The following is a 115,217-nucleotide window of genomic DNA, read 5'->3' as shown; positions in this document are numbered from 1 at the left end:
GGCAAGATCCATTGTTGTCAGCATTTGCCAAGGTGGGATTGGTCAGAAAAGTTTTATGAGGCGGGGTTTAGCAATGGGTCGTTTCAGAGGTGATTCAGTTACATGTGTTTTCCACATACAGGTGTTACATCAAATAGAGGTAGTGTTTGCAGATTCCTCCTCTTCTGGCTTCAGTGTGTAAGAAAACACTGGATTTCAGAGGAATAAATAGACTCTCTCACAGAAGGTCAAAGGTCAGTTCCTCAAGGCAGAGAACTTTCACACGTATTCAAAACATAATATATTCATAATATCACCAAATACACAGTTTTCTGCATTTCTCCTTTTCTCTAGCTTGCTTCCTAATCTGATTGTCTAATAAACTTGTCATTTCTATATTATGAATATTGTCGGCTCTTTGATGAATTGCCTTTGTTCCTCTTTTGTAAGTTGCTTTGGATAAAGGTGTCTGCTAAATGCATAAAATGTGAATATAAATGGTTATGGATGATTTTATTTTATTTTTATTTTTTTTGTGAATTCCAAAAAATAAATAAATAAATAAATAAATAAATCATATCTGGTCAGTGATAAAGTTTTTATTTTTCTTCTCCATGTCAGGTCAGAGTAGGTTGTCATATTAATACTGTTTTAAAGAAAATTGAATTATTTTAATTAAATTTTTTTTTTAAATAGTTTAAATTAGCAAAAGTGGGAATGGTTTGATATTTTTGTGTTTATTTCTTCAGTTTTTACTGCTTCATGAACTGGTTTGTAGTTCACACATATTTCAATATATGTCAATGTCAATTTCCATTATAATAACTTATATACGTTGCAAGTTATCATAATGGAAACTATTGTGAAACCAACATTCCCACTAATGCAAAATGTGTCTGCAAAATTGAGGAAAATTTAAACTTATTTAGGCTTCACCCTTGTGCGTCAATTTAAAAAAAGTTACTTTGAGGTCTTTAGAGGAAAAACATGTCCATGTCAAAAAAAAAAAAAAAAAAAAAAAAAAAAAATTTGACTAATATTAAATTTAAAAAAAAAAAAGTAAAAAAAAAAAAAGGTTTTAGTTTATGAAAATGATTTCTGAACCAATTTTTATATAAAATGTATATTTTATAAAACGTTGAACTCAAAGACTGCTAGAAAATCAAACCCATACATTTTGTTCCAAATTTGAGTTTAATATCTCAAAAAATTAGCTTTCTATAAGATCTTGTTTGGGCGCAGTATCAATTTTTTCCCAGTAGATGCCAGCAAAGCTTTTCCGGTGTACACAGCGCTGGGATTTGTGTGCAGTACAGTCATTTCTCTCTCTCAAAAGTTAACCCTCTGGAGTCTGAGGCTGATTTGGGGCCTGGAGAAGTTTTGACATGCCCTGACATTTGTGCTTTTTTCAGTTGTTCATAAACAAATTAATGGAAAAAGTGTCATTACACTGTATTCAGCACAAACTAGGCTACAATAATATGTGAGAAACATGTATGTACATGTTTGTATTTTTGAAGGAATAACGTTTATGCGTGGTTATTGAAAAAAAAAAAACTTAAGTCATTGAAATAAGGCCAAAAAAATAATATTATATATGTGTTCACAAGACTTCTGGGTATTGGAGGTTGTAGACTAGAGTTTTTGCTTCAAAATTATGTAAAAATTATCCTTCCTACTCCTTCATATAAAACAATAGAGAGATTTAAATTTTCTAAAACATCTTTGGTCAAGAAACACAATATGCATGGAGGCGTGAATCATCATGAATAATGGGCCATTTACACCTGAGAAGACAAAAGAATCGCATAAAAGAGCTCTAATGACCTGCATAAATAATGAGCTCTTTCAGACAGGTAGGCTGTAAAAAAAAAAAAACCTCTGTTGATCATGTCTCAAATCTCATCATGGTGTAAATCAAATATACAGAAAAAAACAGCAATACTGTGAAATATTATTACAATTTAAAATAATGGTATTCTGTTATATACTTTAAAATATAATGTATTTCTGTGATGCAAAGTGTCTGAACAATTATGTTACCTCTGTGGCATTTCATATAGGCTTTTAGCTTAAAAGCATGCACATTTGAAGAAATATTGATGGATTCTCATATGTTTGTCAATTTTCTATACAGAGGAGTAATATTTTTTCAGGATTTATTGTCATTACTATGAGCGTTGGATACTGTGTTTTCAATTCATATTTGCAGCCAGAGGGCGCTCTGTGCACCTTTAGTCCACAAATTAATCTAAAGAAGAACAGGTCATGTGACTCTCCAGGAACTGAACTAACAGGCCAGAGATCGTTAACTATGGCTATTCAAAACACTTTTGAAGACAATAAATACACGATTGAGACGATGTATGAATGTATTGACTGAATTTGCGTCTGAATAGCGCTGGCTCCGTGGGCGTGGCCACATTAGCGGGTAATGACTTCTGACATGACTCTCTTTTCATACAGATTACATAAACAGAGAATATTTGTTTTCGATTTGACTTACATGATTTAAAACCTGACATTTCAAAGTTTCTTTAGTCTAATTTTTGTGTGATTAGTATTCACTAAGTTACAGTTCATTTTCTGAGAACTATCAGATTGGACTTCGTTCAGAGGGAGACGAGAGATCACGCATCATGTTAGTTTTCTTTATTTTGCAAAAAGCACGACATGAATGAGGGTGAGATTAAAATTCCAATAAAAAAAAACTACACACTCAGAGTGTTAAACACACACACACACACACAATGCCAAATTTTATGCTCTATATTACGCAGAAGAATAAAACAGGATAAAACAAGTATTTGCTTTATAGGCCAAACTTGAGAAAATGGCGGCACTTTAAAGCCTTGCCAACAGAATGAAAGCCTATTAACAAAGACTACGACATGGGATTAAAAATTGCAGTTTTAATGGGTTTCAATAGGGACATTTGTGTCCTTCAGGCCCTGATTGAAACTATTTTCTGTTTCTAGTGAATGAGGGTGAGATTAAAATTCCAATAAAAATACACACTTCTGCCAAATTTTATGCACCTGATTGAAAAATGATTTAAAAAAGACAAAAATGTTCAAGGATGCACAAGGGTTAAAACATCATGCTCATAATATTCACTGCAGAAAAAGAGTGATAACTGCACTAAATATGTAGTCTATTTACATAAAAACATTGCGAATAGCATAGTGTCTAAACATCGGCTGTGTATAGGCCCTGTGCTATGTAATATATTGAATATTTGTCAAACAGTGGCCTCTTCTGGGTGTAGGCAGCATTACAAGTCTTAGGTGAGATTAATTTCGTTCTTTTTTAATCTTTAGACAGTTGTACAGTGTGTTTCTAACTCTAATTCAGCTCAGTCAGGTTATGCACAGTCAGTAAATGCTATTATAAGGAGGTTTGTGATATGCTAATACATAAATCAATCTTGGCTTTAGGTCTCTTTGTCACCTCTGATGATGTATTAGAAAGTGTCCATAACCGCAGCACATGCACTCAAAACATACTCCGTTACACAGTTAAATTCTCAGAGCAATCAAATCGGTCTGATATGGTCAAATAAACACGATGTGTTTGTGGAAAAGAGTAAGGCCTTGATGTCGGTTTACTTTGAAGGTGTGGGGGAGACTGCCCATGAGGCATACACAGAGGTGACAAGAGATTGGTTGTATTTTTATGATGCCCACTGTGAGGTGAAAAGGGATTGGCCGCTTGACTGTGATGCTGGGCGTGAGGTGTGGCGCGATTGGGTGTGTTTTCATGAATGTGTTTGTGTGTTCTTTCTTTGGCACACTGTGAACTCCCACCGCACAGACACACCCACTCAAACAAACACCTACTCAACACACCCACCATCTGTGTGACCATGAGCATATACACTCAACATGGCTCTCCTCTGCTCTCTCACATACAAACACAGCCAAAGGTATTACATTTAAAATGGTGGATAATTAAATCAGAGGTGGAATTACAAAATTTCCCAGATAAATCAACTTATTTAAAATATCCTGCAGTTTTGTTTCCTACACCATTTGTTTAGCATTTCCTTTCAGTTTCACACATTGTTTGGATTGATAGTTAGGCCAAACATGACCTTTGCCCCTGTCACCCCCTCTATAAAGCTGAACGAGGCTTCCATTTTACATTGTATGGGTTAAGACCTGAATTAGCAGTGCTTTATCTATACTCAGGCTGGTATAAGTGAAAGTGAAATAAACAAGGATGGATGGATGGATGGATGGATGGATGGATAGATAGATAGATAGATAGATAGATAGATAGATAGATAGATAGATAGATAGATAGATAGATAGATAGATTTAGTTTGACTGATAGATAGATAGATAGATAGATAGATAGATAGATAGATAGATAGATAGATAGATAGATAGATAGATAGATAGATAGATAGATAGATAGATAGTGTATTTATTTATCCCTACTATAATTTATTAGGCCTATATTTCTTTTTATTTGTTTTTTAAACTCTATCCACAGATCCATGATTCACTGAATGAACAACAAACAAACAAATGCTGCTTACATTATTTTAACAAACAATATAATGCTTTATTTTAACATCGAAATAAATACGGTATATTTTAATAAACAATCAAACATGTTTTTTTTAAATGTTATATTAACAAAAAGACAAAAACATTTTTTTATTTAAGTGTTATATTAACAAAGAGACAAACATGGAGATACATGTTTTTGTTAAAATGTTATATTAACAAACATGTTTTTGTTTAAGTGTTATATTAACAAACAAACAAACACACACACACACACACACACACACACACACGTTTTTGTTTAAGTGTTATATTAACAAAGAATCAAACAGGCCTACATGTTTGTTTAAATGTTATATTAACAAACAAACAAATAAACATGTTTTGTTTAAATTTTATATTAACAAACATGTTTTTGTTTAAGTGTTATATTAACAAAGAATCAAACAGGCCTATGTGTTTGTTTAAATTTTATATTAACAAACAAACATGCTTTGTCTAGATGTTATATTAACAAACAAACAAACAAACAAACAAACAAACAAACAAACAAACAAACATGTTTTTGTTTAAGTGTTGTATTAACAAAGAAACAAACAGGCCTACATGTTTTTGTTTACATTTTATATTAACAAACAAACATGCTTTGTCTAGATGTTATATTAACAAACAAACAAACAAACAAACAAACAAACAAACATGTTTTTGTTTAAGTGTTGTATTAACAAAGAAACAAACAGGCCTACATGTTTTTGTTTAAATGTTATATTAACAAACAAACATGTTTTTATTTAAAGGTTATATTAACAAACAAACGTGTTTTTGTTTAAATGTTATATTAACAAAGAGACAAACAAACATGTTTTTGTTTAAATGTTATATTAACAAACAAACAAATAAACATGTTTTGTTTAAATTTTATATTAACAAACATGTTTTTGTTTAAGTGTTATATTAACAAAGAATCAAACAGGCCTATGTGTTTGTTTAAATTTTATATTAACAAACAAACAAACAAATAAACATGTTTTTGTTTAAATTTTATATTAACAAACAAACATGCTTTGTCTAGATGTTATATTAACAAACAAACAAACAAACAAACAAACAAACAAACATGTTTTTGTTTAAGTGTTGTATTAACAAAGAAACAAACAGGCCTACATGTTTTTGTTTAAATGTTATATTAACAAACAAACATGTTTTTATTTAAAGGTTATATTAACAAACAAACGTGTTTTTGTTTAAATGTTATATTAACAAAGAGACAAACAAACATGTTTTTGTTTAAATGTTATATTAACAAACAAACAAATAAACATGTTTTGTTTAAATTTTATATTAACAAACATGTTTTTGTTTAAGTGTTATATTAACAAAGAATCAAACAGGCCTATGTGTTTGTTTAAATTTTATATTAACAAACAAACAAACAAATAAACATGTTTTTGTTTAAATTTTATATTAACAAACAAACATGCTTTGTCTAGATGTTATATTAACAAACAAACAAACAAACAAACAAACAAACAAACATGTTTTTGTTTAAGTGTTGTATTAACAAAGAAACAAACAGGCCTACATGTTTTTGTTTAAATTTTATATTAACAAACAAACATGCTTTGTCTAGATGTTATATTAACAAACAAACAAACAAACAAACATGTTTTTGTTTAAGTGTTGTATTAACAAAGAAACAAACAGGCCTACATGTTTTTGTTTAAATGTTATATTAACAAACAAACATGCTTTGTCTAAATGTTATATTAACAAACATGTTTTTATTTAAAGGTTATATTAACAAACAAATATGTTTTGTCTAAATGTTATATTAACAAACAAACAAACAAACAAACAAACGTGTTTTTGTTTAAATGTTATATTAACAAAGAGACAAACAGGCCTACATGTTTTTGTTTAAATGTTATATTAACAAACAAACAAACATGTTTTTGTTTAAATGTTATATTAACAATGAGACAAACAAATGTTTTTGTTTAAATATTATATTAACAAACAAACATGCTTTGTCTAAATGTTATATTAACAAACAAACAAACAAACAAACAAACGTGTTTTTGTTTAAATTTTATATTAACAAACATGTTTTGTATAAATGTTATTTTACAAACAAACAAACAAACAAACAAACAAACAAACAAACAAACATGTTTTTATTTAAATTTTATATTAACAAACATGTTTTGTATAAATGTAATTTTATAAACAACAAACAAACAAACAAACAAACAAACATGTTTTTGTTTAAGTGTTGTATTAACAAAGAAACAAACAGGCCTACATTTTTTTGTTTATATGTTATATAATAACATATAATATTATATAACAAATCTTTGTCTGATGATTACTGTAACAAACAAACCGCATTTCTAAAAGTGTAGACTCTAAGCAGAATAAGCAGGGCTGTTTTTGTGCTCGGGTCTCTTGTGTATGTCTGAAGCCCAGCCCTTTTCCATCAGCGGCCGCCGGGTCGCACTCGCGGACAATAACTCCACTGTGAACTGACGCTCACCTCCCGTTATTCCTCACCAAATACACACACAGAGCCGCGAATGATAGACAAGAGACGGGCTTCCCGGAGTTTGCGCCTCTAAAAATACCCAGGGACTCATTCGTTTTTAGGAAATCATTCTTTGCGTGGAGACAGACAGCGAGGGACAAACACACGTGTGTGCACGGTCGGGCACAAGCGCTCCCGGTGAAGTTTACAGACTGAAAGTCTCCTCGCTCGTGCGGATTAATCGGGATTCAAATCACTGCGAGTCTGTGGGAGGCGAAGCGTCGCGTTTTTTTGTTCCAAAGAAGATTTCATCGCTTTAATTGCAGGTAAGAAGATGACAACACTGTTGATTTCAAACCTGCTGTGCATTTTAGACTGTGTTAGATTTAACCTGTTATTTATGTGAACTCCAGAGTTGAGCAGTCGTGCACTTTAACTTCTGTGGTTAGTCCTGATGAAATGCACCCAATAGACGCACAAAAGTTGCCAACACCTTTTTTTATACCCGAATATGTCTATGTCTCTTAGGAAATAGGAAAAAATGTCATGAGGAAGTTCAAACACTCCCATAATCACTTATATTAATTGCACTCAATATATATTATGAGAATGTATTTGAAAACAGCGCTTAAATGGCAATATATATATAGGTTAACTATCAAAATGAACATGAATTAGCAATTGTCAGTAGTCTGTATTGTCAAGTTGATTTGTAGTTAGATGGAGGAGCTCATTCAGTCTCTGAGGTTGCAGTTGGATAGAGGTTGTTTGTTTTGTTTCATAATTGTTGTTTTAATGTTAATGTTTATGATGGTATGTGTCGGATTACAGTATATTTATGATAAAGCTGGTCAGGTTTTATGAAAACCTGTAGATCATCATCCCAGTGAACTTGCTGTCATGAGCAGCTGCACTTAAATGTGCTTTTTTCTGAATTAAAATGTTAAAGTAATGAATGGCGGACATGAGAAATATCATTAAAAGGTTGTAAACTCACATAATGTGAATAGTCTAGACGTCGGCCTTCTAGATAGAGATGTTTGATTCAACATCCCTTCTTACCTTGTTGACTGTATCTGACCAGCCATGCATTTGACTAAATTGCAAATACTACTATTAATACTATCACTAATAATATGTTTATTTTATACAGAGCTTTCAAAAGTAAGTAAGAAACAAGAAAAATGGTTTCAATGGATTGTAGCAACAGTTTGTAAAACTTCATACACCCAGGCCAGTAGGTGTCAGTACAGAAAAAGTTACAGAGTGCACTTTCAACAGTAATTCTCTAAACTAAAAATCACATTTGAAAATATATCCTTTGGATCCCAGTGCTCAGCTGGACTAGTTGTCAAAAAGTGGGTTTGCATGCACTTTCAAAGTTCGATTTCATTTATTCTGACTGAAATCGTACCAGTGTTGGCCGCCTTTCCCAAAAGCATCGTAAGCCTGAGTAGATCATTGCCACCAATGGTCTCTACAATAAACTTAAAGCTCACATGGCCCTGGATTTTGTGAAGACCGAGATTATGTGATTCAAGCTGGGCTTCATCCAGCAACGTGGAAACTGTTAAAGCTTAACTACATGAAACCCCTCTGTAGGAAGGTGTGAGGTACAAGAGTTTATAATGAGCATGTATTTTATAGGTCATCAATCTGCCTCGCAGCATCTGTTGCCTTGTGGAGCATTCTTCATCAGTGAGTGTTTCCTTGTGGCCGGAGGGCTTTAGATGGCTTTTAACCATAAGGCACTGAACTTGACATTTTAGTGATCTGGTACATCTGCACCAAACGGCTTCAGCCTAGAAACACAAAGCAGCCTCATATTATTGTACAGTGTTGTGAATATTTTTGTACTGGAATGAGTTTAGATCATGCAGGGGAATTTTAAATAACAGTCAGCAGAGATCCAGACGTTAATTGTTGCATCAATTTGATAACAACAGTTGGAACTAGATGATGTTAGGCCTGTTAAGGTAGTCATTACGTTTTTTTTCTTTAAGATCGGTCCTAACTTTTTAAATTAAGTTACATAAAAAGATAGATTGGTCTAATTTGAATTGGAAAAGTAGGACTGATTACTTAACTAGTTAATGGATTAGTTCACTTCTGAATGAAAATTTCTGGATAATTTCCATGTCATCAAAGATGTTAATGTCTTTCTTTTTTTCAGTCAAAAAGAAAAAAAATAAGGTTTTTGAGGAAAACATTCCAGGATTTTTCTCCATATAGTGGACTTCACTGGGGTTCAACGGGTTGAAGGTCCAAATGTTAGTTTCTGTGCAGCTTCAAAGAGCTCTACATGATCCCAGATGAGGAATAAGAGTCTTATCTAGAGAAACCATCGCTCATTTTCTAAAAAAAATAAAAATGTATATACTTTTTAACCACAAATGCTCGTCTTGCATTGCTCTGCGATCCGCATGCATGACGTAATCACGTCAAGCCAAACGTCCTTTACCAAAAAATGTAAAGCAATGATGTCGGGCGATTTTGTTGGGCGAGTTTTTTGCCCTACCGCGGTACTTCCGCCTACAACACGTGTGACCTTTCCAACGTAATGCGCGCCGCATTGCTCTTTTCGACTGAAGAGAGAAAGACATGAACATCTTGGATGACAGGGGGGTGAGTAAATTATCAGGAAATTTTAATTTGAAAGTGAACTAATCCTTTAAGTCACAGTCTTAACATAGTGGCTAAGTTTATGCAACAAATCTGGTTATATGTGAAGTCAGACTAACAGATCTTCTCTGAAAAAAATATATAAAATATAAAATCTTAAATTGATGGTAAAAAAAAACAAAACAACGCTACCTGTGGTTACTAGAAATTCACAATTAAAAATATGGTATAATATGGACACAGTGTTTCAGATATTATGGGACGGCATATTGGTGCCTTTATATATATACTTATATATATATATGTTATGTGAATTCACTATATGTGAATGTTAATTTACCAACCTGCTTTTAGGTACCAAAATCTGCTTTTTACCTTAAAATGTAGTGATAGCCACCATAACTATACAAATGGTACAGTAGAAAACCTCATGATGAAACAGAGTTCGTTGTAAGCAGCAGTCTGTCCATAAAACATGACCAATATATAGACGGTGCACAGGGTCATTCAAAGACAACACTAAAATAATGCAATAAATGTAATGCAAAACACCCTAATTTCCTTTACTGATAACAATAAAATATATAAAATATAATAATCCTTTTACTGTTTTTTCTACTGTAAATTATATGGCAGTTCAAAGCTGTTGCATAGAAAAACCATCAATTTGACAGTATTTTAAGGTAAAATTAAGTATAATACGATGTTTAACTGTTTACACTTTTACATATGGTAAGGTAACACAACTGACAAAGGCTTTTTGATGAAATGTTGGTGAGTGTGCGGTTGCAAAAGGGTGGAAAGTTTCCAGTAAATTTCCAGAAACGTTCCACAGGAACTTAATATTCCAATTTGGAATCTTAACAGGAATTTATGGGAATTTAATGGAATTTATGAGAATTAATTGGAAATTGTATATAAATGTATAATATTTATTTAAAATGTATGTTATGACCAAACATTTTCTTTGGTCATAACATAAAAATAACAGTTATTTATTTTTTGCATTCAATTAATTCTAATTTGGTAAATATGTAAAATATTTTTTTATTGCCGCAGTTGTTATGTGTTATTTCAGTGTCGCATGATCCTTCAGAAATCATTCTAATTTGCTGATTTGATACTCAGTTATTGCGGTCATATCACACAATTAACATTTTTTACTGTAGCATTTTTACACTTTTTTTCTGTAAAAAAAAAAAAAACTTTTTTTATGTGATTTATGTGGTTGTAATCAACAGCTTGACTACACAAAAACCTGCTGTAGCACGATTATAACTGTCCATGTACATATTTAATGTGTGACCCCCCCCCAGCTCCCTCACTCTTAGGAAAAAAATGTCATGAGGAAGTTCAAATACTCCCACAATCTCTCATCCAGCAAATGTTATTGTGCTGCCGGATCTCACAGAGGGATATGTGGTGGGAAAGACTGTGATGGACTTTCGTCTAACTGTTCATTGCACTTTTCATACTCCGTAAAGGCTTCCTATCTTCATCTGTATTTGGCCAATAAAGTAATCTTAAGTGCTGATGTTTTTTTCAGGTCAATATTCAGCATATTATTCAATAATATCTTATAAATTTGACCCTTATCTTATTGGTTTTTCCATATCCACCCACTTAAAGGTTCGGTTTACCTCACATGTGCATTTGCGCTGTTTTATCTCTTCATTATCTGCATAAAGACATGAACGCCAAGCCAAAAATGTTGCGGTTTAAGTCAAAAATGCTTCTCTCGTTTCCGTCTCTGGCTTTCGTGTTTTAGCAGAAACCTTGCTCAAAGATGGCCATCTGCTCGCTGCTTTGTAGTTTCCTTCAGCACAATATCAGATTAACCCCTCACCTCATGTTCTATGGGAGTGTGGTGTGGAGCAGAACGGGATGGTTGTAGCGTGAAACCACGGGTCTGGAGGGTGTTGGCCAGGGTTAACAGGTGGTAGCAGACATAGATCCTGAAGGGTTGGCCCTCTCATTCAAACGCCTAGCCACTGGTCTCGGTGTATGGAAATTAAACTTGTTTTGTGATATTGATTCTGTCAGTCGGTGTCACTGAGTGAAAACTGAAAGATTATATAGTGCATTGACTGCATTCTAGTTTTTAGTTTGTTGCTTTTTTTAACACTTGCTCAAATGTTGCTCAAAGAGGAAGGTGTGAGGTACAAGAGTTTTTAATGAGCATGTATTTTAGGAGGTCATGAATCTGCCGCTGTGGCAGGAGGGCTTCAGATGACTTTTAACCATAAGGTGCTGAACTTGACATTTTAGTGATCTGGTACATCTGCACCGTTTCATGCTTCTGCCAAGTAACACAAAGCAACCTTATATTCATCATACAGTGTCGTGATATCATAATATTTCCAACTAGAATGAGTGCAAGGGAATTTTAAATGAGTCACAAGACATCTAGATTTATTCTAATTCAGTTTGTACATGTTAATGGTTGCGTCAGTTTGTTTGCGAAAGTCGATCCGTTAGAACTAGATGATGATAGGCCTTTCTTTACACGCACAGGCTTGCGTTTCCATGCAAATAACAGGGATCATAAAACATTGACATATTAGGGAATTTAAAATTGTGGTTTCCAGGCAAGGAAAAGTCATAGAAATTAAAGGAATAGTTCACTTTAAACTGAAAATTACCCCAACTTTACTCACCCTCAAGCCATGTATATGACTTTCTTCTTTCTGATGAACACAATCTGAGATATATTAATAAATATCCTGACGCATCTGAGCTTTATAATGGATATGAACGGGACCAACGAGTATGAGCTGAAGAAAGTGCATCTATCCATCATGAAAATACTCCACATGGCTCTGCGGGGGTTAATAAAGGCCTTCTGAAGCGAAGCGTTGCATTTGTGTAAAAAAAAAATCCATATTTAACAAGTTATAAAGTAAAATATCTAGCTTCCTCCAGATGCCTTCCATTTTTAACTTAAGGAAAAAGAAAGTGTAAAACTCTTGCAGTTCAAAACACTTACGCTACATCCTACGCCTTCCCTATTCAAATTACGGAAAAAGCGTAACTAGTGCAACATCAATTTGCAGTAATTTACTTGTTAAACTATCATTTTAAAATTTTTCATTTAAAAGTGAACTAATCCTTTAATAATCTTGTCAGTGAATATGAATTTTACTAGTTCAACATTTGTTAACATTAGTTAACCACATTAGTTAACATAAACTAACAATTAAGCTTTTGTTAATCTTAAAGTTAATCTCAACATTTACTAACAGTGTGTTACGCAATCGGATTACTTTTTTCAAGTAACAAGTAAAGTGTCTCATTACTTTTAAAGTTACTTTTTCAAAAAAGTAATGCAAGTTACTTTGTTTTCCCATTTATTGACTGACAGCTTGTCCATATGTTGAGAGAAATGGGGAATGAGTGCAGTGACGTGTAAACATGATGGTTATTGTAGTTCTACACTAAAATCTCACTTGCACAAAAACAGATTCAGTATTCCTCAAAATTGAAATGCACACACAGAATATTATGCAAACCTGCAATAATGAAATGTTAAATTACACATATATACTTTATGTATTTAATCTCACTTTATTAACCAATGTCTTTGCTGCTGACCTTCGATGATCCAATTCAACTATACGAATAAGCAAAGATAAACATGACATTTGTTTTATTTTTTGTTTTTATTGCTGAAGTAAGAGTGTTGAACCTTCATCTCCTGTGTCTTATTCTTCTGTAATCCAGAATGGCAGCACAGCTGAAAGGTTTGTTCGAGCTGCGCTCTTTACTGTACAATGATGAATTTGCATTTTCTTCAGCCTGAGCTTATTCATTTCACTTTTGCTGTGAAAGGGCCTTTACATTTGCCAGAAAAATATCTTCTGTTTTTTTTTTTCTTCTTGTTGTTATTAAAAAAACAAAAAAAGCAAGCCCAGCCCAGTTGAGAAACAGTAATATAATGCATTACTTTCCATGAAGTAACTAAGTATCGCTATTAGTTCCATTTTTAGGGCGTAACGCAACATTGTAGCGCATTACATTTAAAAATAACTTTCCCCAACTCTGCTTATTAATACATTATTAAGATCAAAAGTTGTATTTGTTTACATTAATGTCACATTTTTAACATTTTTGGACACTTTCTGTCGTTGTTTTTCTTAACCTGAGTAAAGATTTCCAAGCCCACACACAGAATGTTATGCAGAACTGGAAAATGGGAAGTAGCAAAATCATATTTAGTGTTTGTTTACAAAGGATCTGTGGAAAAAGCCTTGAGGTAAAAAAAAAAAAAAAAATGAAAGAACAAGATAAATCTTTCTTGCTTCTGATATTATGCCAGTGCTGCCATGGCAAGGTCAGTTTCCTCGAAGCTGTTGGACATACAGCGAATAATCTGAGGATTGGTTAGAAGATCAGATGCTCACTAATAATAAGTCTGGCAAACAGATGAAAGCTTGCAAAGAGTTTTGAAATCGGCCCGCTCTTTTGATTGTTGTCGCAGTTCAGGTCAGTTCGACCCACTGTACACCAGGACAGAGCACCTCACAAACCCTTTAACCATGTTGAATGTTATTGAAATGAATTTTAAAATTAATAACTTTTGTGTTACTATTGCTGACACGTTAGATATGGTTAGATCAGAATTAGAGACCAGAAAATCTTGCAAGTGATCATATTGAACACCCCAATAACCAATCAGAACCCCTTAGAAACTCGCTAAAAATACCCAAAACCTTTTAGCAAACTCACGTCCGGGCAATCAAGCAGAATACCATAGTATGACTCCAGGATGAATTGACATAAAATTAATCGAAATATGGATTAGCATGATTATCAGATCGCAAAAGCTGTGATTTATATAAATAAATAATAGTGAAGTGAAGCACTGCTGTTAACAAGAGAGAAATGTTAAGGGCTCCTTGTGTTTTTGTTTTTTTTAACCAAAATAAATGCTTGAAATATTTGAAAATGAAGAAATTACAACATAAATATTAGTTTAATTGTTATTATGAAATATTACAATAGTAATTTTTGTATTACAATGTAATATTTTATTTACTATTATTATTAAGTATAAAAATAATTATGATAGTAGTAGTATTTTTTTTATCATTATTATTATTAGTAGTAGTAGAAGTAATATTTTATAGTCATATTGTTATATAATCACAAATTGTGCATCACTGCAAACAAGCACAGCATTTTTAATTGCATTTTTTAAAAAAAATTCTCAGAAAAATCATAATTAGATTATTTCCCAAAAATTGTACAACCCTACCCTAGCAACCACATAGCAACTCGTTAAAAATCACACAAAATACCCTAGCGTTTTGCACAGGAAAATGTATTTTCCTTTGTATTTCCCACAGTAGATTTGTATATTAAAATAATGTTGTTTTCTTTGTGAAACCATGACAGAGTTGTCTTTGTGTGTGTGTGTGAGAGAGTGTGTGTATTAAAAGAAAGCCCACCCGGGACTTCTCATTAGTTCTGGTCTCATGTGTAAAGGCCTTGCATACCTCTCCTTTCTTCCTGTTGGGTACACTTTTACACTAACGACCCTCAGATTAGCTATTATACACCAGCTTTCTCACGTTTTCTCTACTTTACAGCTTATAAAATCAAACTAGTTGTAATGTTTACTATAACTTTAATTCTTTCTTTAAGAGAGATGATCTTCTGAATATATATATGTATATTCTATGACTTTGTACACCTCTGTTCTCAATGCCCTGCTGAGAAACTAAACCTCAAATGCTAGGCTAGTGTGCCAACATCCATCCTAGCTGTGCCCTGTCCATAAATAACCCTTTTTATTAGCGCACGGTTGAAGTGTTTACTTTGCCAGAGTGAGCTTTTCCTGTATTTTTAATCTAGGCTGTGGTTTGACAGAGGCCCTTACAGGCCCGGACATTAAGAAGCGTGTGGAGGTGTTGCCTGTGTCGAGAGGCGAGGACAGTTGTGGCTAGCATGATCACTTCAGAGTGGGTGATTGCTTATTCTCGGTTTATTTGAGTGAGTGTCGAATGTGTCAAAACACTTTCACTGTTTCACATGCTGGTCAGTTTCTCTCCCACTGACCCACACACACACTGGGGTTCATGATATATAATGCAAGTGTGGCAAGTTGTTGAGCTAAAAATATTCAGCGTTGCATTTGTGCTGTGACATAAGTGTGCTTTCCTGTGGAGGCCATGTATGGAGTTTTTACGTTAGGCTCATAAAATATGAAATGTTTTCTCTGATCTGACACCAGACTAAACTAAAATTTTGTTTATACTCTTTTTCTTGTGTCCACACTGTGTTTTCCAGTTTCTTCGCCTGTAATATCAGCTACATTTCATCTCTTGTTTTATTTATTTTTTCCTGTGACATTTGACTCTGTCAAAGAATAGTTCATCCAGCAGTCATTATTTGCTCACCCTCATGATTTTCCAAACCCCCTTTTTTTTCTTCATGTAATAATAATTTGACATGTTTTGAAGAATCTTTTAAATCCTTTGAGTTGGTGAGTTGAGCTATGTGAACAAATCGGACTGATTAATTAATCAAAAAGTAATAGTTCACTGGAGGGGAAGATTATCACTGAATAATAACTTACATTTTGTAGTCTTGGAACATGGTGCATACATTTTTTAGATCAGTTTTATGTTAAAGGGTTAGTTCACCCAAAAATGAAAATTCTGTCATTAATTACTCGCCCTCATGTCGTTTCACACCCGTAAGACCTTCGTTAATCTTCGGAATACAAATTAAGATATTTTTGATGAAATCTGATGGCTCAGTGAGGCCTGCATTGACAGCAAGATCATTAACACTTTCAATGCACAGAAAGCTACTAAAGACATATTTAAAACAGATCATGTGACTACAGTGGTTCATGTTATGACATATTATGTGCGCCAAAAAAACAAATATCTATATTTTCAATAATATCTAGTGATGGGCGATTTCAAAACACTGCTTTGAATCTTGTTTCGAATCAGCGGTTCGGAGCGCCAGTGTCACGTGATTTCAGCAGTTTGACACTCGATCCGAATCACTGAGATTCGTAAAGCTTCATGAATCAGTGTTTTGAAATCGCCCATCACTAGATATTGTTGAAAGGTCGTTATTTTGTTTTTTGGTACACAAAAAGTTAGGGCTGGGCGATATTGCAAAAATGTAATCTCGATAATTTTTTCCCATATTGATCGATATAACGATATATATTTCGATATATAAACTGTTAATGCTGCCAGCTTTGAAAGAGTATACTAACTATGACTGAAGCCACAAAAATTTGAGGGTTCATTAATTACATTTTAATATATTAACAAAAACAGATTATATATTTGGCCTTAAATTAAGACAACTAATCATTTACACTCAGAAAGGCAATAAAAAACATATTTAAAACAGATCATGTGACTACAGTGGTTCAACCTTAATGTTATGAAGTGACGAGAATAATTTTTGTGCGCCAAAAAAACAAAATAATGACTTTATTCAACAATATCTAGTGATGGGCGATTTCAAAACACTGCTTCATGAAGCTTTGAAGCTTTTGTTTCGAATCAGTGATTCGGATCGCGTGTCTAACTGCTGAAATCACGTGATATTGGCGCTTCAAATCGCTGATTCGAAACAAAAGATTGTCAATTGTTGTCAATTGTTGAATAAAGTCGTTATTTTGTTTTTTTGGCGCACAAAAAGTATTCTCGTCACTTTATAACAGTAAGGTTGAACCACTGTAGTCACATGATCTGTTTTAAATATGTCTTTAGTAGCTTTCTGGGCATTGAAAGTGTTAATGATCTTGCTGTCAATGCAGGCGTCACTGAGCCATCAGATTTCGTCAAAAATATCTTAATTTGTGTTCTGAAGATTAATGAAGGTCTTACGGGTGAACGACATGAGGGTGAGTAATTAATGACAGAATTTTCATTTTTGGATGAACTTTAAAAGAGGCGATTTGACATACTCCACTTGCCTTTGTCACCCGCAGAGCTGTGCCAGCCATACGAAACATGGCTCCATGTAAGTACAGTAAGCCGGGTCTGTGTCACAGACAGGCAGCCTGACATGACAGCTGCATCTGCTCTCATTTTGCCTAATCCATTAGCTGAAATGTTACAAGCCACTGGAGGGGGTTTGACCTGGGGTCCTTTTGACAATATATTGGCTTTATCTGTGGACATCCGCACAGTGACTCACATATTTGTTTGGGTGAGAGGATATTAGCTGCGACTACTGAAGCAAAGCAATTGTACCAGAGTTAGCCAATGACCTTTTGGTGGGCAGCAGATTAAAGGGGGAGAAAAGGCAGTTATTTGAGACAGGATCAGTAGCATTAATTTTTTTCTTTTTTATATTATTTTATGCACATTTTTATATACATCTCTTGTTGAAATATAATGTAATGGGTTGTTAGAGTATAATTTTAAACATTTGACTACCATAGTAGGGGGAAAAAAAAAAGGTTGTCAATGTGGGGCGAGATCTGATCGGTTACAAACATTCTTCCAAATATCTTCCTTTGTGTTCAGCGGAACACATAAATTTATACAGGTTTGGAACTACTTGAGGGTGAGTAAATGATGACAAAATTGTAATTTTTGGGTGAACTATCCCTTTAAGTGCCTACGGAAAGTTGTTGTTATGACTAAGATTTCACTGGATGTCATGGATCAGTGGTATAGTTCATTATCTGTTTACCTCAGCTAGTTAGTTAATTGCTCACAGACCACAGTGCAGATGGTAACAGCCAGTCCATCTGTGCATCTAGCTTCACCCCATTATTGTAATTGCCTTGTCTTGCTGAAAGTAAAGCATCTAAGTTGTGTGACATGAATAAACCAAGAAAAATGACAATACTATAGTATAAAGTATATCATCAAATTTGAGTTTTCAAATATGTGGATATATATTTTTGTGGCTAATCTCAAAATAGGCCTCCTACTGTTTTGAAAATAGAAACATTATCACATATTATCATTGCTTTGTGTTGGTTTCCCAAATGCTTACTTCTCTGCCATTGTTCAACCAAACACATGCATTAGTTGAGTTAGAAGTTGACATGTCAGACTGCTCAAATATACAACAATGTTGAAACAGTGTTATGAATGATTGAATTATAGTTTTCATAGAGTCGCACCACATGACATTCTACAACATAAACTAGCCTTACCTTGTCATAAAATGTCAAATTATCTCATTCTTGTAATGAGGCTAACATTTAAATTGCACATAAGGCAGTTTTTATATAAACTTTTTAATGATGTAATTTTCTACTCCAAGTTGTTGTTGAAATATAAATATTTAAATGGTGGCTGTAATAACTTGTTTTCATTGCAGTTTTATTCAAACATACATTAAATAATGAAGACAACAAGTTAAGAAAAAAATATAATATATAATATAGTGCATACATTTTAAAGGGGTCCTTGATCATGATTTCACTTTTTAAACTTTATTTAGTGTGTAATGTTGATCATAAACAACATCTGCAAAGTTACGATGCTGAAATTTCAATGCAAAGGGAGATATTTTCTTTTACAGAAATCACTTTTTAAGGACTACAACTAACGGCTGGTAGGGACTACAACGAGCTTTTTCCCGGGTTAGTGACAACACTAACCCTAAAATTTACATAAACCCCGCCCCGAAGAACACACAACAAAGGGGGCGGGGCCATGTTGGGCAGCTTTAGAGAAGAGGAAGAGTTGTTGTAGTAGAGTGTTGCTGTCATGCCGTCATTTTACATGGGACTGCTTCACAAACGAGGGTCAATTCAACACAAAAGATGAACATGACGGCACATGCTAGTGGATCAGTTGAATCAACTCCACAGCAACTACATAAATTTATCCACTAACCATTCAGAAACGTCTAAAAGTTGTAACTTCTTCCTGAGTCTCTCCATCAGTGTCGACTCCGGTTTGAACAATGTAAGGCTGAACACCGTTACTGACAATCCTCATTTTGGCTGCGTGAGATTCTCCAGCTTTGTTGTTGTTGAGCTGTTAAAGCTCCACCCTCTTCTGGAAAGGGGGCGGGAGCAGCAGCTCATTTGCATTTAAAGGGACACACACAAAAACGGTGTGTTTTTGCTCACACCCAAATAGAGGCAAATTTGACAAGCTATAATAAATGATCTGTGGGGGATTTTGAACTGAAACACATTCTGGAGACACCAGAGATTTATATTACATCTTGAAAAAGGGGCATAATAGGTCCCCTTTAACAAAATGCTCCTCTCTAGAGTTATTTTTACTAGTTTAATAATGAGTTTATGGACACTGAATGGCTTTCCTGAGGTAAATGTATAATGTTACATGACATTGTTTACAAGCTGTATTACTTGAAACACTGATTGAATATTAAATGAGACATTTCTTTCGACATACCTTCTGATGTTCATTTATGTTTATTTCGTGCTATAGCTAGTAGTAAAGAGGAAGAGATGTTCGGTTTGTGTACACTTGATCCGTGCTGCTGCTTAAATAGATGCAACTACACTGGCATGGTCACGCCACATTAAAGAGCATCAAAACCACATTTACTGTTTGTATTGTATGTGTTCACTATAAAATTGACAGAATTTGAAAGCTGAGACTTTGTTTCATATCAAAAGTAATAAAGAACAAAATGTATTGCGATTTTTGCTGCAGATAATGTTTAGTGAACTGGTTACTGTTTAGTGAACTCGGTCCATCAAAATGAAGATCCATTAAAAACAAGAAATCGATGTTTTCGCATATTTACCTGTTGTAGCTTATCCATGTTATGTGCACGAAATAGACGCTGACACAGTCAATATGTGCCATCAGAGATGTCACAGTTTTCAGCCCAATATTTTTTGGTTGATCACTTGTGTAATGTCATTACATGTATGAATAGCACTTTAATTGTATTTTTGAATAAATTAATAGACCTGAACCATTTAATTGATCCTTAAACACTTTCAAAATTGGTGTGTGCTCTGACTCAACCAATGCAGTTCAGGGTTGGATGATCCGTTTGCCCATCCAATCGGGTTTGGGAAGCCTAATGGCACACACTTGATCTTGCCATGCGTAAACCCAAGCCCTGAAAATGCATGCAAAAGTGCAAATTGTCATTATTTCACATTCATGAGTGAATTACTCGTAAGGCAATAGTGGTGCTATTTAACACAGTCTTTCACGCTTATAATGGCTTTAAATGTGGTTAGTTTGCACTCAGTTCCACTTGCAGGCACCGCTGTACAGTAATACAAGCTGGCTGAGTTAACCTTATTTGGCAGGAAGCTGTAAAAGATCTATGCCATGGCTAAAATCAATGAGGCCAAACCATTGCACGGGTAACAAGCCCCTTTCAAGTGTCGATCCCAAGCATCTGCCTCTCACTTCAATCACACCCTCAGAGAGAAAGGAGGATTACACCTCTCAATGCAGAATCTCCCCCTTCTTTCCCCAAATCTCAAATGATCGGGATAATGAAGAGAGTGGGGGGAAGAGAGAGAGAGAGATGGTGGGATGGTGGACTGACTCAACACACCCCTCCCCTCCAGTTTTGCCTGCTCCATAATCCCTTAATCCCATTGGCTTTGAGAATAATTCTGCTTGATCAACTGATCAATTTATAACTACCACTACATCTGTGCTTCAAATAGCTGAGGACAGAGCATTTAAGGCATGCGAAGACTGCTGTAGCTCACAGATAGTGACAGGCACAGTTGAATAGGGGTAAGCAAAATAATCTTAGTCCAAACTGAAAACAAGATTATATATCTTATTTTTGGTTTGAAATAAGATTATTTTGCTTACCCCATTGGCAGATTATTTTGCTTGTTTTAAGGAAAAACTTACTTAATTTTGACTTATTTTTCCTGAAAACAACAAAATAATTTGTACTTGTCAAGAAAATGCTTCTTGATTTAAGAACGTTAAGATATTTTGACTAGAAACAAGACAAAAAATCTAAGAACAGCATTTTTTTGCAGTGTATTTCTTAAAAGCAAAGTGTGTATTTTTCACATCACCTTAAGACTATTATTCAAGTTTAATGTACAGAGACAACTTGATATTTACGAATAGATAATTTAAAAAAAAAAAAGTTTTCCATTTAAAAAATATATTTTAAAACTTCTATTCAAAATAATGCGTAAGATTTGTACACTCACGTGTGTTATGGTAACTTTACATGTCATTTTAGAGTCATTAAAATGAAACTTTTAAAACACAAGTGCTTTTCAAAACCATATGAAACAAAATTAAATACAAAGATTATGTTATCTTCTCTTTTCTTTATCATGGATGCTCTTTATTTGTCATCGACCCTTGCACTTTTTGGAATTGAATTGATAAACGATCATATTTTAATATTCTAACATATTACAAAAATATTTAAAGGGGACCTATAATGCCCCTTTTACAAGATGTAATATAAGTCTCTGATGTCTATGAAGTTTCAGCTCAAAATCCCCCACAGATAATTTATTATAGCTTGTCAAACATGCCGTTTTTGTGTGTGTCCCTTTAAATGCAAATGAGCTGCTGCTCCGCCCCTTTCCAGAAGAGGGTGGAGCTTTAACAGCTCAACAACAACAAAGCTGGAGAATCTCACGCAGCCAAAATGATCATGTTCAGCCTTACATTGTTCAAACCGGAGTCGACACTGATGGAGAGACTCAGGAAGAAGTTACAACTTTTAGAATGAAACTGGATGTTTCTGAATGGTTAGTGGATAAATTTATGAAGATTATAGCACTTAAACACGGAAAAAGCCAGATTTTCATGAGATATCCCCATTAACATAAAATTACCCGCTTCACCTATACAAATAAATGCACACTGGACTTGTTCATGGCAGAGGTTTGCATTTATGTAACAACTTTCATTAAGTATACAGCTGAATTTACTGCTGAATGAAGGGAATGTTTTCTTGGATTTGGAGTTGGTTCAAAGACATTCTTGCTGAAGGGATGTTCCAGCACTTGTCTTATCTCTAATGCTGTGTTCAAAGTCAAATCAGGGCTAAAACACTTTTTAAAAAGCTCATAGCATATATCTGATTTGATTCTGTTGTCATTAAATAATTCTTAAGCTAATCTCTGCCTTCTGAGTCTCAGCCAAAGGAACAATGCGGCTGCTTGTAAAACAAATAATTTGTTTCATTTGTATGTTCGCGACACTCAAATATTCGTAAAAGTAAGATAAAAGAAGATAGAAATGAGGAAGAATGAATTTCTTGCTATCGTGTTGGCTTGTGTCAGCCTTGGCTGAAGATTCACTCCCTGTCTTGAGGGTGTTACAGTTTCTATTTTGTGGCAGAATTAGCTGTATTCCAAACAGACGGGTGAAAAAGTTAATTGGTTTCCTGTCAAGAAATTAAACTAAACATACTCCAAAAATGAAGAAAAGATGCATTCCTATGCCAGGCCTGTGCCTTTAGGGCAAGAGGCATAAAGGGTTTTTGTAACCATTTCCCATGGTCTCCGTGAATCTGCTGCGTGTCCTTATTATGGGATAGTGACAGCAGTGTTCTGCTGATGGAATTAGAGTGAATTTCTGCGGTCTGTCATCACGGCTATATACGCTTTCATTTGATTTTGACGCGGTCACATTTTTTTTTAGAATGTCTGCTCATGAAAATGTTTGTGTGATTATCTCTTTAAAAAAAATAAACCTCATAAAATATTCTAATCTAATATAACTTCTATGTTCAGTGTCCTACTAACCATAACAGTAGTGCAAGGCCATGTACACACTGCTGGTTGCTTATCTTCTCGGTGCCTAATCCTTTTTATACAAAGTTTGTTTTTAGGGGACTTTTACTACTTAAATAATGATAAACATGATCAAATTAATGAAAAAAGTTTGAATAATTATCGAGCACATCCTGCAATTGGTCATTTTTGGCAATACGTTTGGGCTTTTAGGGAGGAACAAAAGTGCAGGAAAGAAATTCACTAAAATCACAGACGCCTGGTAGAACTGCCAGGGCAGTGAATGTAGTGAAGCAATTTTAGCTGCGCATAGAAAAATTATCTTGCGAGTTTTGCGTCATCTGATTGATTTCTTCTGAACGGCTTTGTAGAGGCCACCGAACTGCCCGAATTGATTGGAGCACCCTTTGTTTTTATTGCCAGATTAATCGATTATCAAAATAATAGTTGCAGCCAGTGTTGGGGTAACGCAAGTTATCAGAGTAACGTAATCAGGTTACTTTTTTCAAGTAACTAGTAAAGTATTACATTACTTGTAAATTTACAATAAAATATCAAAATTAGTTTTTTAGACAAGTAATGCAAGATACTTTGTTTTCCCATTTATTGACTGATGCCTCTCCTGTCCCCATGTTGAGAGAAATCAGGGGCCCGTTTCAGAAAGGAGGTTAAGTGAAAACTCTGAGTAAGTTAACCCTGAAATGAGGGAAACTCTGGGTTTTCCGTTTCAGAATGGGAGGTATGTCAATCCCGAGAAAGCAGGGTAAGTCAAGCCTGTTTCTGAAAGAGAGGTAACTTATACTCAGAGTCAGTTACCATGGTGAACCTAACCTGGTCGGGAGCAGGTTTTCTTCAGTTAACCCAGAGTTTCCTTCGGGCTCCTCCCCTTTTTTAAAGTGCAAGTGATGTTTAAATAGTTCATTCATTCATTCACGCTGCAAAAATGCTATTCGTACTGAGTATGTTTTGTACTATTTCAAGTACAAATATCTAAAAATTCTTAAATCAAGATGGATTTTGCATATAGGAAAATGTTTGTTTTCTGGGGGGATCTAAATTAAGTGCATTTTACTTAAGTAAAATTATCAATATCTGCCAGTGTGGAAATAAAAATGATCTTAATGCAAAACGGAAAATAAGATTATTCGGAGTGTCTATTACTAAGTGCAAATTTACAGTAGCTCCGCCTCCCAATGTCAGACCAGGTTAAAAGTGATGTATGTTCTTGTGACTGCAGTGGTATAGGTAGTAGTGTGATGGGTTCGGAAAACTAACTTGTGATGCGATTGACTGGGTTTGAATCCGCCTTCTGCCGAACTCGCTATTCTTCCTTTTCCCATCACATAAGAAAGGCATTTATTTTCAATAAAAATGAAAATGTTCTAAAAGTGGAAGTGAAATTGCCTATCGAGTGTTTAATAATGATCAAATCATTTACACTCTTTTTATTGCATCCTGTTAAATTATTATTTTTTTCTTCTTCATTTTTTTGCATGTTTGATACCATGAAAATGAATATTAGTTCAATAACTTACCATTCTACCAGTTTTCACCTTTGATATTATAACAGTGATAAGAATTAAACTTGCATTGACTCAGAAGTATGCGGACAGGAGTAAGGTGTAAGAGTAACATACAAGTAACCTAATACATTACTTTGCATAAAAAGTAACTTTTTTCAGGGAGTACTGCAATAATGTAATGCATTACTTTTAAAAGTAACTTTCCCCAAACTGTTTACAGTCCCAGATTTGAGTTTTTATTTTATAGACCTATTTTGTGTTTGCAAACAGCAATGATGTTTTTGTGGGCGGAGCCTGCGTGGTGGCAGAAAACTACTGTTCTGCAGTAGCAGTCTATGGAAGCCACGGTACAAAAGAGTAGTTTATATCTCACAATTCTGACTTTTTCCCCGGCAAATCTGAGTTTATATCTCACATTTCTTAGAAGGAAAAACAGAATTGTGAGATGTACTCGTTATTCTGTCTTTTTTTCCATCAGAATTGCAAGTTTTAGGGCTGTCAAACGATTAATCGCGATTAATCGCATACAAAATAAAAGTTTGAGTTTGCCTAATATATGTGTGAGTACTGTGTGTAATTATTATGTATATATAAATACAAACACATTCATGTATATATTTGAGAAATATTTACAAGTATATGTATTTATTTATGTTTTTATATAATTTATATTATATATAAATAAAAATATTTTGTTCATAAATAATTTATTTCTCTTAACTATATACATTAATTTGTGTGTATATATATATATACAGTACAGTCCAAAAGTTTGGAACCACTAAGATTTTTAATGTTTTTAAAAGAAGTTTCGTCTGCTCACCAAGGCTACATTTATTTAATTAAAAATACAGTAAAAAACAGTAACATTGTGAAATATTATTACAATTTAAAATAACTGTTTTCTATTTGAATATATTTCACAAAGTAATTTATTCCTGTGATGCAAAGCTGAATTTTCAGCATCATTACTCCAGTCTTCAGTGTCACATGATCCTTCAGAAATCATTCTAATATGCTGATCTGCTGCTCAAGAAACATTTAATGTGTACAATTGTACAAAATATTTGTGTACAATATTTTTTTTCAGGATTATTTGATGAATAGAAAGTTCAAAAGAACAGTGTTTATCTGAAATCTAATCTTTTGTAACATTATAAATGTCTTTACTGCCACTTTTGATTGATTTAATGCATCCTTGCTGAATAAAAGTATTCATTTCTTTCATTTCTTTTCAAAAAAATAAAAATAAAAATTCTTACTGACCCCAAACCTTTGAACGGTAGTGTATAATGCTACAGAAGCTTTGTATTTCAGATAAATGCTGTTCTTTTGAACTTTCTATTCATCAAGGAATCCTGAAAAAAAAAGTACACAACTGTTTTCAACATTGAAAATAATCATAAATGTTTATTGAGCAGCAAATCAGCATATTAGAATGATTTCTGAAGGATCATGTGACACTGAAGACTGGAGTAACGATGCTGAAAATTCAGCTTTGCCAACACGAGAATAAATTACTTTGTCAAATATATTTAAATAGTACACAGTTATTTTAAATTGTAATAATATTTCACAATATTACTGTTTTTTACTGTATTTTTAATTAAATAAATGTAGCCTTGGTGAGCAGACGAAACTTCTTTTAAAAACATGAAAAATCTTAGTGGTTCCAAACTTTTGGACTGTACTGTACATAATAATTACACACAGTACTCACACATATATTGGGCAAACTCAAACTTTTATTTTAATCGCGATTAATTGTTTGACAGCCCTAGCAAGTTTATATCCCGCAATTCTGACATTTTTCCCCATCTGAATTGTGATATAAACTCACAATTTGCAAGTTATAAAGTCCGAACTGGGAGATTGCATTTAAACATGCAAATGCAAAAAAAACAATTTGTAAAATAAAAATGTTATAGACTATGTTTAAAAGTTATCTATGTAAAATGTTATAGGTTTAAATATTATTTCATGCCATAACTGCTATATGTCTCCTATGTACTGCATATGTGAATATTATGTAGTTTACATCAAATTCCTGCTTTAATAGGAGACCAATCATTGCAGGTTTCATCCGTCCAGTCTGTGACTTGCAACATAAACGGCTCCGTTTAGCTTCAAAGCGTCTTCAGCTATTCTATAAAAATGAAGACTAAATTTTTTGCATTCCAATTCTGACAACAAAACATTTTTCTCTTATTCTGTGGATTTTGCCCATTTTTCTGCCATCACTATGTGCGCGCAGCCGCAAGTGACGTAACTGTGACGTCTGCTCCAAATTGGTCTATTTGTTTAGACAGAATAGAGAGAGATGTCATTAATCCATAATCAACCCAGTGTGTTGCTACCAGAACTTCATGTAGGCTTGCTGAACGTTATTATGTGGATGCAAAGAGTTGTTGTCGTCCTCCTACACAGATTTGGAGTTATCCAGGCTGAGGCCTCCTCTGCAATACTGATGATTACTCTGAACCAGGAGAGTGGCTTTAAATTACTGTGTTTACTGGCTGGGTTTTGCTCCATGGACCATGAGATGTGAACCCTGCTATGAAAGATCCACTCACTGAGTTTAGTGTTATGGTGGAAGAGGGAAAAATAAAGATGGTGGAAGGGGGGAAAAAAAGAGGAGGGAGAGAGATTTTCATGGCCTAACTGCTGAGCCTTGTAATTAAGTGGAGAAGTTGGCTGAGGATTCGGGATGTTGTTTGTTCCAGCTTTGGTCAGTAAAGAGGAAATCGCTGCAAGCCATGTTATGACCACTGAGGAGCATGTTATCTTCAGACACTTCTTGGCCAGCACTGTTGCATGCAGGGATATCTCTACACTGTTTATATGGTACTACTACGTTTCAGTAAAACTGTCTTCTCCTTGTTGATTTTCTTTTAATATGTTTAAAAAGTATGTCAGCCTAATCGGAGACTTATAGCATCGCTAGACTTTGAAACCATACAGAGACAGATTCTTGATGATCGCTGACATCTGTTTAGCTTCATCTTTCAGGATATTCACGTTCTCATGTCTTGTTGCATAGACAAATCAGTATATTTTTTAAAGAATGCACACATTAAATATATGCAGTCATGACCTACATGCTTGCATGGCCGAGGAAGTGTAGCGTTATGATTGGACGACCTCTTTCTTCTGGAATTTAATGATATTTAAGTACTTCTGTTTATACATTACTGTTCAAAATTTTCGTTGTTTTCCGTGCCAGTTTGATACGATTGGAAAAAGTCAAAAGGGAACAGTCACAAACTCCTTATCCATGTGGGCGTGTGGCTGATATTAGCTAATAAAATCCCTCCACAAAAGCAGAGTTTAAAAATCCCCTGGGAATAGTGTGTGACACTGACAACCTTTGACTTACTATTTTCAACATACAATCAACTGGGACAGAGAAATACATCATTTAGAATGAAGGCACTAGTTGGTGTATTACTGAAGCAATACTGACCATATTTTTCCACATATACTTCATAGAGTGACAGCCACAGGAAGTCTTAATGGACTTCATTGTAAGTCCATATGTCATAAACTGAAGCACGTACACAGCATTTTTCACTGTCAGGTGTTCAAGCACAAAAAACGCTGTTTAAAGGCATGCATAATTGCCTGTGTTAAGTGCATAAGCTAATGGCAGAGTGCTTGGCTAAGGTGCTAGTACAGCCGTTTGTCGCTGCATTAGTGATGGGTGGACCCCCTCCTCAGAAGGACCATTCACGTCAGCCCAAGGTAAACTCTCGAACATCACAAATCTCTCTTTATTTCACTGTAGTGAGACCCAATGATGGAAAAAGACCACAGTGTCCCAGCCAGAGCTTGTTAAACATTACACACCGAGGCTCTGAAGGAACAAACAGGCCTTCGGGAGGGTTGTTGGAAAACTGCTATGAATCTTATCCATTTATTTTTAGCTCTGTTTCCAGTATGCTTGAATGCGGTCATTACAGCATCAGGGTCCTCATGTGGTGAAAATGTAAAAACAACCATGCAGCTCATTTATTTTATCTTCTGTGTTAATGGGATAGTTCATTACCAACTTGTACTGTATGTAGGGTTGTACCAATACCAGTAAAATTTTGTGGTTCTCGTTACCAGTTTTCAGCCCAGAGCATAACTGTTGAATTAAAGAATTAGTTCACTTTGAAATGAAAATTAGCTCAAGCTTTACTCACCCTCAAGCCATCCTACAGTAGGTGTATATGACTTTCTTCTTTCTGATGAACACAATTGGAGAAATATTAATAAATATCCTGACGCATCCGAGCTTTATAATGGCAGTAATGCGCTACCAAACGAGTATGAGCTGAAGAAAGTGTCTCTATCCACATCCATCCATCATAAACGTACTCCACACGGCCCCGGAGGGTTAATAAAGGTTGTACTAAACTTGTATTCAGATTGTGAATGGTTAATAAACAGAAAGCAAGAGTGATTTTATAGTCACTAAGGCTGTCAGTCTTTAAAGCGCAAGCTCAGTGAATTCTGCACTGTCGTGAAAACTCTCGTTATAAAAAAGCTGCCTTAATTGTACAATGAATCTCTTATTTACATTGTGTTTGTACTTTAAGGATTCGCAATCATGAACAAAACAAAACCTTGTGAGTGTTCAGCGGTGTTAAAGGGTTAGTTCACCCAAAAATGAAAATAATGTCATTAATTACTCACCCTCATGTCGTTCCACACCCGTAAGACCTTCGTTAATCTTCAGAACACAAATTAAGATATTTTAGTTGAAATCCGATGGATCAGTGAGACCTGCATAGCCAGCAATGACATTTCCTCTCTCAAGATCCATTAATGTACTAAAAACATATTTAAATCAGTTCATGTGAGTTCAGTGGTTCAATATTAATATTATAAAGACACGAGAATATTTTTGGTGCGCCAAAAAAACAAAATAACGTCTTATATAGTGATGGCCGATTTCAAAACACTGCTTCGGAGCATAATGAATCAGCGTGTTGAATCAGCGGTTCGGAGCGCCAAAGTCACGTGATTTCAGCAGTTTGGCGGTTTGACACACGATCCGAATCATGATTCGACACAAAAGATTCATAACGCTCTGAAGCTTCATGAAGCAGTGTTTTGAAATCGGTCATCACTAGATAAGTCGTTATTTTGTTTTTTAAATATTCTCGTCACTTTATAATATTAATATTGAACCACTGTACTCACATGAACTGATTTAAATATGTTTTTAGTACATTAATGAATCTTGAGAGCGGAAGTGTCATTGCTGGCTATGCAGGCCTCGCTGAACCATCGGATTTCAACAAAAATATCTTAATTTGTGTTCTGAAGATTAATGAAGGTCTTACGGGTGTGGAACAACATGAGGGTGAGTAATAAATTACATTATTTTCATTTTTGGGTGAACTAACCCTTTAAGTGGATTCTGACTAACTTACTGACTAGCACCTCTGATAGGCCATTGCAGTTCACATGCTCAACAGATATGATTGTGATTGGCTACAACGCTCGACGCTAGTTAAAATATGCTGTAAATAGAAACCTTTGACGCTCAGAAAGTGCTCAAACAAACACGAACAAGAGCATTTGGAAGCAGCATTAAAGAGACCAATTTTTTACTTTTTGTGCCCCACTTAAGAAAGAAAATCATACATTTTCATTTTTATGTGAACTATCCTTTCAAAGTTTTGGCATGTTACATCGTATATAAGGTCATCTCTCTCATGGTGAAATTCTTTAATTGGCCGTCGCCCAGTTTATTGCTTGACAAAAGTCTGTGGTGTTGAAAAATGTTGATATCCCCACATCACTTCATCATTTTTCTCTTCATGCTTTCATACTTGTCAGCTGGATTTATAGTCTAGCGTTCTCTCTTAAACCACAATACTTCTGTAAGAGCTAAAGCAGCACTTACACTGTTCAACTATCCCTCCAGGGACATACAGTGAGCTAGATGAGAGTAGGCACAGGTAGGTTTATTTGTAGCATAGTTTTATTTAAAACGGCAAGCTGCAATGTGATTTTCACTGGCTTTATGCATTTTTCAAAAGTCAGGGTGGACACGAGTTTTAGTCTGTGAGGGAACAAAGATGTGTTTAGGAGATAATGGGCTGCTCTGTTTAGTGCATGATATTTATACACTACCATCCAAACGTTTGGGGTCAGTAAGATTGTTTTTGAAAGAAATTAATACTTTTACTCAGCAAGAATGAATTAAATTGATTAAAAAAGACATTTATAATGTTACAAAAGATTTCCATTTCAAATAAATGCTGCTCTTCAAACTTTCTATTGATCAAAGAATCCTGAAAAAAAAAACACAAAAATATTAAGCAGCACAATTGTTTTCAACAATGTTTCTTGAACATCAAATCAAAACTAAATTTTAACATATATTGTAATAGAATTTTCTTTAAACTGTAATAATATTTCCCAATATTACTCTTTTTACTCTATTTTGATCAAATAAACGCAGCCTTGATGAAAAGACTTCTTTCGCAAACATTGAAAAAAAATCGTACTGATTCCATAATTTTGAACGGCATGTTTTCATCAATCTGATCACAACAAGGTGTGTGATCAAGGTCTAAAACGTTCTGAGATTGTCCATGTTCGACCACTTCCAGAGGTAGTTAGACTGGATTGCTTTCGTAGTGTAAAAGCTCATGTGGTCAGATGCATTGAAACAGCCACAAAAGACAGCCTACTCTCAGTTTACTGACGTAACGTGTAAACATTATGTGAAGTGCGCTAGCCAGACAGGATTTAAACTTTGTCGGCTTTGGTTTGAAGATGAAAAATGTACCAAGCACAATGTTCTCCACCATTCCTGATTTCTAACACACACTCACAGCGTTCAGCTGGTCTCGCGGCTGTCAGAGCAGAAACAAAAGCTGATGCTCTCTGTGTGTTTTTCCGTCGTCTTCGGTGCATACATATGTAAATTGTATAAGCTTATTTCATCCATTACATCGAAAGATCTGAAAAGGCCCATACATTTACCCACACATAGACATTCCCCTCAAAGCCATCAGGACTGAAATGGTTAAAAGTGGACAAAAGAGACGGATTAAAACACCAGGTGTAAACAGGATTGTGTCTCCCTGGTCTACTTGTGATTTGATCGACTACAGGACCTGACTGATACAAGCACTTTTGAAAATGAAATAATCATTGAATTTTCCAAAGTTTGCAGGGTTAGTGGCTTTTAACACATTCAAAGTGTGGTTTGAGGAACAATTTAACTAGATATCCACAAGCAGAACTATATTTTGTGCTTAATATTACAAGTTATAGTGTAGCACAGCTGTTACACCATTTTTTTCTTATATATTTTTCCCACACCAGTCTATTATTCTAATAAAATCCTAGAGAAATTTCAGATAAACCAACACTTAAATTGAAGATTAAAACAAAACAGACTGTGGATGATCACTTTACATGTTGGTCATGTGGTCTTTTCCTTTCCAAGTAAGCATTTCTTGGCAAGTACAAGCTGCAATGTGGACCAGACTGTATGCCATTTTAATTAAAGCTCTTGCTAGCTAAACAAGAGTACTAGATATGTGACTTGTCACCACTCATATTCAGCACTATTCATATTTCTCTTGTGAACATTAGCAGCCGTTCTTCTCTAAACCTCTCTGAAATCCATTTAAAGCAGGGATCTTCTCCATTTGCTCTGCTCTGCAGGAGTCTGCTACTAGATTGGGCCGTTGTTGATCTTGCTGTTGCTTTTGGCTCCCGGTGCAGTTACACTGTTTTGCCAGCTGTGCGCCGTCTTTTGTTTTTGCTCCCAGCATCACGTGCTGGATATTCAAGGAGGTGTTTTCTCAACGTGCCAACAGTTGCAATCTGGCTCGCATCGAGGAAATGAGCCGTATTTCAGAAGAAAGACGTTTGATTAGCATCCATTTGCTGCATGTGAAATTGAGTCTTAATGCGTGAAACTGTAAAATGATATGCTTGTTTTACAGTTACTGTTGCAATCTAAACCAGCTCTGACTCAGAAACTGGCTTAATGTGTGAGGAAAATCTTGAGCTGAAGCATCATAAGAAGCATATAGACATCAAGAGTCGGGGGTTGTTTGAAATTGCATGGCAAATGTTTGAGTAGTAAGCAGTTTTTGGACTTTGAACATCACTGTGATTTGTGTATTGTGGTAGTCTTCATAGGGAGCAGTGAGCACATACATTAGCAAACACCACACTGCCTTTGTAGCCTCAGCTGTTTACACAGTTGAGTCACTGTGTGTACATTAAAAGGAACCGCAGCATCAGACTGTAACGCACTCTCCCGCTTGTCCTGCTCATGTTATAGCTGCATACGAGCACATGGGAACTGAGGAAGAAAGAGTTCACTCTGAAATAATTTGAAGAATTTCTTCCCTCTTTCTTTAATTTTTGTCTTTCCTTCTTAACTTCCTCTTCCTTTTCCATTTTTCCTTCCTGCCTTCCTCTAATCTTTTCCTTTCTTCCTCTCAATGCTTCCTTTTTCTTTCTTCAGTTAATTATTTTTCTTCCTTACATCCTGTTTCCTTTCCTTTCTCACTTCCTTTCCTCCTTTTCCATTTTTGTGTCCATTATTTTCATTTCCTTTCTACTTTCTATGTATTTCCTTCCTTCCTTCCTTCCTTCCTTCCTTCCTTCCTTCCTTCCTTCCTTCCTTCCTTCCTTCCTTCCTTCCTTCCTTCCTCTAATCTTTTCCTTTCTTCCTGTTTCCTTTTCCTTACTTAATTTAATTATTTTTTTCCCTTGCATCCTGTTTCTCACTTCCTTTCCTCCTTTTCCATTTTTGTGTCCATTATTTTTATTTCCTTCCTTCTTTCCTTCCTTCCTTCCTTCCTTCCTTCCTTCCTTCCTTCCTTCCTTCCTTCCTTCCTTCCTTCCTTCCTTCCTTCCTTCCTTCCTTCCTTCTAATGCTTAATTTTCCTTATTTCAGTTAATTATTTTTCTTCCTTACATCCTGTTTCCTTTCCTTTCTCACTTAATTTCCTCCTCTTCCATTTTTGTGTTCATTATTTTTATTTCCTTCCTACTTTCTATGTATTTCCTTCCTTCCTTCTTCCTTCCTTCTTTCCTTCCTTCCTCTAATCTTTTCCTTTCTTCCTCTGTTTCCTTTTCCTTACTTAATTAATTTTTTTCCTTACATCCTGTTTCCTTTCCTTTCTCACTTCCTTTCCTCATTTTCCATTTTTGTGTCCATTATTTTCATTTCCTTCCTTCTTTCCATGTTTTGTTCTCCTTCCTTCCTTCCTGCCTTCCTGCCTTCCTTCCTTCCTTTTCCTTATTTCAGTTAATTTTTTTTTTCCTTACATCCTGTTTCCTTTTCTTTCTCACTTGATTTCCTCCTTTTCATTTTGGTGTCCATTATTTTCTTTTCCTTCTTTCCATGTTTTTTCTATCCTTCCTTCCTTCCTTCCTTCCTTTTCCTTATTTCAGTTAATTATTTTTTTCCTTACATCCTGTTTCCTTTCCTTTCTCACTTCATTTCCTCCTTTTCATTTTGGTGTCCATTATTTTATTTTCCTTCTTTCCATGTTTTTTCTATCCTTCCTTCCTTCCTTCCTTCCTTCCTTCCTTCCTTCCTTCCTTCCTTCCTTCCTTCCTTCCTTCCTTCCTCTAATCTTTTCCTTTCTTCCTCTCAGTTTCCTTTTCCTTACTTAATTTAATTATTTTTTTCCCTTGCATCCTGTTTCTCACTTCCTTTCCTCCTTTTCCATTTTTGTGTCCATTATTTTTATTTCCTTCCTTCCTTCCTTCCTTCCTTCCTTCCTTCCTTCTTCCTTCCTTCCTCTAATCTTTTCCTTTCTTCCTCTGTTTCATTATTTTTATTTCTTTTCCTTACTTTTCCTTTCTTCCTCTGTTTCCTTTTCCTTACTTAATTAATTTTTTTCCTTACATCCTGTTTCCTTTCCTTTCTCACTTCCTTTCCTCATTTTCCATTTTTGTGTCCATTATTTTCATTTCCTTCCTTCTTTCCATGTTTTGTTCTCCTTCCTTCCTTCCTGCCTTCCTGCCTTCCTTCCTTCCTTTTCCTTATTTCAGTTAATTTTTTTTTCCTTACATCCTGTTTCCTTTTCTTTCTCACTTGATTTCCTCCTTTTCATTTTGGTGTCCATTATTTTCTTTTCCTTCTTTCCATGTTTTTTCTATCCTTCCTTCCTTCCTTCCTTCCTTCCTTCCTTCCTTCCTTCCTTCCTTCCTTTTCCTTATTTCAGTTAATTATTTTTTTCCTTACATCCTGTTTCCTTTCCTTTCTCACTTCATTTCCTCCTTTTCATTTTGGTGTCCATTATTTTATTTTCCTTCTTTCCATGTTTTTTCTATCCTTCCTTCCTTCCTTCCTTCCTTCCTTCCTTCCTTCCTTCCTTCCTTCCTTCCTTCCTTCCTTCCTTCCTTCCTTCCTTCCTTCCTTCCTTCCTTCCTTCCTCTAATCTTTTCCTTTCTTCCTCTCAGTTTCCTTTTCCTTACTTAATTTAATTATTTTTTTCCCTTGCATCCTGTTTCTCACTTCCTTTCCTCCTTTTCCATTTTTGTGTCCATTATTTTTCCTTCCTTCCTTCCTTCCTTCCTTCCTTCCTTCCTTCCTTCCTCTTAATGCTTCCTTTTCCTTTCTTCAGTTATTTTTCTTCTGTACATCCTGTTTCCTTTCCTTTCTCACTTCACTTCCTCCTTTTCCATTTGTGTTCCATTATTTTATTTTCCTTCTTTCCATGTTTTTTCCATCCTTCCTTCCTTCCTTCATACATAAAATGTACTTGCCCCCAGTACTCTGTTTGCAGAACTGCTTTGGAGGCCGTCATTCAGGTTAATGTTCCTTGGAGCGTTCAACTTAAAGGCTAAACCAAATGGCTCACGTCCGTTCGACTGAGGAGGAGTGAGGAATTAGAAACCTGACAGGCCGCCTCCCTCGTTAAGGCATCCGGTCGTTTCCATGCAGAGCACATCCAAGAATCCACTTCCTCTCTGTCTTTCACTGCGGTCTCGGTCGGGGACGGGAGGAGAGGAGGGGGATCGTGGGATGACCGGCGGCTGAAGCGAGTGTGGGAGCGTCCGCTCTCTGTCTCCGACCTCACAGAGAGCTGTGCACTGAATATTAAACTTCTCCCTCCAATGAACCGTTGGCTGTTTAGACTACTGTCAGAGAAATGCCCATTTCAGTTCTTTTTATTTGTGTTATACATTTCATTTTAGTCATTTTTTCCCCATATTGACAGTGTTAATTGTCAGATTTTTTTTTTTTATGCCCTTGGCTAGAAGACATTGTTCAAGGTCAATGCCAAGGAAGTCTTTTAACGGAGTAGAGCCCTGAATAATGGTCTGTTAATTCAGTGTCAGCCCTAATCAAAGCTCCGATAGATAAGCGGAGAATCTGCACTGCGATGGCGTTCTTTATCAGGCTGTCTGGATCGGGCTCTCGCGATTGATTCCGGGGAGAACAGAGCATCTCTGTGTCTGTTGCCCAGCGGAGCTTGTCCTGCGAGTGACTCTGCTCATATTAATCATTTATGTGGTTCCCAGGTGTCTGGCCTGTTAACTGACTTGCAGTGACCACAGGGGAGATTCCCACTGCTTCTCTCCTCTGCACACTTCCCATCCTTCCAAACCTCTCTGCTTCTCTTCTCACCTAATCTCAAGAGGCCACTCATGCCAGCTGAGGGTTTACAGCCTCATCCTCCCACCCTCTGTCACGCTCTATCTCTTTCCATCCCTGATTTTGGAAAGATTGCTTCAATTAAGCTAACGGCGGGGTTCCTTAAGCCATTAGCCATGTTGCTGGAAGCCGTGTGCTGTCTAGCTCCGCTTTGCTCCCTGTAGATTGAGGAAGCCACATGCTGCTGTCTGGTTATTCATGTCACAAGCTCTCTTAGAAAATCACATGAAAACGCCAATGTTGTTTTTTCAAATTAGGCTGGATCTGTTCAGGATTTTAGTTTGCTTCAGTTTGACCATCTTTGCATAGTTCTTTCTTCGTAAAACAATAATGTGGTAGAGAGATGTATCAGATGCTAATTCCACGCAAGTTTCACAAATACTGTCATACACTCTCAGAAAAATAAGGTTCAAAAGGTACACCTTTGTACCTTATTTACCCCTAAAGGTTGCATATTAGTTCCTTAGAGGTGCATTTTAGTAGCAAAATTGTAAATATTAGTGCCTTTTTAAAGGTGCCAGTGCCAGCTTTTGTACCCTTTTTTTGTTTGTTTTGTATGTTTACATGACAACGATGTACTAAAAACAGCAACGTTTTTTCTTTGTACAACTATCCCTGTTCAAATGGATCCGCGCAAATGACTAAAAACGCTGAATACGCATGCCAGACAAGTAGTTGGCGATGTCACTGTGTAATAAAGACTATGCACCTGTGCACATATGCATTATTTTACAGAGCACTCGGCTCACGCATGCCTATCCACATTATTTTTATAGTTTACTGCACTTTGATATTCTTGTTATTTCCCTTATAGCAGCAAATAAATCTGAAGTCTTGCACATTCACAGAAAACACCTTATTTCCGCATTGAAAAATAAGGTGGATAGACTAAACGCGTAATACGCATGTGCATCACGTCACCGTTTTCACAGATTCACTTTTTGCAGTTTACACAGAGATGATAAAGGTATCGTTTTCAAAAACGTGCACTTCGAAACCCATTTTCAAAAATGTGCATTTTCAGGCCACCAAAACGACATTGTCATGTAAACGAATGGCCAAAATGCATAAAAAGTTTTCCATTTTAGTTTAAATGGTTTATTGGGTACCATGCAGAGAACGCTTTGGAATATGTGCATATCATATTAATCTCATTACTATTATTGATCACACTTGGAGTTATAGTTTTGAACTGACACATTGAGGTGTGTTATTCAAAGCAATCATATTTTTATCTAGTGGACAATAAAACAGACAAAATTCTGCAGGCTCCAAAAATGGGTTCTTTTGACAAAGGCTGGAATACACTGCATGACTTTTAAAGGTGCCCTAGATTAAAAAATTGAATTTACTTCGGCATAGTTAAATAACAAGAGTTCAGTACATGGAAATGACAGTGAGTCTCAAACACCGTTGTTTCCTCCTTCTTATATAAATCTAATTTGTTTAAAAGACCTCTGAAGAACAGGCGAATCTCAACATAACACCAACTGTTACGTAACAGTCGGGATCATTAATATGTACGCCCCCAATATTTGCATATGCCAGCCCATGTTCCCAACATTATGAAAGGCATTAGACAAGGGCAGCCAGTATTAACGTCTGGATCTGTGCACAGCTGAATCATCAGACTAGGTAAGCAAGCAAGGACAATAGCAAAAAATGGCAGATGGAGCAATAATAACTGACATGATCCATGATATCATGATATTTTTAGTGATATCTGTAAATTGTCTTTCTAAATGTTTCGTTAGCATGTTGCTAATGTACTGTTAAATGTGGTTAAAGTTACCATCGTTTCTTACTGTATTCACGGAGACAAGAGAGCCGTCGCTATTTTCATTTTTAAAGACTTTCAGTCTGTATAATTCATAAACACAACTTCATTCTTTATAAATCTCTCCAACAGTGTGTAATGTTAGCTTTAGCCACGGAGCATAGCCTCAAACTCATTCAAAATCAAATGTAAACATCAAAATAAACACTGTACTTACGCGATTAGACATGCTGCATGACGAACACTTTGTAAAGATCCATTTTGAGGGTTATATTAGCTGTTTGAACTTTTTTTTTTTATGTTGTTTAAGGCAAGCACGAGCTCTTGGGGCGTGGAGCACCAGATTTAAAGGGCCACACACCCTGAATCGTCTTATTTCTAATTATGCCCCAAATTAGGCAGTTAAAAAAATGAATTAAAAAAATCTATGGGGTATTTTGAGCTGAAACTTCACAGACACATTCAGGGGACACCTTAGACTTATATTACATCTTTTAAAAAAAGGTTCTAGGGCACCTTTAATTAGAGCCCGACCGATATATCGGCCGGCCGATATTATCGGCCGATATGAGCTAATTGCATTTAAATCGGCATCGGCATTTATAACGGCCGATGAAACATGAGAAACAGAGTCTCATGCTTCACTCATGTTATGAGTGTTGCATAGTTTGCCCACCAGAGGGAGCTCTGCAACTCCCCAGTTGACAACAGCGCCAGAAATCCACTACAGAAGAAAACTATCAGCCGAGCCACGGAGACTTGGGTAAAGTTGGTTTTATATTCGCACATTCGGACATCAGTATTCAATAGCCTTGTTAATCACACTACATTGGACATTCAGTGGACATTCACAAGTAAATATGCCATTAAAACAACACTTGCCTATTTTGATCGACTGTGAAAAATGTTGTAAGTTGACAATCGTTGGTTGTCAATATCATGTCGCTGCTTAAAATTCGCAAACATTAATTTATTGCACATTTATTGGAAAGTCTGAATTTATCAGAAGTCCAAATGTGTGAATATAAAACCAACTTTACCCAAGTGCCACGGAGATGTACTCTTTTGACGGTGAGTCTGTCGTTCGTCATGTGAAATGATTGTAGATTTAGTTCATACACTGTATATAAAAACGGTGTGGTAGTTCTAGCTAACGGTCCTATCATTATCACTTCTAAATATTCTGTAACATCACTTACAGCCGCTAATGCATTGCTATATTAGATTACCCACAAAGCTAATACCATGTTTATCAGTGGAAGAGCGCGAACGTTAATAAGAGGTCAAACTATAACGTTAGGGTTTAACTTATTCTAAATATATCTGCAGTGTTTCCCATTTAACTTATTTTAATTTTATTTTCAATTCATTGACATGGTTTTGTGGAATATTGAATTTGTTTGGTATAGCTCTTTTACTTTAACTTTAGTATTATAATTTATTTACAGTACACACACAGACTGTTAAAACCAGCTTCAACTGGAAGTAAGTAAAACTGTTAAATGTTTAAAACCAGACTGTTTTTTGATCATTAAAAAATATATACTTTTGATGTGCAATTGTTTAGTCATTGAGACTGTAATCTAAGGCTTTTTTTAACATAATCCCTTCTGGAAAATGGTTTATACAGCCCACATACATAGAACAGACAGATATTTTGTTATTGAATGTTGTGTAAGTGTAGTTTATAGGAAATGGGTCTAATATCCAGTTTATTTTCAAAATCAAAATATCGGCTTATAAATCGGCTCTTTTCGAGTTAATATCGGCATCGGCATCGGCCCCCAAAAATCCATATCGGTCGGGCTCTACCTTTAATATATGAACAGTTATTCCTTGTAAATGTAGTCAATATAGTCAATAGTCAATAATTTTATCCTTTAAAACTCATCTTTGATCTTTGACTAAAATTACATATTTACTTTTTTTTTTTTTGCTGTGAAAATTTTTCTTCATGCCTTAAAATAGCTTGAATGTAACTCTACACCCTTGCTTCATTCAGTATACGCAGATCTATGAATATGCTAATTAGCCCCGCCTTCACTCACTCGCACAAGCTCAGAGATCCACTCGGTCAACTTACTGAGGTTAACGCTGCACAGTGCTGGTATCGCTTTTTACAACATCAGACACATAACAGTAATTGATATGATAGCCTTCTGCTTGACTACGTTATCAAACAGCTAATAATGGCTGTTTCTCAATTCCAAGAACACAGAGAACGGAATTGAGATGTGCTGCGATCTTGTTGCTCAACTGACCATCCCAACATATTAGAAGTAGCGGCTAATGCACAATAAATACAATATAACATCACAAACAAATGTAATAACCTATTAAAAGACTTCTATCAAAATATTATAGACATTGTTTTCATATAATTTTATATCTGTTTATTTTACCGCATGTATTTATGAAAATGAGTAGCCTTTGTGTTACATGCTTTGTCAATGTTAAGATTCTTTTTTATATGCCAATAAAAATATTACAGGCTTTCTTCAGGTTATCACTTTATTAAAAGTAAGCAAAACTAATGGACAAATGTTTACTCTCACAAGCCGTCACGTATTTGCGAGCTTGTAGCGGGAATCTCATAAGTGAGAACGAGAACGATTCTCTCAAGTCTGCATTCGATGCATCCTCGATATCAAGAACACATCCGGGTACTTTCATGCGTCCTCTGTTCTAGCGTTCTCGAGTATTGGAATTGAACTTCGGTTGATGATGACGTAGAGCAAGAACACAAGGACGCAAGATCGCTTAAGAATGCATATTGAGAAACAGTCAGTGTGTTGCTAATGTTACACAAACCATGTTCCCGTTCGCCATCTCAGAGTCAGCTGCATTCTGAAAATCAGCTTCCTTACAAACGCTTTGAACAACTCAGAACTTCAGTGGAGAACGGCACATAGTTCATCATAACATCGTAATATACATCATACACCCGCTATATTGCTAAATCTACATGATTTTTCATATCAGCAGAAAAATAACCCAATCTTCTCTTGAGACTCCCCTGCTTCAAAGCAGTCATAGTTAATGATATGCTAAAGCCCGCCAGCATGTTGACGTGATTGGTTACAAGGTAGTTTGTGACGTAAGAGAAACACCAGCGATTTCAAACCGATTTCTTTTTTTCACTGCAGTTTTAAAGAGAAATTACTCAGCAATGGTTTTGACATGTGCATTTGCACATGGTTTGTCTCGAACCACATAGACATGTGAACAACATAAAAAAAAAACTTGATTTTCACCACAGAGGGACTATAAGTCATTCCAAACACAAAAGTCTCAGGCAGAAACTTGCACCTCATTGCAAGGAGATGCATGACCAATGAAAACATACACCTAGCAACAATCTAGAACCTACTCAAAACCATAGCAAAGGCATCGCAAATCCCTAAGATCAAATCGCACACAAAAAGTACTTTCTATTCAGTGAATCTGACTCATTCTAGACAGTTGAAGCTGAAGTTATGATCTGGGTAGATTAATGACCTTTGGATATAAAATGATGTTCAGTTTTGTAATGATTATCAATTGGCCCACTCTTTATTTTTATCATTTGTATTAAAAGAAATACTCAATGTAGTAACCCAGAAATCAGAGCAGCTGATACACCGTCGTCCTCTTTCGTTCTGCTTATGTGTGTGATGTGAAACGGGTCTAAGAGTGAGGTTAAAGGGTAACTAGCGCGCGTGGGCTGATAAATTTTCGATTTTCTTGAATGACAGCCAGATGCAGATGCCCAAACGTGTGTCCTTTGTCCTGGATTTGAGGGCAGATGCGAGCGTCCTGGTGGACAGTGCTGTGGAGAGCTCTCGCTGAGAGAGGAGGCATCTGCTGTGCTTTTCAGAGACCACCTCTTGTTCTTCAGCTCCAGTCTCCATCTCTTTTCAGCCCAGGCGGAACTCGTCACCTCTTCACATCCTCGCTTTCTGCCCCTTTCTCGCTGTGCCATCCCTCACACTGAGGAAACAAACAGACAGATGTCTTATTTTCTACCACCTGCAGAGCTCCACCCACCCACAGGGGTCGATCTTCTCGCCGACCCACGTTCATGCCCAAAGTCTGTGACACTGGGGCTTTTCAACTTGGCAAGTGAACATCGATCGGCAACGATTTCCTGTCTACGATGACTGAGAGGGCTGGAGATTGATCACTGGCAATTGTCTAATTGTGTGGCGTGGGATTGTGCGCATGCTTATTTGTGCGTTTCCATCCAAGTGAGTGAATGAAACCAAAGAGAAGGGATTTTATAAAGTGCTTGACAACTGTAGACCTCCCACTCCAAACGCTATGGCTTAGATTCTTCTCATTTGCAATCTGCCAGCAAGGACAATGTGTGTGTCCGGGGGTAGTCCATTGTCTTTCAAATGAAGCTGTCCCCCTTCCAAAACTGGAACAGAAGGTCATGAAAGCTCCCTCCGTCCTACGCTTGAAAAGCTCATTTGTGGGTGGACCTCTTTGTTGACGCAGATTCTGCTGATTGTGATGCTGGTCCAAAATTCGCAGTCCCTCTACACTGACCTTGTCCTAGACCGCCGGTCATCCTGTATTTAGAGCAATTCATCAACGACGCCTGCCCGCTCGCTCTCCGCGCTCATTAATATTAAAAATGATGAACTCATGCAGGAGTCTTATCTGAACCAATAACCAGTATTGATTGTGATTCATGTCGTCACCTCTCAGTAATTCCCTTGTTTAAAATGATCTGTACGCGATAACAGCTGCATGGCTGTGTTGGCAGTGTACGCTCATTTTCCCCCAGGTTTTGCCCACTCAAAAATCAATCAGGAAAAAATAGATTGTTATTTTCACAGTGAGTGGCGGTGTCTGGATGTTTGTTTGGCTTCTTGCTTAACAACTGACTTCAAATTGACTTCCTAGCCATTACTCTGGAGTCGATTTGAGTTGATTTGATCTTAATTCATTTGGGATGTATGCTGGTGCAGCCCCTAGGCTGTTTTGGGGGTTAGTATTGATTTGTATTTCTAAAACTTTTTAGTTGTTTTATTATTGCAGTGTTTGGTGTAAATTTATAACCAGATTGGATTGGGTATTAAAACAAAAGGCTGGTTGTGGTGAGCTGCATGGAAGACTGAAGCCCCTTTATGATTACTTCAGCATGGGCTCTCTGGCACTGGATCAAACAACACTGGACAAATGAGTGAGAAACTATTGTCCACACTGGTGAGAACAGGGCAGTCACACCAGACCTGCTGCTGTAATTCAGCCAATAAGATCTTTATGCTGCTGACGAATAAAGATGGAGTGGATAAAAATATAGGTTTAAAGGTGCAATATGTAAGAATTTTGCAGTAAAATATCCAAAAACCACTAGGCCAGTGTTATATATTTTGTTCACTTGAGTACTTACAATATCCCAAATGTTTGCAACTATTTGTAAATCGTGAGAAAATTGCAATTTTACCCAAGGCTCCGGGACGTGTGAGGAGTCGCCTGTCAATGGCGTCATACCCGCGTTACCCTCGGTTTCCGGTTTTATTTTGTAGAAACCATGGAAACACCAAAGACGCTTTAATATTTACATGTTTTAATAGACAAGGGAACAACTGTTTTGATATATTTATAGACAGAAAACTAATTATTGTTATATAGCTCAACACGTTTAGTCTTATTGTTTAAATCTAATTTTCTTGATTTTTTTGCGAGTACCATGCTTTACCATGCCTCAGAGAAAAACACTATTTTGTGAAGTAGCTAACATAGCATAATCAGATGCTGCTTTATTTTTAGTAACAGTAATACAGCATTTTCTCCATCATACAATACGTTTTAAAATTAATTGCATGTCATTTATCAACACAAGCCATCCAGCATTTAATATGATATTGTAAAATCTGCAGTGTGTAACAGTGTCTCACAGCAGCCGCCGAGCGAACGCACAGAGTAACGTTATAACATCATTTTCAACACTCTCAAATGTATCTAATATGATAAACAGAGCTGCGTTACCTCATACTCATGACCGGAAAAGCGGCGCCGGCGACTGTGTCATAATAAAAGTCCCGCTGCTCGTGAGGCGTGTGTTGATCAATCGCTCCAGCTCCTCGTTCAGCTCCACAACACTCGCTCCTGCTCTGCTTCATACTACAGTAACGTTAATAATCACATCCATGAACATGATTTCTTCCCGAGTCCTATCCTGATTATTTTCCACCGCCGTTGAGGTGAAGACCACGTCCCAAGATTCTGCGCTCAAACTCGCCGCCATCAAGCTGCGCCTTTGTTTTGAATAGGCCTCTAGCGACCTCTAGTGGACAGAAAATATTACATATTGCAGCTTTAAGGTTCACTAATGATGTCTATTAAATAATATTATTACACAGCTCTGTTGAATACTCGATTCTGATTGCTCAATCACAATCCGGGTTACTGAAGTCAGCAGCACTGTACGCATGCTAGGACCGTTTTTTTTTCTTCCTCAAAATTTTGCGTTTGGCGAGCTAATAAACAACAGGTATGATTTTAAAACAGTTTCATCCCAGATCAATATCTGTTATCCCCGTAATTATTTATGTGGTATAATAAGTGGTGTGACTGTACCGTATCCCTTAAATGTCTGTCTAGTTTGAACTTGCCGCGCTTGTAGCTGCTCTCTCCGTGGAAGCTTCTTGTTTAAAGAGCTAATAAAATATTTTGACTCGGATCAATATTTCGTGTTTAATTATTTACTTGTGGCAAGTTCCTTGTAATAAGTGGGATAATGTACATCCAGCTGGTTGTTATCTCAGAATAAACCCCTTCAGGCTGATGCAAGATTTATTCTGAGATTACAACTGGCTGGATGTACATTATCCCTTACTTAAGTTTTTTTATTGTCAGTTCATGTTAATTAATAATATAGTTAACTAATGTTAAGAGATGGAACCCTATTGCAAAGTTTAACCATTTATATTTTGTTTCCCAGTTTTGAATGTATTATCAAAATAAGCCAGTCAAACAGAATGTAAAAAAAGGCTGAATGTGAACAAAATTGTATGTTTGGTTTTATGGTCAGGGTTGTTTTTTGCATTGACCTATTGACCCGCCGTTGTGCATTGACCTATAATAACCAAAAGGGACATTGCAACCGGATCTATGGTGGTGGACTGGAGTGTGTATTGCAATTTTTTGGTCTATAAAATCTCGATAGTAAAATTTGCTTGAATACACAGTATGTTGGGGAAGTTTGTTTAATGGTGTGGAAAGTATTCTGACTTCAGTCATTTTGAAAGAATGACTTCAGAATGAAAACAGAGAGTCATACAGTTTGGTGCGACATGAGGGAACACATAATGACACAATTTTCATTTTTTTGGTGAACTACTCCTTTAAAATAAAAACCTTTTCCAAATACACCACAGTGTGAAAAGAAAAATGATATGTTATTGACATTTCATTATTGGCAGTTCACAATCTGTAAATCAAAATTTCTTATTTCCAAATGCTGAAAAATGAGGTTTGCGCATTTGTCCCACAGGGTCCATATAGTTAAAAAGTTGAGTTCTCCATTGCTGTCGCAGTTGAGGTTCGAGACTCTTGGGTATTTCATAAGTCAGTGTTATCAGCAATCCTCTCTGAAAATAACAGCCTCAGGCACCTGTGAATGAATTAACATCCATTACATCAGCTCCTCACAGTGCCTGTTGACTCTACTGCCATCTCAAACACACAGCAGTCGAAGTCATGCTCACTTATCACTGTGTTCAGTGTGGCCGTACTTGACATCACTTATCTTCTGCCTGGCATATTAAAGGGCACCTATTATGCCCCTTTTTACAAGATGTAATATTGGTCTTGGGTGTCCCCAGAATGTATTTGTGAAGTTTCAGCACAAAATACCCCACAGTTAATTTACTATAACCATTTGAAAATGTCATTTTTGGGGCCTGTTTTAAAAAGAGCTGTTTTGGTGTGTACCACCTTAAATATAAATGAGCTGCATATCCCCGCCCTGCCTTTGGATGAGGGCGTAACTTGCATACCTATGGCAATAAACAGTCGGTAGAAGCAGAATGGCTGAGAGTGAGAGACCCGCTGTTTTGTATGGCATTCAGCCGTACATGTTTGAACCGGAATCAGACCCAGATGATGAAGAGACTCCGGCAGAAGAAACACAATTGAGAATGGAGCAGGACGTCTCTGAATGGTTATTTGATACATTTATGTACTTATAGAGTTTTAATCGCGTCCCCTTTGCAATTATGGATGTGCAACACACACACTGTGATAACGTTCGCGCAATTTTTTGAAACTACAAACACAAATACTGTGATAACGTTTGCTAAGTACAAACGAAATTATATTTATGCGAGGGAACGGTTGCGTCATGTTGACATTACTTGTCGTACAGGTGCTTATGTGGCAAATGTGAGAAGATGGCTACAGAACCAGAAAATATATGCTGCAGGGAGATAGAACAGGTATTAATTTATTTACATTTGTAATTGTTGTAAAAAATAATACGTGACATAAAACTGTCTGACGCTATTTGTTGTATCAAAGGTTACAAGACGGATGAAACAACTTCAAGTCACTCCATCATGTATGGTAGACCATCCCGGAATGGATCCAGTTTGTTTAAATGTGTTTTCGTTACAAAACGCTGTAATGATGTCTTGTCTTTACAGAAAACATACACAGTTTTTAATACAATATCTTTAAAAATATATATATATATATACGTGTGGATACACACTATACAAACAAGGTTTAAATTATATACACAGACATTCTACGACGACAACAACAACTTTAGACGCATTTGTTATTGAATTGGCTGACATCGACTGAAATGACTATTTGCTCAAAAAACATTAAATACACTTACTTCTTCTGGAGGTGACATTGGATCGCGAACAGTAGGCAACGATCCACACTTGAGGATTAACTTTGAAGCAAGACCTGCTTTGAATTGACCCTCGTTCTCAAAACAGTCAGTCAACAAATGATTCGCGCAAACATAAACGTATTTTGGAATTTTGAGTGGCGCCTTTCCTTCGTAAATAAAATCCATCCACTGCGATTTCAGTGGCTCTGATGTCGGAAGTAAGTGAAAACTACTATGTTCATTATTACATCCCACAACAGAACACTTATGTTTCTTAGGAGACATTACCGGCTGTCGTTGAAACAATGGAGGATGGTTGACAGATCACCGAGGTCGGGGTCTATGCCAAAACCAGATTGTCAATCAAACCACGTGGGTGGGGCTTAGCGCAATTCTACGTCACAGTGAGAGCAATCTTAGAACAGGGCGTTCTGAGACAGTGCTTATGAATTATTGAGATTGTAAAAAAAACACTGGGTGGATTTTTCTCATTCTAGGGTGGTTTTGCTCACACACTGCCAACCCACATTTATGGTCAAACACCATGTAAAAGTGAATTTTGCATAATAGGTGCCCTTTAAAGGGATATTTCCAAAAATGAAAATTATCCTATGATTTACTCACCCTCAAACCATCCTAGATGTATATGACTTTCTGCTTTCAGACGAACACAATCAAAGCTATATTAAAAATAACCTGGCTCTTTCTAGCTTTATAATGGGTAGTGAATGGGGGTGTGATTTTTGAAGCCAAAAAAAAGCATTCATCCATCATAAAAGTAATCCATACGGCTCCAGAGGGTAAATAAAGGCCTTCTGAAGTGAAGTGATGGGATTTTGTAAGAACAATATTAGGGCAGGGACGATACGGCGAATCTTGATTCACAATACAAAGAATCTGGAGCGATTGTGATATTTTCCGATGTATCGCGATTCTCTCTTGAAGCGATTCTGAGCTTAGTTTTTAAACTGCTGTTGATTGATCCAGATTCATTGTATGGATCGAGAATCAATGTATCATCCCAGCCCTAAAAAATATCCATATTTAAAACTTTATATACTATAATAACTGGCTTCCGACAAAGGGCTGTACGCAAGTTGAGGAGCGGCGAAAGAGTGACCTCTGACCTGACGTAGGATGTAGGAGTAACGTAAGCTTAGATTGAGAGTAGACGCTTCTCAATGTTTAAACAAATAGGGCAGAGAAATAAACTCAAGCTCCTCTTCTTCTCTGATATTGAAATCCTCTGACATTTATCTTTAAAAATTCTCGTTTTAGACTTCAAATTTATGACTTGAATTGTTTTGCTCTATCCTCTGGTCAGCTCCTCCATCAGGTCAGAGGTCAATGTTCTTCCGGAACTAGACTTGCATACGGCCGTTACTGGAAGCCAGTTACTATAGTTTAGAAAGTTTTAAAGGAATACTCTAGCCTGGGTGCCAGCCCGGACCCCGCCCACAACATTTTTTGGACGGGAAGTTCGGTCTGGACTCGATCCATTGTGGAGTAATTATGCTCGGCTCCCAGAAGGCCGAGCCAATCAAATTGCCAGGGCGGGCTTTAATCGATGATGGACAGGCTATCTGCGGTTACGTAACCACCCACGTCATCAAAGAGCGCTTGGGTTGAATTGGTTTTCACCAATGATGAGTGCAGCTGGAGAAGTAAGATGTTTAGATTCCGCTATCACGTCTGCAATAAAAGAAATCGACGTTAATTTTAAAAGACGAACAAAGAACCGCAGTCAAGGCATTTGTCGATGGGAAAGATGTGTTTGCCGTCCTTCCAACGGGATTTGGCAAAAGTTTAAGTACAAGTTCAACATACGTCACTTACTGCGTTGCTCTGATTGGTTGTAGGTCTATCCAATTGAGTGCAGAGTTTTTTTTTTTTTTACTGGTTCGGTTAAGACACGCCCCATAATTCAAGTGCAATGGAGCAGTATCAGACTCACATTCTGCCTAGAATATGAGTATGACGAAGTCAGGCTAGGAATACTCCACTTTTTTTGAAAATATGCTCATTTTCCAACTCCCCTAGAGTTAAACAGTTGAGTTTTACCATTTTCGATTCGATTCAGCCGATCTCCGGGTCTGGCGGTACCACTTTTTAGCATAGCTTAGCATAGTCCATTGAATCTGATTAGACCGTTAGCATCTTGCTCAAAAATGACCAAAGAGTTTCGATATTTTTCCTAGTTTTTATGGGTGCATGAAAATGCCTCCATGGTTGCAAGGCATGCTCTCGCAACCATGGAGACATTTGTGAGGGGCGGTTCGTAATATCATTGCGCCCGCTGCAGTCATGGTACGGCAGCAAAGTTCCTTGATTGTTATGCCGGAATGAGAGTATAGTTCCTAGCCATATCGGCCTAGAAAATCACAACTTTTCATTTTCCGTCAGTCTTAGTACACGATGTAACTACAGAAGAGTCGAGTTTGAAATAGGAAAAATATCACATTTTTTAATGAGATGCTAACAGTCTAATCAGATTCAATGAACTATGCTAAGCTATGCTAAAAGTGTTACCGCCAGACCCGGAGATCAGCTGAATGGATTCGAAAATGGTAAATCTCAACTGTTTAACTCTAGGGGAGTTGGAAAATGAGCCTATTTTCAAAAAAAAGTGGAGTGTTCCTTTAAATATGGATATTTTTCTTCCAAAAAGCCATCACCTTGCTTCAGAAGGCCTTTATTAACCCCTTGGAGCCGTGTGGATTACTTTTATGATGGATGGATGCACTTTTTTATTACAGGTCCATGCTCTCAACTGCAGAAATGATTAAAAAAGCACCACAACAACTCAACTTTAAAGATATTATTTTGTTTGGAACAACATAAGGGTAAAGTATTTTCATTTTTTGGAGGGTGAATTATTATTTTCTTTAAATCAGCAGTACATTGTCAGTTTGTTTTAATATTCTTGGCATTTGTTTTTAAACCTTAGCAGTTGCATTCAAATTCAAATTTTTTATTTTAATTCGTATGTAATCTAAAGATATTCAAGATTTGGTTACATTGTAAATTACAACTACACATTTAGTTAAGTTGTCATAGAAGTTGTCATTCATCCTCAGTTGGGTGTAAACTTTAGCTAATACTATTTGGTCTTTTTGGGGCCCTGTTTTGGTGTGAGCTAATGGACTCCCCGACTGGAGCATGTATCCATGTTGACTCCTCTCATCACTGGACCATGGGGTGTCGTCAAGACAACCTCAAGCTACAAAGAGCCTTCTCAGGCCCATTCAGAGGCACGAGAGAGAGGGGCTTTTGTGCTGGAGTTGTGGGTGGGAAGTAATATATTCATTTAGTGTGCAAACAGATGAATAAGCATGCTTAACTCTGCTCTGTTCACTAGAACATTTCATATCTGAGCCACAAACAGAGGCTTCACATTGAACGTGCTTTCCATTTGTCAGCAAGATGAATTAGCATTGGAGATGGTCATACAGATTACATATGGACACACACCCGGGCTGTACATGAACTCATGTCACAGTGAAAACTGACAGCTGAGAGATTAATGACTCTATCACAGAAACTATTTGCAGAGAGACTGTAAGCTATAAAATAAATGTTGCCTGACCAGCAACTCTGGCTCAACCAATGGTGTGAGTTTGCAGCGGTAGTTTAGTAGTAGTTTCAGTAGTTTCTCTGAACACTTGCTGACTGGGAAGTTTTCTGGAAACATATTTGAAAACTACAGTTATGTTTACAGAATTGTACATAATCGTACAGGTTTGGAACGACTTGATGGAGAGTAATTAGGGGCCAAGCACCGAAGGAGAGTAGGAACCTATTGTATTCGTTGGCGTTCTTATTATTCTTCCGTTTCCACTCTGGATGTCTATGGCAGCCCACAGAACCGTATGCGGGAAAGTTGTGAAATTTGGCACACTGATAGAGGACAGTCTGAAATGTGTCCATAGCCAATTTGGAGTCTCTAACTCAATCCCTCTAGCGCCACCACCTGTCCACAGTTTCACTCATGTTTATGCTAATAACTTTTGAACCGTAAGGGTTAGAAACAAAATTCAATTTTTTTTCCTCTGATTCCTTGGCTCAAGATGATTAGATTGCACCCTATGACGTCATTTTCCGTCAGGAAAATTTTCCCGGCATTTTGAATTTTGCAAAAAACCTACTTTTTCGAACTCCTCCTAGGCCGTTACTTCGATTTTCACGAAAATTGAACCAGATCATCTTCAGACCATGCCGAGTTATGGAATTCAAGTTGATTTCTCAAACTGTTTTCAAATAATGCGCGAATGAATTTTACCTAGCACTTGCAAAAATAGACATAAGGCTGTATCTCCGCAACACTTTATCGTATTCAGACCAAACTTGGTACATGTCATCACAAGCATGACCTGAGGCTACATGCATCGTTTCGGTGCAGCGCCACCTACTGGTCCGGAGATACGTAAAATTACTATTTTTGCTTATAACTTCAGATAGGTTTGTCCAAAATTCATAAATTTGATCTTGTTAGAATGATATCCAGTTTTCTCATATCGGCCATTTTGGCCATCAGCCATTTTGAATTTTGTGATAAAATGCTGTATTTTATGAATGCATTAGCATATCGTTACAAAACTCGGTTTGAGTCATCAGTACGATACCCTGAAGGAGCCTGAGAAGTTTAGAAGTTAAATTATATGCTTATAACTTTAGATGTGGTTGACTTATTTTCATGGGAGTCATCTCATCAGACTCCTGAATCCTTGCCGAGTCCAACGCTACCAAAGTTGCTGGGTTTTGCCTGCAATGTGGTGATTTAGTGCTTAAAAAACTTTTGTGAATATTTTCAAAACCGATCGAGATGAAACTAGCGTAGGAAACATGGAACCTTAGCCGGTTAACAATACACTAATGCCCTAATGTCAAAATTTTGATAGGAAGTGGCAAAAAAATCAGAACAAAGTCATCCATGGGTCGTTTTTTATGTTCTCATACATATAAATGTCTATAACTCTAAAACAAAATGAGATATTTTCACTAAATTTGACACACACATGTATGGGCTCACTCTGAGGACACATAAACAAAGCGGTGGGATTGTGCCTCTTGGTGGCGCTATAATTGAACAAAACATGAAATTGTCATTAACTACAATACAGTATTATGATATAAAATGCTATATTTTATGAATGCATTGATGTACCATTACGAAACTCAGTATGTGCCATCGGCACCATGCTCTGAAGGTACTCAAAGGGTTTGTGATCAAATGTTATAATGAAATTTAAAATGTATAAATGTGTCCTATTGTACTGAGACTGGTCTCAATAGATTCCGTGGGTCATACTGAGAACATTAATGCCAATTTTCCCATAGTCAGTCAAACTTCCTGTCCACCATTTTGATTTTCTTTAAAATCATACATTTTCGAACTACTCCTAGACCGTTGGTCCAATTTTCACGAAAATCGAATTATATCATCTTCAGACCGTGCCAGTAAAAAGTTATGGATTTCGTGTTGATAGACGAAACCGTATTCATATACCACAACAACCAAACAGAGGCTTGATGCCAAAACGACTCTTGAGGCTGTATCTCTGCAATGCTTTCACATATTGACACCAAACTTTGCAAGTGTCATTGTCACCTCACTCTGACCATACCACATGATTTGGTCACAGCGCCACCTATTGGTGGAAAGTGATAAACCAGTAAATCTTTATTATTGACTGTATTTGTTGTTTTTCAGCTCTTTTGCCTAAAATGATCTTAAAGGATTAGTCCACTTTTAAATAAAATTTTCCTGATAATTTACTCACCCCCATGTTATCCAAGATGTTCATGTCTTTCTTTCTTCAGTCGAAAAGAAATTAAGGTTTTTGACATGAACATCTTGGATGACATGGGGGTGAGTAAATTATCAGGAATTTTTTATTTGAAAGTGAACTAATCCTTTAATAGGTCTTTAATTGCTCACTGTTGCAGTTGGTCTGATGCTCAGCCATGTTGGCTGGCTTGTTGTGCCTTCTCTGTGCTTGGCCCCATAATTGCTGCTTGCAGCTATATTTTTTTTTACTTGGTTCCCTTTTGGGTGGACTATGGCTTTAAGTATATATTTCTGTTTGGGGTCTCAGAAACACCAGGAATAAATCATGAAGAATTGTAATAAATAACGATGCACAAACAATGTATTGTTACCATATGAATTATAGGGTGATTTTAGAGATTTTTAATTTATGTGGCAATATTGAATATTTAATTGAGCTAATTTCCCTAAATTTACAATAGATTACCTTTGCCATCATCTAATACTCAAAGATCATCTTTAAAAATGTTAATAATTTAATAACACTGTTAAATGTAATCTTTAACAAATCTCAAAAATTAATATCCCTTTTTCATACATTATAATGTTGTGATGCCTAAATGTACTTGTAGCATTTAAAATGATTGATTGTAGTGCTTAGGATTTTATTTTTAATTTATTTAGACAGAAAAGCCTAAATAACAAATGAACCAATATCCAATAATCATTTGTTGGTTATCAGCCTTTGTTTGAAATTTTCACTCAGAAATTGCTAGTAAATTTCACAAATAATTACAAATAAATGTTAGGAAACACACAAAATTAAACATGAAATGTTGAAGAAGAAAGACTAAAATAGTATTTTCTTGTAAAATGTACATAATCTGTTTTATTTTATTTATTTTTTGATATAGCAGAACATGGTGTATTTTTATTTGTTTTATTGTAGTTTTGTGTTTCTGCTCCAGTCGTACAGAAATGACAAACTTTAGTTATATCTGTCTGGATAAACTGGAATTTAATTAGGTCAGATGAACATATAAAAATGACTTGAAAGGAAATAATTGGTAATTTTCTAAATATTATTAATAGTACTACTAGTATTGTTGCTGTTGTTGTTACAGGCTGTACAAAAACAAAGAACCAAATCAGTTGAGGGTAAAACACGAGGCTAAAAGGTTTTACAGTGATTAGTGGTTGCCTATGAAGTGTTTATCCATGTTGATTTGAATGGCTTTAACTATATATGGATGGCCGATATTATGCCGCGGCCTTTGGCTCCTGTTCAGCTGCCATAATCAGTGAGCCATTTATGAAGCTGTCCTGCAGGAATGTGATTTCGTATGACCAGCCGACATAATTCAGGGAAGTGTGAATGTGAGGGCAGGCTGATATCAGCTGGCTCTTTCATTGGCCAGTGTTTCATCATACTGCTGTAAATCAGTTACTCCAGCCTGACGCGTACAGTCACTGCCTCTGTCTGACACAGCACATGTCCCCTGACTCACAGAAGGCAGCGTTGTCTCGTCTAGACACAGGACACGAGTCAAAATGAAACCAAACTGAATGTTTAAAGGCATAGTCATGTTCAGTGCAAACCCATTATGCTATTGTTTTCTGTGGGAATTCTTTGCATAAAAAGACTGTTCATAATAACCATTGCCATAATAAACAAAAAAAGATTATCAGCGAGTAGTTATTAATAATTATAGTGATTGTGAAGTATTACAATAGTAATATTTCTTATTTTGTTTAATATTTCATTTAGTAACAATATGATATTAATCATTAATCATTATTGTACAGCCTTATTGCCATAATAAACAGAATAATAGATATATTTAATTTACAAATAGATATTTTTGAGATTAGCAGCGAGTAGTTATTAATAGTGTTTTCTTACAGTGAAATATTACAATAGTAATATTTCTTATTGTTTAATATTTCATTTAGTAACAATAAAATAGTAATCATTAATAATAATAATAATAATAATAATAATATTATTATTATTATTATTATTATTATTATTATTATTATTATTATTATTATTATTATTATTTTATCGTCATATTGCCATAATAAACAGATTATTAGGAAATATTTCCTATACAAATATTTATTTAACAAATAGATATATTTGATATTATCAGCGAGTAGTTATTAATAATTATAGTGATATTTTTTTACAGTGAAATATTACAATAGTAATATTTATTGTTTAATATTTCATTTAGTAACAATAAAATAGTAATCATTACTAATAATAATAATAATAATAATAATATTATTATTATTATTATTATTATTAATAATAATTATTATAATTATAATTATATTATTATTATTATTATTATTATTATTATTATTATTATTATTTATAGTCATATTGCCATAATAAACAGAATATTAGGAAATATTTCCTATACAAATATTTATTTAACAAATAAATATATTTGGTATTATCAGCGAGTAGTTATTAATAATTATAGTGATATTTTTTTACAGTGAAATATTACAATAGTAATATTTCTTATTTTGTTTAATATTTCATTTAGTAACAATATTATATTAATCATTAATAATAACAATTACTCTATATAAATAATTAGTCATATTGCAATAATAAATATATAGAATAATAAATATTTATTATACAGATATTTTTTATTATTCTGTGTATTATGACAATATGACTATAAACTAAGTAATTATTATTATTTTATAGTCATATTGCCGTAATAAACAGAATAATATGAAATATATATTATACAAATTTATTTTACAAATAGATATTTTTGAGATTATCAGCGAGTAATTATTAATAATTAGTGTTTTTTTACAGTGAAATATTACAATAGTATTATTTCTTATTTTGTTTTATGTTTCATTTAATAAAAATAGTAGTAAATATTATTGTTATTGCTATTATTATTTTGTTGTCATATTGCCATAATAATACACAAAAATATTTATTATGAAAAATGTATTATACAAGTGGTTATTTGTAAGATTATCAGTGAGTGCAATTATTGCATAAAATATTATTTAATTATGCAAAATAGTATTTAATTATTATAAAATTAATTATTAAATTAGTACTAATTCATTATTAAATTATTGGTTTTAATAATAAAATTTATTGTTTGTGTGAATTATTGAATAATCACAATAATATGTTCTTAATCTAAAGCTATTGGCTATTATGGTAAGCTATTGGAAAATATCATGAAGATACTTAAAAAATTTAAAACAAATTAAGTTGATATGACATAACGTCTAAAAAGTAAATGATGTGTAAATGTTGTTTTTGGATCTGGAACTGTCACTTTAATATTCAAAGGCATGTTAGGAAATGGCGACTTGATTCTCATGACCCTTCACTGACCTCAGCTTGGCACCAGCCTAAGACGCCTAATGAAGTCCCTGTCACATCTGGGCTCACTCAGACACTCTTCCCTTGTCCCATTACTGTACGATTCATCAAAGCAGCACACAGCAAGCATCTGGAGATCACTATAAAGGCTAAAAGTGTGTTGAATAATTGAAAACGCCCCAAACCTCATGCCAGTCCCAGGGCTTCCCCTGATAAACGTGGCCACATGAACCCTCTTTTCATCTGAATGTGTGATAGGGCTCCAAAAGTGTCTGTTCACCTCACCTTCAGGTGTGCTGGTCGTCCCCCACCCCGCAGTTTGAAACCGGTTTTGTTTTTCACCGCTCATCTGAAGCCGTGGGATTTCTTTTCTGGTCAGTCAGGCAGGACAAAGGCTAGTTTCTCAGAGGGGGACGGACATCACCCTTCAAAAAAAGGTTATGATGGGAAAACCCATGAAAAATTCATGACACACAGCCATATTAAGAAGCTGCTGGGGGCCTTTAAATGCTCTTCAAACAAAGTGACTTGCATTGTGTTAGAGTGATGTTTAACATGTTCCTCATTAAATTTGATTTATCAGTTTTGAACTCTGACTGACATCTGATGCACAAGTCCGTAATGTCTTGCCAAATCCTGAAATGCAGTCGGTTTAATTATGATTACATATAATTTCAGTAATTAATCTTGGCAGATGTCCTCTTTTCCTCACTCTCAATCGCTGATTCCACTTCCTTCCTTTCTTGATCAGCATCTAGTTGTTTTTTGGTGCTCTGTTTGGCAGCTGCTGTCAGTTTCTATTGTAGTGCTGCCCAGCATTCAGTACTTCACCGCATAAAGATTCAGATCTGCAGTTGTGCTTCTGCATTATTGATCACTTGGGAAGGACCTGTTCAAAAAGACTGAATCCCAATTTGCATACACTGAAAAAAAAATAATGTAGGATTTACTGCAACACTTTACAGTAAGGTCTCATTTGTTAACATTAGTTAAAGGGATAGTTCACTCAAAAAGGCACAACAGATTTTTGAGTAATCCGTAGTTCCAAGCAAATAAATATAAATTATAAATAATATATTCTTTACAAAAACACATATAAAAAAAAAAAAAACTATGCCAAGTCAAAATTCCATAGGGAATGAATACGGGTCATTTTTTCTTGAGGTAGTGATACAGAAATGTATTTTTTGTTCCCCCCACATTATGACCTAGAAATATGAAAAAGACATTGATGGAGTCAGAAAGTAACATTTTAATAAAATGTTAATAATAATAAAAAACAACAACAACATGACATCCAAAGTATGTAAAGTAGTACAACTAGATCTCTTTTATCGAATTCAAAAGGTTTTAATTATATTTTGTACATATAAAGGTATTTTAAAGATTTTGAAGTGTCAAAAGGTCATTCGGTTTAACCATCCAAAGGCCAATACAGCCATTTCATTTGTGATTAAAATATCTTAAAATGTAATAAATGTATATATTTTTTTTATTCTAGCATGATTTTATAACATCATATATCAACATAGCGCAAAATGGTATTAAAATTATGTGTAGAAGTCGTTGCTTTGTTATGAGAGAGAATGTCCGGAAAAATGAATTTCATTGATGTCATTCGGAGTAACCAATATAAAGGGACCATTTTGGATCAAGTCATGTGGTCAGTATCATGTGACAGGATGTGACATCATTCAGACACCTGCAAAGGACCACATGGTCATGAAGCAAAGTAACTAACTCTCTCTTAACTATTTGAAAAATTCATGAAAAATTCATTTGAAAAATTCACGTTCATACGCATACGCCCGAAACATCAGGTCATGCGGTGCAACCGCTATAAAACATGGAAAATGTTGTAATATTTTAAAAACTTGTACTAAATATAAAATGTTTGATTGTCCTTTTGTTAGCTAGCTAGATATCAGCCTGTTAGCATTGTTTGAAAATATCGTCATTTGGTATAACCAAAAGTGTCATTCGGTAAAACCGAATGTCGACTATGTCCAACCGCGTTCAGCACTCGCTTAGTGAGGTCTGATCGCGCTCTGACAGCGGCAGTGATGTCTCGCTCTCATTGAAGTATATGCGCGAGACATCACTGCCGCTGTCAGAGCGCGATCAGACCTCACTAAGCGAGTGCTGAACGCGGTTGGACATAGTGGTGTATTAGAGTTAAAAAATGATATAAATACTGTTTGGTTTATCGCACAAACCTATCGTTTCGTGTCTTAGGACATCAATGTGTCATCATGAGCCGCAGGGTTTAATTTGGATTTGTCTATGCAAGTTTTATTTACTCTTATAGTAGAAGTTCCCATCCACTAGCATTATTTGACTGACGGACGGCAACGGTTGGAGTTAAAAATCATCATTTGTGTTCTACTGAAGAAACAAAGTCACCTACATCTTGGATGCGCTGGGGGTAAGCAGATAAACATCAAATTTTCATTTTTGGGTGAACTATCCCTTTAACGCTTAATAAAACTTCAAAATTAATTGTATCTCCATTATATTTTTTGACAATTTTAAAAACCTTATTCGTCAATGACCCTTTTATTGATAAAACATTTAAAAAATTACACCCTGCCAGAGGAATTTGACCCCCTTTATACATTCTAGAGTTCATTCAGTGTTCATTCAAATGTTGCCTTGGTTACTAACTGAGATAAAATAATAAAAAAAATAAAAGTTCTAAAACTGAAATAAAACATTAAATCTAAATAGAAATATTAAAAAACAAAAACTAATCAAAATGACAAAAGCACAGCAAAATGACTAAAACTTGGCTTTTAAAAATAAAAGCTAATTCAAAATGTTAATAAATAATATAATAGTATATGAATAATACTAAAATAAAACTGGGTTGGAGAGCTGTCAGTTGAACTCTATCGCCCCCTTTAGTACAGTACCACACACACACTTGCAATGTGTTGACTAAGCATTTGTCTTCATTTGCATATTCAGGCCAGAAGTATTCTCTACAGAAGCTAGCACTGAATCATAAATTGCATCTTGAGCAAGGGGTTGTGGGTAACATTAGCCCAAAATGGCATGCATGAGTGCATACTCTGAAAATCCACTCTACAATTTGGGGCACAGCTTCTAATTTTGCGTACCTCACATTTAGCATGCTATACAACTCATGATGATATGAATTATATGTTAATATTTTTCTCACATGTGGTTCTGTTCTCATGCTGTAGTTGCTTTCTGTGATGTGATGTGGCATTTGTAGGGTCTCATGGCGTTTCTGTCAGTACACTGGCACATTGAGCCACAAATAAAGTTGCTCACATTGGTTTCTGTGCCAAGGGTAATTGTGGGCACAGGCGAGCTTGTGAAAGAGACTTAGAGAGACCACAGCATGACAGCGACGGCACGGGCAGATACAGTGAGACTGATGAGAAACAGTAGACTTGGCTGTGTGAGTTTGGTCGTGTCTCCACCCGATCTGCAACTGTGACATCAGTGGTTTAGGATGGGGATATTTATAGTGATGAGGGTCCAGCTGTCATGGGAAGTTCATCTGCTTGAAGGAAGTGGGACACTCTGTCAGAAGTCTGGGATTGAGTGTAACGCTGCTATGGATAATTTATTTGTTTTTATGGCTGATCTTTGCAGACAGGTTGCTGGGAAGTCCTGGTCCCTGTTGCATGAAAACTAAGTTAAAGGGTTAGTTCACCCAAAAATGAAAATTCTGTCATTATTTACTCACCCTTGTGTCGTTCCATACTCATTCATAAGACTTTCATTCATCTTCAGAACACAATTGAAGATATTCCAAATGAGGTTCATTCTCGTGTTACGCAGCATGTTTGAGCTTCAGCGAGAACCAATGAGGTTCATTCTCGTGTTATACAGCACGTTTGAGCTTCAGCGAGAACCAGTGAGGTTCATTCTCGTGTTACGCAGCACGTTTGAGCTTCCGCAAGTACCAATGAGGTTCATTCTCGTGTTACGCAGCACGTTTGAGCTTCTGCAAGAACCAATGAGGTTCATTCTCGTGTTATGCAGCATGTTTGAGCTTCAGCGAGAACCAGTGAGGTTCATTCTCGTGTTACGCAGCACGTTTGAGCTTCCGCAAGTACCAATGAGGTTCATTCTCGTGTTACGCAGCACGTTTGAGCTTCTGCAAGAACCAATGAGGTTCATTCTCATGTTATGCAGCATGTTTGAGCTTCAGTGAGAACCAATGAGGTTCATTCTTCTGTTACGCAGCACGTTTGAGCTTCAGTGAGAACCAGTGAGGTTCATTCTTGTGTTACGCATCAGGTTTGAGTTTCCGCAAGAACCAATGAGGTTCATTCTAGTGTTACGCATCAGATTTGAGTTTCCGCAAGAACCAATGAGGTTCATTCTTGTGTTATGCAGCATGTTTGAGCTTCAGTGAGAACCAATGAGGTTCATTCTCGTGTTACGCAGCACGTTTGAGCTTCAGTGAGAACCAATGAGGTTCATTCTCGTGTTACGCAGCACGTTTGAGCTTCAGCAAGAACCAATGAGGTTCATTCTCGTGTTACGCAGCACGTTTGAGCTTCTGCAAGAACCAGTGAGGTTCATTCTTGTTACACATCAGGTTTGAGTTTCCGCAAGAACCAATGAGGTTCATTCTTGTGTTACGCATCAGATTTGAGTTTCCGCAAGAACCAATGAGGTTTATTCTCGTGTTACGCAGCACGTTTGAGCTTCAGCGAGAACCAGTGAGGTTCATTCTCGTGTTATGCAGCACGTTTGAGCTTCTGCAAGAACCAATGAGGTTCATTCTCGTGTTACGCAGCATGTTTGAGCTTCAGCGAGAACCAATGAGGTTCATTCTCGTGTTACGCAGCACGTTTGAGCTTCTGCAAGAACCAGTGAGGTTCATTCTTGTGTTACGCATCAGGTTTGAGTTTCCGCAAGAACCAATGAGGTTCATTCTTGTGTTACGCATCAGATTTGAGTTTCCGCAAGAACCAATGAGGTTCATTCTCGTGTTACGCAGCATGTTTGAGCTTCAGCGAGAACCAATGAGGTTCATTCTCGTGTTACGCAGCACATTTGAGCTTCAGCGAGAGCAAATGAGGTTCATTCTCATGTTACGCAGCACGTTTGAGCTTCAGCAAGAACCAATGAGGTTCATTCTTGTGTTACCCAGCATGTTTGAGCTTCAGCAAGAACCAATGAGGTTCATTCTCGTGTTACGCAGCATGTTTGAGCTTCAGCGAGAACAAATGAGGTTCATTCTCGTGTCACGCAGCACGTTTAAGCTTCTGCAAGAACCAACGATTTACTGCTTGTTAGTCAGTAGTGATGGGCACTTTCGAAACATGCTTTGAAGCTTTGAAACCTTTGCGAATCATTAGTTTCGAACCAGTGATCCGGAGTCCGTATCAAACTGCCAAAGTCACGTGATTTCAGTAAACGAGGTTTTGTGACATCATAACGAAATTTCATTCGAAATTTCAGTGGTTTGCCACTAGGGGGGCGATGATCTCTGTGAACTCATGAACGAGGTCTTGGATCAATTTTGTAAACAATGACACATTTCCCAAATCGCACAGCCCTAGTAGTAGCTTGAAGCTTGTTTGGAAACTATCATTATCATTAACTATCACTATCACATAATGTTCTGTACAGCCATCCATGGATGGACACTGCTGTGCACTTAATTGAATGACTTTTTCCCACGCTGAACTGTCAATCAATTCAAATTACTCCGTGTTCTAAACGCCACTTAAATCAAAACACATGGTTGGTCATTGTAGATCTGATGCATTTTCCATGTCTAGGTGGGCAGTTCTTGGCTACTAAACTGCAAAGTTGGACACCCATTATCCCGATAGTGAAAAGTCCGGCTACGCAAGAAGGACCATGGAAAGGTCAACAATAGTGTCTGGAATGCAGGGTATGCTGCGATGCCCCTCTGTTGAAGAGCTCTATTAATAACACTCTCTCTCTCATGAGCATGCTACTGTTTCACTCTCTTACTCTCCCTCATTTCTCTTTCAATTCTCACGCCTTCTTGGAAAAATCCGAAATACAGCCGAGGATTGTTCGCAACACCCATTCACCATATTTTACAGACAAATCTCCTTTAGCGGAGAGGCTAACGACATCGGTTTGATATTTGAAAAGACGTCTCATACGCTGTGAATTATGTTTCAGTCCTCTTTCTACGTGCTGAAAGGCCGCATTGTCCCACGAAATGGATAAATAGCTTTCTTAATCATCCAGAGTGGCAACTTTTCATGTTCATTGTCATGCCCAATGAGGCGTGACAGCGTAACATTCTGTTAGGGGCCATAAAAATGTGGGGTCACTGCCAACCCCTCCCAGAGGGACAGAGGGGTCAGTCTCCTCTTGGCGCTGCTGTGTGAGGCATGCCTCACGGGCCTGACGTTGCCCTGCCGGTCCCGGCAGCAATCTATGCCCCTGGGAACGCTTCCAAACAATACACTCCCTTCAGCCCAGGGACGATTCGGAGGGGCCGGCTCAGAGTTTTATCCTTTAATACAGGGTGAAGTGCTTGTCATTCTTGTGTGGAATCCTTGCTCTCTCTCTCTTTCGCTTCCTCCTTCCCCCTCTTTTTCTATGACTGGTCTGTGAAGAGGAGATTCTGCATTGTGTTGGCCTTAACTGTCATTGGTGTTAAATCAACACCACCTGCATGTCTATTCTAGTGAAGATTTAAAAGCAGTCGGCCTAACGAGCCTCTATTATTCGGTTTTCTGTTCGCTAACTGTGGAGGTTGAGCTCTTTTTGAGACCTTTTGTCTGTGCTGCTTTTCAGGGTACAACCTAATGTTGAGGGGGGTTTCTAAATGCTCAACAGGACCTCTTGGAAGAACACACCTCCAAAATCTGGTAATAGGTCAGCTTGGGGCACTTTTATTTGTTTGGTTTGGTTAATAGTAACTATGTTGGGGTCAAGTCGTTCTCTGTTAACTTGAAATACAGTGCATTAATTGGACGTTTGTCTATACGGCTTGGCAGAGGCACTCACTCTGTTAGCTTTAGCATGCTGTTGCTAACAAGTCTGTCATTAGTTAGTACCAATTTACCATACAAACGTTTGGTTGTAGCACGTCATCTTCAAACTGTTGTGGTACTTGTTTTAGTGGTGCATCATACAAAACATTTTCTTACAAGGTTTACACAAAGAAATAAACAGTACTTTTTGTTTTAAATTATATACTATGTGTCTAAAATTATGTACTTTAATATGAAATGACTAGCCTAGAAAACAGTGTTTTGTTCTACATAATGGTGGTCTCCTCTCTTGGTGGCTGCCATGTTGAAATCATATGACCAGCTGAATACTTATACTCATTTCTTATTCTTTTATAAGCCCTTACTTTTTAATGAACCTAAAACGTACAGCGTGACTAGTGAAGTCTGATTCTTCAGCTAATGACTTTTATGTGCTGGTTCTTTTGAGTGAATCAAAAAAATACAGCGCAATTAATAAAAATAACTTTCTTGTAAGAGTCTTTTGCTCAGGAATCAAACTTACCAAGCAAATGACTCTTATGAGCCGGTACTTTTTTAGTGAATCACCTTTATGAATCTGTTGGAGCAAAATCATTTACCTGAACCACAAGTCCTTAATTTAGTCATTTGCCAACTCCATTAGTGACTGTTTTATATTGTACTTATGACCTATGATGAGATTTAAATTAATGTAGTTCCTGACTTGTTCATATGACAAAGTGTGGATAAAGATATGCATTATGATTTTTGTCAGTTGTATTTTATAAAAACAATTAATGTGACCACGTTTTGTTCTGTTGGTTTACATTAATTATTGAAATGATCCAAGCATTTCTGCTTTCTAAATACTACTTACGCAAATGCAGAAGAATTGTTAATGGAACCATTAAGGAACGAGAATCAGGATTGTTTAATTCTTTGTGATTCCCATTCCCTCTTTTATCTTTTAGTCTTTTAATAGAGAAAATACACTTTTGAAGTTGGTAACCTATATTCCAAAGTGGCTGCATAGTTATTACCAGGTTAATAATCTATCACACACATTATTTGTGTGAAATAGCCAAACCAGAGACATTTAACTGGCTAACATGTAATCATCTTATTCATTGACCTACAGTCAGTTTTGTAAGTGTCTCTCTACTGTGCCTTTAAACTGTGCCCATTTATTCCATGCTGACTTGGGGAACAAGATCAGTATCGGACAAGTGAATGTGGGTAATGAAAGAAAGGTGCTCCACTTAGGGAAATGGTGATTCAGGGGTGAAGCTGAGCTATAACACAAGTCATCAAATCACATTATTTCACTTTTTATCTTATTGATTGTTTAGGTCAGCTTGAATAGCCTCAAGAAAGCGGAGACTACTACCCTATAATGGCCTCTTATTAATCACATCTAATTCATATAAAACATCATCGACAGTTTGCCTCCTCAGAGTACAGGATCTCTGCCAATCTGCTACTGCAGAGCAATGCATTAGGGCCTCGATGGTGACTTAGGGCCCATATCATCCAATTTCCTGTCAGGGAAGCATTGCTCAGCTCAACAGCTGTGTCTCCCATGAGCCACAATGGCATTAAGCCTCCTCTCTTCAGATTGCTCAATGCCGCTCTGTGTAAGAGCTAATCGGCATGTTTTTCTACCCTCACAGACTGTCTCCTCAGGCATGTGCTATGCCACTGGATAACCAAGAGGACAGCAGCCTCCCGAACATTATATGTCTGACAAATGGTATGTGTGTTACTTTCCCATCATATTTCTTAAATATAGCTGTTTTTACAGGCCTTGTCTGAAAATTGTTGTCTTGTGTCAAAATCATAATTCATTTATGTAGAAGTAATTATATAGTATGTATGTAGGCCTACACACTTACAAATACCTGGTTATAATGTTTTTTGTACCTATAGCATGGTAATACTGTGGTATTCTTTTGAGTACCTTTATAACACACTTATAAAAACATGACATGTTGTTTTGTTTGTTTGTTTGTTTGTTTTTGGGGGGGGGGTATTATACCATGTTGATACCTCGTTTTTGATTTATTTATTTTTATTATATATTTTTTATTATATATTTACCACATCAATGCCTTGTTTTTGGTTTATTTGGGTTTGTACCATAATAATACCATGTTTAAACATGGTATAAATTTTGTACACTTAAAAACATGTGTATAAACATGGTTATAGTACCATGATAACCATGTCCAAAAAAAAACATAAAGCAATAATAATATTATACTGTTTTTGTTTTTGTTGGTTTTGTTGCCACACTTTCAGTTTTTTGGAAGTTTCTCACAAAACAAAATGCTATATTTACCAAATTACCACGGTAATACCATGCTCATGGGCCATTGTAATTATTCTATGAAATATCTATATACAATTTCTATACTATAGTATATTATTGCGGTATAATATGAAATATTATTCTGTGGTACATATCTATTTGATATCATCAAACACGATTGGACAGTCCCAATGAAACTTAAATCTATAAAAAAAATCTGATAATCATTAATCTGCATAAAGTTATCCTTAACATGTCTTTGACTAACTGTACTATGTTTGGCACTGTGCTGTCAGCTAATACTGCTGTAATACTGACTCTTGTCTTATGCGATCAGTGTTTTTGCAGTGCAGTGTGGGATGGCCCTCATCTTGACCCTGCTTCAGTCCCTCATCCTGGGTGTTCTGGGGGTCCACAGCAGTTACTCTCGCTTCTCTTCCAACAACACGGTCTTCCAGCACCTGGCATTGCACCCTGACCCCAGCGTAGGAACGGTCTACGTGGGGGCTCGGGACCATCTGTTCCAGCTGGCTGGCCTTGATGGCCTCCGTCTTGAAGTGGATGAAAGAACCGGCCCAGTGAGAGACAGCAAGGACTGTCTGCCTCCGGTAACCCTGGAGAACTGCCCTCAGGCTGGGCTCGTTAGCAACCACAACAAGCTCCTGTTGGTGGATCCATACTCCCTCCAGCTCATCACCTGTGGCAGCGTACACCAGGGCACCTGCCAGAAACGCAGCCTAGCCAATGTGAAGGAAGTCCTCTTCTCTGCCGAGAGACCTGTAGATACGCAGTATGTGGCGGCTAACGACCCTACGGCATCAACAGTTGGGCTTGTGGTGCGACCGCAAGACAAGGATCCAGTCCTGTATGTGGGCCGAGGCTACACCAGCAGTCACCCGCCGGTCTCCACTCGCCAACTTTTGACAGAGCCAGTGTTTTCCTACGAGGAAACTGCCAAACTTGCCGTTGCCGGACGCCTCTCGGAGTACGATCACAATTTTGTCGCAACCTTTGCGCGACGCAACCACGTCTACTTTTTATTCTATAGGCGCGACCTGAAAGCCTCACGGGAATATCGTACGTATGTGGCACGGGTTTGTCTGGACGATCAGGCGTATTACTCTTACGTTGAGGTACCGCTAATGTGTCACTCAAACGGAAGGAACTACAATTTCCTCCAGGGGGCGCAGGTGGGTGGTGAGGAATCTGGAAACTCGCAAGTTTTGATGGGAGTTTTTTCGACGGCGGTTAGTGCTGCTAATGGACCCAGTGAGGAATCGACGTTGTGCGTGTACCTTCTGGATGAAGTGGACCATGCTATTGATGCTACACGAGACCTGTGCTACACGCAGAATGGGGAGAAGAACGGCAGCGCGGTGGCATACATTGAGTACGACGTTAAATCCAACTGTGCCAACCTGCCCACAGTAAGTAAATTGATAGAGAGTTTCAAGTATAGAGGCATGACACAATATTATTGAAACAAAGTAAAAATCACCTTTTCCTAATTTTAAAGTTGGCTTGAAATTAAAATTTTACTCTATTTATTTTCAAAATGAATGTTATAGATCTTATCGTGAATGGTTTATCTGTGCGTATGTTTCATTTTATATTTATATTCACTACCGTTCAATGTTTTTAAAAGGAATTTTCGTCTGCACACCAAGGCTGTATTTATTTAATTAAAAATACAGTAAAAACAGTAATATTGTGAAATATTATTACTATTTAATTTACTTTGTAAATATATTTGACAAAGTAATTTATTCCTGTGATGGAAAAGCTGAATTTTCAGCATCATTACTCCAGTCTTCAGTGTCACATGATCCTTCAGAAATCATTCTAATATGATGATTTGATGCTCCGGAAACATTTCTGATTATTATCAATGTTGAAAACAGTTGTGCTGCTTTTTTTTTTTTTTTTTTTCAGGATTCCTTGATGAATAGAAAGTTCACAAGAACAGCATTTATCTGAAATACAAAGCTTTTGTAACATTACTACCCTTCAAAAGTCTGGGGTCAGTAAGAATTTTTATTTATTTATTTAAAAAAAAAAAAAAGAAATTAAAGAAATGAATGAAGAAATTAAGGATGCATTAAATCTATCAAAAGTGACAGTAAAGACATTTATAATTTTATAAAATATTATATTTCAAATAAACGCTGTTCTTTTGAACTTCTTTTCTTTTGAATCCTGAAAAAAAATATTGTACACAAATATTTTATACAATTCTACACAATAAAAGTTTCTTGAGCATCAAATCATAATATCAGAATAATTTCTGAAGGATCATGTGACACTGAAGACTGGAGTAATGATGCTGAAAATTCAGCTTTGATCACAGGAATAAATTACATTTAAAAATATTTTCAAATAGAAAACAGTTATTTTAAATAGTAATAATATTTCGCAATATTACTGTCGGTGAGCAGACAAAACGTCTTTTAAAAACATCAAATATCTTACCGATGCCAAACTTTATTCAAACTTATTCAAAAGTGTCATTTGTGCCACAGAATGTTATTAAATGCAAGAATGAAATGATGGTTGAAATGACGTACACAATTTTCATAATTTTCTCAAGAATTCTTCTGTAAAATGATGCTTTTGGATTTTGTTAGTAGACTAATTAAACTGGCGAGAGTGTGAAAAGTGTATTTTAGTTTTTTCACACTGTATGCCTGTGGTTCTGCAATTTGTTGATAGCACCCTAAACGCTTCATGACCCAGGCTTAAATAAGAGGGTTAGAAAAGCCTTGAAGAAGCCAAAAATTGAATTGATGCTAAAAATGTATTTGGTTCATCGCACTTGATTCTGACACGGTCTTACAGTGTTTGTTTTTCAGCAACATTTGACAGATGCGGTTCACTGTCTTCACATTGAAACATCATACATATAAATTATCCATATAAATAGGTTTTGAGGTCAACCTTTCCCACATAATCATCATAGTAGTTTAACTTTGATTGAAAAGCAAGGGAAAATGGGAAAAGGATGCCCACAATGTAACTCTAGGGAACTGGGCCGCGTCATTTTCCTCTAACGGTGTGTTCAAACTAACATTTATCCTAATCTAGATGCATTGCTCCTCATTAATTCTCAGGCAAATTGCTTTAGCTCATACTATTCTGCCTGCCATGATCTGAGTGAATTATGATTTACTCTTTGATGAGCATAAGACAGGCCTACCTAGCATTAGTCCTAACAAGATCTTTTAGACAAATCAAAGACCTCAAGGATGTGGCCTCACAGGCAAACAACCTCTTCATGACCTCCATGTATTTGCCTATTCAGCATCCAGAACCCGGCCTGCTCTCTCCTAAACAGAGTTATTCGGATCAATAAACCCCACAAGCTTAAACTACTAATGATGTCTGCTAGAAGAGGGGGTAGGAAGGAGAAAGACATGTTCGAGGAGGGTTAGATATCTAGAAGACGTCTAGAAAGAATAGATTGCTTGAAAAAAGGATAGTTTACATAAAACTATAAATTCTGTCATCATTTACTCAGCCTCACGTTGTTATAAACGCCTCTGATTGGCCATTGTGTTCACGCGCTCAACAGATATGTCTGTGACTGACTACAATGATCGACGCTTCAGAAACATGTTGCAAATGGACATCTTCAGCGAGCGCTTACACAGATACACACGGGAGCGTTTGAAAGCAGGCGTCTATCAGCGGATCCATCTATTAGCGGATATATTAACGCTTTCAAATGCTCCCGTGTGTATGGCAAATCAGACGTGTTTAAGCAGCACTCAGAATGCTAAGGGGGAAATGCACGTTTTTAAAATTTCAGTACCATCTCGGTACTGAAGTCAGTACTTTTGTCAACCCTAACTGGTCTCCGTCATTGACTGGAAAAAAGCGGCTTGAACATTCTTCAAAATCTCTCACTTTTTGTTCCACAGAAGAAAATCATAGGGTTTTTAAGGACATAAGGGTGAAAAATATGATGACTCATGTTTAATTTTTGGGTGAATTATCGCTTTAAGAAGGATGTTACTGATCCAGAGACAAAAACCACCACCCAAATACATGATTCTTTGTGATTCTTGCAAATCCTCAAACTTTGAAACACATTTTCCTGATCCCCATATGTTCTGGTACACAAACAGAATCACAGTTCACTTCTAATAATGAGGGAACATGGCATGACATTCAAGCTAGATTTTATCAAAGACCGCTGGAGCAGATTTGATAGCGTTAGTCTCAAAGAAAGGAGCAGCCTTGCCATCCTAGTGTGAGACCAAGATAATCTTCATCTAATCTGGCTTTCTGAACTAAGAGGATTTGACAGCCTTGAGGCAATAGTCTGAGAACTAAACCCTTATGGTACAAAAAAAAGGGAGATTTGCAGAGTTTATTATTACACAACATGAAACTGGATTATGCTACAACGGTTTTGCCAAAACCAAAGTCACGAAATCTTGTTTTTGTGTCCTGCAGAACACCCTGAACGCTTATCCCTGTGGCTCGGACCACACCCCGAGCCCAATGGCGAGCCGGGATCCAGTTAAAGCCAAAGCCGTATGGGACAACCCATCCGCCCGTCTAACTGCTGTCGCTGTTAGTGTAAAGGAGGGGCATACTATTGTTTTCTTGGGTGACTCCAAAGGCAATTTGCATAAGGTATGTGACATGAAAATGAGCTCTTTCACTGGTTATTTCTAAAACAAAATATTTATGATTTATAGTATGCCTTTTAAACCGCTAGGGAAATATTAGTCCACTTAATATGGTAATATTATCTGTCTACTTAAGCAGGAAAGAGATTTTGCCTTCTGGGCGAATGTGTCATAGCCAGGATAGTGCTGAAACAGCATACCTAAAGCTTTTTTGTGTTTCCTAAGTCGGACTGCTGAGCAGCCTTTACCGCAAACCACATTATATAAATCAGTGTATTTGCAGGGACTGCGATTGCTCAGAGACCACTGATCATTTTGTCTCATTTTGACAATGCTTGTATACTCAAAGGGCTCATGAGCTGAAATTTAAACACAGACCAAGTTACGTCTAGGCCTTGCACTGACTGTATTTGCATCCCACAATGGTCAAAGGTTAAACCGTAGTGTTTGGTTAATTCTAGACAACATTACATGACCCAAACCTCCCTCTGACAGTCAAACACTGTTTTCTGCTACTTTGACACATTTTGGCAAGTCAGTGTCATTGTTCACAAGCATGTGTGACATTTTTGCAGTGAAAGGCAAGTGATTCATTTAGACACATTTTTTGAATAGCCATCATCACTATATGCATATGATGGCTATGGTTATGAAAGTGCTTCTACAACCCAAATTCCGGAAATGTTGCAACGTTTTTTTAAATTTGTATAAAATGAAAACTAAAAGACTTTCAAAATCACATGAGCCAATATTTTATTCACAATAGAACATAGATAACATAACAAATGTTTAAACTGAGAAATTTTACAATTTTATCCTCTAAATGAGCTCATTTCAAATTTGATGCCTGCTACAGGTCTCAAAAAAGTTGGGACGGGGGCAACAAATTGCCTGAAAAAGCAAGAAATGTTGAAAAGATTCAGCTGGGAGAACATCTAGCATCTAATTAAGTAATTGATATCAGGTCTGTAACATGATTAGCTATAAAAGGGATGTCTTAGAGAGGCAGAGACTCTCAGAAGTAAAGATGGGCAGAGCTGTGAAAGAGTGAGTAAAAAGATGTTCCTCAACGTCAAATTGCAAAGGCTTTACAAATCTCATCATCTACAGTGCATACCATCATCAAAAGATTCAGAGAAACTGGAGAAATCTCTGTGCATAAGGGACAAGGTTGAAGACCTTTATTGGATGCCCGTGGTCTTCGGGCCTCAGATGACACTGCATCACTCATCGGCATGATTGTGTCAATGACATCACTAAATGGGCCCAGGAATACTTCCAGAAACCACAATCCGCCGTGCCATCTGCAGATGCCAACTAAAGCTCTATCATGCAAAAAGGAAGCCATATGTGAACATGGTCCAGAAGCGCCGTCGTGTCCTGTGGGCCAAGCCTCATTTAAAATGGACTGTTTCAAAGTGAGTGTTCTATGGTCAGACAAGCCCAAATTTGACTTTCTTGTTGGAAATCATGGACGCTGTGTCCTCTGGGCTAAAGAGGAGGGAGACCTTCCAGCGTATTATCAGCGTTCAGTTCAAAAGCCAGCATCTCTGATGGTATGGGGGTGCATAAGTGCATACGGTATGGGCAGCTTGCATGTTTTGGAAGGCACTATGAATGCTGAAAGGTATATAAAGGTTTTAGAGCAACATGCTCCCCTCCAGATGACGTCTGTTTCAGGGAAGGCCTTGTGTATTTCAGCTGGACAATGCTAAACCACACACTGCAGCTATTACAGCAGCATGGCTTCGTCGTAGAAGAGTACGGGTGCTGAATTGGCCTGTCTGCAGTCCAGATCTTTCACCTATAGAGAAAAATACGTCAAAGACGACCACAAACTCTTCAGCAGCTGGAAACCTATATCAGGCAAGAATGGGACCAAATTCCAACACCAATACTCCAGAAACTCATAACCTCAATGCCCAGACGTCTTCACACTGTTTTGAAAAGAAGAGGAGATGCTACACCATGGTAAACATGCCCCCGTCCCAACTATTTTGAGACCTGTAGCAGGCATCTCATTTGAAATGAGCTCATTTTGTGCGTAAAATCGTAAAATTTCAGTTTAAACATTTATGTTATCTATGTTCTATTGTAAATAAAATATTGGCTCATGTGATTTGAAAGTCTTTTAGATTTCATTTTATTCAAATTTAAAAAAACATCCCAACATTTTCGGAATTAGTGTAGTAATGTGCTTTTCATGCAGTGTGTAATAAAGCTGTTTGTGAATGTAAAAGGTCTGCAAAGTGTAAAAATAATACTAATTTGTTACATTTTATATAGCGCTTTTCTGGGTACTCAAAGCACTTTTACATATGGAAGGGGGAATATTCTCAACCACCACCAATGTGCAGCATCCACATGGATGATGCGACGGCAGCCATATTGCACCAGAACGCGCACCACAAACCAGCTTATTGGTGGAGAGGAGACAGAGTGATGAAGCCAATCAGTAAATGGGGATGATTAGGAGGCTGTGGTGGACAGAGGCCAATGGGCAAATTTGGCCAGGATGTTAGGGTTACACCCCCTATTCTTGAATCCAAAGTTGAATTGTTTGGGCCCAGTAGCAGAAGACGTGTGACTCAAACCAAAGACAGCATTTGTGCACAAGAACCTCATACCAACTGTGAAGCATGGGGGTGGAAATGTCATGGTTTGGGGCTGCTTGGCTGCAGCTGGGCTGGCCAACTCACTCATAGACTTGTAGACAGTTATTGGAAACGTCTTATTGAGGTTATTTCAGCCAAAGGGGGCAATACCAGCTATTAGGGCATAGGGTGTTCTAACTTTTTCCTCAGTAGGAAATTCCTCAGTATTTTTTGGTAAATAAATGATATCATGGTTAAAGTTCCATTGTTTTTGGTTCAATTACATTACCCCTTTCTCTATAGAAATAGTTTGAAAGAAGATCAGATATTGATATATCCATATTTCTTACAAAAGAACTAAATATTTAATGGGATCTTTTTCACATGACTGTATATGAAACATTGTTTCAGTTGAAGAGCCCCTAACTGAAGAATTGCATATACATTTAGTATTTTCTCTCACAAACACACATCTCCTCCAAGCCTACACACACTCGCATGTACAACTATTCAGTCTTGCATAATACAATAATGTTGCAATGCATGATTCCTCCTGCTGTAGACCGTGGACGACAGTTTGTCAATGCTAATCCAGTTAAAACGCAAACCTGAATGGGCGGAGTGCGTGAGCAGCTCTTGGTATAAGGTGTCTGAGACTCTTAAGCAGGATACCTGCTCTTCTGATGGGATTCTCACTGTTCTAATCTGGTTTGCTGAAATCGACCCCAGTTGTGATAGAATTCAAGAGGCATTAGGCACCTCGCTCAGATCCTTGTACGTCCTTTTCCTTTAATGAGACTTAGAAGTGCTCTAGCGCTAAACCTTTTCAGCAGACACTTTCAGCACTTTTAGTTAGACCTGTCCGCATCCAGCTCTCCTCGTGTCTCTAAGGTGTCCTGTTGCAATTGATGTACTTTCATAAGCCTAAATATGCAATTAAACCTTGAGGAAGTTCTGAGGAGCCATTGTCAGGTTACTTATTGAAAATCTCTTTTTTCGTGGTGTGTTCAATGTGCTTTTTATCTTATGATAGGTGTTCCTGAGTAACTCAGGGGAGGCGGAGAATTACTCCACCCTTCTCATCCAACCTGGTTTGGCCATCAACAGTGACTTACTACTGGATTCCACTCATAAACACATTTACATCATGACCAGCCATTCTGTGAGTTCAAAAAACACGCCGTTAGTACACTACCGCTCAAAAGTTTGGAATAATTGCGATTTTAAGGATCTTGAAAGTCTCTTATCCTCACCAAGGCTGCATTCTGTTGATCAAAAATACAGTAAAAACAGTAATATTGTGAAATATTATTACGGTTTAAAATAACTATTTTCTATTTGAGTATATTTTAAAATGTAATTTAAAAAAATATTTATATTCCAAATAAATACTGTTCTTTTAAACTTCCTATTCATCAAAGAATCCTGAAAAAAATTACCACACTTTCCTTAAAAATTTCAATCAGCAAAAACTGTTTTTAATATTGATAATAATAAGAACCATTATTAATAATGGTGCACCCATAATAATTTAATCATAACTGAACATTAAATCAGCTTATTAGAATGATTTCTGAAGGATCATGTGACACTGAAGACTGGAGTAATGATGCTGAAAATTCAGCTTTGATCACAGGAATAAATTACATTTTAAAATATATTAAAATAGAAAACAGTTCTTTTTAAATTGTAATAATATTTCACAATATTACTGTTTTTACTTAAATTTTGATCATAAGAAATGCCTTAAAAAAAATGTAATTGTTCTAAAATGTTAATGTAATGTAATCTTCATTAAACCTGTGCGATAAGAATTTTTTAGTTTTGTTTACTGATCCCAGACTTTTGTTTGGCAGTGTAGTTGGCAAATAACATGGAAATATATTTTAGTTGCTGTTTTTTTATCATTTTCACATTAACTTTTAGTATGTTTGCAATTCATTTAAATTGTTGTGCAGTGTGACATATTACAAGTATTAAGTGTTCATAAAAACTGAAACTATATAATAATTATAGGCAAATTAAGTATGTTGAAAATAATTATATCGTCAATGACGTGCGGAAACCTTATATCTCCAAAAACTCTACTTTTCGGGCAAATAGATTTTTTTTTTTAAATAATTAAACAACGTTGTCAAAGTTGATTTTGTGGCTTTATGTATGGTCAAACATTTGCATGTCATTATTATTAATATTTTACCAAAATCAAGCTCAAATGTGTGTTTTGTCTGTCATTAGACCGGCCACATCTGAGGCAGTGCATTGCATTATGTTTTCACCAACTTCCAGGATATAAAGTTTGCTGTAGCTATGTGGGCGCTCATTTTTTTTCTGTAATTTGGCCAAAACCTCATGTTATTAATGTCGAAGCTGCTATGCACAGGCTATTTAAGACAGTATTGGCTATGACTGGACAAGAAATGCTAGACTAAGGCACTCTTCTCCGCTCCTCAAATACATAAAACATTAGCATTATATATATATATATATATAGTGTTTTTTGAATAAAGAAAACACTGTATTTATTCAAAGAACCAGTTCTTTATTCACCAACAAGCAGAAACGAGCAGAGATGGTCCAAAATGTGTGTGACACTTCATTCACAATAGAGGAGGGTGGAGATATGACAGTTTGAGGATCCAATGGCGTTACGAAGTTCAATCACAAGCTCTTTTTAATACTTTTCATTGGTTAAATATTCGCAAAACCCAGAGACAGATGTAAATGATGACCAATAGTAATGGTTTATGAAATAAAATAAAAATGACACAATATGGAGATACAAGGTTTCTGGCTGACAGTGACAATATACAGATTTTTTATATATATATTATTAAAATCACCACAAAAAGATAAAAAAAGTAAAAGTGCATATTTAATGTGGGTCATGAGCAGACTCACTAACCCATATGCCTGGAGTGAAAGCGGTGGGTCATCACTGTGTGGTGTGTGAATCAGTGATTTCTCCTGCTGTGCCGTGTGGTCAGGTGGAGAAGAGGCCTGTGGCAGAGTGTGACAAGCACACTGATTGCACTTCCTGTCTGGCGGCGAAAGACCCTTACTGTGGTTGGTGTGTTCTTGACGGCCGGTGAGTTTCATCTTGTAGTTTCGACTTTGAAGTCTGCAGTTTTCAGTTTATTTCTCTCTATCTGTCGGTATCTTACCGTCTCTCTTTTATCTGCTCGCTCCTCCAGGTGTGGGATGCGTTCAGACTGTAGGCTGGGCTCAGTTGAAGGTCATTGGCTGTGGAGTTTTGATGAGCAGCAGCAGTGCTTGAGAGTGGAGTCACTGAGCCAATATAACGCCAGCCTTGGAGAACAGAGACTGGTAGAAAATCATTCAATCATAAATTATGATGTTGTGAGAAATGCAAAAATTCCAAGATTAGTCCACTTTCAACTAAAATTTCCTGATAATTTCCTCACCCCCATGTCATCCAAGATGTTCATGTCTTTCTTTCTTCAGTTGAAAAGAAATGAAGGTTTTTGATTAAAAAATTCCAGGATTATTCTCCTTATAGTGGACTTCAATGGGCACCAAACGGTTGAAGGTCAAAATGACAGTTTCAGTGCAGCTTCAAAGAGCTTTAAACGATACCAGACGAGGAATAAGGGTCTTATCTAGAGAAACCATCGGCCATTTTCTGAAAAAAATACAATTTAAAAATACGATTTGAGATCAAAATGAATGCATACTATTGGTTGTGGGCACATAGTGCAACCTGGAAGAAACAAGGAAGCTGATTGGCCATTGGAACTCCACATGTCACATAGGACCAGGTGTGCTTGTTTGATTATCAGTGTGCAGAGGATCTCTGCTGGCAGTGAATGTGCTTCTTCTACCCAAGTTGGTGCTAATACTGGTTATAAAACCAAAGGAGAAGGGTTGCTAAAGCATGCACGGATATAGCCACTGAGTTTGGAAGAAACCACATGCTGAGGTTGTTCAAAGACAGCTGGGAAAAGCCACAATGTGTTCATCAACTTTGAGACGCTACTGGTAGGAAAGAGTAATTTTTTAAGACTACAGACTGTTTAAAAGAACAATTGTGAATGTCTTGCAAGTTGTTTGTTAATGCGAACAGTTTTAGCATTTAATATGCTAATTGACCATGTGCAGTGAACACATTTGAATAGGGCTGTCAAACGATTAATCACGATTAATCGCATACAAAATAAAAGTGAGTTTGCCTAATATATGTGTGAGTACTGTGTATAATTATTATGTAAATATAAATACACACAAATTTATGTATATATTTAAGAGAAATTTGTTATTTATGTGCAAAATATTTTTATTTATATATAATAAAAATTATATAAAAATATAAATAAATACATATACTTGTAAGTGTTTCTCAAATATATACATGAATGTGTTTGTATTTATATATACATAATAAATATACAAAGTACTCACACATATATTAGGTAAACTCAAACTTTTATTTTGTATGCGATTAATTGCGATTAATCATTTGACAGGCCTACATTTGAACTAGTGTTGCTGTTGAACTGCTATGTACTGTACTTTATGTGATTTATAAGAACTCTAACATTGTTTGTAGTCTAAATGAGTTAAACATCTTTATCTGATCTCAGTGCTGTGTGTAGTAACTTATATATTTGTATATTTCTATGTGTAGGTTATTAAGTTAAGCATCTGACTGAGCATCTGAATTAACCTGTGAAGAAAAGCAAATGAGAAATAAATTGAAAATTAAAAACATAACAAAATATGTAAAATAAACTGAAAATAAATTGCTTCGATGATAAAGCATGTTTTGAGTTATTCCATTGCGCACTCAAGAGTTGATTGAAGCCTATAGCCCTATTCGGATGGGATTAGTTTTACACGAGGAGGTGGAGTAATGCAATTTTACCTCAGGACGTTTGTAATATTAATTGGCCAATTCGCACGGGACAAGATACATACAAGATAGAATAGGCACTTAGCTAAAGATAAAATTAGTTTTGTCCCTCTGACAAGTGCTTCGATCTTCTTTTTGCTCTGAATGGTATGTGGAAAATACTTGAGGTTTGCCACAGATTTGTCCCACCACCTACAACACAAACGAATGCTTCTTCAAGTGCTTCCATGCTTGAAAAATGCGCAGAAAACTACTTTTAAATGGGAAATGACGGAATTTTACCGTACATATTTACAGCGGGTCTATTCTAAAGGGATTAGTATTACCTGAGGTAATTTTCCCAGACCTTTTTACAGAAGGTAAAAGTCGCCGTAATCTTTACTGACATTGTCCGTGATGATTACCGAGATGGCACATTCGGACGTGACTAAAATCACTGAGAAGCTCTGGTAATGATTACTTCACCCCACCTCCCCATGTAAAACTAATCCTGTCCGAATAGGGCTTTTGTCAAGTTTGGGTAGACGTTGAGGCAGAGAAGAATCCCTACATAACTTGACACTGTGTGTCCTATGCCTTCCCTATTCTACTTACGGAACAAACACAGCACTAGTTCCATTTTTTCCGAATAGGTAAGGCGTAGGACACACAGCGTAAGCTTTTTGAAGAATACGAAAGTGTGGTTTTGGCGGAAGCACATGGAAGGCGATCATTTGTTTATCTAAAGCATATACATTTACATTTTTTTCCGAAAATGAGCGATGGTTTCTCTAGATAAGACTCTTATTCCTCGTCTGATATCGTTTAAAGCCCTTTGAAGCTGCACTGAAACTGTAATTTTGACCTTCAACCATTTGGTGCCCATTGAAGTCCACTATATGGAGAAAAATCCTGGAATGTTTTCATCAAAAACCTTCATTTCTTTTCGACTGAAGAAAGAAAGACATGAACATCTTGGATGACATGGGGGTGAGTAAATTATCAGGAAAATTTTATTTGAAAGTGAACTAATCCTTTAACTATTCCTTAGGGTATGCTTTTCCGATGAATTACTGGACAATGATTTTGAGACTACAACCCTGACTAATGTTTCTTTTTTTAGATCGCTGTGGATGTCCTGGGTTTGCCCAGTCTGTTAGAGGGAGACATGTACTCGTGTTTCTTTGAAGAGGCTGAAACGGCTGCTTCAGTCCAGGGCACCACGGTCACCTGTGCCACTCCTGAGGCCCACAGACTTCCACCTGTACAACAGGGAGAGGGTAAGACAACCCACATGCAAATGATGTTTGGCTTCCTTCAGTCCCTATGAAAACTGGTTTAGAAACCTGTTTGTGCGGAAATCTTTGTTTTTCTATGATTGACTTTCAAGTACCAATCAATTTAATATAATTTCAATCCAGATGTCAGTGTGACATTTTCTCAAACTTAAAGGGTTAGTTCACCCAAAAATGAAAATTATGTCATTAATGACTCACCCTCATGTCGTTCCAAATCCGTAAGACCTTCGTTCATCTTCGGAACACAGTTTAAGATATTTTATATATATAGTCCCTCCATTGAAAATGTATGTACGGTGCACTGTCCATGTCCAGAAAGGTAACAAAAACATCATCAAAGTAGTCCATGTGACATCAGAGGGTTAGTTAGTTTTTTTTGAAGTATTGAAAATACATTTTGGTCCAAAAATAACAAAAACTACGACTTTCTTCAGCATTGTCTTCTCTTCCGGAATCCTTTCCATTGAACTGATTCCATTGAACTGATTCCATTGAATCCTTTCATCTGTTGGTGTTGGTAATGCACTTTTACGTCGCCGTGGTTGTTTTTGGCGATTAGGACATCCGCGACATTTTGAAGCATCGAAAATACATTTTGGTCCAAAAATAACAAAAACTACGACTTTATTCAGCATTGTATTCTCTTCTGGGTCTGTTGTCAATCCGTGTTCACGACTCCGCTTCTTCTTCTTCTTTCCTGTTTTACGGTGGTTGGCATCCAGCTTATTGGTGCATTACTGCCCCCTTCTACTCCGGAGTGTGGTTCACGACTCCGCAGTGACGCTGCTGACGTGTTATCCGGTGCACCAGAGCTTCGTTTACAGTCTGAGGGAGACGCACGCTGTATTCAAGCTATTCTACATTGTTTGTATTTTGGTATTGCTTTATTTTTTAAAATGGTGCGTAAGTGTGCATGTCGCGGATGTCCTAATCGCCAAAAACAACGATGTAAAAGTGCATTCAATTGTGGAATCAAGTGGAATCAATTCAATGGAATCAATTCAATGGAAAGGATTCCGGAAGAGAAGACAATGCTGAATAAAGTCGTAGTTTTTGTTATTTTTGGACCAAAATGTATTTTCGATGCTTCAACAAATTCTAACTAACCCACTGATGTCACATGCACTACTTTGATGATGTTTTTATTACCTTTCTGGACATGGACAGTATGCCGTACAGACATTTTCAATGGAGGGACAGAAAGCTCTTGACTAAATCTAAAATATCTTAAACTGTGTTCCGAAGATGAACGGAGGTCTTACGGGTTTGGAACGACATGAGAGCGAGTCATTAATGACAGAATTTTCATTTTTGGGTGAACTAACCCTTTAAGAGTGACTTACCCTACCGTTCAAAAGTTTGGGGTTAGTAAGATATTTTTTTAAGAAATTAATACTTTTATTCAATAAGGAATCATTAAATTGGTCAAAAGTGACAGTAAAGACATTAATAATATTATGTTATGTTAAGATTTATATTTCAAATAAGTGCTGTTCTTTTTAACTTTCTATTATATAACTTTCTACAGTATTACTGTTTTTACTGCATTTTTGATAAAAAAAAAATAAAAACCAACTTGGGGAGCTTAAGAGACAACTTTAAAAAGCATTTTAAAAAATCTTACCAGCTCCATCCTTTTGAACAGTAGTGTACATCACACTATGATCCACTGGACTTCTGAAACGCTCATGTTCTGGTTTCACTGACTTCCTCTGTTGGTTTGTGGAAGCGTTCCACTGAAATGTTAAATGAATGGTGAAATAAGCTGTGGGTGATAAAGTCGGCATGAAACGAAAGTTTCATGCCAAACGAAAGTCCAAACGAAAGTTACTGCCGTGAGGGCGTGTCCCGCCCTCACGGCAGTAAACACTTTATCAGAGAAGAGATGTTGCTGCATTAAAGGTTACAAGAATTTAAAAAATAATGATGGGCACGGAAAATAATTTATAATCCTTAAAAAAATATGAATTGTCCATTTTGATTTCATGCTTGCTTTGTTTTTGTTCTAGTGCTATAATATCAGTTTAGCCATTTGACCCAGACTTCTCCCATGTTTATCCTGTATAACAGATTCCGTGTCCGTCACACTGTCCCTGCGCTTCCGGACTGTCACCGTAGCGGCAGCAGGCTTCACCTTCTACGACTGCTCTGTGGTGCAGCAGCTCTCTGGCAGCAGGCCGTAAGTCACATCAGCTCTCCTGTGGTTTAATTCCACACCAGTAAAGCAAGCACAAAAATACAGTACAATGTTGTGGTTTTTTTATCATTCTTAAAGAGAGAGACAATTTAGTCATCATTTACTTACCCTCATGTCATTCCAAACCTATAGTACTTGAACTTTTTTTTTTGTCCAGTGAAAGTCAGTGGGGTATTGAAGCTTGTTTCCGGCACCGAATAAAAATATAATAATAAAAAACTTAATTGTGACTGTGAGTTATAAAGTTTTTTGTTTTTTGTTTTTTCTCTTGCAATTATGAGAAAAAAGTTAGAATAAAGTTATAAAGTGCCCACCCACTTTTTCTGTGGTTTTGGTTCCGGAAGTATTTTTTTCCATTCATTTTTCCCATAGGGATTTTAAAAAAGTCTTCATTAAAGAATTATAAACCATGAACCAAGCCAACCAGCTAAGAGGTGAATCATAACATTATACAAACTTTGATTTGAAGCAAAAAAGTTTTTGAAAATCTGACAAAAATATAAAGGTACAAGACTGTGTAGTGTGTGCTTAACGGCTTTAGTGAGAGATCATTCCCATGAAGCATTGCAAACAGCATAAACAATGAAGAAATAAAAACTGCTAATTAAAAAATGTGGATTATATAAATAAAAACAAAATATTTTAAGTTTATTGCAAAACATGCATATATATATACATTTGCAGTGCTTCATGTGAGTGGGCGGAGCTAAAGAGCTATTTTGGTGTGTTTTGCTTTTTTTGACTCTGATTGGTGGAATTTTCTGTACTGCATCATGGGTAATGTAGTTTTTCATCACGAATTCCGCTGTTCAACCCTATTATTTTAAAAATAATGCGGGCTTATGGCTTCAACAGAAGCAAACAACCTCAGCTCACAGTAGGCATGTCTTTAAAGGTTTATAAGTTATCGTTAAAAATCTGTTTTCCTATGGTGAAAATGGCGTTTTTACTTCCAGAACCTGACTTTTGCGCTCTATTATGAGGTGTAAACTCGCAATAGTCAGAATTGCAACTTTATTTCTCAGAATTCTGACTTCATATCTCACAATTTGGACTTTATAACTCGCAATTCTGAGAAATAAAATCAGAATTGTGAGGTGAAAAGTCACGATTACCTTTTTATATTTAGTTTTTTAATTCCGTGTTGGAAACAAGCTTCCATAGTGGGGTCCGGTGTTGTTTTGGACTCCATTAACATTCATTTTGAAGCATTGGAAACTGTATTTTTATCATACTTTAGTGGGCTAGATTGTACCATAGTATAAATACATTTATACAGAAAGGTTTTAACCATTTAGTGTCATGCCATCATCATCATCATCATCCAAAAGCAACATTAAAACATCCATTGGTAAGCGGCTGTCATGTGTTGAAGAATGTCCCCGAGGCGTGAGAGGGGCAGGGCAGCTGTCTCTCCCTCCGGACCTCAGTAACACGTCCCTGATGATTTAACAGCTGTTTCCCACATTCCACCATTCCACAGCCCTGCCATATCCTCTGCCCTGACCATCCTCCCTTACCCATGCACCCCTGCAGACAGCCGCTGATGGGACGGCTCTCCCTGATGCTGTTTTGATTTGCGACGTGGGAAAGCTGTGAACTCGGCTCTGTGTTGTTTGATGAGTTTAGGGGAGTCGTGTGTAATTCTAGAGCTCAGCTATTTTGGATGCAGGGCAGCTTTGCTATCTTCATCTTAATGCTCAGAGGGGTGTCGATGGGTTTAATATATGCAGTCTTCTAACTTTTGGCCCATTATGTTGTATCTTGCTGTATTTTTAGGTGTGCTGGTTGTGTGAACAGCCGTTGGAAATGTAACTGGTGCATCCACCAGCATGTGTGCACTCACCGGTCCACATGTGACCGCGGTGTGATCATCTACAACCAGCATGTAAGTTTTTGTTAATACGTGAAGTCGTGTCAGTGAGTTTGATATGTTGTGCAATTAAAGTGGAGTCCAAAAGTCTAAGACCAACAGTGCATATGTTGCATATTTCTAATTGAAAGTAATGTTCATATATTTGATCAAATATTATTTTTAGCAAATGTGTATAACCCCATTCAAAAGTTTGGAGTTGGTACAATTGTAATATATTGAAATATTGTTACAATTTAGAATAACTGTTTTCCATTTTAATATATTTTAAAATATAATTTATTCCTGTGATCAAAGGCTGAATTTTCAGCATCATTACTCCAGTCTTCAGTGTCACATGATCCTTCAGAAATCATTCTAATATGATGGTTTGATGCTCAAGAAACACTTATTATTATCGATGTTGAAAACAGCTGGTGAATATAAAGATTAAAAGAAAAGCTTTTATTGAAATAGAAAACTTTTGTAACATTTATATACGTTTTTACTGTCACTTTTATCAATTTAAGACATCTTTGCTCAATAAAAGTATCAATTTCTTTTTAAAAAAAAACTCTTACTGCCCCCAAACTTTTGAACTGTAGTGTATTTTAAAGCAATAAGCCCCAAGAAGCTGTTTACAGTGAATTTATAATAAATTCACTGTAAACTACAGCTTTACGGGGCTTATTGCTTTTTATAAAACAGTTATTCCATATATACAAATATCAAAGCAAATATATGTATATATTGATGCAACTTTCATGAAGTAAAAACACTAAAATCCCTCCTTCCGCTGGAAAGTATAGTCCCTGACTCCGGTTGCTATAGAAACAGGCAGCGTTCTCATGACTGCACATGCGCATTGGCTGGTCTAGCATGAAAACAAGCTCATGTAAACACTATTTGAACATAAGAAACAAGCTTTATTAAGATACTGTTGTTGTCAAATTTCATTGGTGTTTTTTAAGCCGCAGATGGCCGCAGAGTGAAGTGATTTGTCTTAAAGGGACTTTGATAAAACAGCTATTGACCAATCAGAATCAAAGACTGGAACTAACAGTTTTATACTTTTTAATAAATTATTTAATCAGCATAACAATGTATGTGAAAAGTTTAAGTGAAAAATGCATGCAAGTATTAGATTTGGCCCCATTTTGTTAAAATTTACATAATTGAAAAGTGCAAAAATGTTAAATATTTCTTATTCAATTTGTCATTCATTTGCTAAAACTTGTATTTCTAGATTTACTTAAATTGCCTATTTTCAATATGGTCTCAGACTTTCGGATGCCACTGTATGTGTTTTCAGTTCCTTTTGCTTTGAATAACCACTTTTGGTTCATATATGTAACACTTGCTTGTGTGTTTTATGATTTGATTAGTTTAATTCAGCATCATTGTTTATTGTTTCGAGTTTATTTCAGTTGCCATTTATTTAATTTTTCCCCTCATTTTCTCTGTTGTCCTGTGTTCGTCTAAAGTTCACGCTCCCCACATCTGCTCCTCAAACAATAAAAGACTTTGACGCGTACACGTATACCACCTCGACACCCACGACAACAACCCTCTCGACCACTGAGGTTCCCATAACAACCGAAGCCATTGTCATGACTACCCCTTCAGTGACCCCTCCCACTACTCCAGAGCCCACTGCCGCCCCCACCACACCTCTGGAAACCACAACCCCACTCACCGATGCACCCACTACCCCCAACCACGCCACAACATCCTCCATGCGCCCATCCAGCGCCACTACGGAGTCAACCGATACGCTCACAGAGGCCACGACCCTCTCGCAAAATGGCTCTTGGGTGGATGAGCGCATCCAGGTAGGTTTGCTGTCGACCCCAACCCCGCAATCATATGAAGAACTCGTGGGACAGTCATCGCGTGAAGAGGCCGCTGAAGTGACGCTGCCCGCGTTGAGAGCCGGGGAAGTGGTGACAATGGGGCCGTTGAGTGAAGTGCTGCCCTCATCTTCCTCTGAAGTGGTCACCCTCTCGCAGGCGGAGATGGATATAGATGCCCTTATAGACACGGGCATCCCTGTGTCGTCAGCCAGCGCCCCCTCTGGCGACGGTGAGGCAGGGCCTGATTCATCCGATTTCGCCCTCGCTCCAGACACTGACTACCAGTCCGACTCGGATGACCTTTTCCTCCTGGTGAGTGTGGTTCCTCGGGCGAACTCTGCTCGCATGTTGCGCTGCAGAAGCTGGAGGTTGAACATACCTAAAGCGTGAATTATATGCGTGAATGATGGGATGTATAATTAAATAGATGAAAGCAGTTCTGCTCTATTATTAATTTAACCATAATTATATATTAAAGGCATTTAATGTCTCAACATTTAAAGGAATGTTCTGGGTTCATGATGATTTGCACAGAAATTCATTTTGACTCATCCATCAAAGAAAAACCAAGCAAAAATCTAGTTTACACAGTTTAAATGGATAGTTCACTAAAAAAAATGAACATTTTATGATAATTTCCTCTCCCTCATGTCATCCCAAACCTGCTTGACTTTTTGTTATTTTGCTAAATATGGAAAAATATATTTTGTGAAATGTCTGTGTATTAAGACATTCCCATGACGGCACTAGTCAATGCATTTGTCAGTTGCGTCTCGTAAGGTTTAAAGTAAAAACAACGTCCTTATTTCCTCGTTTCAGTTCATTTCAATATAAAAATCTTTGCGACTGACTGCATCATCATAGTTGGCGTATTAATGTAACTTTCACTGAAATCGAAATCACTAACTGACTCTTTCTCAATACCAAAAAATATGCCATGTTATTTATATAAAATATTATTTATTGAACAATAATAATTAATTTACCAAAAATAGCCATTATAACAGTATAAGAAGTAAAATAGGAAATAAACACAAGCAAACAGTTCAGTCAAATGGACAAAAGCAGCGCTCTAGTTAGTGCAGGATTTAATTAGTTATGAAACTTAATATAGCCCTTAAGCCAAGTCTATTAGCTCTGGAACAAGTAATAGATTAATAAGACCAAAGATTGCCTGTTTTATATAGCAAAAACAAATTATAACTCGTGTTTAAACACTATCTACATAAGAGCCAGCGGCAAATTCCCTAAGCACTGGCTGAGATGAAGCTGTTCTCTGCGGGTACATGAGCGCTGAATGGCCGCCGACGGCCTGGAGCTCACATCTTTGAAAGCGTCTACACAAATTGTCAAACAGGCGCTATGTTGACATAAATTGCATTAGGTCTAAACATCTATATTCTCGCCTAAAAAAAACTCTTAAAACTACATTCCATTATAAAATAACATTAATATCTATAAAAAATATGGTGTGTTTGCTCATCCGCCATGACACTCGCTGTGAGCATGCTGACAGCGGAGTGATTCAAATGGTGAAACGGGTCTCGTGGCAATACTGGTAGAATACCACATGGCTGGAAAGACCTCTCAGCCAATCAGATTTGAGAACTAGAAAGAACTGGTGTGGGTGTGTGTGTCTAAACTATATAATATTATTATATATATATATATATATATATATATATATATATATATATATATATATATATATATATTATATATATATATATATTATTTTTTTTTACTAGTGAGTGCAGGACACTATAGTTAATTTATGTAAGTGAGGATAGCAAAATAAACTCTGACATTATACCAAAGTCCCTTAGTCTTTGATTATACCATAGATTATACCCAAAAATTCTTCATACAGTGCACTACTAGTAAAATTGATACAAATTTGGAACCAAAAATTATTCAGACACTTTGACCTGACCATGTTTTGCTTAAGTGTTATCTGACATAATTAAGATGAATGTTTTCTGACACAGTTTAACTCTGAGATCTTGTCATATTTTATTACCTTTTTTTTTAAACTATAGTGAATAAGCTGTATTAATGAATGAAATGTTCAAGGTGTCTGAATACATTTTGGTTTGACTGTATATATGTGTGCTGTCAAACAATTAATCGCATCCAAATTAAATAAATAAATATATATGTGTGTGTGTGTGTGTGTGTGTGTGTGTGTGTGTGTGTGTGTGTGTGTGTGTGTGTGTGTGTGTGTGTGTGTGTGTGTGTGTGTGTACTGTGTACCATGTGTATATATAAATACACACTCATGTATTTATTTAAGAAATATTAACATGTATATTTATTTTAATATATATATATACACTATGTAAACAAACTTTTATTTTGGATGCAATTAATTGCGATTTATAATTTGACAGCACTAAATATAATCAACATATTTAAATAAATGGTTTTAAATTTATCCATTGTTTTTATTTTGTTTATAATTGTGTGCATTCCTTCATGGAATTGTAGTTCTCTTCCCCATTAAACAACATTAAGTACACTGTTTGACCTTTGACTTTCTCCAATTTTTCAATACCTTTTTGTGTCAAATCAAACTTTGTAATATTATTCACCTTGTAGCTGGTAGTTGGTTCATGAATAATAACTTTAACAAAGAATTATCCCTATGGGAAAAATGAATGAATATTTGAATGAACAATGAGTGAACCCAGAACATTTCTTTAATTGTTTAATTTGGGTCTGGTGGCTGTTCCCCATTTGTCTTTTCTTTTTTTGTCCATTTTGTTTTTTGTCTAATCTGTCTAACACACTCACTTTTGTTGTGCTGTTATTCAGTTTATCATGTGTGCTGCTAAATATAGCAGAAGCTAATATATTCCATGCCTGCTCCTTTAAAAGCAGTGTTGTGTGTGTAATCAAGTGTATTGTCCATCTGTCTGCGATCAGGAAGAAGAGAGTGTGCTGATGAGCCGAGGTTCTCACGGCCTGTCCGTGTGTGGAGAGCATCCAGGGCAGCTCTCTTCTACCTGTCAATGTTGAGAGGAAGATCACTCTGGTGGGACGCAACTTACACCTCTATCAGGTGATGCAACTTCTTGAGGCTTGTTGGAGCTTGATAGTCTAGCGCAGTCAGACTGAGACTATGACTATGATCATAATGTCTGGTTATGCTCACTTAGACAGCAAAGGACTGCCTGATGCAAAACAACCAACTGCCATTTCTTTACAGGATGTTTAGGGGCGTGTAAATCTGAAACCTGACCATGAATATATCTGTTTTTTTTTGTTTTTTTTTAAGGATAAAGATCTTGATTACCAGTGTGTGTTGGTGATTGAGGGCCGGTCGGTGGTGGTGGACGCTTTTGTGGAAGTGGACGACACTCAGCCATCTCTGTTCTTCATTACATGTCAGCTGCACCAGGTCACAACCCCAATGCGGCTTTATTATATAAAGTGGTCATCAATAACTGTTACATGCTTGTAAAGCTTTGTTATAGTATTTAAAATGATTGTGATTGCATTTTGGTTTTAAAGTACTCCTACTCTGCTGCCGTGGAGGAATACAGCAGCATGATCTCGGTCAGGAGGAGGGACTCGTTCCAGATGGATTACCCAGAGGACCTGCATGGTACGTTACCCATTGTTTGTGTAGGCCGGCTGTTTTGAATGTGCTGCTCTCTGTTTGGACACAAACACACGGTGAAGTTTCAGGAGTGACAACCGCGTTTAAATACAGGAGTGAGTGTCCTAAATTATTGATGCATGTGTGTACGGAACACGGCATGCTACTGAATCTGTGGTGATTGACACTGTAGTAACTATAGCAACATCCTGGCATCTCGTGTGTTTGGTGTCTGCTAGAGCTGTGGAATATAAGCGTTTTTACTTTGTGTCACGATGCTGATGTTGAACGATTTTGCATAAATAATAAAATAAAAAATGTTAACGTGTGTAAAGTATGTTACCAATATGGTAGCATGATGCTAATCATGCTAACATGTTAAACCATGCTAGCAACATGCTAATTCATGCTAGCAACGTGCTAAATCATGCTAATAACATGGTAAAACTTGATAGCAACATGTTAGAACGTTAACGTGTGTAAATTATGCTACCAACATGGTAGCTTTATGTTAATCATGTTAACATGTTAAACCATGCTATCAACATGCTAATTCATGTTAGCAATGTGTTAATGTCAGCAACAGGTTAACGACATTTTAAAACATGATCATAAGTGTTTAAACATGTTAACATTGTGTGTAAATTATGCTACCAACATGATGGCATGACGTTAATCATAGTTACATATTAAACAATGTTTGCATTATGCTAATTCAATGCTAGCAATGTGTTAAATCAGATTAGCAACATGTTAAAGCATGGTAGTGTTAATGATGCTACCAACATGCTAATCATGCTAGCAATATGTTAAAACATGTTAGAAATGTTAACAAAATGTTAAAACATGCTAGCAAACATGTTAAATCATGTTATCAACATGGTAAATAATGTTAAAATGTGTTCAATCATGTTAGTAACATGGTAAAACATGATAGCAATGTGTTATTGTCAGCAACAGGTTAGCAACATGTTAAAACATGATAGTAAAGGGCTAAAACATGTTAACATTGTGTGTAAATTATGCTACCAACATGGTAGCATTACGTTAATCATAGTAGCATGTTAAACCATGCTAACAACATGCTAATTCATTCTAGCATAATGCTAACAACATTAATGCTAACAAAATGCTAATCATGCTAACAAAATGCGAAATCATGCTAGCATTGTGTTGATGCTAGTAACGTTAAAACATGTTAACAACATGCTAATCAAAAATGCTAAAACATGGTAATGTCTTAAATCATGTTAGCAACATGTTATTTCATGTTAGCAATGTGATAGCAACATATTTAAAATTTTGTTAACATTTCTAACCATGTTAGCAAACGTGTTAAATAATGTTACTAACAGGGTAATTCATGATAGCAAACTGCTAACCATGTTAACGTGTTAAATCATGCTATCAATGTGTTAAATCATATTAGCAAAATGTTAATTAATGCTAGAATCATGTTAGAAGAAACATGTTAAATAATGCTAACAACATGTTAAAGTCATGCTAGCAATGTGTTGATGCTAGTAACATGTTATAACATGTTAACAACATGCTAATCATGTTTGCAAAAATGCTAAAACATGGTAACGTGTTAAATCACGCTAGCAACATGTTAATTCATGCTAACAATGTGATTGCAACATGTTAAAAAAATGTTGCTAGCATGTTTTAACATGCTAAACATGTTAAATCATGTTATCAATGTGTTAAAACATACTTGCAAAATGCAGAAACATGATAAATAATGGTAACATGTTAAAATCATGTTAGAAACATGCTAATTCATGTTAGTAACTTGCTTTTTAATTATTTCAAACAAGGCTTTGTCAAGCCAACATCAAAGTTTGTTCACAAGCTTTACTCATCTAGTTTTTAATTAATACACTAAAGACTATTCAGTTATTATTTTTACATTTGATTCAATTCCTGTTATTTCTTTATTGAATGCTTCTTTTTAATAGATGTAACATGAAAGAAAAAGTAAAGCACTGTTAATTTCATTTGTTTCTTCGGCACTCTATAACATTCTTCTGTAAATGACTGAACTGTGCACAGAACAGGATTACGCACTAAAAGCCGACTGTACCTGCAGTGAGTACGAGACCTTTGTCCGACGTGTGTTTTTGTCTTTGCAGTGCGGCTGTATAACTGCTCCGTGGGCCGCTCCGACTGCAGCCGCTGTCACACGGCCGATCAGCAGTACGGGTGTGTTTGGTGCGAGGGGTCTCGCTCCAGCTGCGTCTACAAGAGCTCCTGCACCGACCGCGTCCAGCAGACCTGCCCTGCACCTCACATACATACGGTGAGGGACGCCGCCTTTCCTTCTGCTCTTTGTGAGACATTCACTTTGAGTTAAAGTGGTACTTGGCTAAACGGCATTGTAAAACAATTTCAAACCACCTTTCTTTAAATATACATTATTGTCCATGGAGGAGTGACCCTTGTCCTTTAAATGTGGATATGGTACGGTTTCTCACCCTGAGGGGCCGGCCTTTCCGTGCTGACCCGTGTGTACCATAATAACTAGATTCATAAATCAGGGCATAACAGATCATGATATTTCATCTGATATGATGAACTAGATGACATTTGCGTGCAGTGACTTATGATTTTACTGAAGAAAATGTGAGTAATGTTGCTAGGGTGTTGTGGTTGGTTGCCAGTGGTATTGCAATAAGGTTGCTAAGGTGTCCTGTTTGGTAGCTAGGGCTCTGTAGGTGATTGCTAGGACCTATTTTAATATTTCTTTTGAAAGCAATTAATGCTTTTTTATTTAGCAAGGATGCATTAAATTGATTAAAAGTGAAAAAAAATGCTGGGTTAAATATGGACAAACCCAGGGGTTTGGTTAAATGTTTGCCCAACATGCTCGGCAGTTTTATTTCACTGACTATATACTTTTAAATGACTTTATGGCTGGCTTAAAATGAACCCAAATAGGGGTGGGACAGAATATCGATATGGCGATATATCGTCATCCTTCTCCGTGCGATACGAGAATCGTATCGCTGCGCCAAATATCGATATTTTAATTTAAAAAAATAAAGCGCTATATATAGATTTCTTTGTTCAAAGCGTCCTACTTCAAGGCGGCGCTCAACACATGAATGAGGGAAACGTGAACTTAAGTTAACTAGCCTAAGAAAAAGAGGTAATTAACAGGATGGCGGACAGCAGTGTGAGTAAAATAGATGCCCCAGCCACGTTTAAGTTCAAAGTCTTGACGCACTTTTATACCATTGATGTGACAGTCGTAGACATCTTTGACGTTCTTCACCGAGCGCTTAGATATACACGGGAGCATTTGAAAGCATATATTAGGGATCCTCTGATAGACGCCTGCTTTCGAACGCTCCCGTGTATATCTAAGCGCTTGAAGAACGTCAAAGGGTCTGTTTGCACCTGGTGACTTCATGCATTTTCTCTGATCGGATAGCTATCCGATCGTGAAAAGACCAGGTCTAAATGCCTAAATACGCATTTGAGACGGATTTAAATCCGATCGCTCAAACCACTTCAGGAGATGGTCTGGGACGCATTCCAGTCAAAACTGTCTATGCTCAGTCTAAATGCATCTGGTTGTTGAAACTACATATGTAAATTTTACTTCTCCCAAAAATACTAAAACTGAAACATGTGAGAGTCAGATATGACAACGCTACTGCATCACACATCGCCGCAGATCTCTTCAGCAAGCTGACGCGCAAACGGCCGCATATGAAAGTGAAAGTAAGTCACAGACGCATAACACACAATTATCTTCATTAAAAGTAATGAGACCTTATACCAGTGCTGTTGCCTCTCTCTCCTATTGCAGTCTTTGATTTTGAAATTAACTGATGGTCAATAAAATGCACCTCATATTTCTTGCTTTCGGTGACGTGAACTCTATTAAATGTACATATAAGATCGGATTTATCCGTTAACCTGCACTTAACCTTTTCACGTGGATTTTGTTTTCATATTAAGACCAATATCGCGATGTATCATTATAGGATTGTCTAGCGATATATCGATTATCGCAGAATCGCTGACTCGCGATATTATCGTTATCGTGAGCCATTTATCGTGATCGTATCGTATCGTGAGGTACCCTCCGATTCCCACCCCTAAACCCAAAATAGGTTGGAAATTAAAAATCAGACACATAATTACTAGATGCAATGATAATAATCAAAAGGCGAACATTTATTAATAAGCAGTTTAATAAATGTTTATTGTTTAATTATTATTCATTAAACTTATTAATAAATGTTAATTTCCAACATACTTTGGGTCTAAACAACCCAATCGCTGGGTCTAGACAACCCAGTCGCTTGGGTTAAAACAACCCAATTGCTGGGTCTAAACAACCCAATCGCTGAGTCTAAACAACCCAATCGCTGGGTCAAGACTACCCAGTCGCAAACAACCCAATCGCTGGTTCTTGACAACCCAATCGCTGGTTTTTGACAACCCAATCACTTGGGTCTAAACAACCCAATCGCTTGGGTCTAGACAACCCAATCGCTGGGTCAAGACAACCCAGTCGCAAACAACCCAATCGCTGGGTCTAAACAACCCAATCGCTGGTTCTTGACAACCCAATCGCTTGGGTCTAAACAACCCAATCGCTTGGGTCTAGACAACCCAATCGCTGGGTCAAGACTACCCAGTCGCAAACAACCCAATCGCTGGTTCTTGACAACCCAATCGCTGGTTTTTGACAACCCAATCACTTGGGTCTAAACAACCCAATCGCTTAGGTCTAGACAACCCAATCGCTGGGTCAAGACAACCCAGTCGCAAACAACCCAATCGCTGGGTCTAAACAACCCAATCGCTGGTTCTTGACAACCCAATCGCTGGGTCAAGACAACCCAGTCGCAAACAACCCAATCACTGGGTCTAAACAACCCAATCACTGGTTCTTGACAACCCAATCACTTGGGTCTAAACAACCCAATCGCAAACAACCCAATTGCTTGGGTTAAAACAACCCAATTGCTTGGGTTAAAACAACCCAATCGCTGGGTCTAAACAACCCAATCGCTGGGTCTAAACAACCCAATCGCTGGGTCTAAACAACCCAATCGCAAACAACCCAATCGCTGGTTCTTGACAACCCAGTTACTTGGGTCTAGACAACCCAATCGCTGGGTCAAGACAACCCAATCGCTGGGTCTAAACAACCCAATCGCTGGTTCTTGACAACCCAATCACTTGGGTCTAAACAACCCAATCGCTGGTTCTTGACAACCCAATCACTTGGGTCTAAACAACCCAATCGCTGGTTCTTGACAACCCAATCACTTTGGTCTAAACAACCCAATCACTTGGGTCTAAACAACCCAATCGCTTGGGTCTAGACAACCCAATCGCTGGGTCAAGACTACCCAGTCGCAAACAACCCAATCGCTGGTTCTTGACAACCCAATCGCTGGTTCTTGACAACCCAATCACTTGGGTCTAAACAACCCAATCGCTTGGGTCTAGACAACCCAATCGCTGGGTCAAGACAACCCAGTCGCAAACAACCCAATCGCTGGGTCTAAACAACCCAATCGCTGGTTCTTGACAACCCAATCGCTTGGGTCTAAACAACCCAATCGCTTGGGTCTAGACAACCCAATCGCTGGGTCAAGACTACCCAGTCGCAAACAACCCAATCGCTGGTTCTTGACAACCCAATCGCTGGTTTTTGACAACCCAATCACTTGGGTCTAAACAACCCAATCGCTTGGGTCTAGACAACCCAATCGCTGGGTCAAGACTACCCAGTCGCAAACAACCCAATTGCTGGTTCTTGACAATCCAATCACTGGTTTTTGACAACCCAATCACTTGGGTCTAAACAACCCAATCGCTTGGGTCTAGACAACCCAATCGCTGGGTCAAGACAACCCAGTCGCAAACAACCCAATCGCTGGGTCTAAACAACCCAATCGCTGGTTCTTGACAACCCAATCGCTTGGGTCTAAACAACCCAATCGCAAACAACCCAATTGCTTGGGTTAAAACAACCCAATTGCTGGGTCTAAACAACCCAATCGCAAACAACCCAATCGCTGGTTCTTGACAACCCAATCGCTTGGGTCTAAACAACCCAATCACAAACAACCCAATCGCTGGGTCAAGACAACCCAGTCACAGACAACCCAATCGCAAACAACCCAATCGCTGGTTCTTGACAACCCAATCCCAAACAACCCAATCGCTTGTGTCAAAACAACCCAATTGCTGGGTTTGTCCATCTTTAACCCAACTTGGGATATTTTTAACCCAGCATTTTTTGGAGTGAATAAAGACATTCATAATTTTACAAAAGATTTTTTTTTTGCAAATATTTGCTGTTCTCTTTATACTTTCTATTCATCAGAGAATTGTTGGAAAAAAGTATCACAGCTTTTTTCCACCTGTTTTATCATTGGGCAGCTTCATTACTCATTTCTGTTTTATCGTAGATCGAGCCTCTTTCTGGTCCAGTGGAGGGCGGCACAGTGGTGACCGTGTCTGGCTCTAATCTGGGTCAGAGAGCTGAAGACATCCAGCACTCAGTCACTGTAGCAGGAGTCCCCTGCACCGTCATCCCCGACAGATACGAGGTGTCCTCCAGGTAAATCAAACTCTATGAACAGGGTGCTGCTGATCTTGAGTGAGGGCATGCTGTGCATTACTAGCCTTTGTTAATGACATTGTATTAATGGCTTCAGGCGATTCAGTTCCACAGTGTGATGAGGAGTATTGACCCGCTGCACTGATTAATGGGAGGTCTCTTTGTGTGCCTGTTAGCATTGTTTGTGAGACCACAGCGAGTGCAGGGGAGCAGAGCGGGCATGTCTCGGTGCAGGTTAAAGGTGGAGGAATCGGGCAGTCTGCCCAGCGCTTCCGTTACCAGGTAACCATTAATCCATCATGCCACTAAAGGGATAAACGTGGTTTAGCAAGAAGGAATAATATGCAAGGAATTCATTCAGTGTTTATTAAAGGCAGGGAGGTATTTGACTATTTTAAAACAACTTTTTACTCTCCCAAAATGAATTTTCTTTAACTGTTTCTGTCTTGTCCTCCTTAAAATTGTATTTTATTTTAAGAGAATATGTTCATGTTTATTTATTAGTAGTAAATTAATGAAGAAAATTTAATTAGATTTACGTTTTAAACAAGTAAACAAAAAAAAAAACATTTTGCCAATGAAGTGACAAAAAAAAATGATCTGAAAACAATTCATATACAATTATACAGTTTTGTTTTACAAATTAATACTTGTTTTCAGAGAATGTATATTAATGTTTATTTTTAATTTAAGGATATTAATGTTTATTTTTAAAATAGAGTAAATCACCTTTTGAAAGTATCAATTACATTCTTACACCACTAGGTGGTGACAAGTGACTGTTAAAAAATGTCATTGAATCATTCATTCAAGAGATTCGTTCAAAAACTCTGATGCATCCAGTAATGAAACAAGTGAAGTCTTTATGAGTGAGTCATTGAATCATTCATTCAAACGAACTAAAAAAAATTAAATATTTTTAATGAACTGCAGCAATTAACATTTTGTCAGAACCTCTAATAAATAACAAGTTAGTTAATTTGTTTAGGTATGTATTCAGAATCGTTGGAAAATACTGATCTATATTTTAATAAAAAAATCATGATTCTCAATTTATCCAGAATCGTGCAGCTCTACTAAACATATCTTATTTTAAAGATTTTCAGATATTTTTACTGGAAAGACCCAAATATAATGTAGTATTCAGGTGCTCTAATAGGATGAGATCATTGTTAAAGCAGCACATGTATAAGGCAGTGTTTTCTGAAGCGTGTTCTGTTTTTCTAAACTCAAGGACCCAGTGTTATTGGGAGTGTCTCCTCTGAAAGGCCCAATGTCAGGCGGCACATCACTCACCATCACGGGACGGAACCTTCTGACGGGCCGTGCCAGTGAGATCAGCATCCTGATTGGTGGAGTCCCATGTCACATGTAAGTGACTGTGTAGAGCATCGTCCTCTACAGCGGTCCAGTCAGACAGAAGTCATCAGTAAATCTCATTATGATATCATCTCGACCACACACACGTTATCTACAACTGATATCATGTCAGCTGATTATGTCATATATAATTAATCATCATGATGTTAAAGATGTTGCTTGATGTAGTCTGGTGATAGATCCAAAACAATGAGTTATGTCTTAAATATATCAGTTCATAAATCTAATATACTCCCTACATCTCACAGGATTTATTCCTGTTCATAATTAGTAACGGTACATCAGATTGATCAGTTTTAATGCAGTCTGTGTCTTAACAGTTCTCCCGAGCAGTACAACAACGAACATGTTGAGTGTGTGACCGGGGCGAGTAACAGAACCAGAGAGAGTGGCGTTACAGTGCGGTTTGGTAGAGCTGAGCGCCATCTACAGAAAGTGCTCTATCATTACACCCCAGACCCCAATGTGACCCATGCTGCTCCCTCCAAAAGCTTCCTCAGGTAAGAACATGATACTTTTACAACTCTTGTTGTTGTTGTTGTTTTTAAGACTTGTTTTTGAGATTAATATATGGCAATGTCTATTTTTCATGTCTATTTTTAAATTTAGTATTTAAAAAAAGTCATTTTGCCAATGGAGTAAAAAATATTTTCCCTGAAAACAAGTCTTATCCAATTCAATATAATTAATTTATCTTTTTTTAAGGATTTTTATTTTATTTTATTTTATTATTTTACATCCATTTTCCAAACTGCTTGTCCTACACTCTTAAAAATACTTTTTTTTTCACAGCGATGGCATAGAAGAATCATTTTTGGTTCCTCAAAGAACTTTTTAATGAACATAGTGTTTTTCTTAGTGTGAAGAACATTATAATATTCCAAAGAACCTTTTTCCACTATAAAGAACCTTTTGTGCAATTGAAAGGTTCCATGGATGTCAAAGGTTCTACATGGAACCATAAATGCCTATAAATGTTATTTTTAAGAGTCTATGCCATGGGAATGCTGGAGCCTATTTTATCTTATTTAAATATGAATAAAACAAGGAAAATCATGCACACAATCAACTTGCAAAACCGTAAAAATATTGGATATTGATTGGATATTGATGATTCTTCACTGTGATTTGTCATGTTATTTTAAATACAATGGAGTTGAAACGTTGCCAATAAAGAACTTTTTTACGGGTTTGCAAGTTGATAGTGTGTGGGATTTTCCTTGTGTTTTTTTCATAATTTGACTACACTAGTCTTCTTTCCTACGCACCTATCAATGACCCACAGGTGTGCGACGCTAATTGATCATCTTATTTAAATAAAAATGTTTAAAAAGCTTCCCTTTTAAGGAATGTGATATTTAGATAACTCTAAAATACCTATGCTTTTTATTTTATTTTATTTTATTTTATTTTATTTTATTTTATTTTATTTTATTTATTTTATTTTTTTATTTTTTTTTATTTTATTTTATTTTTTTATTTTATTTATTTTATTATTTTTATTTTTTATTTATAAAGTTAAATAAGAAATTAAGACTTGGTAAGTAGGGCCTATTTATGTCATTTAAGTAAGCTGTCATGTGATTATATATTTATCTGTCAAATTTCTATAAATTTTTTTGGACTGGGGTGTTTTCAAATTTAGTAACTTGCATAACTTTAAACAGTACTTTTTATTTCAAAAGCTCAAGAAAAATATAATTTCTCATATTAAAAACCCTTTATTGTAATTTACAGAAGAGTTGTTGGTTATTTTAGACACGCACACCTACTGAAAAATGAATGTTATTTTTTCCATCAGTGATTTGGAAATAAATTATTATTATTAGTCGGCATACATAATACCCAACTCATTAATCATGTGTGTTTGTGAAAGCGGGGGCCGTATCATTCGAGTGTCTGGCCAGCATCTGGACGTGGTTCAGGAGCCCCGTATCCGTGTGACCCTGACCCCTCTGGAGCCACACTCTCAGAAGAGGAGGAGGAAGAAGAAGAGGAGGAGTGCGAATCACAGTCTTCTCAGAAGGGAGCGGAGGATCGTCCCAGAGCCCAACTGTCCTGAAGATAGTCTCTGTGTCGTCAAACAGGTAGAGTTCACACAAGTGAGTCTGCGCTTGTGCCTTATATAAACAAAATGACCGGTATTCACATGTCGGTTATTAAAATATTTTTCCACCTTGTTTCTTCATGCCCTGTTCTTGATCAGGTGGAGGAGCGCTGCACAGTGAACAGCTCAATTCTGATCCTGTGTCCCACTCCGGAGGTGGGGCCCGAGGCCCTGCGTGCTGCCGTCAGTGTGCATTTCCTCCTGGATAACCTCCACTTTGAGTTTGAGGCGGTCAGCGGCAGCCCCTTCAGTTATGAGCCCAATCCTGTCCTTCACACCCTCAATCAACACGACCCCAGCAAACCCTTCCGCCACAAACCCGGCAGCATCATCTCTGTGGAGGTCAGTCTCTTCTTATCGTTTTCAAAGCCATGTTATGTTATATTATATTATATTAATTTAATAAAATAACATTTTTGTATTTAATGAAATGAAATAAAATTAATTACCATTAATTATTACCATGTTATATGAAAAGTTGTTATATTATATTATTACAGTAAACCCATAATACTTACCCTGATTTTTCTTTAGTTACAAAAAAGTTCATTTAATACAATTAAATTATTACAATTATTACCATGTGCTATGAAAAAGTTCCAAAACGTTCCTCACCAGCACAAGTATATTATATTATATTATATTATATTATATTATATTATATTATATTATATTATATTATTATATTATATTATATATTATATTATTTTATTTTATATTATATTATATTAATTACAGGAAAACCAAAATACTTGGGTAATTTAATACAATTAAAAATGTATTACAATTAATTATTACCATGTGCAATTAAAAAAACAGTGTTTCTAAAACAAAACTATTATATTATATTATATTATATTATATTATATTATATTATATTATATTATATTATATTATATTATATTATATTACAGTAAAACCATAATACTTACCTTGATTTCGTTCTTTAGTTACAAAAAAGTAAATTTAATACAAATTAATTTTTTTTTACAATTATTACCATGTGCTATGAAAAGTGTATATAACTCAACTTTTTTATATTATATTATATTATATTATATTATATTATATTATATTATATTATATTATATTATATTATATTATATTATATTTTTTAGGATATAATATTTTTGCCAATGTAAACCATAATGCTTACCTTGGTTTATTGCTTTAGTAACAAAAAAGTTACTTTATTACAATTAATAATTACCATTTGCTATGAAAAACCACTCAAATATTTATTAAATATTTATATTAAATAAATATTTAATATTTATTAAATATTTTAAATATTTTTATAACTCAAATTTTATTTTATTTGATTAAAACCATGCCTACATACAGTCCTGTATTAAATAAATTTAAATTAAGGCTAATTAAATAATTTATTTTGGAAAAAAAGGATTGCGTTGTGCTATAAAAACATGCTGTAACTCTTGAATGGAGTCACGTCTCACCTTGTATTAATGCACAGCAGATTGTTATTTTGTTATTTACACATTTACATTTACATTTACATTTTACATTTATTGTTATTTGAATGGCCCATGTAGTGCACACAAATGGCAAGCGCTTTGTCTGAATTTGCATTCTAGGGGGAGAATCTGGACCTGGCTATGTCTAAGGAGGAGGTGGTTGCTGTGATTGGTGAAGGAGAATGTGCTGTGAAGACTCTAACCAGAAACCACCTGTACTGTGAGCCTCCGGCACAGCAGCCATCAGTGGCAGCGTCCAAGAAACGAGAGGCCACCGACACGCTTCCAGAGTTCACTGTACGCCAGCTTATATCTGAACCAGTTATGGTTTTGGCATGTTTCCTAGTGAGAACAGCTTTTCATATTGTGTGTTTGTGCAGGTGAGGATGGGCAATCTGAACTTTTCTCTGGGCCGGGTGCAGTATGATTCTCAGGGCCCGGCTGCCTTCCCTCTAGAGGCCCAGGTGGGAGTCGGGGTGGGAGCCTCCATCGTGGCTCTTATCGTGCTGGTTATCGTACTCATATACAGGTATCATGTACCATTTACTAAAGTTAGACATACAGTAGTGGCCAAAAAGTTGTGTATGGCCTAGGAATATTGACATCTTCACCCTAAATTCAAATATTATATAAAAAAAAAAATGTTAAAAGATTTTGTAAGCGTATTGCATAGTTGTACTTGGAGTCAATTGTTTTATTTGTGATAACACGGACATAATTTTTGGCCAGGCTGTCATACAAATAAATTATAAACACATGCAAATATGAGAGAACCGATGAAATATTAATAACTGATTATGTTGTAGTCAATGTGTGCATTTCATTTTTCTACACTATTTCATTTATAGAAATAGCATAGAAAAACAAAAATCTTTTATTTATTTATTTTATTTTTGCACAGTAAAATAAAAATTGTAGCTGTAATTTGCCTTTTTTGCAAAAAACTAAAAATATTGTCAGATAAATACCTTTACCAAGTTTATTGTTTTGTTCTTCCCTCATATTAAAAATAAAATATTTTCCTCATATTTTGATGGTCTTGTTTAACTTTTTTGTCATTAAAAACAAATATCGCCTCCGGACATCACTATATTATATTATATTATATTATATTATATTATATTATATTATATTATATATATATTATATTATATTATATTATATTATATTATATTATATTATATTATATATATATATATATGTTATATTATATTATATTATATTATATTATATTAATATATTGTATTATATTATATTATATTATATTATATTAATCTAAATGTAATACCTACCTAGATTTTTTTTTCTTTACAATGAAAGAGTAATATATATATAATTGATTATAATTAATAATTAATCAACTAGTTAATATAATTAATATACTTGCAATATAATTAATTAATTGTTTTATATTATTATATATTTTATATAATTATATTTTAGCTACATGAACTCTGATCATATTATCCAGCATGATTGTATATATATATATAATATATAAGTATAATAGCTATGCTGTATCGTGAATAAGTCATGGCTGAAGGGCTTTGTTAAGCACAACACGATTATTATTATTCACGATACAGCACTAGCCTCTCGTACCTTATTGCTTTTATAAAACGGTTACCACACAATACAAATATTAAAGCCAAAAATATGTATCAATGCAACTTTCATGTAGTAAAGTTTCACTAAAAGCCTTACTTCCGCTGGACAAAAATAGTCCCTGACCATGAACAGCAACAGAAGTTACATTATTACGCCATTAGATGGCGACAAAGACTGTCTTTATGAGTGTGTCAGTCAGTAGTGAAGACTTTTACATTGAAAAGACTGAATTGTTGTGAACGCGGAACAAGACGCAGCTGACAAATGCTTTGACTAGCGCTGTCAGTCACGGGAAAACCCCTTAACTGTTAAAAGGACAAGATAATCCATCATTTAAACAGATTTTTTATTATGAACATAGGACTGACCTTGAAGGAAAATGCTAAATCTGAATGCAAGTAATAAAGTCGCTCACTCGATCTCTTCAGTGAACAATATCAGCTGAGAACAAACAGTTGCTAAGAGTGGTTGCTAAGGGTGTTGTGTAGTGATACACAGAACCGTTGGGTGAAGCAGTCGTGTTTTATCGTGAATGAAACAGCTATTGACCAATCAGAATCAAGGACAGGAACTAACCATTTTATAAATATATATAAAATATGTACTTAATATGTATCTGTGTGTTTAACAGGAGGAAAAGCAAGCAAGCACTAAGAGACTATAAAAAAGTCCAGATCCAACTGGAGAATTTGGAGACGAGTGTCCGAGATCGCTGTAAAAAGGAATTCACAGGTCAGACGCTCCCACACAAACATCAGCCACACTGCCTACATGCTGGAAATCCCCCATGATAATAAACTGTGTGTGTATTATGTGCAGATCTGATGACAGAGATGATGGATGTGTCCAGTGATCTCATGGGCTCTGGGATTCCATTCCTGGATTATCGTAAATACTCGGAGAGGATTTTCTTCCCGGGTCACCGCGAGTCTCCGCTGAGACGGGACCTTGACGTACCCGCCTGTCGCCGGGCCACGGTGGAGCAGGGCCTGGTTCAGCTCTCGAACCTGCTCAACAGCAAACTGTTCCTCACCAAGGTGAGCTTTCCATAAACCTGTGAGGAAGAATTATGTAAACAACCAAACCGGATTAGGTTGAGAGTGTCCCCATCTCATATACGTCATACATTTCCCTACAGTTCATTCACACACTGGAAGCCCAGCGAACCTTCTCTCCAAGGGACAGGGCATATGTGGCCTCCCTCCTCACGGTGGCGCTGCACGGCAAGCTGGAGTATTTCACAGACATCCTAAAAACTCTGCTTAGTCACCTGGTGGAGCAGTACACCACTAAAAACCCCAAACTCATGCTACGCAGGTCAGTAGTGATGAGTGTCCCGTCACTGAATCACGTGAACAGGATGTGAATCTTTTAAACTGATGATTATGGCACCATCTCTCATCTGTTGTAGGACCGAGTCTGTGGTGGAGAAGCTGTTGACTAACTGGATGTCCATTTGCCTTTACACCTTCCTCAGGGTGAGTGGGGCTTGTTTTGCTTCGGGTTTGGGTCACAAGGGCCCAGTAAGAAATACAAAGAGCTGGAGGAGAGAGAATATAAAATAGAGGAAGACGTAAAAGGGTTAGTTCACCCAAAAATTCAGTCATTTATTACTCACCCTCATGTCGTTCCACATTCATAAGACCTTCATTCATCTTCAGAACACAAATTAAGATATTTTTGATGAAATCTGAGAGTTTTCTGTCTCTCCAGAAATGCAACTACCACTTTCAAGGTCCAGAAAGGTAGGAAAGACATCATTAAAGTACTCCATAAAATTGAGGTTAAGCCACTGTAGTCACATGGAGTACTTTAATGATGTCTTTCCTACCTTTCTGGACCTTGAAAGTGGTAGTTGCATTTCTGGAGAGACAGAAAACTCTCAGATTTCATCAAAAATATCTTAATTTGTGTTCTGAAGATGAACGAAGGTCTTTACGGGTGTGGAACGACATGAGTAATTAATGACTGAGTTTTCATTTTTGGGTGAACTAACTCTTTAAATATGTAACTAGTTCATAGAAAAAGTAACTTGAATTTAAGATTAATAAATTAACAATATATATATTTTTTAAAATGTTACAGTGTTTTGAATAGGTTTTTGAACAGTCATTTTCAACCCTACTGTATCATATTTGATACATGCATTTCTAAGGCATGTTGTATCTGATTAATAGTTGTACTTTTTCAGCAAGCAAAAGTATAATTCTAAAAACATCTTTGGTAACACTTTACTTGAAGGGGTGTGCATAAGACTGACATGACACGTGTCATGAATATGAAGGAGGTTTTATGAATGTTTATGACAACTGTCATTAAGTGTCATTCGCTCAATTATGTCATTTTTAATGCAAAGATGACATTGTTTGAGATGTCTTTGTTACGACAACTTGACATAAACCAACACATCATAACCTGTCAGTGTCTTTGTCATGACAACTTGACATTAGCAAAACATCATAACCTGTCATAAACATGACATAGCAGATTAATTATCAAACTTAAAAAAACTACTTAGCTTTATGGGTTAACATTACATTACATTATTTTGGTAACACTTCAGTATAGGGAACACATATATAAACGATTAACTATGACTTTTCCCTCAATAAACTCTTAATTTACTGCTTATTATAGTTAATTGTTAGGTTTAGGTATTGGGTAGGATTAAGAATGTAGAATAAGATCATGCAGAATAAGGCATTAATATGTGCTTTATAAGTACTAATAAATAGCCAATATTTTAGCCATATGAATGCTAATAGTAATAAGCAACTAGTTAAAAGACCCTAAAATAAAGTGTTACCATTATTTTATAACAGTGTCATCTTTTTTATGAAATTTGAAATTGTCTATTATCTGACCTTCTGTTGGAGGAAACTTAAAAAAAAAAAAAAAAAAAAAAAAAAAAAAAACATGAAATGAAAATAGTCATGACGCTGTTATAAAATTATTTGTCAGAGTATTGTCACTTAATGACATTTTAATGACAAGTTCAATTTGTACCACTGTACTTGAGCTCAAGATACATATTCATGACACTATTATAATGGCCTCATGTCAAAACCAACCACATGACAGTTTAATGTAATGTTAACCCATAAAGCTAAATGATGTCAAGTTGTCATGACAAAGACACTGACAGGTTATGATGTATTGGTTTATGTCAAGTTGTCATAACTCGGACATCTCAAACAATGTCATCTTTGCATTAAAAATGACATAATTGAGCGAATGACACTTAATGACAGTTGTCATAAACATTCATAAAACCTCCTTCATATTCATGACACGTGTCATGTCATGATTATGAAGGTGTCATGTCAGTCTTATGCACACCCCTTCAAGTAAAGTGTTACCACATCTACTTTCAGGTTGTGGTTCACATGTCATTTAACTGTGAAATCCTTGCTGAATTTCATAAAGTAAATGTAAAAATAACTTTTATATTGTTAGTAATATTTCAAGATGAACATTTAGTGCATTGAAGCAACTTAGATTTACTTGAATATCCATAAATACCTTTTTAGAAACATCATGTTAAAATGTGAGTATCAAATATAATTTGTCATCATTGTATTGCATTGCATTATACATTCTGCCCCTCACAAGTAAAACCACAGAGCTTTGATCATAAAACTAAGCATTTAAATGTCATCTTTCTAAGACATATTATTGGGAGATGTAGAATGACAACTGAGATGTATATGCATTTTATGTAAGCAGTCTGCTATTACCAGAATTTCATCTTACCTTTTGCACAAGATTGCATATTTTTGCTCAGTTTGGTAAAATAAAATAAACTGAAAATTAATTTTATGTTTTACATCCATTGAGTAAGTATCATGCTTGTTTGTCCTGTGGCAGGATACAGCAGGTGAGTCGTTCTACATGCTGTTCAGAGCTATAAAGCACCAGGTGGATAAAGGCCCAGTGGACGCTGTTACAGGCAAAGCCAAATACACACTCAACGACAACCGACTGCTGCGGGAAGACGTGGAGTACCGCACTCTGGTGAGACAAACACACACTCTCTACATAGAGTTTGAGACAGAAATGAACTTAATTTGAAAGTGTCATGCATTATCTAAGCTTTTATGAAAAAGGTTCAATATTTTATAGTTTCTTTATTCATGTTTTTGCTCAATGGTACATTCAAACATGATGTATAATGTGACGCAATCCTAAAAAAGATTAGGACATTTTTCATGAGCAGTAATATGTGAAACTTTAAAGCAGCTGCTTTTAAACCTGTTGTTTCACAGACTCTGAATGTTCTGGTGACCAGCGGAGGTGCTGGTGAGTCTCAGACGGTCCCCACCAAGGTTCTGGATTGTGACACCATCACACAAGTGAAGGAGAAGATCCTGGAGCAGACATGTAAGGGCATGTCATGGTCCCAAAGACCCTCCGCAGACTCTGTGCATCTGGGTAAGAGCGCGTTGAGCTGATAATGTTTCAAAGAAAGGCCAATCATTAAAATAAATTACTAAATGTATTACTTAAATAAAATACTTAAAGGGTTAGTTCACCTGAAAATGAAAATTCACCCTCATGTCGTTCCACATGTCGTTTGATGCTTCAAAATGTTCATAAAGAGATTGTAAAATTCATATGAATTGAGTGGTTTAGTCAAAATTTTCTCACTCAATCGCTTTATATGATGAACAGATTTACAATATGTAAGAATTTTGCAGTAAAATATCCAAAACCACTAGGCCAGAGTTATATATTTTGTTCACTTGAGTACTTACAATATCCCAAATGTTTGCAACTATTTGTAAATCGTGACAAAATTGCAATTTTACCCAAGGCTGCGGGACGTGTGAGGAGTCGCCTGTCAATGCGTCATACCCGCGTTACCCTCGGTTTCCGGTTTTATTTTGTAGAAACCATGGAAACACCAAAGACGCTTTAATATTTACATGTTTTAATAGACAAGGGAACAACTGTTTTGATATATTTATAGACAGAAAACTAATTATTGTTATATAGCTCAACACGTTTAGTCTTATTGTTTAAATCTAATTGTCTTGATTTTTTGCGAGTACCATGCTTTACCATGCCTCAGAGAAAAACTCTATTTTGTGAAGTAGCTAACATAGCATAATCAGATGCAGCTTTATTTTTAGTAACAGTAATACAGCATTTTCTCCATCATTCAATATGTTTTAAAATTAATTGCATGCCATTTATCAACACAATCATCCAGCATTTAATATGATATTGTAAAATCGATCTATCTTACTGCAGTGTTTAACAGTGTCTCACAGCAGCCGCCGAGCGAACGCTCAGAGTAACGTTATAACATCATTTTCAAATGTATCTAATATGATACTCATACTCATGACCGGAAAAGCGCCGGCACCAGCGACTGTGTCATAATAAAAGTCCCGCTGCTTGTGAGGCGTGTGTTGATCAATCGCTCCAGCTCCTCGTTCAGCTCCACAACACTCGCTCCTGCTCTGCTTCATACTACAGTAACGTTAATAATCGCATCCATGAACATGATTTCTTCCCGAGTCCTATCCAAATTTTTTTCCACCGCTGTTGAGGTGAAGACCATATGTCCCATGATTCCGCGTTCAAACTTGCCGTCATCAAGCTATGCCTTTGTTTTGAATAGGCGACCTCTAGCGGATGAAAAAATACATATTGCCCCTTTAATTTAGTCTTTTTTTCACATATAAACATTCATCAGCTCACATCAGTTGTGGTAAACTGAAGCTCAGGCAAGTTTGCTTGACGTGCGACAACCAATGAGGTTCTTTCTCGTATTATGCAGCACGTTTGAGCTTTTGGAAGAGGTTTGTTCTCGCGCCTCATTCAGGTTCGGTTGAGCTTCTGTTTATGTTCGCTGATCAATGTTTATATGCGATCGAGTCTCTTAGAAAATCTGGACTAAATCACTCAATTCATATGGATTAGTTTTACGATCTCTTCATGAACTTTTTGAAGCGTCAAAGTTTCAGTTGTGTGGCATCAATGGAGGGACAGAAAGCTCTCAGATTTCATCAAAAATATCTTAATTTGTGTTCTGAAGATGAATGAAGGTCTTACAGGTTTGGAACGACATGAAAGTGAGTAATTAATGACAGAAATTTCATTTTGGGGTGAACTAACCCTTTAAAAATGAATTAAAAAAAAATTAATAATACACACTACCAGTCAAAAGTTTGGAAGTTGGAAGTTTACTATTTTCAGTGTTTTTGAACGAAGTCTCTTATGCTCATTAAGGCTGCATTTATTTCATAATAAATACAGAAAAAAACAGTAATATTGTGAAATATTATTACAATTTAAAATTATGGTTTTCTATTTTAATATACTTTAAAATATAATTTATTCCTGTGATCATAGTGAACTGTGAACTGTGAACTGAGATACTTTTTTCAGGATTCTTTGATGAATAAAAGGTTAAAAAAAGAACAGCATTTATTCAAAATATAAATCTTTTCTAATAATATAAATCTTTACTATCACTTTTTATCAATTTAACACATCCGTGCTGAATAAAAGTATTAATTTCTTTCAAAAAAAAAAGAGAAAAAATGACTGACCCCAAACTTTTGAACGGTAGTGTATATTGTTACAAAAGAGTTCTATTTTAAATAAATAATGATATTTTTTAACTTTTTATTCATAAAAGAATCCTGAAAAAGTATCACAGGTTCTAAAATAATATTAAGCAGCACAACTGAATGATTTAGAATGATTTCTGAAGGATCATGTGACACTGAAGACTGGAGTAATGATGCTGAAAATTCAGCTTTGATCACAGAAATATATTATATTTTAAAGTATATTAAAATAGAAAACCATAATTTTGAATTGAAATAATATTTCACAATATTACTGTTTTTTCTGTATTTATTATGAAATAAATGCAGCTTTAATGAGCAGAAGAGACATTAAAAATGTTAGTGTATATATACTTAATTTCTAAATAATATAATGTAACCCTACAATTCCTGTAATCCTGTGTTTTATAGAGTGGAGGGCGGGAGTGGCTGGTCACCTGATCTTGTCGGATCAGGACTTGACGTCAGTGGTTCAGGGGTCCTGGAAACGCCTCAACACTTTACAGCACTACAAGGTCTCTCAAGTTGCTCCTCAATCTAATGACTTCATTTTCTGGAGTGAAATTTCACATGCTGTTTTTTTGTGAGCCACTGTTGATTTGTAAGTGTCTCCCGCAGGTCCCAGATGGTGCCACAGTAACACTGGTGTCACGACAATCCAAGCAAATCCACCACGACAGCCATGACTACATACCGGGAGAGAGTGAGTTTCCTTGTTTTTCAGCACAATGTGGCGTTTAGTTGCAGATTTGAAAAGCAGAAAATTGGAAAAGAAAATCCCACCCTCCCTTTCTTTCCTCTCTCAGAGACCCCGATGTTGGAGGATGGAGATGAAGGAGGTGTGAAGCAGTGGCATCTGGTGAAGGCCAACGAGGAGTCGGAGCTACCCAAGCACAGACGGGGCAGTCTGAGAGACAAAGAGCGTGAGAGAGCCAAGGCCATCCCAGAGATCTACCTCACACGCCTGCTGTCTGTGAAGGTACCACATACAGACGCCACGTGCACTGGCAATAGGGCAGATGGAGCACTGCATCACTTGTACTGTGTGTTTTAGGGGACGCTGCAGAAGTTCGTGGACGATCTGTTCACTGTGATTCTGAGCACCAGTCGGCCGGTTCCTCTGGCCGTGAAATATTTCTTTGATCTGCTGGATGACCAGGCCACACAGCACAACATTACAGACCCAGAGACAATCCACATATGGAAAACAAACAGGTTTGTAAAGATTCCTTGTTATATTTTAGGATGAGCAAAGAATTATGGGTCACATCTTGTATTATGTTTTGTTTTTTTAGCTTGCCGCTGAGATTCTGGATCAACATCCTGAAGAACCCTCAGTTCATCTTCGATGTTCAGGCCTCTGACAATGTCGATGCAGTGCTGTCAGTCATCGCTCAGACCTTCATGGACTCCTGCACTATAGCCGATCACAAACTGGGCAGGGTAAGCCAATCAAAATGAATGGGACAAGATGGATTGTGGGAAGAAGCCAGCTGCTAATGACTTTGGTTCTGTCTTGTACATACAGGATTCCCCAATCAACAAGCTCCTGTACGCTCGAGACATCCCACGATACAAACAAATGGTGGAGAGGTGAGTGTTTCATTTGTGCAGTTTAATGCATAATAAATTCATGTATAGTGGCATTACTTTGCATAAATGTACTCATGCTACTTTGATTGTTTCATTAGATATTATTCAGACATAAGACAGACCATCTCTGTCAGTGACCAGGAGATGAACTCTTCTCTAGCTGAACTCTCTAGGGTGAGTTGTGCGATATTTGTGACACTCAGGTTATTATATTTGCCATTTGTGAGTGTTGTGATCTGAAAAGATGTCCTTTTTCAAAGTTTTGATTTTGTTTTTGGTGTGCTAGAATAGGTTTTCATGCTTAATTGGTAAAAAAACACATTTGACATTGTTGCAGCACCTCTTTTCCCAGTCTGTCAGTAACGCTCTGTTCAGTTCCTGTATCTTTGAAGCCCCTCCTTCCGAAAAGCGTAATGTGCTCTGATTGGTCAGCTGGAGCAGTGTGTTGTGATTGGTCAACAACTCTGAGCATGTTTTGGAAATGTCACACACATTGCCGTAACTGCGAGTTTCAACACACTATTAACGTAACTCAACCAGACCTCTCCTCCTTTATCTTGCATATGTCTTGGGCGGGAATTATTTAAATGAGGAATATTGTGACGAAAAAGAAGAACTCAAGACTACAGTGGAGGCGTTTCAGGGAGTTCAGAAACACCGACACTGATATAGAGAAGAATTTGTGTTTTTGTAGCTTTGCAGACCTTTTTCATGCTCAAACCACAACATTACACACTAAAGAGAGTTGGACATGTAAAAAAGCATAATAGGACCCCTTTAAGATTGTGTATGTATGAATTCTTAAGTCAAACACTAAAAATATATATATTTCCGATTTAATTTCTGTGTAAAATGTGTCTGCCATTTTGAATTATCTAAAAAAGTTACAATTTTAACTAGTGGATTGATATCTGCTGAATGCAAAGTTCAAATTTAACGACACTTGAAAAACATCTTGACAGGAACTTGATAATGGTGTTAAAGTGGTCCTTGATTATGATTTGACTTTTTTAACTTTAGTTAGTGTGTAATGTTGCTGTTTGATCATAAACATCATCTGCAAAGTTACGACGTTCAAAGTTCAGTGCAAAGGGAGATATTTTCTTTTACAAAAATCACTTTTTAAGGACTACAACAAACGGCTGGTAGGGACTACAACGAGCTTCTTCCTGGGTTAGTGACATCACAAACCCCAAAATTTACATAAACTCCGCCCCCGAGAACACACAACAAAGGGGGCGGGGCCATGTTGGGCTGCTTTAGAGAAGAGGAAGAGTTGTTGTAGTAGAGTGTTGTTGTCATGCCGTCATTTTACGCCGGACTGCTTCACAAACGAGGGTCAATTCAACACAAAAGATGAACATGACGGCACATGCTAGTGGATGAGTTGAATCAACTCCACAGCAACTACATCAATTTATCCACTAACCATTCAGAAACGTCTAAAAGTTGTAACTTCTTCCTGAGTCTCTCCATCAGTGTCGACTCCGGTTTGAACAATGTAAGGCTGAACACCGTTACTGACAATCCTCATTTTGGCTGCGTGAGATTCTCCAGCTTTGTTGTTTTTGAGCTGTTAAAGCTCCGCCCTCTTCTGGAAAGGGGGCGGGGAGCAGCAGCTCATTTGCATTTAAAGGGACACACACAAAAACGGCGTGTTTGACAAGTTATAATAAATGATCTGTAGGGTATTTTGAGCTGAAACTTCACACACACATTCTGGAGACACCAGAGACTTAGATTACATCTTGTAAAAAGGGCATTATGAATAATAGATGACTATCTGCTATGCTTCCCTTGCAGAACTACTCTAATGAAGTTAATCATCTAGTGGCATTGCATGAGTTGTACAAGTATATCAACAAATACTATGATCAGGTGAGACTTTCATTCTATTCCTCTATCCATATACATATAGTGTTATGTCATTTTATTTTATATAAAAACAATTTTGCATTAAAATTTGTATAAATTGTGTATTAAAATATTTGATTATTAAACTGAAATCATATTTTAAGGGTAGCTGTTCTCTTGTCTCTGCTTTGGGTGCTTTTATCCTTCAGATGTGTCATTGATATTTGTATTCTCTGGTGTGAATAGTGATGAGGGCCTTCACAGCACGCTCTTGTCATGCTTTGGCACATGTTTTTAGCAGTAGCAAAGCAACCTAGTAACAAAAACAATGATGCACAGTATTAAAGATGACAAAAATAGACTTGTTGTAAACATCTCCTGCCTTACTGCTCCACATGTTTACAAGCAGAGTAATATTTGCCTGTAGGCATAAAATTTATCATCAGCAATCAAAGTTATTCTTGACCTTTTGAGGCTAAAGAGTGTGTACTATGAACACAGTCACATTACAACGTTAAGATGTCAAACAGATGGATATGAAGTATGTTTTACAAAAAAATACTATTTCAGTCTTTCTACTTCAAAATTTGGGAAATTTACAAGCAGTTTGAGTGAAAATTGTTTCCTAGCTAAATCCTACACCACTTGTTTTTTTCAGTGTAGCACCTACCGCTCTGCAGATCTCAACATTAAGCTTAATTAACATTAGAAATGGAAATAACAACAGTGAAAAAATGTATACCTATTTACATTGTCTGAAACTAAACGGACAACTTAGAGCTAGCGTGACGATTCAGACATCACCCCCATCCTCTTCATTGTTTTGTCTCTTCAGATCATCACAGCTTTAGAGGAGGACTCCACGGCTCAAAAGATGCAGCTGGGATACAGGCTCCAACAGATCGCTGCAGCTGTGGAGAATAAAGTCACTGACCTTTGACCTGTAACCTCGGACAGACACTTGCAAAGACTGTAAAAGAGACAAAGCCAATGACACAGAGAGACCAGAGACCTTGCCAAAAGGCATGAACTCTTACTTCCTGAAGCCTCCAGAGCACTAAGGAGAACAGAGGATATTTGAGATGGATCGTTATGAATAAAGACGGCATTCCCAGATTCAAGAAGTGTGAATTTCTCCTAGAGAGTTACACGTACACTATTGCTGGTCTATAGAGCTGCTGTCTGCCTCTCTGCTTACACTAGGAGTCTTTGTTACATCTGCACAGCCGTCACTCGCCAACACGCTACAGTGCCTGTGAAACTACTGTTGTTGCCGGAGCATTTCTCAGAAGTCCTTTATCTGATGCGGGATTTTTGCATTGCCATGTGCGGCCCCAAGCTCAGAACGCGTGTCGAACATGCTTGAGCGCCACCTTTCCTGTATTTAAAAAAGAAGTCTTACTGTTTGGCGAGTTCTTGGGAAACTACTAACTCATGCATTTGGTGTGATGTGCTTTATGTTGCAACCCATGTCTTAAAAGCAAAGGATGGCTTCTAAGGACAACTAAATGATTTTTTTTTTTTTTCTCCAATACTCCCATAGACCTTTTGTTTGTCCGGATTTTTTTTTTTTTTTACATGAAAAAACACTGGTTTAAGGGACCTCACTTAAACAGAGCCATGTTTTCATGTGGCATAGACTACAGTATTATATACATTAACATGCATGGATACTCACCGTGAATTCTGAGATTTTAGGTTGGCACATGCATGTCGCGTGTGCATTTTATTGTCGATTATGCTTATGTAATGGCAGTTTAACCCAATTAACACAATTGATTTAGGTAAATAGGTTTCATGTAACGTTCACAATGCTCAGTTGTACATTTGTTCATAGTCATTAAGGTTTGTTTCTTCAGTGTTGATGTGTGCTTTTCGATGTTTTAGGTTGGCTTTCAGTAAAAAAAAAAAAAAAAAAAAAAGCTTGTGTGCCTGTCCCAAATGTGTATATCTGCGGTACATCCCTGCACACCTGGCTGAAGTATTTACGACGGAAGTATTTAATTTATGCTTTCTTTCTTTTTTTTTTTTTTGTGCAATCATGGCCATCCTTTCAAACGTTTTAACTATTTTCAATGGAAACTTAACTTATATAAAATATAAAAATAAAATATCAAAGTTAATTGCAACTTTATTCATCAAAATTTTGACTTTTTATCTCACAATTCAGACTTTATAACTTGCAATTGGAAATGTACATCTGAAAAATAAAGTGGGAATTATGAGATATAAACTCACAACTCTGACTTTTTCTTGCAATTGCAAGTTTATATCTCACAATTCTAACTTTATTTCTCAGAATTTTGAATATTTCTCAGAATTGCGGCTTTATATCTCACAATTGGTACTTTATAACTTGCAGTTTTGAGTGTATGTCTCACAATTGCTAGAAAAAAAAGTCAGAATTGCAAAATAAATTGCCACACTCTTAATGCTTGATTTGTTTTGGCGATCAGATCATGACTAACATTTTTTATTTTACATCTGAACACTGAATGCACATTTTAAGGTGAACTAAATTCAGCTGCTGCGATAACTGTCGTACAGTGTATTGCGCGCACTTTTTACGTTCTTATTGATTTTTATGTATTTATTTATTTATTTTGTGTTCGATCGATGTACAGACCAAGTTTCATAATTATGATCCACCCCCAAATTAAAAATTAACTTTTTTCTAATCTTGTAATCTACAGCGAACTGACTGCAATTGTCAGTGTTTGTTCAGATCTCTTCATGCAGATATACTGGTCTTATTTTTTGCTGTAGTTCACTGTTGTGCTCGGTGTTTTATACGTATGTGTGGCTGTGATACACTATAGATTATTTTGTAAGTCTTGCACAGGATGCGTTGGCCTGTTTGAAGCGATTGTAAATTCTTTCTACCATCTGTTTGTTCTTTTACCTGTGCATTTCTATTGTAAATAAAATGTTGCTATAACTCATTAAATGTTTCAGAAGTTGTCAGCTGTTCTGTAATAAACTGTTCAGAAAATTACTTTAAGTCAGGTTGCATCAACAAATTCTGTCATCATTTACTCACCCTGGTTATGATTGTTGACAGAATTAATGTATTAAGGATCTTAATTGCAACTGATTCAAAAATGGTACCATTCAGTTATTATAAATAAGTAATGCTTGAATGAAATTCTTAGATTGCTGGAAAACAGATTTCGACATCACACCCTGCAGTACAGACAGTAAAGGAGGTTTACCTTACAAGGGCTTCCTATGTGTGCCGGTGTCACAATGTGAGGTGCTGTCACTCAGGATTCACTCTAGCCAGGAAATGTGCATCTGCCCATCTGCCTGTTCTAAAACCAGCACCAGAGAGACGTGTATATTTATCCTCGTATCTTCAATCCCTGTCAGAGAAAAGACCTCGAGAGTGTCTCTAGGTGAAAAACATCAAGATTTCTGCTGCCTGTGTGAAAGTGAATAGCTATAATCTAAATGATTATTCATTATAAACCATCTATAATCTAAACATCAAATTGTTTTAATTGCATTGTCCACAAAAGCCATATGAAATAATGGTCAGGGGGGGAAAACATTTTTTTTTTTAAATGGATCAGTTTAATGAACCTTTACACAAAACAGTTTTAAAAAGTTTGGTGAAGTGAATAATACTGATGATCTCTTCATCACGGCACCTGTTAGTGGGTGGATATA

At 36.5% G+C, this 115,217-nt stretch overlaps 1 protein-coding gene across 1 annotated transcript; it reads left to right on the top strand.

Annotated features, from left to right (window-relative positions):
- The first annotated feature begins 6,921 nt into the window (after positions 1–6,921).
- On the top strand, positions 6,922–114,490 carry plxnb1a (plexin b1a). The gene is given in 39 exon segments (XM_048177758.1): positions 6,922–7,340; positions 64,840–64,919; positions 65,815–66,904; positions 69,933–70,115; positions 73,739–73,867; positions 75,693–75,793; positions 75,900–76,032; positions 78,678–78,834; positions 80,923–81,031; positions 82,829–82,937; positions 84,386–85,066; positions 87,680–87,715; positions 87,717–87,815; positions 88,032–88,154; positions 88,268–88,361; positions 90,491–90,657; positions 94,799–94,950; positions 95,127–95,232; positions 96,185–96,321; positions 96,651–96,830; positions 98,207–98,432; positions 98,537–98,779; positions 100,033–100,209; positions 100,293–100,441; positions 102,152–102,252; positions 102,340–102,557; positions 102,659–102,837; positions 102,932–102,998; positions 105,388–105,534; positions 105,786–105,951; positions 108,513–108,616; positions 108,720–108,804; positions 108,908–109,080; positions 109,156–109,316; positions 109,397–109,544; positions 109,630–109,694; positions 109,793–109,868; positions 111,498–111,572; positions 112,384–114,490. Coding segments are annotated over 38 exon segments (6,465 nt in total). The 5' UTR covers positions 6,922–7,340; positions 64,840–64,905; the 3' UTR covers positions 112,489–114,490.
- Positions 114,491–115,217: the final 727 nt, after the last annotated feature.

Source organism: Megalobrama amblycephala, linkage group LG24 (genome assembly GCF_018812025.1).
Source record: "Megalobrama amblycephala isolate DHTTF-2021 linkage group LG24, ASM1881202v1, whole genome shotgun sequence".
Lineage (NCBI taxonomy): Eukaryota > Metazoa > Chordata > Actinopteri > Cypriniformes > Xenocyprididae > Megalobrama > Megalobrama amblycephala.
The sequence above is the reverse complement of the archived record's forward strand: the minus strand, read 5'-3'. Positions and strand labels throughout refer to the sequence as shown.